The 103,020-nt window shown below is 44.9% G+C and overlaps 1 protein-coding gene across 1 annotated transcript; it reads left to right on the forward strand.

The window, feature by feature from the left end:
• The first annotated feature begins 7,155 nt into the window (after window positions 1–7,155).
• On the forward strand, window positions 7,156–101,733 carry CHSY1 (chondroitin sulfate synthase 1). The gene is made up of 3 exons (XM_035130563.3): window positions 7,156–7,990; window positions 23,977–24,472; window positions 98,653–101,733. Exons 1-3 carry the CDS (start codon window positions 7,674–7,676, stop codon window positions 100,243–100,245), a joined length of 2,406 nt encoding a protein of 801 aa, XP_034986454.3. The 5' UTR covers window positions 7,156–7,673; the 3' UTR covers window positions 100,246–101,733.
• Window positions 101,734–103,020: the final 1,287 nt, after the last annotated feature.

The following is a 103,020-nucleotide window of genomic DNA, read 5'->3' on the forward strand; positions in this document are numbered from 1 at the left end:
CACCCATATTCATCTTTGAAAAGTTGGATGGTAACAGAATCATAGTGGAATACAGCTGGTGGCATGCTGCGTCCCCCACCCCCTCTGCTGGATGCTATTTAAAGGTTTTGGAAGGAAATAAATAATATACACTATGGGCAAAAAAAAACCACCCGAAGTCACAAGAAGCCTTTGGCGCAGTGACGGCTTTATCCATCAGTGTCTTGCACTGCTTCTGATCTCAAAAGCAATGATTCCCCACAATGCACTCCAGCTGGGGGCAGTTAGAATGAAAAGGTCCACGGCTTTGTTATGTATTTGTTTGTCTAGGGAAATGTAGGCCCGTGTACAGCAAGCCCCATTTCTTTTTCTTCACCCCTTTCCTGTCCTCTCCTTCATCCCCTCCGGCTGCCTCCGTTGTCAAGTAAAATAAGGCAGCTCTCTGACAGCTGTGGGGTGGTGTTTTTTTCCCTACGGGAAGGAGCCAGTGGGTCATGCAGCAATGCCCAGCCACTTCCTTCGTTGCATCAAAAACCACACTGGCTCCTGGCTTTTCCTGTCAGAAAATGCTTGTGATTTTAGGATATGTCATCTTTCCCTGGAATCAGGAGAGGTTTTTCCTTCTTCTTCTCTTTAATATTGATTTAGCCCCTGGTTTGAATTATACTGCCTTTTTAAATATACGCAGATGCACTTGCCGCATCTCTCTTGCAGCTTGTGAGGAGAGAGGAAAACTTGCTCGGAGCTCTTTGACTCAGGAGGGTGGAAAATAATAATAATAATAATAATAATAATAATAATAATAATAATAATAATAGTGTTCCTGTTCTTTTCCCATTTGCTACAACCTCATCTGCCCCTCATGGCAATACAAGGGTACAGTGGTACCTCAGTTTAAGTACACAATTGGTTCCGGTGGTCTGTACTTAACCTGAAGCGTACTTAACCTGAAGCGAACTTTCCTATTGAAAGTAATGGAAAGTGGATTAATCCGTTCCAGATGGGTCCGCGGAGTACTTAAACTGAAAGTACTCAAACCGAAGCGTACTTAAACCGAGGTATGACTGTATTCCGGGCAGTCTAGAGCCCTGGGCTGCATCTATTGGCTGTGAATTTGCTACAGCATATTGACTTCTTCAATTCATTGCTAACCTTTAGGTTCATTTGGATTTAGCTTCTACCCATTTTCAGTTCTTTCTCACCAGCTGGAGGATCTCTAAGCTATTTCCATTGAAGTTCCTGGACTTTGGGGTTATAAAGGCAGTGATCTGTGAGCAAGTCAAGATATCAATTAAATGTCCCAGGTCCAACCCCCAGCATCTCCAGGTAGGGCTGGGAAAGTCTGCTGGTTGTCTAAAATCCTGGAGAGCTGCTGGTGGTCAGTGTTGACAAGACCGAGCGAGATTGAGCAATGGGTCTGACTCAGTATAAGGCACCCTATGTTCCTGTCTCCTTAATTGTAGTCCATTGCATCCTTCAGGAACAGCAAACAGGAAGCTGTCCTGGCCTAGCAAAAATTTGGACGTGGTTTCTGCACAGAATAGTTGTACCTGCAAAAGAGGGAGAGGAGAGCACCATCATGGGAGCCTGGCAGTCTCCTCCTCACTGCTAAAATGTTGCTCAAGTTTCAATGTTTTTAAAATACTCGCCAACCTTTTCTGCAAACCTAGCCATCTGACTTGCACCATGCAGTCTGGTGATGGCTTTCATTTTCGTTAATTAAAAAAAGCATTTTTAAAAAAAGAATTGCTTGGCTGTTCTCTTTCCGAGACTCAGGAACAAACGGGACCTTGTAGCTGGCAGGGAAAAGTGTGATGCACGAATGGAAACTTTGGCCTCATATTCACAGAGAGGGCCAGCCTGTGTCCAGGCTGTACCACTTCGGACTGTAGGTGGGGAATGCTCCTTCGTATAATAAACTCTCTGCAAACAGAAATCTAGCCTGTCAGGGAGTAGAAATTCTAATTCTAGCTTGCTTCCTGATGTGGTGTTTTTCTTTGCAGGGGGGAATGTTTTTGTATGGAGCGAGCATTCAATCAGGCAAATTGAGATGACTGAATATTTTATTTCATCCACGTTTTTAAAGCAAGCAAACCTGATCCACACTCCCCAGACTAACACACAGATTGGAATGCAGTAATTCTGATTCAATTCTCAACCTAATAAACGTATCCAAAATGCATTATTTTAGGTAAAATGTGAATTTTTAGTGGGAAAGTGGACAAAACGCATATTTTAGAGGTGTCCCCAAAATGCATTTTGCAGACTACACTGCAAATTTAGATGCAGCTCCCACTCCTCTTTCCTATTTTTAATAACAACAAGGAAATAATAGACTCTTTGACCATGTTGCAAGGGGAAAATAAAAATAAACATAGATTGTAAAGCCCTGTGGGAGACTGAGACAGCTTTGCTTGAACGTCGAAGTTGAGTCACATTATATAACAAAGTTGGATTTCAGTGGATTTTACATCACATCCCCTGTATGTGTCTCCAAGAGGCTGCTCTAGACAGCAACTTGGAAATGAAGCTGGAATGACAATGGTGTGTGTGTGTGTGTGTGTGTGTGTGTGTGAGAGAGAGAGAGAGAGAGAGAGAGAGAGAGAGAGAGAGAGAGAGAGAGAGAGAGAGAGAGAGAGAGTGTGTTGTGGATCTGTTCAAAGGACAGGACAGGCTACTGTTTTGAACAAACAATCTTCTCTTTGCTGGGGTACACTGGTGTGTGATTTTCCTTGAGCTAAACAAACAGAAGATGGCATGGGAGGCAAGGTCCTTGACAGCGGACAGCTCTCTAGCCATCTTTTATTCCAATGACTTTTTAAGCTTTCTTTCAGGGTTTCACAAACTGCTCTACATTCAGAAAATACCCAAGAGATGTACAGAGATAGAATATGAAACACAATGCAGGTCATAAAACAATACCGAAACATAAAAACCAACAAGAATTTAAGAACTCCACATGTTTTCTTCTTTATTGTTTAGGTCATGGGTAGGCAAACTAAGGATCCGGCCCAATCGCCTTCTAAATCCAGCCCGCGGACCGTCTGGGAATCAGCGTGTTTTTACATGAGTAGAATGTGTATTTTTATTTAAAATGCATCTCTGGGTTATTTGTGGGGCCCGCCTGGTGTTTTTTTTTACACGAGTAGAATGTGTGCTTGTATTTAAAATGCATCTCTGGGTTATTTGTGGGGCACAGGAATTCGTTCATTTTTATTTTCCAAAATATAGTCCAGCCCCCCACAAGGTCTGAGGGACAGCCCACTGCTGAAAAAGTTTGCTGACCTCTGGTCTAGGTAGCCTCTTAGCCCAGAAGGCTCTGCTATCCACCTATCTTGAATAAGCTTCAATGCTGACAGTCCATTGGCCACGATTGCTGGGGCTGATGGGAGTTGTCATTCAGCAACATCTGGAACCCTAACCCTGCTGTAATCCAAGACATGTGAGGGGAAGGGAGGCCTATCAGAGGCTCGGCTGCTGTACCCTATGTCCTGCTTTTGATCCACATTGACGATTGCTTGCTGACCAGGAACATAAGAACATTATCATTCCTCTACATTGTAAACTTCAGATAAGGGTACTTCACTGATAAAATACTCAAACAGAACACTGGCTGCATTTCAGTGCCTTGGGTTTGGGCTGGGCTCATGCTCAAGGAGTGGGAGAAATAAAATTGGCTACCTCAGAGCATTCGTGAAAGCTGCTGCCTTATGGTTGTACATTTTGTTCTGGAGTTCCAATCTCCAAGTGGAAAATATATGAGTTGAGTAATAAAGTAATAAAGAGGCCGCATGTATCATTTGCAGTGTTTATACGGACATACAGTATGAAGCTGCTTTTTCCTGAGTCATCCATCTAGAGCTCAGAACTGTCTTACTCCAATTAGCAGCAGATCTACAAGGTCTCAATGGAATTCCCAGTTCTGCTATCTCAGATCCTTTGAATGGGAGATAGCGGTGAATCTGGGATATTTGGCATGCAGTGCCTGGACTCTTAGAATTGTGACCGCCACATAACTTTTCCCATTGAAATGCTTGCAGCCAGTGTACCCAGTCTTCCCTTAATTACATGCAAACCTTAAATTAGAGGTGGGCCACATTCCCTTCAGAGAAATATTCCAGGGGAAATCCAATGGGTAGATCCATGGGTAGATCACTGCCAGTTTATTTATAGTGGGAGGAGATCTCTTGGAAGATCAGGACCAAGCAGTCTCTTGGACAGGCATCCCCAAACTTTGGCCCTCCAGATGTTTTGAACTACAATTCCCATCTTCCCCGACCACTGGTCCTGTTAGCTAGGGATCATGGGAGTTGTAGGCCAAAACATCTGGAGGGCCGCAGTTTGGGGATGCCTGCTCTTGGAAGTTGGACACCCCTGGCCTAGGGAATGTGAAGCAGGGCTGATGAAGGGATTTAGCCTAGGGAGATGGTGTGCATGGCCTGAGGAAGTCCTGAGGCCCAGATAAAAAGGCTTGGAGGCTGCATTTGACCCTCAGCCCCCTGCTTTAAATTGCCACGCATATGTCCTCAGGTACTGGAACCAGGATACAAAAGATAGCCCTGAGAAGACCTGCTCATTTTGAGGCCGCATTGAGGCTCATTAATCTACAAAGTCTGAGGCCAACTGTCCCTCTTTTGGGTGGGCCTGCAGACACAGAACATACCAGCCCCATCATGAGGCACAGTGAGGCAGCTGTCTCAGACGGCAGATGCTGAGAGGTGGCAAGGAGTTGACAGAGCCTTGTGCCTCCAAGGTTTGCCACCCTCAGGTGCAGCGCAGGGTCCTATCTTATTGCCAGCATTGACGTGAGATTCAATAGCCAGTCTCGTTGGCTGTTGTACATGGAATGGGGAGGATTCTTGGGGGAACCCATGACTATTAAAAGTGGTATAATAGCGCTTTAAATGCATAGCACAGGTGGGGCCCTAACCATACATCGGATCACTGATTATGTTGCTTAAGAAATACAGCCCACTGAAATCAATGGCATTTCGAACCAGTTAGCTCCTAGCACAGGGGTCCCCAGACTTACGGAGCGGCGGGCCGGTGCCCGCCGCGCCGACCGTGCGGTGGGCCGGACTGCAGGGGAGTGCGCGCGCAGCGGGCCGGAGGGCGGGGGAGTGCTCGCCCGTGCGCATGCGCACACGCACACGGGCAGAAAAAAAATCGGCGAAAATCACTTGTGCGCATGCGTATGGGCCTCCCCCGACCCGGAAGTGCACCAGAAATGACCTCTTCCGGGTCGGGAGAGGCCCGTACGCATGCGCACAAAGGATTTTCGGCGATTTTTTGCCGATTTTTCAGATCGCCGCTGCGCCGCGCGCCGTGAGAGCGGGCGGCGGCAGCGGGCGGCGGGGGTCGTCGCGGGCCGGATTGGAAGGCCGATTGGGCCGCATCCGGCCCGGGGGCCGTAGTTTGGGGACCCCTGTCCTAGCATCTGAAAAAGGACCAGGTAAGTCTCTGGCTATTAGCAACACTTGAGGGCAGGTGAAAAGAACCTCCATGTCCAGAGGCAGTCTATCCCTGTATATGCACCAGATATGGGGGCCATTAGGAGCCAGAATGCAGGACTGGTTCTGGCTTCCTCACTTTTACTCACAGCAAGGGAATCTGGGTAAATATTTCTGGGTCTCCCTCTCCAGCTCTTTTGGATGACAGTTCCCATCAGTTGAAGCAATAGTCCAAAACAGCTGGAAAGGTGGCCCCAAGCTGGCAAAGGCTGGGCTGGAGATGACCACAAATTTGGATCGCTTTAAAATAGGATTGGGAACTTCCATGAAGAATGGCTACCAATGGCTACCAGGGACGACGACTACTATTCTGCCTCCTCAGTGGAAGGCAGTAATGCTTCTGAATGCTAGCATGCTCTTGTGCCCGGGTCCTGCCTGCACCTGGTCTGGCACCAGGTGGGCCATTGGCCTGATGCAGCCAATGATCTTTATAAATGATGATCTTTATAAATACAGGGTGAGTCTTTTAAAAGAGGCCCCGTGGAACATATGTACTCTGTATCCACGGGGCCTCTTTAAAAGGACTCTTCACCCTGTATTATTTATTATCATTTATTGAATTTATATACCGCCCTATACCCGGAGGTCTCAGGGCAGTTCACAGAACACAATCAAAATATAAAACCACAAAATATATAATCAAAATAACAACAAGCCCCCTTTACGCAGCAAAACTTTTGTTCTTAGGGGCTAGTAACTTGCGCGCGTTCTTATTTGCCAGGCTGGGCTAGGCGGCCTTCCCCGTGGCCGGGCGAGGCGAGTCGTCATTCAAAAAAATCTCGATTTCGAGCCTCCCTCCCGTTTCCCATTTCCTTCCTCCCCGCCGGCCTTCCCTCTCCGGGGCCCCCCGGCTTCCCTGCCAGCAGCCTCCCTCCTCCCTCGGCCTGCCCGTGCCCCAAGTGCGGGAGAGACCCCCTTTTCTCCTCGGAGCCCGCCGTTGGCGAAGAGCGAGCGAGCGGGAGAGGCCGAGGGTTGCGTCCGGGACGCGCTGCGCTGCGCCCGGGCTCCGTGCGCCCCGAACGGCGGCCGAGCCGTCTGGCTGGCAGGCGGAGAGGTGGCGGCCAGGGGCTGGCTCGCCTCCGCCTCCCCGCTCCGCCCTCTTTTCCCCCCGCCCCGGCGCGCCATGGCGAATTGAGCTGTGTGGGGATGCGCGGGCAGTATCCCCGGGCCGGGCAGGAGCGGCGGCGGCGGAGGTGGTGGCGGCAGGAGGAGCAGCAGCCGCAGAAGGAGCAGCAGCAGAAGGGCCAGGCGGAGCCAGCGGGCGCCCGGTGAGCAGGCGGCGGCCCCGGGCTGCGTCCAGGCGGCGAGCCACGGCAGCACTAGCGGCCGCAAAGGAGGCGGAGGGAGAGGAGGAAGAAGCGGCGGAGGCGGAGGCGTCCGAACAAAGCGCGCTTCCCCGGCACAGCAGCACAGCCGCCGCCGCCGCCGCCGGAGGAGGCGGAGCGGGAGGCTCCCCCATGGCCGCGGCGCTCTTGGAGACGCTGAGCTTCCCTTCGCCGCCGGGGCAGCCCAGCCGGGCCGGCTAGGAGCAGGACGAGGAGGAGGAGGAGGAGAAGGAGGAAGGGCCAGGGGCGCGGGGCGCTCCTGAGCCGGAGCGAGGAGGTGGGGGTGTCCCAGCTGGAGTTGCGGGGAGGAGGCGGCCAGGAAAGAGAAGGGGCGGCAGAGAGATAAAGAGAGGGCTGCTCTTTTTTTGAGGGGGGGTGTCTTAAGCAAGAAAGAGAGGGGGGCAAGGCGGCGCTTTTTATTTTTGCAGGCAGCCGATTAAGCAAGGCGCGGTGGGGGGAGGAAACGCGCTGGAGTTGGGAAGAGTGGTTAGGTCTCCTTTGGGGAGGGGGAGTGGTCAGTTAGGTTGTGGGGCGGTGGAATCCTGCTGAGTTTGTGGGAAGAAGGGATACAGAAAAGCTCAGAACTGAGGTAGGTGGCAGAGGACTGGGATATCTGGGGAGGACAGGAAGAGTGAGGCCTTAAAAGGCGGAGAAAGCCCCCCCTTTCGGATTCCAGAGCTCAGACCTACCCCCCCCCCCCGACGCACTACTCTTGGGGTGCTTCCTGTTTTGGGGGAAGCTCTAGTGTGTGGCCAAGGGACAGAAAGAGAAGGCGTCCTGTTCTGGAGATCTGAAATTGAGGGTGTGTGTGTGTGTCTGTTTTGGGGGGCCCTGGGTGTGCTGAGGCAGGGGGTGGGGAATGGCTGGCAGAAGCCGCCGCTCCTGGCTCAGCGTGTTGCTCGGTCTGGTGCTGGGCTTCATCCTGGCTTCCCGGCTCATCCTCCCTCGAGCCTCGGAGCTGAAGAGAGCAGGACAGCACCGGCGGAAGGCCAGCCTGGAAGGGTGCCGGACAAAGGCCAGTGCGGGGCTGCTGCACCGAGACTCCCGGGGGGCCTTGCTGTGGCATCAGGACCCTGCCGAGCACCAAGGCGAGATCCTGCCTGCCAAGAACTTCCTCTTCGTGGGGGTCATGACGGCTCAGAAATACCTGCAGAACCGAGCGGTGGCGGCTTACAGGTGAGGACCTCCATTCTTCACTCCCACCCACCCGCCTTCTGAACCACAGACTTACCGGTAATTTGCCATCTGTTGGTTAGGAAGGCTTCTAACACCCATTTGTGGGACAGGACATGGCTCATTGCTGCTGCGCCGGCTTTGTATTCAGAGTGTCTCAGGTTCAATCCCCTGGCATCTCCAGGTAGGGCTGGGAGAGTCCTCTACCCTGGAGAGTCACTGAGAGAGTACTGAGCTGGATGGGCCAGTGATCTAACTCGGTGTAAAGAAGCTTCCCATTTCAGTCAACTTTTTATTCAGAACAATGAGGACTAGAACCTTACTTTGTTAGGAAAAACTGTGGTTCAATGGTAAGGCATGCAGAAGGTCTGGGGGTTCAGTCGCCAGAACCTCTAGGGAGGACTGGCAGAGGCTCCAGCTTGAAATCATGGAGAGCCACTGCCGGCCCCCATAGACAGCCCCCGTGCTAAATGAACCCAGTGGTCTGACTCATAAGGCAGCTCCCTGTCTTCCTAGCTTTTACCTTGCAATTAACTGCTATCCTGCATCTCTCTTCCGTGCCCAGCAATGCATGTGGCAAGGCCTGTCTCATTGACACCCCATCACCTTCCTCCCACTCTGCACAACCACATGGTACATGTTAAACGAGTCTCTCTTTCCACTGCGCATGGGAGATGGGGAGAGAACCCTCTCACCTGCCGTCCTCTCCCAATAATTCATTCCCAGGGTTTTCCTTTGCCTGTTCCTTGCTCTTCAGAGATGTGAGAGCCACTCCTCTCTGGCGGCCCTCTCTCACAAGAGAACAATCCCTGGCATAGGGAATGCGGCTTGTAAGTTCTGCCAGTTAGCTTCCTTGGCATGATAATTCTGTATGTGAAAACACACGACACACCCTCCCTTGGTTTTGGTGGAGGTGGTTTGGGGATCTCTGGAGCGGAGGGGAGAGAGACTGAGACCAGCTTGCTTCCTTTGTATATGTGCTGCTAGCTTTCCATCTGTTAAGAAGATAAAGGCTTGCATTAGAGAGGAAGGGAATCTTGTTTTATTTCCCCTCCCCCCCTCCCCATAAGCATCTCAAACCTGCTTCATAATTCCAGGAGGGGGGTGTCTTGCTGAATACCTGCTGGCTTCTCTTAAGCACTGACAGATGGGCACTGGGATTGACCAGGGAGGCCTTGCCTGCGTCCTGATGGGCAGCCAATCTTTATAACAGCTTTGTGTGCCTGCTGTTGTGATCAAAATCCCCCAAGAGGGCATCTCATCTCTATCTCATTTCTAAAGCTTCCTGCTCGGTGACTTGAAGAAGGATCCTGCTGGACAGTAACGGGGGTTTATCCTATAAGACATGTGGGGTGAAATATTTGCCCTGCGTCTGTCCAAGGGATGAAACCAAAACAGCTTAATTTGACCAAACGATTGAAACCCGAGTTTCGACTCTGCTCTTCCCCCATGGTTGCAGGCAGTGATGCTTCTGAATGCCGGGGTGGCGGGGAGGGGGCCAGTCCTCTTGCGCTTGGGTCCTGCTAGTGGGTTTCCCATTGGGGCATCTGGTTGGCTACTGTGAGAATAGGATACTGGACTCAACACACAACCACAGGGAAATAATTTCAGATATAGTCCATCCAGAGTCTTTAGGCCAAGCACTTTCTGGTCCATATGAATTCACATTTTGATGTTCTTTGAATGAACACAGACAGCTGCCTTACGCAGAGTCGGCTATACTGGCTAGCTCAGTGTTGCCTGCATTGGCAGGCAGCCGCCCTGCAGGGTTTCTGCAGGACATGGTGGGGATTGAACCAGGGACCTTCTGCATCAAAAGAAGATGCTCTACCACTGGGCCTCCTTGGCTCTTCTCCCCCTGTTTCTTCAGTCTGAGTCTCTTCCTCTGCTTGTGGCAGATACCACAAGAATTACTAAATTTAAGCTGCTTAGGTAGGAAGTGATGTAATAGGTTAGACACAGAACAGCCTGTTGGCGATGGTGGAATTCTCAGCTTAATGTCTCCTCTGCAAGGGGGGGGGGGGAGGAATTCCCAGGAGTGTGATGCATGCTGCAGGTTGAATATCCCCTTCTCTATAATGCAGGTGGGTAGTCTGTGGCCCTACAGATAGTTAAGACTCCAGCTCATCGCCCCAGCCAACATGGACCATGATCAGGGATAAGAACATAAGAAGAGGCCAGTGGCCTGTCTGGTCCAGCATCCTGTTCTCACAGTGACCAGTCAGGTGCTTGTGGGAGCACATCAGCACTCTTTCTTCCTGTGGTTTCCAGCAAGTGGTATTCAGAAGCACTGCAGCCTCCACCTGCTGAGGCAAAGCATAGCCATCATGTCTAGTATACATTGCTAGTCTTGTTGTACTACTAATCCTTTTTAAGCCATCCAAGTTGGAAGGCATCGCTCCCTCTGCGGAAGTGAGTTCCATAGTTTAGCCATGCATTGGATGGTGGGAGATGTAGTCCGATGGCATCTGGATGGTCACAGGTTCCCCTAAAGGAGTATTAGATTTGATCAAGTGTGTGGCAGGAACGTGTGTGTGTGTGTGTGTGTGTGTGTGTGTGTGTGTGTGTGGAGAGTTCAAGTCCTTTCTTCAACCCCTAAAGCAGACAAGCTGGCCTGACTTCAATTCCTGCAACAGTGTTCTGAGAGCCAGGTATAAATGTCTGCCTTTATGAAAGGCATAGCGCGTGAAGGGCATATATGCATCATATCCTCTCGAGGTGCAAGCTATCAGATGTTAGGCCATCCAATGTTAGTGGTGGGCAGGTTTAGCCCTCAAACCAAATCAATGCTTGCAAATGCATTGGACTTGGGAATGCAATGCTTCCGGGGAAGGTCTGCAGCTCAGTTGTAGAACATCTGCTTTGCATGCAGAAGGTCCAAGCTTCAATCATTAGCATCTCCTGGTAGGGCTGGGAAACGCTTCCTGCTTGAAACCCTGGAGAGAGATTGCCAGAAAGTGTAGACAGTACTGAGCTGGATGGACCAATGGTCTGACTCTGTACAAGTCAGCTTCCAATGTTCCTGTGCTCCTCCATACAATAGTAGAGAAAGGGGACAGTCAGGAATCTGGGGGGGGGGCGGGGACAGGGGCAGGAGGGACAATAGGCAAACCTCTTCCCTGCACCTTGGGACCCAAAAGCATTAAGAACCAAGCATGCCCCGGCCTGCATAGCTTCCATTTTGGGTTTTGTTCCTTGGGTTGTGCTGAGAGTATAATGGGACATTAGGAGAAAGTGATAGAATATTGCAGGCTAGAAGGCTCTTTAGGTGGATTTCTTTTCACAACAGGGGGTCTTACCTTCTGCACTCAGCTTCCATTGTACACATTTAAAACTCTTATTCCCCTCACAGTTACAATTCCCAGTAAATTAACAACCAATCCCTCTTTCCAGGGGACTCTGGAAATTGTAGCTCTTGGAGGGGAATAGAGTTCAAACAATGCTCAGCACCTTTAAGAAACTGCAGCTCCTAGAATTATTTGGGGGAAGACATGACTGCTAAAGTGGTACTATAGTACTTTAAATGCATGGTGTATTATTCAGCAAAACTGGCGCCTGCAGTCCACCTGAGAGCCGTGATTTAAGAGGCTTCCTTCATTCATGGCTCATCTTTTTTCCTCCGAATCATTTAGGTGGCATCGATTAAGCACCCTTGTTCTCAGCGAGGCTGTAAGAAGCTAATGTTCATGTACTGAATTATAACTTTTGGCAAGGATTCTGGCACAAACGAGCCCGTAATTGAAACCAGCTCATTTTCTTTCCCCCCGCTTCTAACGGAGTGGAAGCTTTTAAAAATGTAATTGATTGATTGGGAAATTATTTTATCCCACTCACCCCCCCCCCGATCCCTTTACCATATACAGAAAGTTCAACTTCCAGGGAGCCAATAGATTTGCTGCTTGAGGGGTTTCTTTTGGGTCTAGAATTGTGAAGATTGCAAGGTGAAGTGCTTTGTTAACTAACACACAGACCACCAGAGTGTTGGCTGTACAATACACAGAAATCCAAAGCAATTCATTGGCTCAGTCGTTTTTCAATGTTGTAGCCAGAGATCTTTTTTCAACGTTGCTACCTGGGTTATTTTAACTGGACGTTCTTCTTTGGCGATCACTCATAGCTGAGTAAGATTGTCTTCCATAAACACAATTTTAACAATGGGTCCGTAAGTGTGGAGGCCAATTCTGGATTCACACATCCTTCCACAGTGGGGACATTGGTTTCCAGGCAGGAGTTGATCATGGTGTGGATTTGCCAAGCGTGCCTTCCTCCTAACACGTTTCTCCCTTGCATCCTGAGATCAAGTTTCTTCAAAGCCCATGACACCTTTGGTAAAGGCTGTTCTCTAATTGGAGCGCTCGCAGGCCAGTGTTTCCCAGTTGTCAGTGTTTATACTACATTTTTAAAGATTTGCCTTGAGACAGTCTTTAAACCTCTTTTCGCTCTTTACTCTTTGCACTGACCACCAGCATTACGCTTTCCATTTTTAAGTTCAGAATAGAGTAGTTGCTTTGGAAGACGATAATCAGGCATCCGCACAACATGACCAGTCTAACGAAGTTGGTGTTGAAGAATCATTGCTTGAACACTGGTGATCTTTGCTTCTTCCAGTACACTGATATTAGTTCGCTCGTCTTCCCAAGTGATGTGTAATGTGTAAAAATTTTTGGAGACACTGTTGATGGAATCTTTCGAGGAGTTGGAGATGGCATTTATAAGTGGTCCATGTTTCACAAGCATATAGTAATGTTGGTAGTACAATAGCTTTGTAAACAAGCACTTTAGTTTCCCTGCGAATGTCCCGGTCCTTAAACACTCTGCACTTCAATCGGGAGAAAGCCGCACTTGCAGAGCTCAGGCAATGCTGGATTTCGGCATCAATGTTGGCCCTTGTGGAAAGGTAACTGCCTAGGTAGGAGAAGTGATCAACATTTTCCAACGTTACACCACTGAGTTGGATTTGTGGCGCTGCAGAGGTGTTATTTTGTCCTTCTTGGTGCAGCACTTTGGTTTTTTGGATGTTGAGTGATAGTCCAAGGTTTTCGTAAGCTTCTGCAAAGATGGTTTGGAGGTCATCCTCTGAGCGTGCGCACACTACGTTGACATCAGCATACTGAAGCTCTTTGACGGAAGTTACGGTAACCTTACTTTTTGCTTTCAGCCTGTTCAGATTGAAGAGCTTTCCATCTGTTCGATATATGATTTCTACGCCGGTGGGGAGTTTCCCACCGACAAAGTGTAGGATCATGGCAATGAAAATAATGAATAGAGCTGCAGGATAACGACCATGGGACCATCGCCTTTTAAATACGTGTTCTCTTCCCCTGAACCTTAGCCCTTTGTAGGCTACATAAGAAAAACACCTTGGGGGATCAGACCAACGGCCTATTTAGTCCAGCATCGTGTTCACGCAGTGGCCAAACAGATGCCTGTGGGAAACCGTCAAGCAGGATCTGAGCAGATGGGCATTTCCCCCTCCTGTCGCTTCCAGCAACTGGTATTCCGAAACATTGCTGCCTCCAACCATGGAGGCAGAGCAAAGGCATCATGGCTAGTAGCCATTGAGTCATAGCCATGTTGTCCTGGGTAATTCACCAGGCTTTTTAAACTCAAGCCTGTTATCCCTTATTCTAGCCCCCCCCCCCAATGCGCAAAACCCACATAGGTGACACTAAGTGTTGCATGTAACGAAAACTATCCTTTTTGAGAACTCTCTTGATTTCCTGGAATCATAGAATTGTAAGAACTGGAAGGTACCTTGAGGGTCATCTAGTCCAACCCCCTGTAATGCAGGAATTCAGAGGAGGCTTCACTGGTTTGCTTATACTGGTATATAGGTAGCCTTAACTTGGTTGCTTTGTTCAGGTATGCACGGCATGCATTTAACCCGTGAGCTTTGCAGAGTTTCATAGCAAAAGCAAGTTGCAGCCCCTTCCTTGGCCTCACAGAGCTTGCAGTGGTGAAATAGTCAATGGGGCGCACAATAGAAGAGATGGAAGTGGAGAAGGCAGGAGAGAATACCGAGGCGAATGTGTGCCAAGGTTATTATTTGCAATTAAGCATAATGTGTATGTGCAGCAAAGGTGAGTTTTGAGGAACCTTTTAAGGAAGGGAGGTGGTTTTGCATACACTTTCAGAAACAACAAGAGTTCGAGGGGTAAGAGCAGTAAGTGGGAATGGGAAAAGTATTTCAGGATGTAGGGGTATGTTTGGGCAAAGAGTGGGAAAATAAGTACCCATATACAGGCTGGGAAAATGCTACAGAGGCCTCTAAACAAGTGACCAGGATAGCTTAAGGATCACCTGAGTCCTTACATCCCAGCCCTATCACTGTGATCATCCAGAGGAGAGCTGTTTGTTGTCCCCTGAGTTGCAGAGGCCCGACTGGCATTAATTGTAAGCTGGGTATTTAGTGTTTCTGGTCTTCTGCTGTGCGACACTGAGGCAGCAGAGGCAGCCTTGCTTTTTATTTCCAAGTGCCTCTTGAATACTTATATATATATATATATATATATATATATATATATATGTAATGCCAACAGGGCTATTAAATTTTTTCTTGAGTAGCCAGTCATTTTAACGACTCTCTTGTACTATTGCTTTTAATGTTGTTGTTTTTTTATAAAATGCTGCTGTCCACTACCTCTGATCTTTTATGAAAATGTGGTATATAAATGCTATCTATCTAATAGTGAAGCTAAAGACATGGAGATTAAAATTAGACCCAGAAGGCAATGGGAAGCCACTGTAAGGGTTTTAACAGCAGGAGGAGTGCATATATAGTCTGGAGCTACTACACATGAGGTGGTGGAGAATGAGGTGGTGGAGTCCTCTTGAGGTAGTAGAATGGACAGTACCACTTCAGACTGCTGGCATAGGGGTGCAGTGTTTGAATACTCCCTCATGTAAGAAGCAGCCCTTCTTACATGACAGAAAACTAGCCCAGCAGGGAGTAGGCTGGGCTAGAAACTTAGTGTGCTAGGTTTCTGGTAGACAGTTCCTTGCTGCTCCCTACACTGGGAATGTACAAACGCTATCTTCTACTGCAGACTCTTGTGATACAATTCTACCACTACCAGTAATTTTTGCTACTTTGTAGGCCAGGTCTGAGACACTTAAAGCAGCAGCTGGGAGAAGGGACATAGCTCAATGGTGGAATATTTGCCTTCTCCCTGGGTCCAATTCCTGGCATCTCCCGGTAGGGCTGGGGAATGTCCTCTGTCTGAAACAGTGGAAAGCCGCTGCCACTCAGTGTCGACAAAACTGAGTTAGATGGATCAATGGCCTGGCTTCATATTAGCCAGCTTACCTATGTTACTAACTGGCAGAGTTTGCTTTTTTTGTTAAATTATCGATCACCAGATTTCCAGTGTCTGTGCCACCGAGATGCTAGTGTCTTATAGATGTTTAGTATCTCAGCTGTAAATGTCCACCCCTTCATAAATCTTGTTAGTTTGATCAACATTCTGCAACAAAACCAACAACTCCTGCAATTCCTTTCCAACATTATGTATTTTCTTTTTAAAATGTGCCAATGTTAAAAAAAAAAGCACACCGAATGGATTGGGAGATGGTAAATAGGATGATAAGAAGAACCATGCTGGATCAAGCCAATGGTCCATCTAATTCAACATCCTTTTCTCACAGTGGCCAACCAGGTGCCTATGGAAAGTCCACAAGGAGGGTAAAAACACAGTCAGCCTTCTCTCCCGTCCATGTTCTCCAGCATCTGGTATTCAGAGGCATTGCTGGACTAGATGGACCAGTGACCAAGCTAAGCATAAGGCAGTTTCCAGTGCCCTAAATTAGACTTTCCTGTGGTAGTGGCTGTAGTACAGTCCAAAGGCCCATCCGGTCCAGCAACCTGCTTTCACAGTGGCCAACCAGATGCCTTTGGGAAGCCTTGAGGACCAAGATTATTATTGATGAACTGGGAACTTAAGAAGATGCTTCACTCTAAAGCCATAAAAGTGACACTGTAAAGACTAACCCAACTCTTGAAATTGTTGAAATTACAATACAGCTTCTCTGCTGAGGAACCTCTACATGTCTTGACATTGAACTGCACATCGCAGAGGGATTTAGGTCACACAAAGTGCTAGTTTGGGTCTGTTGGTCTGAGGGAAGCTGTGGTCCCATGGATACTAAGCTGCTGAAGGCTGAGATAATATATCTATTTTGTTGTTGTTGTTTAGTCGTTTAGTCGTGTCCGACTCTTTGTGACCCCATGGACCATAGCACGCCAGGCACTCCTGTCTTGCACTGCCTCCCACAGTTTGGTCAAACTCATGTTCGTAGCTTTGAGAACACTGTCCAACCATCTCATCCTCTGTCGTCCCCTTCTCCTAGTGCCCTCAATCTTTCCCAACATCAGGGTCTTTCCCAAGGATTCTTCTCTTCTCATGAGGTGGCCAAAGTATTGGAGCCTCAGCTTCACGATCTGTCCTTCCAGGGAGCACTCAGGGCTGATTTCCTTAAGAATGGATAGTTTTGATCTTCTTGCAGTCCATGGGACTCTCAAGAGTCTCCTCCAGCACCATAATTCAAAAGCATCAATTCTTCGGCGATCAGCCTTCTTTATGGTCCAGCTCTCACTTCCATACATCACTACAGGGAAAACCATAGCTTTAACTATACGGACCTTTGTAGGCAAGGTGATGTCTCTGCTTTTTAAGATGCTGTCTAGGTTTGTCATTGCTTTTCTCCCAAGAAGCAGGCGTCTTTTAATTTCGTGACTGCTGTCACCATCTGCAGTGATCAAGGAGCCCAAGAAAGTAAAATCTCTCACTGCCTCCATTTCTTCCCCTTCTATTTGCCAGGAGGTGATGGGACCAGTGGCCATGATCTTGGTTTTTTTTATGTTGAGCTTCAGACCATATTTTGCGCTCTCCTCTTTCACCCTCATTAAAAGGTTCTTTAATTCCTCCTCGCTTTCTGCCATCAAGGTTGTGTCATCTGCATATCTGAGGTTGTTGATATTTCTTCCAGCAATCTTAATTCTGGCTTGGGATTCATCTAGTCCAGCCTTTCGCATGATGAATTCTGCATATAAGTTAAATAAGCAGGGAGACAATATACAACCTTGTCGTACTCCTTTCCCAATTTTGAACCAATCAGTTGTTCCATATCCAGTTCTAACTGTAGCTTCTTGTCCCACGTAGAGATTTCTCAGGAGACAGATGAGGTTATCAGGCACTCCCATTTCTTTAAGAACTTGCCATAGTTTGCTGTGGTCGACACAGTCAAAGGCTTTTGCATAGTCAATGAAGCAGAAGTAGACGTTTTTCTGGAACTCTCTAGCCTTCTCCATAATCCAGCGCATGTTTGCTATTTGGTCTCTGGTTCCTCTGCCCTTTCGAAATCCAGCTTGCACTTCTGGGAGTTCTCGGTCCACATACTGCCTAAGCCTGCCTTGTAGAATTTTAAGCATAACCTTGCTAGCGTGTGAAATGAGTGCAATTGTGCGGTAGTTGGAGCATTCTTTGGCACTGCCCTTCTTTGGAATTGGGATGTAGACTGATCTTCTCCAATCCTCTGGCCATTGCTGAGTTTTCCAAACTTGCTGGCATATTGGGTGTAGCACCTTAACAGCATCATCTTTTAAAATTTTAAACAGTTCAGCTGGAATATCATCACTTCCACTGGCCTTGTTATTAGCAGTGCTTTCTAAGGCCCATTTGACTTCACTCTCCAAGATGTCTGGCTCAAGGTCAGCAACCACACTACCTGAGGTGTACGAGACCTCCATATCTTTCTGGTATAATTCCTCTGTGTATTCTTGCCACCTCTTCTTGATGTCTTCTGCTTCTGTTAGGTCCTTACCACTTTTGTTCTTGATTATGGTAATCTTTTTACGAAATGTTCCTTTCATATCTCCAATTTTCTTGAACAGATCTCTGGTTTTCCCCATTCTATTGTTTTCCTCTATTTCTTTGCATTGCTCATTTAAGAAGACCCTCTTGTCTCTCCTTGCTGTTTTTTGGAAATCTGCATTCAGTTTCCTGTATCTTTCCCTCTCTCCCTTGCATTTTGCTTGCCTCCTCTCCTCCGCTATTTGTAAGGCCTCGTTGGACAGCCATTTTGCTTTCTTGCATTTCCTTTTCCTTGGGATGGTTTTCGTTGCTGCCTCCTGTATAATGTTACGAGCCTCCATCCATAGTTCTTCAGGCACTCTGTCCACCAAATCTAAATCCTTAAACCTGTTCCTCACTTCCGCTTCCACATACCAAATATATCACACTTCAGGATCACACTTCAGAATGACACTTCAGGACAGGATCACACTTCAGAATGACCTTAACAGATTAGACAACTGGGCCAAAGCAAACAAGATGAATTTTAACAAGGAGAAATGTAAAGTACTACACTTGGGCAAAAAAAATGAAAGGCTGGGATGGGAGACACCTGGCTTGAGAGCAGTACATGTGAAAAGGATCTAGGAGTCTTGGTAGACCACAAACTTGACATGAGTCAGCAGTGTGATGCAGCAGCTAAAAAAGCCAATGCAATTCTGGGCTGCATCAATAGGAGTATAGCATCTAGATCAAGGGAAGTAATAGTACCACTGTATTCTGCTCTGGTCAGACCTCACCTGGAGTACTGTGTCCAGTTCTGGGCACCACAGTTCAAGACGGATACTGACAAGCTGGAACGTGTCCAGAAGAGGGCAACCAAAATGGTCAAAGGCCTGGAAACGATGCCTTATGAGGAACGGCTTAGGGAGCTGGGTATGTTTAGCCTGGAGAAGAGAAGGTTAAGGGGTGATATGATAGCCATGTTCAAATATATAAAAGGATGTCATATAGAGGAGGGAGAAAGGTTGTTTTCTGCTGCTCCAGAGAAGTGGACACGGAGCAACGGATTCAAACTACAAGAAAGAAGATTCCACCTAAACATTAGGAAGAACTTCCTGACAGTAAGAGCTGTTCGGCAGTGGAATTTGCTGCCAAGGAGTGTGGTGGAGACTTCTTCTTTGGAGGTCTTTAAGCAGAGGCTTGACAGCCATCTGTCAGGAATGCTTTGATGGTGTTTCCTGCTTGGCAGGGGGTTGGACTGGATGGCCCTTGTGGTCTCTTCCAACTCTATGATTCTATGATCTATTTGGTATGGTTCAAATTCCCACAAAACTCTTTAAAGAATATTGGGAATGGTCCTCTTTGCCTGATGAGTATCTGTCAGGCATCCTACAGCCTCATTTTATTGTGCACAGTATCCAGGTGAATATTTATTTCACCCACTGTGGAACCCAAGGTGGCGGTTTCCTTCCCCTGTTTTGTTTTGTTTATTTTGTTTTTATTTATTTACAAGGTTACCCTAAACTACCTCTAAAGAGCTCGGTGTGATGCAAATTCTTCCCCCTCCCTTATCACCCCAACAGCCCTGCGAGGTAGATTAGGCTGAGAGTTCTTGTCAGGCCCTCGGGATTTGAACCCAGATCTCCCAATGCAGCACTCTGAACACTGCACCTATCCAGGTTATTGTGACCTGAGGTGCCCACCTGGGAAGAGTAACTCAAAGGAATTCCTCTGCAGATTAGTGTCTGTGGAACTTATTCCTTGAAGGCAGATGCTTAGAAAAACCACTGCCTTAGGTGTAGCTCATCTTTTGTACAAATGAAACTGCCTGCCTGTATTTTCTGCCAGTCATGACTTGGAGCAGTTAATTTTTCATGGTGCAGGGAAGCAAGTAAGGGAATTAATTTGCTTTTGTGAAGTCATTAAACAGGAGTAGCTGGGAGAACCTAATCTTGCTACTTTATCAGATGAATCTGTGTGGGGTGGGGTGGGGTTGGCGGAGTGCTTTTATAAGGTAAAGCTGCCTTCAAAATGAAAGCAAGAACAGGGTTTTGGTGTTTTTTTTACACACACAAAATCCCACACACCAAATGCTTAACTTTGTGGCCTCTGAACGATTGCAGATCCCTACAGTTTCTGCCTTGAGTTTCTGTATTTCAACCTGTGACACCCAGAGAAGGGAAGAAACCCAAAATTAATGTTTGTTTATCTCTTTCTGGCTTTGGTGGTTGTGGGGAAGAAGCTGCCTCGGGTTGACTTTTGTTTAATTTTAGGGGGGAGAAACTTTTGTTTCCTGGATGCAATCTCTAAAGAATGAATCAAATATGTTCTGTGTTTGGTTGTTTTGAAACTAGTTGCGTACACTAAGCCCTAGTTGTGTTGGTCTGGGCTTAAAAAAACAAACCCGAATTGGCAAGGTGAGAGAAAGGGGGGAGGGGCAGAGAAGAGTGGTCTCTCCCCCTCCCCCAAAAAATGCAATTGGGAGGAGCATAAGAAGAGGCCTGCTGGATCAGCCTCGTGGCCCATCTATTCCAGCATCCTGTTCTCACAGGGGCCACTCAGATGCCCCAGCAGGACTTGAACACAAGGCCACTCTCTCATCTTGCGGCTTCCAGCAACCAGTCTTCAGAAGCACACAGGCTCTGACAGTGGAGGCAGAGTAGACATCATGGCAAGCAGCCCGAAGAAGAGACCCTTTTTTTTTTTACAAACGGTCTGTCGCGTCATTTAAAAAAGAGGAAACACATCACCGAGAAAGAAGACAAAAGCGGGTACAGATTTGCATCTGCTAATGTGTATCGATACACATTTAGAAATAATTACTGTAATTGAAACAGAAATACATATCACCCTAGTGTGAAGGGACTGTGATCAGGTGCCAGCTCAGTCTGTGCTGCTAACTGTTGATAAGCAACTTCAAGACCCCCCCCCCTGTTTTCCTTTCTTGGTGGTGCCAAATGTCCAAATCTAACTCCTGTTCTTTTTATTATTATTTTGACTGCCTGCTTTTACTATAATGGTGCTCCGGCTGAAGCAAACACCTCAGTGAGCTTTTGTATTCACAGAAGGGCTGGCTCACCTCTGCTCACAGAAGTAGGATCTCAATACAGTAGATTCCCTATCTTAAATTGTGCCTTCTTATTTTCTAATTGGCTTGCCAGATACTTTACCTGTGCCTGGACAGCAAAAGTGTTTTATAGCCTAAATTACACTTAACATATAGCCTAAATTACACTTTATAGCCTAAATTACACTTAACATATATTAGTGTCAGATTTCATTTTGTTATTATCCAGTCCATATCTGTAGGACAGGCTGGGTTGATAAAATTCTGATAAATTACCGGTAATCCACTGTGCTGACTTTAATATGTATTGGGCGTATCAACAGCCATTTTTCTGCTCCTTCTGATTTTATTATGCTGAAAAAAACCCCAAACTACTTTCATCTGTTTCCAAATAAGTTGGTAGTTTAAGTATATGTAAATTATTTTAAAATGTGTGAGTATTTTAAATTCTAATGCCACATAAAATAGTCTTTCCTTCCTTTTCTTAGTCGTGTGTGAACAGATCAGTTTATTGTCTAAAACTATTGGTGAGTCCCCCAGTATAAAATAGGAAGAACATGTTTAAAGAGTGCTTTATTTTTGCACCTCGTGAGTGTTTTCAGGTCAGATTCTGAACACCGATAATGTCTGGAACAAAGCTGTCTAACATAACTAAAAATGTTCTACTTTGTGCAGGGAAGGAAGAAAAGGTGGCGGCTATAAAACTATCTGGTTACTGAGCAGAGACTTTCTCTCATCTCTTCCTGCCAAAAGCACACTTCTTGTAGGTAGAAATTATAGGTGGAAATTTGAGAAGAGAACATTGGGTAGTCTAGACTTCATGGTCTTTGAAAGCGTGGAGCAGAGACTGAATGTGTATGTTGGCCATAATTGTCCCTTGGGTGGCTCTTGTTTTTTGGGTCTGACTTGAGAGAGACCTGCAACAGAAACCTTGCATTACAGTGGCGATGGCAGTCTATGTTACAGTAGGTCGCATTCTTCACGCCATACATTTAAAGCACCATGGTTTCATTTTAAACAATCATGGCTCCCCCTAAAAAATCCTGGGAGTTGCTAAGGGTGCTGAGAGTTGTTAGGGCACAGCTACTTCCTTGCCAAATGTACAATTCCCAGAGTTCCCTGGGAAGAGGGATTAATTGTTAAACCACTTTGGGAATAGCGTATGGTTTTGAGGGTGGCCTTGCTGTCCAGATTAGCTTGGTTCTGCTGTAATGCACTTTTGAGGGATTCTGAACAGATTTGCAGTGTGCCCAATCATTACTGCTTGTGACTGTTAAAATTATAGAATCTCACACTGAAATACATACCCGGTGGATTCAGACAAAGCAATATCAAACACTACGACAGCCTCTCCCGACTTGGTGCTCGCCAGATATTTTGGCACCACAACTCTTCATCAGCTTCAGCTGCCACAACTCCCAAGCCTCTTAGAGAATGTCAACGCACACATAGATGAGGATGCCCTCTTAGACATTATGTGCTTGAACCTCCATAAAGCATTCAACAAACTCCCTTGCAAAAGGTCCTTGAATAAACCTTACATTCATGGGCTGAGTGTACACTGTCAGGAAGGGGCCTTAGGTCTGATCCCCAGCATCATCAGGAAGGGATGGGAATGTCCAAGGACTATGGCTCTGACTGTATAAGGCAGCTTCCTATGTTCATTCAAAGAATGACAAAATGTGAATTCATATGGACTGGAAAGTACTTGGTCTAAAGACTCTGGATTGTCTATACCTGAAATTAATCAGCTTATGGTTATGGGTATGTGTTTAAACACATGTTTAGTCCCTTGGTCAAAAGAAATGATTTGGGTTAATTTCTTGGATGGCTTCAGGACAAGTACTTCACCCCATCTGTCTTATCAGAGAAAACCCTCTTACTGTTCAGCAGGATCCTTCCTCAGGTCAGCGGGTAGGAAACTTTAGAAATGAGATATAGATGAGATGCCCTCTTTTGGGATTTTGGTCACAATAAGCACAGCTCTACAGCCAGGGCAGAGGGCTCTTATCAATACAGTGAGTTAGACCCATTGGTTTAGCTAGCTCAGCATCGGCTACACTGACTGGCAGCAGCTCTCCAGGGGTTCAGATGGAGTTCTCCCCCAGCCCTACCTTGAGATGTCAGGAATCAAATGTGGGACCTTCTGCCTGCAAAGCAAATGCTCTTCCACTAAGCTGTGGCCATTAAAGATCATGTGCCAATCAAAACACAGGCAATGCCTCTTTGGTCATTACCAGACCTCACCTGTCCAGTGCTTAGAACAGCAGAGCACCTGCTTTCCCCCCAAGATCTTCAGGTAGGACTGGGAATATCTCCTGCTTGAACCCCTGCAGAGCAGCAACCTGTGTAATGCTGAGCTAGAAAGACCAATGGTTTGACTCAGTAGAAGGCAGCTTCCTATGTTCCTACAGTCTCCACGAATATTAAACTTAGGCAAATAGGCTTTACTGTGGATTCCCTCTTGCTATTCGAGGAATCACACATTTTTACACTTATTAAGCAGAGGCTGCTAGATAATGAATTTCAAAAACTCTATCCTTTTCAGCCCTCTGTATGTTCCCCTGCCTATCTGGGGCTGCAACCCCATCATGGAATGATGCCTAACTACTTTTATGATATGACCACGCCATCACACCATAGAGCATTTATGTTGGCCTGCTTAAACGCCTTTCCGTCTTCTGTGGTATCCAGAAGACTTAAGGGCAACCCCTACCAAAATAGACTCCGCCCCTGTGGCCAGAATGTGCCGGACTCTATGGACCACATGATTCTGGAATGCCCTCTTTCTAACATCTTCTGCGTTGGCCCTTCGATGCCCTCTTTGTGGCTCTGGGCCCCTTCCAATAAACAACACGTGGTCCAGTTCCTGTTGTGTTATGGTGCAATACCTGACCAGGATCTTTGAAATCAAATCTAGTACATCTGGCTTACCCAATAGTGACTGCTGAGGATTCCCTATCCCCCACCCTTTCCCCCTATTCATTGTGTGTTTTAGAATCATTCTATATATACATGGTCTATATGATTCTATTGTTTTATATATGCAATAAAGGTGTTGTGATTGTGATTGTGAATATGCACAAACAGAGCGGTTTTGCGTAATTGGTTTTTGGTCTTCTACTCTGCAGAACGTGGTCCAGCACCATCCCTGGCAAGGTTGAGTTCTTCTCCAGCGAGGGCTCAGACACCTCTCTCCCCATCCCCATCGTGCCACTGCCTGGTGTGGATGACTCTTACCCGCCCCAGAAGAAATCGTTCATGATGCTCAAGTACATGCATGACCACTACTTGGACCAGTATGAATGGTTCATGCGGGCAGACGACGATGTTTACGTCAAGGGAGACAAGCTGGAGAACTTCCTTCGGAGCTTGAACAGCAGTGAGCCCCTCTTCCTTGGGCAGACGGGTCTGGGCACCACAGAAGAAATGGGGAAGCTGGCCTTGGAGCCCGGGGAGAACTTCTGCATGGGGGGCCCGGGCGTCATCATGAGCCGGGAAGTCCTGCGGAGGATGGTCCCTCATATCGGGGAGTGCCTTCGAGAGATGTACACGACCCACGAGGATGTGGAGATTGGGAGATGCGTGCGGAGATTCGCAGGAGTGCAGTGCGTCTGGTCTTACGAGGTATGTGACTGGTATGGTCCGGGGTATCGGTGTGTGGGAGGAGAGGAGTGTTGAAGACTTCTTGCTATTTCTGCAGCTGGGCCCATGTCTCCAGTATCCTAGAGTCTCTCAATCAGCATGGAAGGTGGGAGCATTTAGGCCACTGTGTGCTCCAAAGCTAGGCACTTAGGAGCACTGAAAACACAAGTTTCAAGAGAACAGTGTGCAAGTTCCGTGCTTTTGGTTCTTCTGAAACTTGTGTTTTCAGTGCTTACATATAATGGGACTTCATGGAAAACACAACTTAAGTCACTCAGAAAGAAGACATTGGAACACTCCAAATTATTTGTCCATGCATGTGCACAGAAAATTGTACATCTAGATCGGGCACCCCCAAACTGCGGCCCTCCAGATGTTTTGGCCTACAGCTCCCATGATCCCTAGCTAAGAGGACCAGTGGTCAGGGATGATGGGAATTGTAGTCCAAAACATCTGGAAGGCCGAAGTTTGGGGATGCCTGATCTAGATGAAAGGCAACACATGGAGATCAGCATTGATGATTCTAGTGCCTCTTATTTATTTATTTATTTATTTGGTTGTTGTATAATCTTAGAAGGGGTGTTGCTGCAGCCATTATGAAGGGACCCTGAAATTCTGAATATACCACTACACTAGTGCTGATGGGGAGAGCTTTAAATGTTTTTTAATACTTTTTTTTTAGGTCATGTTAATGAAGAACTGTTGTGCTTTGAGAAAAATGCAAATTTAGGTGACATATCTGTCTGGAAATCTCTGTTGCTGTGTGTGTTCTCCCCCCTCCCCTGAGCAACCCACAGCATATGGACTGAAAACTAGTATTCCTCAAATTGTGTGTGATCGTTGGAGGCCTTCCAGGAAATCTGCTTTCAGATCTAATGGTTTTGATTTTAAGGAATTTTGGTTAAATTTTTATCTAGAGAAACATTCATCTATGCATTGTGCGGTGGGGTGGGGGGGTGGATGAGAAAATTTTGGCGTTCAGTACCCTTTGTTACATTTTGATTATGTTTGGTTTACAGGGACTGGGTTCAGGCAAAAGTTCATTGCAGTTCAGTAAGTCCCTAGCTTGCCTTAAGCTCTTTAGCACTGAGGCAAAGCCCAGAGGATAACTGAAGGAGAAAATGTGGTTTTCCTTTCTTCTCTTATGGACATCTTGCTGAAGACAGCAACTTGGTGAACTACCTCCCAAACTCAAGATGTGCGTGCGAGAAATCTTAAATTGAGATAGGAAGTTAAAGGTGTGGAGAATTCCCATTAGGCAATATTTCGATGTTTGGCTTATATACCGATCTTCAGTGTTGCTAGGATAATGATTAACAGAGCCTTCTCCAACCTGGTGCCCTCTAGGTATTTTGGGCTACAACTCCCATCAGGTGTATTGGCTGGGGATGATGGGAGTTGTAGTCCAAGATATCTGGAAGACTCCAGGCTGGGGGAGGCTGGGCTATCCAGGTCTTTCTGTCTTCTTCAGCTCTCTTATTTACAAGGAAAGGCGGCTGAAAAAAATAGCACTGTTAGTAATCACCGCCACCATCTCATGTGTTCTAATTAGTGCCAGAGACAGATCTAAATAACCTCTGGCATTTTAAATTTATTCCGAAAGGGAAGTAACCGTTGGTTCTTTGTCAGCCTGTGGTGAAATCTGCAATCTTTTTGCACCATGCAAAAGCTAACCAGTTTGCAAGAGCTTCCTGAATCACCTTGCAGATGGGACTTTAACATGCCCTGCACCAGTGCACCCATTTCTTTTCCCCACCTCCATTGCATTCCTCTTTCCCCTTTTTAATTTTTTAGCGCTGAGCTTGAGGGAGAGTACCCTGAAACCCGAAAGCTAGCTTTGGTATTCTTAGTTGACTGGTCTGTAAGAGAGGTTATTCTGAAACTGTTCGCATAAACTCTTACCTTTTCTCCCTGATCTCAGTTCCTGAATGATCAGAATCACTCTGTATTTCATCTTCCTGTTTGCATACACAGTCTTAAGTCGCACTCTCTGTCTCTCAAGCTTTGAGAACCCAAGTAGAGGGGAAGGTTAAAACATGTACCTGCAAAATATACTCCTGTAAGAAACCAAACAGCCCCCCGAGGAAGGAATTCAATGGTCAGGCATCTGCCTTGCATGCAGGAGGTCCAAAGTACGACCCCTGTGCCTCCAGGTACAGCTGAGAGAGAGAGATTTTGTCTAAAATCCTGGGAAGCTGCTACCAGTCAGTGTAGACTACTGAACTAGATGATCAATGGTTTGACTCAAGTTCCCTATTTGAGCACCTGACTCACCATTGAGAGCTGAACAAGAAAATGAGTGGGCTGTCACCATTCACCTATTTGCATTGCCCATTTTTAAGGCAGGGGTTTGGAGAGTTGAGGTTAGTTTATCAGTAAACAGGGCACAGAAACATCCTCCCTTGTGCCCCCCAGTCCATTGCTCAAAACGCTTTCCTTCTTTTTGACTCTGGAAGTAAACTTGAGACGATAGAATAGTGTTTGTTATTCTATAAGAGTAGAGGAGATACATTTTGATTTGGTTTTGTTTCATTTGTATGCCGCTTTCCCACAGTGAGCCGTGTCCAAAAATAGCTTGCAAGAAACAAAATGCAGAACTTTGAGGGTGTGTGCATGCGCAGTAGAGAAAAACCAGTTTGCAAAACATACCAATACATACATAGAGGACAAAACTATGGAACTCACTGCCACAGGAGGCAGTGATGGCCACTAACTTGGATGACTTTAAAAGAGGGTTGGACAAATTCCTGGAGGGTAAGTCTATCAGTGGCTACTAGTCATGGTGGTTATGCTCTGCCTCCACCTTGAGAGGCAGCAGTGCTTCTAAATACCAGTTACTGGAAACCACAGGAAGGGAGAGCATTCTTGCGCACGGTAACTGCTTGAGGGTTTCCCTTGGGCATCTGGCTGGCCTCTTTGAGAAACAGGATGCTGGACTGGATGGACCATTGGTCTGATCCAGCGGGTCTCTTCCTATATTCTTACAAATCAGCTATTTAGCAAACATAGAATACATTCAATATTTCAAAATGTAAAATAATCTCGACACAAATATATAAGTACAGAGCAAAGAGAAAGCTAATGTGCAATAAACTTCCAGTTTACTGAAAGAGCCTCAGCAGACTGGTTTAAATCTTCCTTACCAGGTTGGATGATATAACAGCTGGCTCCAGAGGAGGCTGACAGCTGCAAAAGGGAAATACTTGGTAGGGGTGGGGAGGGAATGATGGCAAGTCCTCTTCCTTGGCCTCCCAGATGTTCCATTTGCTTGTGACATTCCATATTTCATTTACTGTTAAGCTACAATGCACACACCCCATTCTATATGTGCACGGCATGTGTATTTATATATATATCAGACATGTTCAACCTGTTGACTGCGATCAACAGGTAGATCGCCGAGGTGCTGCAGGTCAATTGTGCGATTGAAGAAATGGATAACCTGCGTGCTCCTGATCGGTCACTCCGTGTCCCATGCCCCTCCCCTGGCGCTATGTCCCAATTCCTCTGCTGCTGTGAAATCTTGTATCCCCCTCCCTGAGCGTAGTGGTGTTGTGGAGTTTTTATGCACCCCCGGGGGGAAAAGCTCAACAACTCTGGGCACTCCCCCCACAAAAAAAGCTTAACAACTCAGTTCTCCCCAAGAAAAACTCAACAACTCCGGGCACTTCTCCCACCCCCCAAAAAGTTCAACAACTCTTGGCAATGCTCCCCCCAAAAAAGCTCAACAACTCTTGGCAATGACAATGGGTAGATCACTGCCAGTTTTATTATACTGATCACAGTCTCTAGAGATCACAGTCTCTAGAGAGTTGGACATGCCTGATACATATGAATGAAAAGAGGCCACTTTTGTGTCTCATTTGGCCCTATTGTATGCTATTTACCAGTATACAGAGGTCAAACCCTGAAAGCCAAGTGAGAATCTACTAAAGGGCATCTGTAGCCTGCCTTGAACATAATGTGGGCAGATGGCAGCTAAGCGATGGTACAGAAAGGTAATCTCTATGCCACCCCACAATACTACTCTCTGGCGATTCTGCCCAACTTTCCCCTGAGAAAGTAGCTCTCTTTCTTTTTCACCAAAGATTATAAAAGGAATTGTGCAGCTGTACTTCTTAAAAAGACAGGGCGTTCTTTATTAGTCTGGCTACGCTACTTTTAAATCCTGGTATCTTCCGAATGACCTTCATCGGGTGATAGTAGTGAGGAGGGGAGAGGGTAGACACTGCAGCTGCTTTGTATATATGGGGTTGGTTGGTGCCTGGGAAGAAGGGGAGGCCAGCTTTCGTGAGAAGATGCGCTGTTAATCTGCTTCCAGTGAATGACCTCTCCTAAGGGAATAAGCTGTTGGCTGTTGAAACTGATAGGGCATTGGCGTGCAATGCAGGCAATGGCAAGCTGAATGGGTGGTTGTGTGGGGAAAGGACCTTACGGTGATTTGTCTTGGAAATTTCATTTGTTGTTTTCTTAAGAACTTTATGGCTTGCAGCCGGAAGGCCACCGTAACCTAAAAGCAAAATAAATTGGGCATCCATAAGCATACAAACATAATAAAGTGGAAAGGTATATTATGATGATAACATCACAACTGCCCATTCAAGTTAAAAGCAAATACAATAAATCCTCTCTTTATAAAATTCAACAACAAAATGTTTTAAACGCAAAAGTACCTCTGACATACTCAGTGTCAAAAAAGATGATCAAGAACTTGGGGCACTCCATATGCTGGTCTTGAATTTCTTCTTCTTCTAACAATAGGCATTTCATAGTGTGTAAAGTCATGGAATCCTCTGTGTTCTTGTTTGCAAATTCCCTTTAAAAGAAGGGAGATTCTGGGTCTTTATGAGCAAAGTTTATTCCTCTTCCCATTGAGTTTTTAAAACCGAAAGTGGGTTTGTTTGTTCCTGTTTCTGCATCTTGCAAGTCTTAGCAACTTATCCTTGTGAAAACAACACCCCCCCACACCCCTACACACACCAAAGTATTTCTGAAGTTGGAAATGAAAACAAAGGGTTGGTGGGGGGAGCTGCCCAAAATAAACCTCTGTGTAGTTTCTAAAGGTGCGAGTGATGGCCAGGCTTCTCTTTTGCATAGAGCATTTAGCTCCTGCTCTTCCTTTACCAAAGTGGAACCTTATGACTTTGATGGAAACTCTTGCGCATAGTGTGTCTCCTGGCAAAACGGCACTAGGGCAGCCAGAAACAATCCCATTCACTGATCCGCAGCCTTCTTTTTTCACCACTGCAGGCTGCATTAAAATCTGGCTGCTGTCTTGAGGGCTGCAGAAACTATGATTCCCTGGACTGCTGCCCCTGTAGGGCAAACTGCAGGCCAGGGCAAGTTTTTCTAGGACCCATGATTGCTTTCCCCTCCCAGGCCAACTCTTCCCACCCCCAGCCCCATGTTCAAAGGCTTTTGGTCAGACTAGAACTCTCCCCCCATACAATTCTTGCCTAGAGCACTGGTCTTCAGAGGGTGGGTTGCAACAGGAGCACTCCCACAATGCAAATATATGGTAAAATATTAAGAATGGGGTCCCCAGATGCATGTCTGGGTCAAACGTGATTCCTGAGTCTGAATAGATTGAAGATACGTGGCCTAGAGGTTCCTGGTTCTCCCTCCAGAGCTATCTTAGACCCAGCACTGATAGGTTGTTCTCTGTGTGCTCCAGGTAATGCACACAGCTATGGTAAGGTCTGAGCTCAGTGGCAGAGCATCTGCATCGCGTGCGGAAGGTTTCAGGTCCATCCCCAGCATCCCCACATTGGAGTGGAAGAAATTGTGGCTGTAAACTGGAGAGCATCTGTCAGCATTGTCTGTAGACAATACTGAGGTCAATAGACCAATAGCCTGACCCAGGGACATAGCTGTCAAGTTTTCCCTTTTCTCATGAGGAAGCCTATTCAGCATAAGGGAATTTCCCTTTTTAAAAAAAAGTGAGAACTTGACAGCTATGCATAGGACACTTCTTTATACCGTACTCTATGTTTTCCCAATGCGGTTTAGAACAGGCATCCCCAAACTGCGGCCCTCCAGATGTTTTGGCCTACAACTCCCATGATCCCTAGCTAACAGGACCAGTGGTTGGGGAAGATGGGAATTGTAGTCCAAAACATCTGGAGGGCCGAAGTTTGGGGATGCCTGGTTTAGAACATAAGAAGAGTCCTGCTGGATTAGGCCAGTGACCCATCTAGTCCAGCATCCTGTTCTCGCAGTGACCAACTAACGGGAAGCACACAAGTAGGACCTGAATGCAGCAGCTCTCTTCCTTCTAGCAGTTTCCAGTAGCTGCTATTCAGATGCATACCTACCGTAGAGGTAGACCATAGCCATTGGGGTTCATGACACAATTCCTATGTGTCATTCCCTTATCCTTTGTTGTGTCGTTTTCTTGCATTGCTGCAGGCTTCTCCCCCCCTCCTCCTCACAATCATGTTCTTGGTTGTTGCTGTAATGCAGTTGTGCAGAACCTTTTTTGCCCAAAGGACTGCATTTGCCTGCGGGAAACTTCTCAAGGGCAACATGCCAGTGGCTAGCGGATCCAGAGACAAGAGAACATGGGGCAGAGGTAAGAGTGGGTGGATCAGTGGGTGTGCCTCTTACCTTTGTACTGTAGGGTTTTTTTAAAACGACTTTATTAAGTAATCAAAATATTTTACGACGAAGCAAAGGCTACATTCGTTTTTATTTAATGCACACTGTGTATAAGACTAGGTTTTTTCACTCAAAAATAAGCTTTAACAACTGAGGGGGTGTCTTATACGTGGGTAGGGGTGCTGGGTGATTGGTTGCAGCTGCGAGCTGCATATTGTCATTGGCGATTTGTAGTGTGATTGGTGGCTGTGTCAAGGGTTTCTTTGTATTGGCTGTTGGAAATGGGCGTGTGATTGGTTGCTGTGTCAAGGGCTGCTGAGGATTGGCTGCCGCTGCGGCAATTGTGCTATTTACTTCTGCTGTTGGTGATGGGGCAGACGTTTGTAGCATACGCGAGTGACTGATAGCGAGCGGTGCGAGCAGTTGCAACCGTTGGGTTAGTGATTTACTGCATCCCCCCCCCTCAAAAAAGCTCAACAACTCCAATCCTCCCCCCAAAATTTCAACAACTTTGGGCCATTTTCTGAAATTGGAGTCCCCCGAAATAGGGGACATTTTATACAAGGGGGCACGTTATACATGGAAAAGTATGGTATATTACACACACACACACACACCAACAATGGTGCGAGTCATTGCTCAGAGGCTTACACAGTAATGCCTAGCAATAGCAGTAAGTTCTGTTTTGGTATTTGCTTTCCTTCCCCATCCCTAGGTTTGACTGCGCAGATGGGCAGTGTGGTGTAGTGGTTAAGAGCGGTAGATTCGTAATCTGGGGAACCGGGTTCGCGTCTCTGCTCCTCTACATGCAGCTGCTGGGTGACCCTGGGCTAGTCACACTTCTCTGAAGTCTCTCAGCCCCACCCACCTCACAGGGTGTCTGTTGTGGGGGAGGAAGGGAAAGGAGATTGTTAGCCGCTTAGAGACTCCTTCGGGTAGTGATAAAGCGGGATATCAAATCCAAATCCAAACTCTTTCAAGACCAATGACCAAGACTACCCGTAATTCAGGTTTTCTTCCACAGTGGAAGAAAAGGGGGTGGAAAGGTGTTGATAGCCCTCTTTCATTTGTGTAGGTTATGAAGTCATACCATAAAAGTGTACAAAGCAGAAAACAAAGTTCCACTCCCTTTAACAGAATACAGCTTCCAAAAATAAAAATAATAAAAAGAGATAGTTAAAGCAAAATAAGTTTTTTTGCAAACATGAAAATAATATTTTTTAATTCCATAAGATAAAATGCACACTACAGACAAATGTTAAGAATGCGCTCTTGTGTTTGCTTATAGGCCAAATGCCAACTACCGGTAAAAGTGAGTGCTCCTCAGCTTTCCCAGACTGGTTTAACAGTCAGTCCCTCTTCCCAGGGAACACTGGATATTGCAGCTCTGTGAAGGGTCTCCTAACACCTCTTGGCAGCCTTATTACAGTCCACAGGATTGATACCGCTTCAAATGTGTGGTGCAGAGGGGACCTCTGAAAGTGGTGCAGGTTGTGGGAAACAGAGCAGTGAGAAAGGGTTCTTCCTCTTACTGTTGTGATAAGACTATCAGTGGCAGCAGAGCTGCTGCAATAGAGGACAAGAAAGGAATAAGGAGTGTCCGGCACACCTGCCAGACATGGTGGTGCTTTAGACTAGCAAGCAATGCAAGATGGGGTTCCTTGTTTGACTGACTTTTGGCAAACAAATCTCGGGAGCTCTGCAGCTTCTCAGTTGCCATGCTTAGCCTTAATTGAGCCTTAAAGCAATCTCCAGCATTTTGAGCAGTAAAAGCTTTTCCGAACCCCCTGATGGTGTGAACTTTCTTGGCAGCCAGCTGGAGCCTCTCAAAATCTTGCCAGGAATCCTGATTGTCTAAAAGGGTAGGGATTATCTTCTTGCCCTGGCTGGGACAAAGTGACCTTTAAAGTTTTTTGCTTCCCAAGCCCAGGGACGTGGCACAGAGTACCAGTCTGTCGTACTGCTAATATGATTTGTGCTTTTGAGGAAGTTTAAATGGCTCGTTGGTTTTGTTTGGAGTGAAACAATTAATTTCTGTTACAGTTGTTGTTGTTTTTAAGATGATTTTGTGTGGCTATTGCCACTTTAAATCATCTTTATTGTCAAGGATTTGCTGTGTGGTTTTAGCAACAATAAAAAGAGAGAGAGTTTTCAATTGTCCTTAGAGTTGGAGGACTGGATAGCTCTGCCAATCTCATCACAGCTCAATCTTGTCTCATTGAGCAGTGAAGAGTCTTGGAAAAAACTGCCTTTCCCCCTATGTCCTTGGCAGTAGCTATTTTAAAACTTTTTAAATATTTTAGTAGGCCAGGATATATTGTCTTAAATTGCTTTCAAAATAGCTAGGTGCTGCCCTAGGTAGAGTTGAGGGCCTGTTTAAGTGCTTAGCAGAATCAAGCGATGGGAAAGAGAGAGAAACTCCCTTCCCTGGATTATATCACTCTGGGGTGCAAGAGGGGAGGGGGAATCTTTAAATAGTCATCGTATCTATCTTTTGCACATTCAACACTAGCCTAAGAGGGAGTACAATTCCCTTTCAATCAAGCTACACTCACCCTGAATGGGAAAATCTGTGCACGTTCTTATGTGTACTTTCTTGCAAATCAGGAGTGAGGAACATGTGGTTCTACAGATGATGTTGATGGACTCCAGCTCCCTTCAGGCCCAGGCAGCAAGGCTAATAGTCAGGGGTGATGAGATTTGTAGTCCAGCAGGCCACCGGCTTCCCATGCCTATTGTAAATAAATGCTCCTCTTTTTCCTGTTTTCTTCTGTCTATCAGTGGCTTCTCCTTTGTTACCCATTGCCCATCCTGTTCGGGGCCTCTTTCCTAATTGGGGACTAGGGATGAGCAAGTGAGGTTGCCTTATGCTGTGCGTGGATCATTGGTTCCCTCTGGCCCTATGATGCCTGCTCTGACTGGAATCAGAATTCAAAGCTGAGGTCTTTCCCAACCCTCCTCATCCTGAAATGCCAGGGATTGAACCCGGGGTGTTTTACATGCAAAGCATAAGTCACTGAGTTACAGCACCTTTCCAAATGATGTAGGTGCTGTGGGGGACCTTTGGCCCTCCAGGTTTTGTTAGACTACAACTACCATCATCCCTGACCATTGGCCATGCCGGTTGGGGCTGATGGGAGTTGTAGTTCAGCAACTTCAGGAGGGCCAGTGGTTCCTCATGCCTGCTGGCCTAGAGAGCATGCCTCCCCAGTGTTAAGGCTGCTTCCGAAGTCATTTGGTTTCTTCAAAAGATTCCTGCACTAATCTGGTGTGTGTGTGTGTGTGTGCGTGTGTGTGTATGCGCGCATGCGCTGCCTGGCTTGGTTGTTGTTGTTTAGCCGTGTCTGACTCTTTGTGACCCCATTGACCGTAGCACACCAGGCACTCCTGTCTTGCACTGCCTCCCGCAGTTTGGTCAGACTCATGTTCGTAGCTTCAAGAACACTGTCCAACCATTTTGTCCTCTGTCGTCCCCTTCTCCTAGTGCCCTCAATCTTTCCCAACATCAGGGTCTTTTCCAAGGATTCTTCTCTTCTCATGAGGTGGCCAAAGTATTGGAGCCTCAGCTTCACGATTTGTCCTTCCAGTGAGCACTCAGGGCTGATTTCCTTAAGAATGGATAGGTTTGATCTTCTTGCAGTCCATGGGACTCTCAAGAGTCTCCTCCAGCACCATAATTCAAAAGCATCAATTTTTCGGCAATCAGCCTTCTTTATGGTCCAGCTCTCACTTCCATACATCACTACTGGGAAAACCATAGCTTTAACTATTCGGACCTTTGTAGGCAAGGTGATGTCTCTGCTTTTTAAGATGCTGTCTAGGTTTGTCATTGCTTTTCTCCCAAGAATCAGGTGCCTTTTAATTTCGTGACTGCTGTCACCATCTGCAGTGATCATGGAGCCCAAGAAAGTAAAATCTCTCACTGCCTCCATTTCTTCCCCTTCTATTTGCCAGGAGGTGATGGGACCAGTGGCCATGATCTTGGTTTTTTTGATGTTGAGCTTCAGACCATATTTTGCGCTCTCCTCTTTCACCCTCATTAAAAGAATTCCTCCTCACTTTCTGCCATCAGGGTTGTGTCATCTGCATATCTGAGGTTGTTGATATTTCTTCCGGCAATCTTAATTCCGTTTTGGGATTCATCTAGTCCAGCCTTTCGCATGATGAATTCTGCATATATGTTAAATAAGCAGGGAGACAATATACAACCTTGTCGTACTCCTTTCCCAATTTTGAACCAATCAGTTGTTCCATATCCAGTTCTAACTGTAGCTTCTTGTCCCACATAGAGATTTCTCATAGAGATGAGGTGATCAGGCACTCCCATTTCTTTAAGAACTTGCCATAGTTTGCTGTGGTCGACACAGTCAAAGGCTTGGTTGTACAACTGCTCTAACATAGATTCTGGCCCTAGCCATGCATTCAGGGTGAATGCATGTAGATTCAAAGTGGGACAAGGATTCCTTCCAATCCCACCCCGTCTCCAAGAACCTTATGCACGCCAACCTTCTGTCCCATTTTGACTTGTTGAGTGTGAATTTCTGAAAGGGCATTCGAAGTGTGTTTGGGTGAGTGTGCTTAGAAGTCTCCCTCCAAGAATCCTGATTATCCAGAGCTTCTGGATGCAGAGAGGTTTCTAAGAGTGATCAGCTGAAGGCAATTAGAAGATCCCTTTGGACCTTTGCACTCTGTGCAAAGGTTAGAGAGGTGGAATGCACTTGGCATGCACTTGGGAGGTGGGGCTTGCACACCCTCACCCTCCCTTCTTAAAGCCCATGCATGTTTGCTCCAAACACATGAACAGGGCTTCTGTTAATTAGGCTAGCCTTGTTCCAACCCATGCCAAAGTCCTCTTATCTTTGGAAAATGTTGAAGGAGGGGCACAGCAGTCTCACTGGTGCTTAACAACAAATTAGCAGCTCTTAAATAACAGCTTATGCTTGGACAAGAAACTGGGCCTATAAACTAATAGGGTCGTAATGTTATTTAGATAAGGCCAGCTCTGTTGGCATTAGTCATATTTATTTATTTTTATTTTAAAATAACGTTATTCTGCCAAGCCAGCCAACTCTACGGTAATAGTTCTCGTGTGGGCTTTTGTTATTAGCCCCACTGCAGCGGTTTGTGAATGCAAGTAGGTTAACCCTACAGAGAAAATGGGCTGCAAGTAAAGTCTTGAAGGCTTTTTCTTATTTTCATCTTGATTGCAATATAATTCCAGAAAAGCAACTCCTGCTTTATTAGTTTTTAACAGGTGCACAGCTCTGAATGTGAATGCAGGAAGTGCCTTTTGGTTTTTATGTGTGTTTTTAAAAAATTGCTTCTGATAATAATTGCTTCTGATAATAATCTTTGTTCATCCAAGCCCTTCTGTCACAGTGCCTTCCTGAAAGGAACAAGTTTTCTTTGCTGAATAGCAGCGAAAGTTAGAGAGAGAGAGAGAAAGAGAGAGAGAGAGAGGAGAGAGAGAGAGAGAGAGAGAGAGAGAGAGAGAGAGAGAGAGAGAGAGAGAGAAAGTAACTGAGTATGGGCATGACCAGTAGGGATATCACTGTTCTGTGAATAGCACTTCCACACTAATGAAGCATTGCAGCATTGGGCCGTGATTAATTACTTGGCAACAAGCCCTTGCAAACAAAAAAACCCACCTTGAAACAGACCAAAATGCTTTGCCTGTGTGTATCGCTTTATCAAGTTGGTGTGGAATGTTAACGGGAAGACATTGCATGAAGCTGCGACTGCTACATTGACTTCTTGAGAGCATAGTGGTATGCATTTAAATGGCGGCTCCAGTGGCAGCCTGTGATATTATTATTATTGTTATTATTATTATTATTATTATTATTAAGTCATTGGCATACCGCTCTATACCTCTAGATCTCAGGGCGTTCACAATGTAAAATCACAGTATAAAAGAACACAAAATGCATAATAAAAACAAAAACAAAGACAACCCAATAATCCCCCCTTCCACGACACATTTTAAAAAGGCACCAGATGTCAATCAGCTAAAGGCCTGGTTAAAGAGGAACGTTTTTGCCTGGCGCCTAAAAACGTGTAATGAAGGCAGCAGCCGAACCTCCCTGAGGAGCACATTCCACAAATGGGGAGCCATTGCAGAAAAGGCCCATTCACATGTTGCCACCCTCTGGACCTCTCGCGGAGGAGGCTCATGAAGAAGGGCCTCAGAAGATGATCTCAGGGTCCAGGAGGGTTCATATGGCGACAGGCGGTCCTTGAGGTATTGCGGCCCAGGTTTTAAACTAGGGACTGGACAACCTCTCCAAGCCTCTCTTGTCTGGTCTGCGGGATTCTCCCCATGCCACACACCTTCGCCTAGGCCTCTCTTCACACCCTCCTTGAGTGTCTTTGCCTGGCTAGACTTCCAATACTGCTTCTTTCTTGCCTGGCTGGAGGATTAAAGAAGGGTGTGTAGAAACTAACCCACTGTATAACAAGTAAAAACCTGGATTCATTTTGTAGCGCTTTTATTTTTGTTTTGTTTTTATTCCAAACGTTCTTTTGTATGTTGAAGGTCTATATTATTATAGCCTCTGAAGGGACTTGCGGGAATGGCACATAACATAAAGCTCTCCAACATCGAACAGGAGTGCTGAGATAAGGATTTTGCATAAATGATAAAATTTATGTAAGTGTCACAACATTAATAAAACCGAGCGCTGTCCTTCTGAAGTTCTGTGCCATCACAAAACCTCTCCCTGAATCTTGGTCTTTCTTCTGGCTGGAGAGGAAATTGCCTCGTCTCATTCACCTCAGCTCCACAGCAGTCTTCTCAAAAGGGTTGGCGTTCAGGAGACTGAAACCTGCAGCCCTTCATAACGTAATGGATATCCACAGACAATGTGGAACTGGGGGAAATTTCACCACTCATTTTAAAACTTTAAGGGAAACCTCAGTACTAACTTCCTCTTATAGAAAGGAGACCACAGGCACAATCCCAACTGTTCTGAGCTAAAACAAACAAAAACAAAAAACCCAATAAAGGTGGTCACACTCTGCCTCAACTCTCCCCCTTGCACATGACCACTTTTCGCTCTGGGTCTGCCAACTACTGGCATGTGGCCCTCAGAGGATTGCCTGGAAGGGAATGTGGCCCTTGTTTCAAACCACACTTAGGTTGTTTGTTCCAGTAGTGTGTGTTGTCAGCTTAATAGTAACATAGGAATCTGCCTTATGTCAGCTCAGCTTATTTGGCTGCTGCAGTACTGGCTTCTTTAACTGCCTCTCTAGGATTTCGCGCAGAGGTCTTCTGCTGGAGCCTTTAGTGGAGTTGATTGTTTATTTATTTGAAGTATTTATTTATTTATTTATTTATTTTACCTTGCTTTTGTTCAGTGCTTTGCATCCGTAGGGGAGGTAGGTGGGAATTATATGGACTTGCTGGCTTCTTTCCTCCCGTCATTCCCTCTCTTAAGAGACTCAAAATGATGCCACTAAGCTAGTCTTTCTCTCAGTGTTACTCCTTTCTGTAAGTCTCCATAATGGTTTCCAGTCACTTTCTGTGTTAAAGCTCCTGGTCCCCCCATGTCACCCCCAAATTCATCGTGTTGTCCCTTGCTTCTTTCTGTAGATATGCTTCAGATGTTAACATCGGCATCAAAAGTACAGGAAACGCAGCCATCTCCTATTTTTAATTGTTTCTCTGCATGTCTATCTTGTATGAAATTGAAACAAGAAATACAAAAAATTCCTTCCAGTAGCACCTTAGAGACCAACTAAGTTTGTCATTGGTATGAGCTTTCGTGTGCATGGACACTTCTTCAGATACCTTGTAGGATACGTGGATTGTAGAGGGTTCTTAATTCCAAGACCCTTGGGTATAATGTCCAGGTTCTTGCATTTAGTCAGAAAGAAGATGTCAGTCTGTACCTGTGCAAGTTTCTTGGTGAGGTTGATGGACTTCCATTTCACGCAGCTCAATGTGGTGCCTTCCATAGTACTAGTTACAGGTAGGTAGCCGTGTTGGTTTGACGTAGCCGAAACAAAAAATAAAAAGAAATTCCTTTCAGTAGCACCTTAGAGACCAACAAAGTTTGTCATTGGTATGAGCTTTTGTATGCATGAATACTTCTTCAGATACTTCTTCTTCACTCTGTATGAAATTGATCTCTTGCATCTCTCTGTTGGTGAGGAGGTGTGTCACACACTCTGTTTGCAGTTTGGAGCTGTGTCACGAGACTGGAAGCACGAGCCAGCTGCACTTCCTGTTTGCACCATAGCCGCATCCAAAAGCATGCTTATCACACAGTAGGGCTGGAGGTAAAACGTGCCTTCGAGCACCGTCTCTTTCTATTCACATCTAATCCCCCCAACCTTCTTGTATCTTATATGTGTTCTAAAAAAAAAGGAGTAGTTACATGTAGGTAGCCGTGTTGGTCTGCTGTAGTCAAAACTAAATAAAAAAATTCATTCCAGTAGCACCTTAGAGAACAACTAAGTTTGTCATTGGTATGAGCTTTCGTGTGCATGGTATCTGAAGAAGTGTGCATGCACACAAAAGCTCATACCAATGACGAACTTAGTTGGTCTCTAAGGTGCTACTGGAAGGAATTTTTTTTTATTTTGTTTCGACTAAAAAAATGAGAAGTGGTAGATAGGTTGCTTGGCTCAGTGAGCAAGTGTTTGTACCGTAAGTGAGCTTCATTTTCTTTCCAATAGTTCTCTGTTGCAAATGTATTTTTATATCCAAGACCCAAGAAAATGGACCCTGCTCAGAAAGAATAATATATATATATATTTAAGGCTTGCTCAATGCCCTTTTTGTGGCTTATGTAGGCTCAAAGAGAGCTGAGAGAGAGAGAGGAACAAAATTCTAGCTTGTGCTGGAACAGTCTGTGAAGCCTGATGCTAAGATGAGCCTGATAGAATCTCCAAACCTCATCTTCTCACATCTGCCTTCTAATCGTTTATGAGAAGAGGTAGCCTGAGATCGTATCTCCCCTGGCCAAAAATAACTCTGTAGCATCCCCTGGCTGTATATGCTCAGTTTTTTTCAGCTTGAACATCTGTTGAGCGAGAAGAGAAGATGTTCTCCCCACCTCGAAAGAAACAAGTTTTTGTCTTCGGTGTCTGAGACCATAATCCTTTGCTTTGCTACGCAATCGCAGCACAGCAAAGCCACACCCACACCATAAATTTAAAACACATTTATACCACATTAACAGTCATGGGGAATCCTAGAAGCAGTTGTTTGTTAGAGATGCTGGGAGCTGTAGCTCTGTGAGTTTTACTACCTTCAGCTGCACTTCCCAGGATTCTATTGCGGGGTGGAGAGCCATGACTGTAAAAGCGGTATAAATGTCTGGGGTGGATGTGACACAAATATGGCTCTCCTTTCTTTCCCCCCAGTGCAAAGAAAGATCCAATCCTCCATCAGTGTTTGATGTAGTCTTGCGCAAAGAGACATTTTATGGGGTTGGGAAGAGAAGAAGCTCAGGGCCAGCCAATGGCCCTAAGCTCATACGAGGATTGGTAGCCCTAGTGGTATTTAAATTTGGTTGCTACAGTAATCGCTGGTGGATTTTGAAAGTGTCTCAGGAGCAGTTCAGCCGTTTGAAGCAGGCTGAGCTATGGCACCCGGTCCCATGGAAGGCAGTGATGGACACCAGCTTGGATGGCTTTAAAAGAGGATTAGACGAATTCATGGAGGATAAAGCTATCCATGGCTACTAGCTATGATGGCAATGCTCTACCTTCATAGATGCTGCGTTAGATGGGCATCCTCCATGCAGATTTGTAAGAGGTATTATCAGCATTCAAGGGCACATTCCAGTCAGCAGATCTAGTAAGAGAAGTGGCCTGTGGAGAGGGAATGTGGCTTGGCAAAAGCTCCAAGAGCCACATAGAGAGACTTGGAGGGCACATTTGGTCCACAGGGCCTGATGCTCCCCACTCCTTGCCTATAGCAAGGGGTGCCCCAGATACTTTCATTGATATACTATGTGCTGGTCCAAGGGTAAACCGAGAGGTGAGGTCCAGGGCCAGTCCGAAGTCTAGAGAGTCCATGAGAAATAAGATAAGATAAGATATCTTTATTGTCATTGTCCCCTTGCGGGAACAATGAAAATTACTTGGAAAATTACTCGGTTGCTAAATCCGAGAGGTCAGTCCAATGAAGCTGAGGCAGGAAGCAGGGCAGGCAACTAGGCAAGGTCAGGAGCAGGAACACAGGCAGGAATCCAGGGCACATCTGAAGCAGGGAGACAAGCAGGAACCTAGGGCAGGTCAGGAACTGGAGCACAGGCAGGATCTGGCAAACAGCAATGTTGCTCCCGCAACCTGGGCTAGGGTCTGACCACCTTTTATCTCTGCCGAGGTAATGGCCAGTCCCGATCCCCCGATGACTCACCACCCTGCCTTCCTTGCCTGAATGCAAGCACTCCTCCTGCATGTACTCAGGTCTCTCCTCCTCTCAGCCCTGAGCCTCTGTAGCTGCGAGACGCCGGCGGGTTACTGGACCCAGGAGCCGTCTCAGCCTCTCCTGTCAGCAATGAGGTATTCTCAGCACCTGGAGCCAGGACAGGCTCAGGTCCCTGACTCGGCCCAGCTGGTCCTTGTTGCAGGAGAACCTTAGCAGAATGAGGCTCTTCAGGAACAGGCCCCAGACTAGGTTCAGCCGATGTCCCAGGCAATGGGTCCGGTACAGGCTGCAATTCTTCCGGCTCCGAGCCCGAGTCCCAGGCCATCACATACCGTGTTTCCCCTTTTTTAATACGTAGTCAAAAAGTAAGGCATGGCAGGGTTTTTAATCGTTTGAGAAATGTAAGACATACCCCAAAAATAAGCCATACTTCCGCGACATGCAGAGCAAGACCACCGAGTGCCCCAGCCAGCTAGCGGGACCCAGCACGGCGGCCACAACAGGAGGAGGAAGCCTGCCGGGTTGGGTCGGTGCCCGGAAGCGGTGGCTGCTGCTGCAGCGCCGATAAAGCGTGCAGCAGTGCCGCACGGAGCACCAAGGGCACAAGCCAGCAGGACCCAGCTCCTGCAATGCCGGCCATGGCAGGAGGAGGAAGCCTGCCAGGTCGGGTTGGCGCTCGGAAGTGGCGGCGGCTGCAGCGCTGACAAAGCGCGAAGCAGCGCTGCACACTCTGTGTGTGTGTGTGTGCGTCCGTCTCTTTCTCTGTGTGTGCGTGCGCGTCTCTCTCCCCGTGCATCTTTCTCTCTCTCTCCCCCTGTGTGCGCGTCTGTCTCTCTCTGTATGTTTGTGATCGCGTCTCTCTCCCCCCCCCCCGACAGAGAAAAGGTGCCGCGCAGGTTCCTCTTTGGCTCATCATTCAGCTGCCCTGGCCTCCTTGCCAAGAGCTGACGCCGCTCCTCTCCCCCTCCTTCCCTTTCCCCCTCCCCTTCCTTCCGTCGGTCCCCCTCGCGCGCGTCTCGGAGCGGGACGGGTCCCAGCCTCCCTCCTCATTCCCCGGCCAGCGTGAGAGAGCCTGGGGAGCAGCCTCTATTCCTCCGCGCGCGCACACACCCGGCCGCCGCCGCCTTCGAAGCCATGGCGGCGAGCGCCAAGCCGAAGCAGGAGGAGAAGCACCTAAAGCTGCTGAGGGAGATGAGCAGCCTCCCAGTGCTCCCACCCAACCACAAGTGCTTCGACTGCGACCAGCGCAGTCCCACCTACACCAACATGACGGTGGGCAGCTTCGTGTATGCCTCCTGCTCTGGCATCCTACGAGGTTTAAATCCACCTCACTGAGTGAAGTCCCCCCCCCCCCCCGTGTGCACGTCTGTCTCCTAGACAGGTGGCCACCCAGCCTCTGCTTAGAAGCCTCCAAGGAAGGAGAGGCCTTGATTCAGGATGGGGAGGAGGGGAAACGGAGACAATAGAAGAGGCAGAAAATGCGCGCGGAAGAGAGCGCCAAGCGTCCAGAGCCAGTGGGACCCAGTTGTACCGGCACTTTTTAAAAAAAGACACCCCCTGAAAATAAGCCACCGTGTGTATTTTTGAGGGAAAAAAGTTGTAAGACGGTGTCTTAAAAAAGGGGAAAGACGGTACTAGTTCTATATAGGGGCAGACGGTCTTTCAGGTACCCCCATGGCTTTGCTACACCGGTTTTGCCCCAAGGTGGTGGTTACCTTCCACCAAGCAGTTCTTGTCCCACACCTAGTTGTCACGTCCGACCAATGTCCAGAAGACGAAGAGTTACCATAGGTGTTCAATATAGAGCCAAGTAAAGTTGAAGCCCGTGAGCAGAGGAAAAAGGAGGCATTCTATAGGTAGTGTTAAAAATAAATAAGACAGTTCCCTGATCAACTCTCTTTGGGCTATCGAGAGCCATGTCTCTCCTGCAGAAATAGCCATGTTCCTCTGGGACTGACACAAAGACTCTTTTGTAGCTGCTCTTCTGCACATCTGTTTTGGCTTCGAACCATTAAAGCGCTGCATTCCCCCTACCCCCGGAGAATGATTCTGCACCCCCTAGCAGATTATTTTGTAACTTTGTCTTGCTGGGTGTACCACCCTCCCCCTAAACATGCACACCTGACAATAAACCTCAGGCCATAATTCAGTTCCCACACTACAGTTTGCAAATAGTTACACAGTGGTCTCGCCATGGGTCCCTGCCCACCTGTATGCTCTGTGCTGTACAGGGCTGATCTGTACAATGTTTGGCACTGTATTAGCTAGACTGGTTTAAAATGGCTCCCCTGGGCTTCCTGGTCTGTGCCTAATAACATTTACACATTTTCCCCAAAGAAGTGCCAGAGAAGTCCAGCGGTGCTTTGTGGTGTCACTTCTGAAAATGGCCTCAGAAAGTTTGAGGGTGTCTAGGTGAGAGCGCCAGAAAGTTCAGGCATTAGTCTCTCTTCAGCGATTCTTTGTGTTAGGCCTCAAGCCTACCGCAGTGGGACTAGAACCTGAAATATTTGTTGTTATTATTACATATATTTCCCAACTTTCCTCCAAGGAGTTCAAGATGTTATAGGCACTCCCCCCTCCACATTCTATTCGTACAACAACCCTGAAAGGTAGGCTAGGCAGACTGGCCCAAGGTTGAAGGTGTGTCAGGTGTGGGATCAGACTCTTGTCACCAAATCCCCCCCCCCTGCCCTCCAAAAGTGCCAGAGATGCTAATGAAACTCACCAAGGCATCCTCTTTTAAGATCAGTAGGCCAGAGAATGGTTCTCGCCTTAGGAAGATGCATTTGAGTGTTGGGCCAGGGCCTTAGAGAACAGGGTTCAAATCACCACCCAGCCATGAAGCACACTGGGTTACCCTGAGCTGGTCACTGTCTCTCAGTTTAGCCTACCTCACAGGGTTGTTGTGAGGAAAGAAAAATAGCAGGGCAGAGACTTTGCTGCTCATTTATCCCAGCATTGTCTAATTCAGATGTGGGCAGCCTATGGCCCTCTGGATATTGTTGTGTTACAGTTCCCATTATCTGTTTACCCTAGCTTCTTGATCTGTTATGTTCTGAGAAACTGAATTCAACCTTTACGGTTCACACACAAAAATATTAAATGGCAGAGGTAAAGAAGAATCCGAATTCTGTACATGTTGAGGCAAAGGGTGGGCGATAATATGCCCTGTAAAAGACAAAGCAAGGCATCCCAGGTCAGTGAATTTTGTTGTTTAGTTTTATTCCTGCATTTAGTGTCTAGACTTCATGAGTAGGAGGTTTTTGAAGCTTTGGGATACTGTACAGAATGACCTTACTTAGAGTGTGGGTGTTGAACCAGAAGGTTTTAAGGAAAGCAAACTTTGATAGTGATTTGGCAGTTGGCAGTTCACACAACCATTCATGCATGAGGGAAGCAGGAGGGGAGTGGAAGGCATCTGCTCTGAAGTTTTAAGTTTAGATCCTTCCCCAACCTGGTGCCCTCCAGATTCTTTGGACTATAACTCAGCTAGCTGGGAGGATATGGGAGTTGTAGTCCCAAACATCTGGAGGGCATCAGACTGGGGAAGGCTGAGTTAGAACTTCAGCCAAACAGAAGGCCTAACTACAGTCTCATGCAGGGTTCAAACCCCAACCCTTTTAAATTAATTAAAAATGCTGCTTTTAAATTTTAATTTATATCCCATTCTTTCTTTCCAAGAAGCCCAGGAAGGCAAGCAGATACGCAGCAAAGTAAAAACTTTCTAAAGCAGATTAAAACCTTCTAAAACCAGTGACAACTAAAAACTGCTAAAAGCAGCTACAGTTAAAAACTTTCCGAAAGCAATTACAGGCACCCCACATCCCACTTGTGTGCAACCGTGTTTATGCGGGTCGTCACGAAATAAATAGATTGGCCTTAATAAGTGTGTAAGATAGTTTATCTCTCTTCATATTCCTTTATCTTCCTGTTTGATTTCAAGGCCGTGTGATCCAAATGAGAGATAGATCTGGACTCCAATCTCCTACTTCAGCTCGTAGCCGACTGGGAACCTTTGGGGCTGAATTAATTTCTAATTACAATTTCCCATCTGTACTGTTGGATGACAGATTAAGACTGTAAACCTCTGAAAAGGTTTCATTTTTTGTTTTTTGCACAGTGCATACTTCATCCTAGGCATGCAATATTTTTATTACTACCGTTTACTTCACACAATACCGTTGATGTATGCCCCAATATTCACCACAGTTAAAACTAACAAGGCGTCTTGTGAAACCATTGTGTAAAAACAGCTTTAAACCCTGGTGTTAAATTTTGGTCAGGCAGAAGCCCCAGATAGCTGTTATTTTGTTAAATGCCAATTTAGTGCTTAACTGTGGTTGAAGCATGAGTGAGGAATGTGTTTCTATTTATTTGCTTCTTGCAAGGTTTATATTCTGCTTTTCTCCTCCAGCTGGAAATGTCCAGTATGGCTAGGTAAAGGTATCCCTGACCATTAGGTCCAGTCACGAACGACTCTGGGGTTGTGGCGCTCATCTCGCTTTATTGGCCGAGGGAGCCGGCGTACAGCTTCTGGGTCATGTGGCCAGCATGACTAAGCCGCTTCTGGCAAACCAGAGCAGCACATGGAAACGCCGTTTACCTTCCCGCTGGAGCAGTACCTATTTATCTACTTGCACTTTGATGTGCTTTCGAACTGCTAGTTTCCTCCCTTATGCTTTTCATTAATGTCTCCAATACTATTATAAATAATAGGGGTGACAGTGGACATCCCTGTCTGGTTCCCTTGTGAATTTTTATTTCCCCTGTTAATTTCCTATTTATTACAATTTTTGTGTTTTGATTTCGATATATTATTCCAATTGCTTTGCTTATTTTTTCCCCTATTTCCAATTCGTGTAATACCTTTTCCAGAAAATCCCATGATACATTATCAAATGAACTGCCACAGAGAGTGCCTTTTCCTGGGCTACTCCCCCCCTTGAGTTTCTGGGCGTAGTACCCCTGCCAGTCTTAACACCTGAGGTGGTCTGTAGGGAATGAGGTGGTCTTTCAGATATTTGAGGCCTGAGTTGTTCAGGGCTTTAAACACTGGTGTGACCATATTCACTAAATGAATAAGCAAAGCAACAAAAAGCTGAACTGAAATGGTGAATGAAGGAAGTGTGGGTCTCAGCGGAGGGAGAGGAGGCCTGTCATTGATCTCCTGCAGAAAACCTGAGCCCCAGAGGTGCAAGCGGATACAGCTTGCGATGTGATTTCTAGCTAACTGATTTCTAGGAAACAGGACACAAAGAAGCCTTTGTCTGTGACGACTGCAAAGTCCTCTCTCAATGCACAGTCATGCCAGCCAGTCGCGACGACCCGGGTGATGTGTAAGAGTAACAGATCCGTTACTGTGCACAACTCCCCTGAATTCTGAATGAGTTACAGCTCTACTGACAACCAGCCCTCCTTTATAGGGAGAACATGTGACTGGGATTGGGGTGGTGGTGTCCTGCTCTTTATATTGGCTCTTCTCTCTCTCCCATGTTCTGGTTGAATATTTAGTTGACTGCTGTAAGGTTTAAATGCAATGTGATTGATTTCTTAAAAAAATGAAATGTAAATATTGTCTCATCTAAAATAATGTGCTTTTGAAAAGCTTTTACAAAATATAAGAAGTAAAGCAGCACCATTTGTACACACACACACACACACACAGAGGGAGAGAGAGAGAGAGAGAGAGAGAGAGAGAGAGAGAGAGAGAGAGAGAGAGAGAGCTCCTCTAGCCTCTGAGGAGATGTATTTTGGTGAATACAACTCCAGGGTTAGAAAAAAGAAGTATTATTTTCCTAGCAGAATTAAATTACCAGGGTGGGAAAATTTAATTAGCAGATCAGTACATTAAAACTATAGTTAGTTAATTGATCAAGCTGATAGTTAATGACAAAAAAGTGGTTGTTTTTCACATCTATTTAGGGAATGAACAAAGCTGTTTAGCATTTATGAAGTGTCAGCTTTCATTTACCAAAACCTCCACGTACAAAGGCAGTATATCTGAACACCTGATGTTGGGAACACACAACTGTAGAAGTCCTTTGACAGGTGAAAATGATAAACTTCCTACTTGCAAACCCTGTCTGTTGCTGAAAAGCAGAATTTGGGGAACTTCGACCTCACCCAGGAACACAGTGGTTATAAATTGCTGATTGCCTCACCCTTCCTTGTAGGAAGGGACTGTGGCTCAGTGGATGAGCATTGCATAGCAGATAGATGCTCCCAAGTCTCACCCTCTGCTTTTCCAGATAAAAGAATCAGGTAGAAAGTAATGGGAAAGGCTGGAGAAAGCCAGTGTCATACTGGTCTAGATGGACAAGTAGCCTGACCAGATACTGCAGGCATCCCCAAACTTCGGCCCTCCAGATGTTTTGGACTACAATTCCCATCTTCCCCAACCACTGGTCCTGTTAGCTAGGGGTCATGGGAGTTGTAGGCCAAAACATCTGGAGGGCCGCAGTTTGGGGATGCCTGAGATACTGTGTAAGGTAGTTTTCTGCAAAAAGACGCGCCCTGGTGGATCAGGCCAATGGTCCATCTAGTCTAGCATCCTGTTCTCACAGTGGCCAGCCAGGTCCTTACGGAAAGCCTACAAGCGGGACCTGAGCACAACAGCAGCCCTTCCAACTTGCAGTTTGTAGCAACTGGTATTTAGAGGCAATTCTGAGCTGGATGAGCCAATAGTCTGACTTAGCGTAAGGCAGTTTCTTGTGTCCTAAATCAGCTCTCACCATGGAAGTTGTTGCTGCTCACAAGGACATAAAGATGAGCCCTGCCAGATCAGACCAATGGCCTATCTAGTCTGGCATCCTGCTTTCACAACCAGATGCCTGCAGGATGCCTTCAAGGGAAGGTCCTGTGATGCTTCTTTCAATATTACGAAGAGAAGCTTCACTCGATCTTTTGGTAATGTGTGAACTGAGAACAATTCGATTGTCACTGAGAAATTTTAATTGCTTGGCAATCTTGGTATAGGATTACAAGTAGCGGGGGAAGAGAAAACACCAGGCAGCGCTTAGTCCCAACAGCCAGACTGTCTCTGCTTTGAGGGTTAGCTTTTTAACAAGAAAGTGGTATATAAATTTTATGAACTAAATAAATAAACGATGTCTCCATGTTGCATTTATACCCCACCTTTCCTTCAGAGGTCTAAAGTACCGTATTTTTCCGTCTATAAGACATACCCATGTATATGATACCCCCTATTTTGGGGGACTCAGATTTAAGAAAATGGGGGGGAGATGTACCTGTGTATTAGACGCCCCCAAATTTGTGACATTTTAAAGGGGGAAAACCTAGTCTTATACAGTACACGGAAAAATATGGTATATATGGTTTCCCCCCACCCCCATCCTCCTGTTTTATTCTTACAGTAACCCAGTGGGGTAGGCTAGGCTGAGAAGAGAGTGATCAGCCCTTTATTACCCAGTGAGCTTTGTGGCTGAATGAGAATTTGAACCAGGTTTCCCTAGTCCTTGCATGTGATACGGGTGAGCGAGGGCAGAGTTTCAGCATCTTTTCCCTTGGGATCAGAGTCCAGTCAGTTCTAATGTGGCTTAGGGTAAGTGGCTCTGAGTAACCATGACCAGTGGCTTCAGCACCCATGTCTGAAATGGGAGGGAGGGGCTTCCAAGTCAGACTGTGTCGTTTCCAGGTATATGTGAGCTGTTGCACATAGAATCATAGAATCATAGAGTTGGAAGAGACCACAAGGGCCATCCAGTCCAAGGGCCATCTCTGCCAAGCAGGAAACACCATCAAAGCATTCTTGACATATGCCTGTCAAGCCTCTGCTTAAAGACCTCCAAAGAAGGAGACTCCACCACACTCCTTGGTAGCAAATTCCACTGCCGAACAGCTCTTACTGTCAGGAAGTTCTTCCTAATGTTTAGGTGGAATCTTCTTTCTTGTAGTTTGAATCCATTGCTCCATGTCCGCGTCTCTGGAGCAGCAGAAATCAACCTCCCTCCCTCCTCTATATGACATCCTTTTATATATTTGAACATGGCTATCATATCACCCCTTAACCTTCTCTTCTCCAGGCTAAACATGTGCCCAGCTCACTCAGCCGTTCCTCATAAGGCATCATTTCCAGGCCTTTGACCATTTTGGTTGCCCTCCTCTGGACACGTTCCAGCTTGTCAGTATCCTTCTTGAACTGTGGTGCCCAGAACTGGACACAGTTCTCCAGGTGAGGTCTGACCAGAGCGGAATACAGTGGTACTATTACTTCCTTTGATCTAGATGCTATACTCCTATTGATGCTGCCCAGAATTGCATTGGCTTTTTAAGCTGCTGCATCACACTGTTGACTCATGTCAAGTTTGTGGTCTACCAAGACTCTCAGATCCTTTTCACATGTACTGCTCTCAAGCCAGGTTTCTTAATGCTCTGAAATGATTGGCATTGTGCTCCCAGTGAGGAGAGATCCCAGTCCAAAAAGACTGTGCAAACAGCTGTTAAAGTGATATAGGTGTTCTTTAGATGCATGGTGTGGATGCAGTCCAGGATTTAGATCAGGCATCCCCAAACCTCAGCACTCCAGATGTTTTGGACTACAATTCCCATCTTCCCTGACAACTTTTCCTGTTAGTTAGGGATCATGGGAGTTGTAGGCCAAAACATCTGGAGGGCCACAGTTTGGGGATGCCTGATAGATAAAAACTGATTTCCTTGCAATAAAGTCAGCAAGAAGACAAATGGAACAGAAAATACCAGGACTTAGTATGCATAATCAAAGACTCAATGTGCTGAATGCTTGAACATGTCTTAGTTTGGTATGTTACCATCTTGTCCTGGAATTGAGGTTCTAGTGCACTGACAATGGTATAAGTTCAGCAGCTCTATAGACTTCCAACTTAGAAGCCTGAAAAATTTCCAGGTTTTCAAATCCAGGTTTGATTTGAGTTTTGCCCATTTTACCAAGGCGACTTGAAATTTAGAGGCAGGCTGTTGCCTACATTGGTAGTTTCAAAACTCTGTTCTGGAGAACGCTTGAATTTATTTGGAAAGTTACTAGGTTCTTCAAGTAGGAGACGAAGCAATTGCAGGCGACTTTGCCCACCTCTGCTCAACTTCCCGCACAGGACACATATAGAGAGGAAGCTTGGGTGTGTTTTTAAGGGGGCTGCCTGATGATGAGGGCCAGCAGTGCCCGCCCCCCTGCAAGTCAGGGATGGGGAACCCTTTTTCAGACGGAGGGCCACACCTTCAAAGGGGCACACATCAGTGGTGAGTGGGGCCAGAGTCAGAAGTGGATGCAGCAATAAATGTAATGTAATTTTTTTTTACATTGTACAGAAGGTTAGTTTCTAGACATCCACTTCCCTTTATGTCTTCAGTCCAGGCAAGTAAAAGGCATTATTGGCCTGGAGAGAGAAGGTGTAGCTGAGGAGGAGGTGTAGCCCAGGGAGGGGCAGACTGAGATGCCTAGAGTGCTGCATTTGGCCCCTGGGTTTGATATTCCTCACCTCTTGCCCTAGAATGTATCCCAAACATTCTTGGGAATGCTCAGTTGACAAATCAATGTGGACAGTGTTCCCTGTAGGTAGAAACAATTGGTTTACAAAGGCAAGTGACTTCAATTAAGAAATGAAGTGTAATTTTTTAATTTGAGCATGCCCCTTGAGGGTACATTTCAATTTAACAATTCGCTTTCCCTGTGTTCTGAGTGATACTTTGTGGTATCAGGCAAGAGGAATCGTAAGGTTGGTTCAGGCACAACCACGGCATTTAGGCTTTTTGCATGCGGTCAAGCTTGCTTCTGTGCACTTACACTGAAAACCTTTGCACCGAGGCTGTGTGCGAGAACTGACCCCTTGTTACTTGGATAAGATACCTTTCCATGTTGTGTGCTGACAGGCTGGCTTCCAAAAAATAATTATTTTGCAAAGAATGCATATTATGTCAAGTTTAGGCTTTTAAACTGCTGAACGCAAACACTAGTTTCATTTGTGGAATCAATTTTGGATTCAGTAGTGGGATTTAAGACAACCGACACTGTAACACCATGTAGCAGTTGCTTCAGGATATGACTCTTTTTCATTTGTTTTGCTACAGTTAAACAGATAAGGCTGGTGGAAACTGTTTATTGAAATGGCAAAATATGTCTCAGTAGTTTAATTACTAGCAGATTTTAGGCATTTGGAAATAATAATTTTGGGGTATTATTTTACCTGTTTGGTCATTTTTTCATAGAAGATCACCAGCCCTGATCTTTGTATGTGCATGGGTGGGCAATCTTTTGTTTCATTTTAAATTGAAATTTCCTGTGACGATAATAAAACATCTGTGCCCTTATGTGTGCTGGGGGATGGGTATAGCTAAAAACAAACATCTGTATTGGGGGTTGGATACAACTAAATACAGATATATTTCACACACACCCTGGATTATTCTGTGCTTTGTCTTAACCTCTCTTGTGTTTTCTGTTTCTTTTAAAGTTGAAACCACAAAGGAGAGTCTGTCTGATGTGCTCTTTTTTCATTTTGTAAAGGCTAAGTCATTTCCTGCATGTAAAAGGGTTTTGTTAAATCTTTCTTTCTCTTCTTTTTTGGAGGTTTTATGTCAATCTGCACAACTTGTTCACTTTCTGGGTGGGGGTGGGGAACCCTTTCAAAAAACAGAAATCCTTGTTTTAAATTTTTGCCTACCATGAAGTGTGTGAATCTAATCTCTCATCAGATAATTTGGTCTAAGAATCACACCTCTTATGTTTATTGAACACAACAACTTCGTTGTTGGGGAGAAAAGTTTCATTTATCACCTTGTCTTTCCCCACTTATCTTCCATTTCCTCTGGTCTCTTTCCCTCTTCACATCCATGAAATCTAGTTTTTCCAGTTCCCATTCTCCTGATCTCTGTGCTATTGAGAGCCAATGTGATGGAGTGATTAAATGTAGACCAGAGATACCTGGGTTGAATTCCCCAGTTAGTTATGAAGCTCACTGGGTTTCCTGGGGGCAGTCAATAGATCTCAATCTAACCTACTTTGCAGAGTTAAGATTTTTTAGGAGGGTGGGGTGGGGACCTGGAAAAAATGCTTTAGTCTTTATAAGCACCTTTGCTTTATTCATATTCACTAGTAACCATAGCATATCTGCAAAAATTGGTCAGTAACAACAGAATTAAACTGGCAGAGCAACTGTGGCAAGTAACTTCTGTGGCATCAGAGCAGCTTAGCCAATGGCTAGAGACAAACTCACAAACTTGACAACTGTTAGTACTTTCTGGGGCTGAGGGACTTTCGGGTTTGCTGTTGTAATTGCAGCTTGAAACAGCTCTGATGCCATGGAGAATTAGGTTCTGGTCTGTTTCTGCCCACCCATGCTGGCTGCAACGGACAGGAAGGGTGATAAAAGGCTTCCTGTTTGGACTGGAACCTTGCCTGAGCAACAATATCTTCTTTGCTCTGGGTTTTTTCCCTGTGCATCTCTTGGGTCTAACTCCCTGGATTAACTTCTGGCCCACTTCTGACAGCTGCTTTATGGCTCAGCCTTAACAACAATAGCCAACCTGTATTTATTGGCCTAAATTAAATGGACCGTAATATCATTTAGGGCAGGGGGACATAGGAGTGGCTTTAAATCTGCCACATAATTAGAAATTTAGCTGAAGGGTTTAGAACCATTAGATTATCAGGTCAAGGCTGGAGTGGAGGGTTAGCTTGGTTGTTTCATTTTGGAGGAGAAGGCCATTCATTTTGTATTTATTAATTACTTCTGCTATTTTTGCTGAAACATTTTAAACCTATGGTATAAGCCAGCCCTATTTCCTCTCAAACCTCCTCCCCAGCTTTTGAGTAGCGGGCAAGTGTTTCACATTAAATTATAGTTAAACCTGGGCCAGGTTGGTGGGGAGAATTCTACCATGTCATATTGCTAGTTCAGGGTGCCATTTTTCAGAGCAAATGTTTGCTTCAAGTAGAAAGCTAGCAATATAGGAAGAGAGCTTGGCTACAGCTGTTGCCTCTCTGTACTAGTTGCCCTGCAGTGAGGTATGTTGTGGGGGAGCGTTAAAAATGGCACTTCCTCACATTCCATTTGACCACCTCATTCTGTTCCATCTGCATACATACTTGGAAATTGATAAAAATCCTACCTAAAAATTCTGCCAAATTATTACTATTTTAAATCATCCAGTACTTCTGGTTTGTTTTTAAATGAGAAGTGGTATTTATTTCAGCATCTAATGCATTCCTATTTTCATTTAGGAACCCAGTGATTATAGTAGTTTTCTTTTTGATTTAAATCATTTGCATCGGTTTTAGCCAGTGGTATTTGAAGCCTCAGCCACAGAGGATGAGATTTTTAAAACTTTCTAAAATCAATCAATCTCAGTGGCTCTCATGCATTCTCCCCATCTCCCCCTTTCAGTCAACTTGTTTCTCTCTATAGAATACAGAATAAAACTCACAGTGGGAAGTAAGTGGCCCAATAGCTCTTTGTTATGAGGCTTGGAATGTTTAAAAACTCTGCTTGTGATAAATTTCAGTGACAGAATAAATGCCTCTCATGAGCACTTGCATGGACAATGGTCTGTATACTCTGTCACCTGGTCCTTTAAGGCAGTTTGGGGGGTAAAGGAGACAACTGTCTGTCTGTCTCTCCCTCAACAGTTGTGTATTCATCTGTACATAATCCGTCTTCTCCCTTGCTGTTCGTTAAAGGTAAAGGTAAGGGGACCCCTGACCATTAGGTCCAGTCGTGACTCACTCTGGGGTTGCACGCTCATCTCGCATTATTGGCCGAGGGAGCCGGCGTATAGCTTCCAGGTCATGTGGCCAGCATGACAAAGCCACTTCTGTTCGTTAGGTTGGTCTAATTCTAATGGATGCAGCTTGAGAGGAAACCATAAATCTTATTTTTCTTCATCCCCCAAGCCTAGGACAGTGATTCCATCCATTTAAAAGTGGTGACTTTATTGCCTGGTATTTGTGACTTTTATAGGGTTCTCCCGTAGTAATGTGCTTTTCACACTAAGAAGCAGCAAGAGTCTCTGTAAATGACCAGTACATCCATTTAATGCCACTGTCAACATATACGTGGAGAATCTGCCTTAATCTGGAAGCTTTTAGAATCCTAGAATTGTAGAGTTGGAAGGGAACCTGCGGGTCATGTAGTCCAACCCCCTGCAATGCAGGAATCTCAACTAGATCATGCATGACAGATGCCACCCAACATCTGCTTAAAAACCTTCAAGGAAGGAGAGTCCACCACCTCTCATGGGAGTCTCTTCCACAGCTTGCTACCTAGGGGTCTTTGATGGTGATGCTGAGACTTGAAACAATGAGCTTCTGCGGCTGCTCTGCTAATGGGCTAATGGGCCTTGCGGTTCGAGGACCCGCCCCCCACGAGAAATAAAGACACAGTGACACATGGTATTTGAGTTAATGGGTAGAATAAGGCCACAACTTTATTGGTTAGAGCAAGTGAGAGGTATTGGCTTAGGCATTTGACTCTCTAGCAAGCGTGACTCCACCCCGCTCAGCGGGGGGGGGGGGGTCATATCAGGTTAACACCCCAAGGAAGGAGCCTGTTGATGCAAATACAACTGAAAGCTCCCCCTGGTGCCACCGGGGGTCGTGCCATGGCCCTAGCCACCAGCAGGGCATCGGACGGGATCCACGACCGCCAGATCCCTTAAGGGGATACCCCTATAAGAGGAGGGTTGGATGATGGCCACAACCAGTCCTCAAACACAACAGACAACTCCATATTCCAATGCCTACCGCCAAATACCAAAAGAAGTTGTGACGAATTGCTATGAGGTAGGCGAAAAATCCAAGAGGCCGGTGCCAATTAGCTAATTGGATAAAAAACCCCTACCAGGCCCCTTGGGCAACCAAAGGTGACCAACCGAAGTCCATAGCAAGGTCAAAGCAAACACACTAAGGGAAGACCTAAAGGGAGGGTGGGCGGGAGATCCGTTGAGGTGCAGCAGCAGAAGGTGCAGCAGCTAATGGGCCTTCCCAATCTAATCATATGCTGCATTCATCCCAGTTTCATTGTCATGGATTCCTCTAAAGCAGGTACAGGAAAACAGTGCCCATCTGGATTGTTGCTGAACTCCAGCTCCCATAAGGCCCTGACCGCTGGATGTTCCCTGTTGAGAGTTGGAGTCTGGCAACACTTGGAGGGCCAGCAGTTCCCCATCCTGGTCCTAACAAATCCAAGGAATTGCAGTTTGAAGACACCTATTAATATTCCAAATCCCCACCCCTCCTCAAAACAATTCCCAGGAGAGAGGAAATGACTGTTAATCCAGTTTAAGAACCCATCTGCACTGTACATTTAAAGCAGCATTGTGCTATGGTTTGTTAAGGGTCTTGAGAGGTATTAGGCTTTTATTCTCATTGCAGAGCTACCATTCCCATAGTACCCTAGGAAGAGGGATCGGAAGTTAAACCACTCTGGGAATTGTAGCACTGTAAGGGGAATAGGGGTCTCCTAACATCATCATCTTTGGGTGAAACCATGACTGTCTAAAGTGGTATGATACTTGCTTTAAATGCACAGCGATGATGGGGCCAAGTCAATGGTGTAAATCGGCCCAAGTGGTCAGTCTGACTCCTTTTTATCTGCTCTTTTTTAAAAAATAATAAATCCCAGAAATCTGCTGTGATCTCTCCGTTGCCTGCAAGGGGAATATTTTGGGTTTGATGTCTCAATCAAAACCCTTTCCTCTCTTAAATTCAGACTCTTAGGCATAGCTTCAAATCCATCAGTCACTGTATATTCTCTCTCTTTTGAGGTCATTACTACATATTTTCAGTTTACTGTGTAGCTTGGGTAGCAGATTCCGCTTTAAAGCCTGTTCCTCTATTTATTCCACTCTCCATCCCACTATGCCAAACTGTCACAAAACAGATAGGCTTCTGTCCAAGTCGCTGCCTCTCATCAGACAAACAAGCTTCTTATTATAAGAAGATACTCTTATCGTTGACTATTCAGTCATCTTCTTTGAAGAAATGTCCAGCTTATCTTGAAAACAGGAAAAGCTATCTTGAGTAAAAGACACTGAAGGATCCAGAAAAGTTTCTTTCTTAAAATCAAAGAGACCAACAGTAATTCTGGCAACTTGTGGCTCAAAGGCTGCTGCTGTTCATTCAGTGCTAAAACCTCTCCCCAAATCTGGAACAAATGCAGTTTTCAGGTTGGACTTCCCTGAATAGTGGTTTTGAATGATTTTTCCAGCAAAGGTTTGCAGAAGGTAGATCAGGGTGTACTGATAGATCTTGGAGTGATTTGCAGTAGATCAGTTGTTTAACAATCACAATAACAACAGACTTTCCCCACCTAAATTAGGAAGAATTGTGAGCTTGGTTCAGTTCTGGCATTGAAAACAAGACTACTACTACTACTAATAATAATAGTGATGTGCTCAGAGGTACCTTGCTTTTTAATTCTTAACTGTACATCTTGTTCTGGCTTATATATTTTGGAGTTCTAGTAAAGAACAAGCAAGAAGACAGACCATCTCTTTGTTCATAGCACTGATTCCCAAAATCTTTTTCTTCTTCTAATTTTGTTACAAAGTTATAAAGAGAAATTCTTAATCATCTGCTACAGTGAGAGACCCCCGTTTGGATACATTAATGTATCTTTAACTGAAGGAGTTTTTAAACAAAAAACCAGCTGTTTTCCGTGTTTGGCTGCTGTCGTCTTCCCAGACATGCATGTTGCCTTTTTGTCACTAAAAGCTGAACATTTTGGATAAACATTAAGTGTTGCTAAAGCATTTGAAAAATGTGGAAGATAGCAATTTTGAGTTGGTTGGGGGTTGGGGGAAAGGAGTGAGGACTCATTCCTGCTGCTGAGGGAAATGTCAAAGACTTTGTGTGAATTTGCCAGATCTTGCAACTTGGTTGCTTGCCTGCTTGACATTTTGGCAAAAGTTGCAACCAGTAAGTAGCCTGAGGGTAAGTTTTCAAACTTCCATAATCGGAAGCCTTTGGAGTATACACCTGTTTGGCAGTCTTCACTTTTTGGTCCTTTCTTTTACTTTCTTGAGACTCCAAATTACCAGCTTTCACTCTCTGCGTACACCTAGAGGGTGGCAGTTTCTGAAGTTACTATGTGCTGCAGTATAGGTTTTGCATAATACCTGCTGGGAGCAGAAAAGCAAATTACAGCCGCCCCCAACGCACAAAAATCATGGTGCCCAAGACTGACCAAGTATACCAGAGGCAGTATGTCTCCGAATATTAGTTGACGGGAATCACAAGTGGGGAGAATGCAGTTTTGTGCAGGTCCTGCTTTCAGTCTTCCTATAGGGATCTGGTTGGCTGCTGTGAGAACAGAATGCTGGACTAGATGGGCCTTTGGTCTGATCCACCTCTTCCTATGTTATTTGGCACCTGAGTCAGAGAATCCCGTTAAGTTCCTCCTCTTTCCCCTTGCAACTTGGGAACGAAAATACAACAATTATAATGAATGAAATAGCTAACAATTTGCTTCCCTTTCATGACACCCAAAATCAGCTGCCAGAGGTGGTCACCTCCCAATGGCTAACGTTAGGGCTGGCCCCGTGTCATCGGTGTAAATGGTCAGTGACATAGTTTCCTAAGCAAATAAAGAAAAGAGAGAGCGTTCCCAGCCCCAAGGAGCTTACAAACTGAAATGAACACTGGAAAGCAGACAGCAGAGACCTGGGAGGAGGAGAGGAGGGCAGTGAAGGGTGAATATTTGCAAATGCAGCTGCATGCTGTCATCGTTGGGAATGGGGATTAAGGGCTTAGTGAAAGGTGGAAAGGTCAAAACCCATCTTCTCCCTCTGCAGTGAGCTGTCTTTTCCCCCGCCAACCGGCTTAGTTCCATCCTAGTCACTGGGGAAAGGGATCTCCTTCTTCCATGAAACCTGAGTGAACTGGTGGAGGAAGGAGAGAAAGATCTGTCCCTCTTCCACCAGCCTGCTCACTCGCTTGCATGGAACTTGGTGTACTCTCCTGTGGTAAATTCCTGGTCTCCCGCGGTGACCAAGCAGGTTGTACAAGGCTGTATTACTGCCAAATTGGGATTGGAGCAAGGGAAGTGACCTGAATCACTTGTCATCCTTGAAAGCATACATGGCACGGACCCTTGCGGACCTGCACCACGGGCACAACCACATTCCACACATTTCTTCAAATGGCGAAGAAATGCACCTCTGCCCTATGGAAATATTACAACCCTGGGAAAATGTGCCTGCAGAAGCATTTCCTTAAAGGAAGATTCCCTGCAGGGAGATCAATATATAGGCTTAGAGACCAACTAAGTTTGTCATTGGTGTGAGCTTTCGTGTGCATGCACATGAAAGCTCATACCAATGCCAAACTTAGTTGGTCTCTAAGGTGCTACTGGAAGGAATTTTTTTTATTTTGTTTCGACTATGGCAGACCAACACGACTACCTACCTGTAACTAGAATTATATAGGCTTGTAACTCATGGCACTGTCTTCAGTAGCTTGCTTCATGGTTCTCAGTCTTACGTTATTTCAGTTTTATCAGTGCATTGGGAAGGATTAGATTAAATAGGGACTGCAGTGCTCTAGATTTTTAGCAAAGGTTTGAGGCATCATAAATGACGTTTGCTTGTGTGTCGAATGGGAGAGTACACGTTGCTGTGTGCCTAGCTTCAGATCTGGGATGCTTCGGATACCTGCAGCATCAAAATTTAATTATTTCCAGGTTGTTTTGTTGCTGTTGTCAATATCCTGTTTCGGTCAGCTTATCCTCAAAGAGCTGTCATTGCTACAGATCCTCCTTCGTCACGATTGTTCTGCTATTTTATTGGTCTCTTGCTTGCTGTGTAAAGTTTGGATCTCTTTGAGGGTTGTTTTTTTAACCGTCATCCTTCCTCTTCTTGAATTAATTACCCAGATCTACAGTTCTAATGATGGACAGTATGAGGATAAGTTAATACATGCTTTTTTAAACCCAGAACATTTTTAGTGAGCAGGGCTCTCTCTATCTTTCCTCGCCCCTTGGTAAAGTTCAGCAGTAGACGTGTTTCTGCTTGCACATGATTATACCATGGAAAATTAATGATCTGAGCTGATTAGCTCCACTAAGATGGAGTTTGACTTCCTGTGCTTTATGGGTGTTCATCTGCCCTGGGGCTGTTAAGATTTTTAACAAGGCCTCTCCACAAGACCTTTCCATCCTGCAAATGGCGAGCAATTGGGGACAAGTCTGGACAGCGGATGAAGAGGCTGACTTGCCTAGCTTTGCAAATGAGGTCCTAAGAGATAAGATTCCCAAATAGCTCTGAAGTGGAAGGGCTGAATTCACCCTTCTGCATTGTGTTGTTGTTGTTGTTGTTGTTGTTGTTGTTGTTGTTGTTGTTGTAGAACAATCCCTATTGTCCAGCAACGTGTGTTAAATTTACAAAGCAAGAATACTCCCGATCTCATATAATATGTATTATTACATTTATATCTTTCCTTTCATTGAAGATGCTCAGCATCCAAATGCCTCTCCTAACATTTTTTACCCTAACAACAACCCTATGAGGTAGGTGAGGCTGAGAAATGGCGAGTGGCCCAAAGTCAGCTAGGGAGCTTCATTGCTGAGTGGGGATTCGAATGGTGGTCTCCCAGGTCCAAACACTCTTGACCACTGCATTCACTGGCTCATCCATGTTAGGAGATGCTTTTGCTTAAGAATCTGAGAAGTGTCCTTGCTGGACCAAGCCAATAATCTCCCTTTCTTCACAAGAATCCTAGTGTTACGTTCATTCATTTTTGTAAAACTTTTTTACTCACTTTTCAGTTGAAAAGGTTCCCAGAGCAGCTTACATATGATCAAAAAAGGATAAAAATTCTCTGCATGCAGACTGACAATCCAAAAGACATGACAGGGGATGGGGAAGGAAGCAGGGGCTGATGGGAATTGTCGTCCAAAACATCTGGAGGGTGCCAGAGTGGGAAAGGTGGCAGTTTAAAATACTGGGGTAGATGAACCAATAGGAAGTAGGATGATATTATTATTACTATTACTATTACTATTATTATTAAATGTCAAGTTGACATATACAGAGCATTTATACATAAATTCTGTCAGCAGCGTAAACTCTCATTTTATATAATTTGCAGCTAAAACTCAATAAAGAAGAAATAAGAAACAAACAAAACAATAAAGAAAGGGGAAAGAAGCAGGAAAAATTAAAGAATCTTGCATTTATTTAAGCTTCACCTTGTGCTCATGTTATTTTGTTTAATGGAAAGAATGAAGTGACATAAAATTTAAGATTTACAGACAGGCAAAATAAAAGAATGATTAGGTAGGTTTGGTCTTCTTAAATGTATGCCCTTATATAAAGTTGTTTGAAACCCAGTCAGGCTGGAGATTATTATAATATTATAATGCAGATAATACTGATGGGGTTTTGTTGTTGCTGCTGTTATTTTTTGACAATTGGCCTTACAAGTGATATCTCAAATTCTCCAGTCCTTAAATTAGCATCCTATCTTTCTTTTGAACCCACCAGATTCCCTAGGATACGGTTTGAAAGCTTGCAAAAAGGGAAGAAAAGGCACTGATTCCTCTGCTTCCTACCCCAAAAGAATTAGCTGGCAAAGCAAACTAAAAATTGCTCAAGGCATCCACACTTATTCCTTTTGAGCATGCCTGTGGCTCCTGGGCATTTCATAACATGCAGCCTTTGCAACGTAGCTGGCTGATCTCATTCTCTGAAATCCTTGATTGCCGGAGAACAGAGTGACAATCTAGAGAACAAGAAAATTCCAAATTGAAACCTCTTCTATATTGAAGTCAGAAGCTTGACATTAATTTCCAAGCAAAGCCTTTGTGTTTGTCACCCTGCTTCCCCCCTCCTCGCCTGTCAGAATTTTTAAACACCCTTGGCATATTTGCTTGCCTTCCTTGCAAGGTTGGTTTCTCTTCCAACCCTTCTTATTTAATTTCCCGTCTTTCCCACACAATTTAGCAGCAGGGCCAGGATTTTCTTCCAAGTGTTTCTGAGTGCAGTTCTGGGGCGATCTATGCAGCAGTTTGTACACACCCTCTTTGTTTTGGCAGCAGTTTTTCCCAGCTAGACTTGAATGGCCTTCTAGCACATTAATGGTGTCTGGCTCTGGACTAACCTATCTTGAGAAAGGCAGTAGCTGAATGGTAGAGCACTTGCTTTGCAAGCAGAAGGTCCCAGGTTCAATCCCCAGCATCTCCAGGTAGGACTGGAAGAGATCCTGTTCTGAAATCCTGGAAAGACCCTGTAAGTCAGTGTAGTCAATACTGAACTAGATGGATCAATTGTCTGGCTCAGTATGGCAGCATCCTGTGTCTGCTAGAATGTACATTTGAAATTCCATTCACATGCTTCTAAGTTATTTTAATGATAACAGTAGAAGCCCAAGCTACAGATGTTCCTGTGCGTTCACTGTCCAGTCCCTTCGCAGCAGACATGTTTATAGTTTTTCAAAGAGAGAAGGAGTTAGGGAATGCTCTGTTAGTAGACCTTGCAGCTTGGGTGAGTTCGATTCAAAGGCTTTATTCATGCAGGAACTATTTAAAGGATGAGTGGAGATAGGAGAGAAGTGGCAGACATCTTGTCTAGAGAGAACAGCAAACAAAAAGCAGGTTTTAGGGATGGAGAATAGTGGGCTTGTTCTTTCCCTTCCAGAGGCCTGCAGCCTCCTTAGGAAGCCTCTGTTGTGAACCATCTGTTCCACAAGGGCTGGTCTGGAGAGAATTCATTTAACCATAACCCTAGCTAATTTTTGTGTGTGATGGCAAGGGCGTTAGAGCAAGAGTGGGCAACCTTATTTAACTGGAGGGCTGCATTTGCTTCCGGGCAAGCTTTCAAAAACCACATGCCAGTGGTGAGCAGAGCTAGAGGCAAAAGTAGGTGGAGCAACAAATGTAAACCTTACCTTTGCACATTGCACCAGTTTCTACCCTTCTCTATCCTGCATCCAGGCATGCAAGAAGCATCATCGGAGTGCAAGGAATGCATTTCAGCCAGGCAAAAAACCACGGTGTGCAATGCAGGACTGTTGAAGGGGTATGACCTCAGGAGAGTTCTGACGGTCAAATAGAGGTCTGGAGGGCTGCATTTGGCCTCCAGGACTGATATTTCCCACCTCTGGGCTGCAGGCATCATTATCAGTTTATGCAGAACTACAGAAACCTAAGCAGAAGTTGTTTAATGCATTTAAAGACATCTAATATATAGATTTTATAGTACATTTAAAGTTTTAAATACAGTTTAAAATGGAAAATGCTTGCTTTAGTAGATTGCACAAACTGTTCCCATTCTGTAACAGCTGCCACATTCCACAGAAAGTTGTGTGATTGCAAAATCCCTTCGGATGCTGTCTCCTGCATTGCTTAGAAGGCATTTTCCCCCCAAAGCCAGCCTTGTTTAATAGCATTGGTGAACTACATTTTACCCCTGCCTTCTTGTTGATCAATCTTAGGTGGGAGTTGCCAGCCTGTTTAGGCCTGTGGGCGCATTTGATTTTTTTGAATGAGCACCATGGGCAACACCCTCTGGGTCCACTTCCCTTCCTCCAGATCAGCCTCCCACCCGAGACAGAAAGAGTGAAACGATGCATTCATGTGTTTCACTTTTCCAAGCTGTATCCAGTAGAATTAATCCGAACCTCAAGAAGCACAAAGACTTGAAAGATGAAGTAGGAAAGGATGCTAGTCTTCCAACTTCCTCCTTCAGCTCTAAGTACAGTGGAACCTCGAGTTGTGGACGTAATCCATCCAGCATTTGCATCCAGAAGCGCCGTATCTGTGCATGTGCGTGGCGCTATTTAGTGCTTCTGCGCATGCGCAAGCACCGAAACCCGGAAGTAACCGTTCTGGTACTTCTAGGTTGCCACACGCAACTTAAAAAGACATAACCTGAAGCGGATGCAACATGAGGTATGACTGTACTTGTTATGGGAGGGGGAAAAGTAAACGCCCTCAACAGCCTTGTGGCCAAGAGGATAGTGAAGGATGGTTGGGGAAGTTCAGAGGCTTTTTGTGTGGCAGGGGAAGACCTCAAGGGTGTCATTGCACTCAAGGGTGCTGTGTTGGTGACCCCTGATCTGCAGCTTCTTCCCTAAAACACAAATGGACAATCCATGAGCAACATGTGGCCCCTAGCCTCTCTGCATGGCCCACTAAGTCCTGGGAGAGCTCTGCCCATCTTTCCTGGCTGCATAGCTGATTAGCTATCCACTGAACAGTGGTGAAAAGAAAAGAAAAGAAAAGAAAGGAAGACCCCCAAATACACCACAAAACACAATTTTAGGTCTATCAAGAGATGATAGCCATGACATAAAAACTCAATGGTTAGCTGAAGCTCAGACCACCTTTACTGCCGAAGAAAAGCATGGGGAAGTGGTTGGAGAGAGCCTTTGCTGTCTTCTTTAAAAGCTGCCCAAAGCATCTGGCTGACTGCTGTTGGAAACAGAATGCTGGGTTAGATGAATTTTTGGTTTGATCCAGTAAGGCACTTATTGTGGTCTCCACAACTCCCTCCAAAATTGTGTGATACGGTGCAGAACAGTTTCAGTGGTCTTTCAGTTTTGATTACTGAAAACGTATTTCATCTGGAAGCACAAATAGGATTGGCAGTCTGTGAAAAAGTCCTAAACCAGATCTATGTTTGATTCCACCCCTCCTTTCAGTACAGGCTCCTTTCCTTTCCTTCATTTGTTTGTTCATTCCTCCCCTTCCATTCTCTTTTATTTCCTTCCTCCTTTCTTTTTCATTTTGTGAGCTTGAGGCCTTCTCATAACCGAATGCAGCTTAAAATTTTCCCATATACAACCCCTTTACGTGAATCCATGGATTTGCTGTAAGTAGCCACCCCCCTCAGATGGCAGGCAACTTATTTACAGTTTGTGAGTTTAGATTTGTGAGTTCAGAAAACGGCTCTACTGTGCAAGGCCATTCCTGATGGATTGTTAGGAAAGTGCTTCGTCAATCCTAATAAATCTGCCAGCAGCCTTAGTCATCTTCCAGAGAACAAAGTTCAGTGAAAGCTTAGATATCATCTTCAAGATATACTGGGACACTTAAAGAGTTGTCTTGATCCAACGAGAAACGCCACATAGATTAACGGTGAAAGCTGCAGCAGACGCAACTCCACTGATTGCTTAACCATGGTTAAGCAATCAGAACGGACTATGAGACCGTTCCCCACTCTCTTCCAGAGCACAAATTTCTCCTTTGGGACCTAACAAAGAGTTCAGCACTACAGGTGAAACTCGGAAAATTAGAATATAATTGAAAAGTGCATTTATTTCAGTAACGCAACTTAAAAGGTGAAACCAATATATGAGATAGATGCATGACATGCAAAGCAAGATATGTCAAGTCTTTATTTGTTGTAATTGTAATTATTTGTCGTTAGGCGGGTTAATTATAAATGGAATGTAATTAATGAAATGTAATAGCGATGTTTATTTTTGTATTATTGTAACTATTTGTTTTATTACTGTGGAATTTCCAAAAGAAAGCATTTGTAAAAATTAAAATTAAAATAAAAAATAAGTTGCATTACTGAAATAAATGCACTTTTCGACGATACTCTAATTTTCCAAGTTTCACAAGTTTCATATATATAGTAATTGGTTTATAATCATAAGAAGCTTAGAAGCCACTTGGCAATTAAGCAAGAGACCGAGCAATAAATAAATAAATGTAATTTTAGTGTCTATACCAGGCATCCCCAAACTGCGGCCCTCCGGATGTTTTGGCCTACAACTCCCATGATCCCTAGCTAACAGACCTGTGGGTGGGGAAGATGGGAATTGTAGTCCAAAACATCTGGAGGGCCGAAGTTTGGGGATGCCTGGCCTATACTATCATTCCTTCTCTTTCCTCTGACTAATTAATGCATACATACCCAGAATGGCAGCACCTGCCTACCAGTGCAGGAGGGATCAGCAAGACTAGGGAAGAACCCAGATGTTTGCAGATGCGCAATAAAATAAAATAAATATTATTTGGGTGGGGGACCTAAGTGGGTAGGAGAGAGGAGCCAAAGCAGCCTGATAAGGACTGAGAATACTTCACAGCCTTAGAGTGCTAACAGACTGTTTGGAGGAGAAACTAAACATGGTGGAATTGAGTGGCTGGTACCCTGCATGCAACATTTTGTTGGAAGCTCCCATTTCTTCTGTACTGCTCTCTACTGTACCACTAAATATCAGCGTTCAGCTTTTCCTTTGCAAAAAAATTAAGCTGTCCGGAATTGTTGAAATGCTCTTGCTACAGAGACTGGAAGCCTCTCCTCAAGTGCAGATTTAGCAACCTTTAGAGGTATAACTGCCTTTGTTTCACGGTTTAGAAACCCCATGAAGCAAGTAATGGTTTCACAGGGAGCTTGTCTGGTATTTCTAATCTTTACAGCCCTGCTGGCTCAAATATGACATAATTCCATAACTGCTTTAAGAACACAAGGCTGATAGCTGAAGATTCACTTATCTCCTCAAGTTCCAGATCCTCTTCCCTTTTTGCATGGAATGCTTTTGGGGTTGCTGTGCCCCAGGTAATGATTGATCTCCTTTAGGCATCAATACAGGGTTGCTCATGCAGATCTTCCAGGAAGAGGTTGAGTGTGGACTTTGCTTTCCCCCTGCACCACTCCTCTCCCAGCAGGGGGAAGCGAATGACCAAACAGGATATTTCACGGTTCTTTGAATATTGGATCTCCTCTGATCCTCCACAGGGGGTGGGGAGTCTGGCATGGTGGTGGTGGGGATAACATTTGAACAGGCTTTAACCAGAACTGTAAAAAGAATGGCCTAGCTATTTCATAAAATTCTGCTTTGCCCTTTGCCCCAAAGAATTTATTTGTAACCTCCCAGTTCTGTTGACAAAAGGCTCCTCTTTAAAGGAGGCTCACAAAAAGATAACCTTATAGGCAAAGGGGAAGAGAAAGAACAAAGTGAAACAACAAAATAGATATCTGATCAAAAAATTTCTGCATTGCTGAGCTCTATACAGTCATACCTCGGTTTAAGTACGCTTCGGTTTGAGTACTTTCAGTTTAAGTACTCTGCGGATCTGTCTGGAACGGATTAATCAGCTTTCCATTACTTTCAATGGGAAAGTTTGCTTCAGGTCAAGTACGTTTCAGGTTAAGTATGGACTTCCAGAACCAATTACACTCATATTTCGGGTTAAGTACGCTTCAGTTTAAGTACTCCGCAGATGGTCTGGAACGGATTAATCCACTTTCCATTACTTTCAATGGGAAAGTTTACTTCAGGTTAAGTACGCTTCAGGTTAAGTACAGACTTCCAGAACCAATTGTGTACTTAAACCGAGGTACCACTGTAAATGGCTCTGAGATAGCAGCACACCCGTAAAAAAATATATCTGCATATCTCCAAAAGCTTTGATAGTCTGGCATCAGCTGAAGTTGGCCTAATAATAGATAGCACCTTAACTGTTTGTTTAGCTGTGTTCCGCCGCCCCCCCCCCCATGCAAAGCTGTGTTTCAAAAGTCTTTTCTCGTGCTTTTGGTAGTATGGTAAAATGAATAATTCTAATAGAAGCATTAGAAGCAGGAAGACTTGGGATGAAATATTGAAGTGGAGTCAGACCCTTCAGCCCACCTCGTCTTGTTCTGTGTACCCCAGCCGTACCCAACCTGGTGCCCTCCAGATGTTTTTGGACTACAATTCCCATCAGTCCTGCCAGGTGTGGCCATTGATCAGGGATTATTGGGGTTCATTATCCAGACCATTGGTCCATCTAGCTCAGTACTGTCTGTACTGAGTGGATGTAGCAACCGAGTAATTTCGTTGTTCCCGCAAGGGGACAATGACAATAAAGATATCTTATCTCAGTGTTTCTCAACCTTTTTTGGGCCACGGCACACTTGTTCCGTGAAAAAAATCACGAGGCACACCACCATTAAAAAAGTTAGAAAATTTAACTCTGTGCCGCCCTATATTGACTATAATTATGACTGTAAGAAACACTTGCCAATTGCTGTGTTGGTTGCAATCTCCTGTAATAAGGCTTCACAAGCCGTCCGGCGGGTTAGTGGCGTGTATTGGCGGCCGCCAGGCTCGTTTGCAGTGAGCTTTGGGAAAGAGGAGGAGAAATATTGCTTTCCGGCGGGTCAGTTCTGTCTATTGGCGGCCGCCAGGCACGTGACAATGCAAATCGCCCTTCTCGTCGCCGCACGTCGCGGCACACCAGCCAGCGTCTCGCGGCACACCAGCCAGCATCTCGCGGCACACTAGTGTGCCACGGAACAGCGGTTGAGAAATGCTGTCTTATCTTACTAACTGGCAGCAGCTCTGCTGGGATTCAGGAAGGAATCTCTCCCAGTCGTATTTGGAGATGCTGGGGATTGAACCTATGGCCTTCTGCATGCAAAGCAGATGCTCTGCCAACTGAGCTATGGCCCTTCCCATGCCATTTTTAAACTGGATTGAACCGGCAGTCTTCTGTGTGCCAAGCATGTGTTCTGCCACTGAACTCCAGCCCCCCTCCTTACAGAGTGTTTTCTGCCTCTGTCTATTAAACCTAACACTCCTTCAGTTCCTTTATGTATGACCTTCAGGCGATTTTGTTCCAGTTACAGCCAAGAAAAACACTTTTTTTGTGACTTGCACATGTGGGGTATGGAAAAGACTGGAGCATTAACTGGAAGAGCCTTATTAAAACCAGCTCTGTTTATATCAATCTGGAATGGAGCTGCAAACGAAGGAAGAAATATATTTATATGGGGTTTTATCCAGTGCTAGTTCTACTCCAGGGTAGGACTCAACTACTTCAGGTTCATTAATTTGTTAACTGACACAAAACTAAAATTGCATTTGATGGTGGCAATACTATTTAACAAAGGCAATTTATAATCCTTTTTTATTATTGAGAACACAAAATACATAATAAAAACAAAAAACAAACCAATAACCCCACCCCCATTTCTCTGGAATACTTGCCCAGCCAAATGCTGCTGCTCATTACTTGTGTTCACCTATTAATAAAAAGTACCGACTTAAAAATGTTTGCATCCTTAACTGGTAACACAGAATCAAGTTTGCCTGTGTGCACCTGTATAAATGGTAACATCTGAGCCTCTGTTTGGTGTAAATGAGTAAGACTGCCCATCGGTTTTAGTATTCTCATTGACTAGCTTAATTGATTGTTTTTAATCAGTGGCATGTACTTGCATTTATTGTATTTATGTAGTAATAGGAAACCGTCCTGGGATGAGTTGACGAGATGAAAGGCAGTCAACAATTTTTTTAAAAAATCCCTCTGGGCTTTGAGATTTAAGCAGGCACTACCCTTTCAGACATGCCTTTGCAGCCATGAGGACTATAAACCTGGACAGACGAAAGAAAGTACTTTACGAGGTGCATAGTTAAAACAATGGAATTTGTTTCCCCAAAATGTAGTGAAGGTTACCAACTTGGATGGATTAGACAAACGTGTGGAGAATAAGGCTATCCGATAGTCATGATGGTTATATTTCACCTCCGCGGTCAGAGGCTCTGAATACCAGTTACTGGGAGTCACATGTGGGGAGAGTGCTGTTGTACTCAGATGCTGCTTGCAGGCAAGCCACTATGAGAACAGGATACTTGAATAGGTGGATTGCAGCTCCTTCCTTACCTCTGAATATGTGGTGCAGGAAGAACTAGATGCTGTGCTCATGCCTTCCTTGTGGGCTTCTCACAGGCATTTGGTTGGCCATGGTGAGAACAGGATGATGGGCTTTCTCTGCCTGATCCAACAGGATTCTTCTTATGCCCTTGTGCATCTTCTTAACCTGCGCTTATATGGAAGACAAGTTTCCCAGGCCTCTGAATTCTGCACCCCACCCCTGTTGCATTCTCTGGGATTTCGGCGCGCCTGTGAAATCACAGCCATCTAGGCAGCCCTGGAAATCCATTGGTTTTGGAACAGGAACAGTACAGATGGCTGTCTGAATGAAAAGTCATGCTTGGCCTTGTGCCGAAGTGCTTGAAAGTCAGAGATAGAGACCACAGAATGAGCAATAAGTTGGATTCTTAATAGGTAACGTCAGCGCCTAGAAAATCTCCTGCAAGAAGCAAGTCAGTCTCAAATTTTGGTTTTTTTTAATTTTCTCGTTATTTTTGGATCTTTGTACTAAAGCTTTCCTGGCAGCTTTGCCCAGTGCTTCAGTTGTCGCTCTTCTTTGGTGATTATACCCTTCCGATGCTGTCATCCTTACCCTATACCTCACTTACCAAAACTGTACCCTTCCATCTTTTCTCTCCTTTCCCCACTCTCTCTTTCACGTGATTTAGGTTTGCTGTCCTGCTGTTAAGCCTGTAATAGCTATACATCAGACCTTATGCTTTGGCCTAAAGCCACTCTGCTGAGCAACTTGTATGCTCACTTCTCACTCACAGATGTATCAGTTGCAGGTTTTAATAGCAGCAGCCTGGACCACCCTAGCTACCAAAGAAAATACATTTTGTGGAGTGACACCCCTGCTATAGAATAGCCTCCCCAGATAAGCTCACCTGGCACCTTCTACGTGGTCCTTTTAGTACCAAATGAAGACCTTTCTATTCCCCCAGGTTTTTTATAAATCCTGTTTTAAACCCAGGTTGTAAGCTGTTCATGCTGTCTTTGCTACAAACAAAGGGTGAGGGTGTTTTTGTTTTTTCCTTGTTATATATTGGCTTTTAAAGCTTGTCTTGCTTGCAAGTCATCCAGGGAATATTTTTGGATGCAGGGATAGATAAGACACCGAAAATAAGACACCGTCTTATATTTATTTTTCCTCAAAAACAAAAAACACTATGGCTTATTTTCAGGGGATGTCTTATTTTTTCCTCCTTCTGCTGCCACAGCCGGCATTGCTGCTGGGCCTATCACTATGGCTTATTTGGGGGGTATGGCTTATATTCCTTGAATGCTTAAAAATCCTGCTATGGCTTATTTTATGACTACGTCTTAAAATAGAGGAAACAGGGTACATACATAGATATAATAAATATAGTTCCATCCATAGGAGCCAACTCATAGGGGCCGGGGGGTCTTCAGCCCACCCAATAAAATATTGCATGCCACTGAGTTGTACAGCTTAGGGCATGCAAGACAGCACCAGATGTTCACATGCTGCAGCATGCAGGTGGAATGGTGTCAGAACTTCTGGGTGGTGGGTCAGATGCAGACCTCCAAGCCTCTCTGTCTGGCCCTTGGGACTCTTTCCATGCCCCCTCTCCCCAGACCACACTTCTCTGCAGTCTGTGCCTTTGGACCAGGGGGGCCAACTTGGGCCCCAGCTTATGGGTGCCCAATGGCACCCACGACGTGAACTGACGTCACAATGTCATGTTACATCAACGTGCTGCACCAGTGCTTTCGAGGCCTAGCAGGGCCTTGGACTTGATCTCCAAGGTATTGTGGGGCCTTGGATCATGCCCGAGGCCTCGCGAGACCTCTGACATGACTTCCGGTATAAACCGGAAGCCCCCCCCCCCAAGGCCTGGCAGGGCCTAGGACATCACCTCTGGGGTTGTGTCAGGCCTCTAACATGACTTTGGGTAGAAACTGGAAGTCTCATCGGAGCCTGCGCTGTGGGTGCCAAGCACTCACAAATTTGTTTTGTGGGTGCCTGGGTCCCCAGGGGCCCCTGTAGTTGGCGCCTGTGCTTTGGACCATGATAATAATCTCTTGCTTTCCTGGGCGTGAGATATGTGCATGTGCAGAAACCTCTGGCTTTTGCACAGCTGGATTGTTGCCTGCTGTACAGAGGTCAAAAGTCACAGTGGAAAGGGTACAATCTTGCCAAGCATTCTTGCTATGTAACAACATTTTGTGTGGTTTGTAAAGGAGCAGTGCTCTGTGGGTTATGTTCAAATTAATAGCCTTGTTTAGCTTGAAAGATGAGCTCGTCTTCTTCTTGTAAGTGATCACTGTGAAAGGTTTACAAAGCAGTTCTTGATTTACAATGTGCTTTCCAGTCTTCCTCTTCTTTTGATGTTGAAAACGCACACTAAGAAATCAGATTGCCTCTCTATGTCAGGTACAGCAAACCCAAAGCTCTTTCTTCAGGTCCCACGACCTGAATCCAAATTGCCCTGATCTGAGAGCCAGACCCACTCTACACAAATCTATTGTAAAACAGAAAATTCCAAAAGGAGTGCATTGATTTTTGGCAACCCTTCAGAAGACAACAATGACCATAAAGCATGGACAGAGCTGACGTTCATACTGGTTAAGCTTTTTAGCTGTAGTCTTCTAGTTGTAAATTAATGGTTACCAATTGCCCTCTATGCAGCAAAACATCCTGTGCAATTGCATATGGCTGTTAGAACCATATAAGACCATCCCTAAAAGTTAACCAGATGGAACAAAGCAACTCGACACAAAATAAAAATAGTTTACTACGAACTACGTCAATGGTTTGATAAACAATCTGCAATGTGCTGATAAATGCAAGATCCAGTCAAGATAGTTGTTGGTAGTGAAACCAATGGTAATAATTTACCATCCATTGATTAGCATAATCTGTTGGTTATGCAGACTTGTGTTCAGTCTACAAATATTTCAGAGCCAGCTGCCATTACGGTAGTTTGGACAAATTTCTGCCCTGGTGTTATCTGCTGCAACGCCCTGCAATGCAGTTGCTGCTTTCACAACATTCAAAAGAAAAGTCAGATAGTTATTTTTTTAAAAAGAAAAGAAAGTCCGCCAAGATCATCTTCAGTTTAGACTGTCAAACCCAATGCCCTGCAGCCAGTGGTAGATTGGTATTATATAAGAAAAGGGTGTGTTATAGTTTTCCTCAGGATGAAAGTAAGTCTTCACCTCTTTTTAAGGTGAACAAGTCAACTTGGATGAGAGCTGTGTTCTTGAATTTGCAGTGATCTGCTCTGTGTTTCTTGGAGATGTTGGTATTAATTAAAGCAGTTAACTGAAACACCAACTTTTTGTCAACCTTGGCTTCCCAAAGGAAGTAAATTGTCACCAATTTTACCTGCATTTAGGATTTCCAAGAGAAAGCCTGTTATTAATGGGCATTAACAACACTGGTGGTCTACTAATTACACTGTTCATTAAATAGTCTTTAAGTTATTGGGTTTTATTTTTTTGTTTTTTAAAGTTGCTGCAAGCAGAAACCTGGGCTCAAAAAGCTTGTTTCTACTTAATAACAGAAAGGGTGGGGAAAGAAAGAGATCAATTTCAGCAGTGGAGATGGGGAGTCAGAATAGCTAGGTCAGTGGTGAGGAAATTCTTCACCCAATGGTGAGGAAATCAGCCTAGGTCTGAAACCTGTGGTCCATGGGCCAAATTAAGTGCGGGGGAAATCTTAATTAAAATAATAATAATTTCAATTAAATGTTCATTGTTACGTATTGGGGGGGAGGGGATGACAAGATGAACATCCCTCTTTACCCAGACTGAAGGCATAGTTCACATCTAAATAATAGCAGTAAAGTTCATGTGAGCACTGAAGTGGAGAGTCCAAAATTTGGTGATGTCAATGTTAAAGCAACCATATATTATGGGATGTGGAAAGTACAGCTTGTCCGTTAGAGTCTTTGTTCCAGTCTACCATAAAAGAAGGTCGTCCCCCCCTCTAGCCACACAAAGTTTTTTGCATTAGTTTTTCAGAAATCACTGGACCCCCAAATTACATTATAACATTTTTTTGTACATTTAAACCATTTGCTTCTTTCCAATTTCTAGCTATCAGTATTCCTGCTGCCATTAATAAGTAACCAATTAAATGTTTATAAAATAACCTTTGGTTGCCTGCACTGAGACAGGGTTTGTAAGGCCATATTCCTACCGGTAAACACCTGCCCTCTTGCTCCACATATACAGTACACTGGTACCTCTGGTTACGAACTTAATTCGTTCTGGAGGTCCGTTCTTAACTTGAAACCGTTCTTAACCTAAGGTATCACTTTAGCTAATGGGGCTTCCCGTTGCTGCTGCGCCGCCGCCATGTGATTTCTGTTCTCATCTTGAGGTAAAGTTCTTAACCCGAGGTACTACTTCCGGGTTAGCGGAGTCTGCAACCCGAAGTGTTTGTAACCCGAAGTGCTTGTAATCCGAGGTACCACTGTACATGATATAAGCTGAGAATCAGCACCAGTTTTAGTGCTGGTGGAAATGGACTATGCTAACCGATAGTCCAAAGATAGATAGGGTTACAGGAGGGAGATTGGGGGGGGGAGGGGGGAGACCTTCTCTGTCTTCAGAGACTGATTTTGACTGAGTTCTTGTGTTGTCAAGAAGACCTTGTTTGCTTTTGCCTCACCCCCAGTATCTTTTTATTGTATTTATTTGTTTAGTTATCCTTTCCAATATTTAAAGGACACTTTTTGCTACAGTCTACACAACATTCAGTCAAGCAACTCATCAAGCAAACAAATGCTGTGTTTTAAACAAAACAAAACCCACAGGGGCCCCCAAAATCCCCTAAGTTTCATAAATAGGCAAAATAAAGACTTCCAATGCCAGATGAAATAGAAAGGTCTTTTTCAAAGACCTGAGGTTTGACAGGGAGGTGGGCCTTTCTGAGTGTGTTTTCACAGTGGGGTTTCCACAGGGTCGGGCTCACAAGACTGAATGTCTGTCTCCTGAGGGATTTGAGGCATGCATCTCAGCCATAGGGACTGCAAACAGAGACACACCCCCCAGAGATCTTTGTGATCAGGTAGGGTTTATAAGGTATCAGATGGTCCTTAAGGGTATCATGGACCCAAGTTGTTAAAGGCCTTACAAATGCCACTGTCGTGGCAGTGTATGGGAAGCCATTGCAAACTTTTAAGCACCAGGATTGAGTCTTAGCTGTGTGTTTGTGTTCTGCTGGGAAATCTTGCCGTTTTTGTGTCTGACTCATGATGAAGTAGCTTTGTATGTTCTCTCACCTTTCTCACTTGGTCCTGAGGGTGAGGATTTTCCTCAGCAGGATGTGAGTCATACTCTTCACCTTCTTCTTCCGGAGTTAAAAAGTGGCTTAAGAATCGTAGCCAGCAGGGTTGCGGTGGTAGATAATCACACTTTTCTTCTTTGCAATTTTCTCCTCACGTAGAGCATGCTTCTTGCCCTTGCTGCAACTTTTCTGTGTGCGGTCTCAATAGAGAAGGGACTGGGGCATGCAAAAAGCTCATACGAGGAAGAAACTGTTTAGTGCAGGTCTTGAAAGCAAAACAGCAACAAAAAAAGCAATTGCTATAAATGACAGCAAATTGGCCGTAGATCATGCAAAACTTAGCTGACTCACTTGATCTGAAAAACATGGTTTTATGTGTTCTGTTAGCAGAACATTGAAGGGAACCCCTTTCAATGCTTGACTTGTCTGCCAAGGACCCCACGCCCCTACCAACACCACACACATGTGCTACGGATGAGCCATGCACTGTGGAGGCTTCCCAGTGAAGCCACATAACCCCAGGGTTCTTGTGGGAGCACTGGGTCAGGTGTATTGGGCCTCCTCATTATCTCTCATGACTTGAATAGTCCATCCTAGACTCAGGGATGGAGAAGCTGTGGCCCTCCAGGTGTTGTTGGACTTCAACTCCCATCATCTCTGGCCACTGGCCATGCTGGCTGGGGGCTGTTGGGAGTTGGAGTCCAGCAGCAACTGGAGGGCCATAGGTGGAAAGGGGAAATCAGTATTTGCTGGTGGGCTAGTTGTCTTTCTGTGAAGGAGTCTGTCCTGATTGGAAAGTTTGGTGAAGCGGTATCTAGATAGATGAAATAATAAATGCTCAGTCTCCTCTTTGAGGCATCTTGGTAAACTTTTGATGAATCCCTGGGTTCCATAGAGCACAATTTGAAAACAATGGGATTGGCTTATACAGTGGTACCTCTACTTACAAATAACTCTACTTACGAATTTTTCTACTTACAAATGGAGCTCCGTCCGCCATCTTGGATGCGGTTTAGATAGGATTTTTTCTACTTACAAATTTCTCCCAATGCATTCCTATGGGATTCGACTTACAATTTTTTTCGAGTTACAAATGTGTGTTTGGAACGCATTAAATTCGTAAGTTGAGGTACCACTGTACTAGGAGACTGAGTATTACAGAAATAGTAATGCTTGAAGGTTGATTCACTTTAGGCCCTGTGTACAATCTCCTGATTACCTACAGTAACAGGCAATAGGAAAGTTGTAGATAGCAATATGGTCTCTGGGATCAATGGGAAAGGATAGAGAGATCATTCTCTTCTGTTACAATGGAAATGCCACCTTTAATCCCTTAGTTGTTGAAAGAGAGTCTTAATTGGCTGTCATGCAGCTTGACTACCATTGCCAGCCTTCTTCTTGCAGAACCCTGATGAGCTTTTGCAGTGTATTTGTGTTCCTCGGAACACAGTTTGCAAACTACTGGCATAAGGGCTTACAAAAGAGTAGTGCTGTTCTTCTCTGGCCTAATGTCTGAGGTGGATTGAAAAAGAGCCCATTTTGCAAGAAATCAAGGAGTGGTTGTCTATAAACAGCTGTTCCTTTTGAACCAGGCACTGTGCTGTTTGGAGATGTTGGAGGTTAAAATAATTGTGGCGAAAATTGTATAAATGTGTGAAATGGCCACAACAAATCCCCCACTCAGTTTCCAACCAAGTAGCTTGGGTAATACTTAGATGTTCTACAGTACTTGCCCATTGTGTGTTAAATGCAATCACGACACAGCTTGCAAATAGCCACTTGCCTATGGCAAGTAAGGAGAGCAAACAGCATTTTTCTTTGTAAACTGGTTGAGAATGGGTTCCTCTCCCTGTCCCCATTTCACAGATTGCTGATGTGCCACAGATAGCTTGCATACAGTATAGGAAGCTGTCTTGTACTGAGTCACACCGTTGGTCCATCTACCTGAGTATTACCTGAGAACATAAGGAGAGCCCTGCTACACCAAATTCAAAGCCTATCTGCTCCAGCACCTTCTTTTCCACATTTCACTATTGAGGCAAATATTCTGCCAAGAGACTTTAACCTAATGCACTGTTAGATATAACCCTTAATCTGTAAGGTGTGAGTTAAGGTCACTTTGCTTAGAAATGCAGATCACGAAAAATTCTCATCCATCCATAATGCTGCCTCTGATACCCTGTGAATTTGCATTATCTTATACCCCATAATTTTCTCTAATCCCATCTTTTCTAAATTGATAACCAACATCTTATCCTTCTCGGTAGTGGCGCCCGCCCTGTGGAACGCCCTCCCATCAGATGTCATGGAGAAAAACAGCTATCAGATTTTTAGGAGACATCTGAAGGCAGCCCTGTTTAGAGAGGCTTTTAATCTTTAATCGATCATTTTATTCTTCTGTTGGAAGCCGCCCAGAGTGGCTGGGGAAACCCAGCCAGATGGGTGGGGTATAAATAATAAATTATTATTATTATTATTATTATTATTATTATTATTATTATTGGTAGTGAGTTGTATCATTTTAACTATGCTTCCTTTTCTGTCTGTCCTGAATTTTCTACAATTCAGCATCATTTGATAACTGGATTCTAGTGTTGTGAGAGAGTGAGAAGAACCTTTTTGTATCCACTTTCTCCACACAGTTTGTAATTTTATACGCCTTACTCGCCTTTTATATAAACGAAAAAGCCCCTTTCTTAAAGGGGAGTTGGTGCTGACCCCTGATCATTTGAGCTTGGATTGCCCTGGTCCAACATCCTAAGCACTCTAGCATTCTGGTTTGCACTTGTATGCATTGCTGGTGAGACTATTAAAAATGCATGCAGATCTTTTTGACTTATGCAGATCTTTTTGGCCTATTTGCAAGACTGCAGTAACAACTTAATCTGGAATCCTGAAGGGAAAGTTGCTGGATTTCTTTTTTTATAGTTAGGATCTCTTTGCACATGGCACATTTAATTTCCTTGCTCCAGACAGTGTCTGCTGCCAAAGGGATTAAGCGAAATGCTCATAACCCTGCTTGCTCATGGTACAAATGCATGGGGTGCGCTTGTGTCTGGAATGGATGGAGAAAATTGCTCTGCGGTTAAGCAGTTTAAAAAAGAAATGCAGACCTGTATGAAGTCTCCCCACCCCCCTTTTGTAAGCAGTCCAGTTTTGTTCCTTCCATCCTTGGGCTTTGGTGATTTTCTATGATTGTGTGAACCTTCCCCACAGGTGGTCTTTGACCACCTGTGTTTGCTTTCATTCAGGCTTGGTTGGATCCCAGCATCTCTCCTCCTAAAACTTTTTATCTCCAGGGGCCTCATTCAAATGCTCAATTGTATATATACCACCATCTGTCATCAATCCCCTTCCCAATCTACATAGGACAAACAGGTTACTCTTTGCACAGAAGAACAAATAGAACATAAACCTTCCATAAAAATGGCAATGTTCAGAAATGAGTGGGAGAACATCTCTCTCCTGTGACTATGCTGTTGATCTCAAAGATACTGTACTTCAGCAAAGGAACTTGTGAAGGAGATTCTTGCATTAAGTTGATAACTAGTTAGATTCTGCTGGCTTAGGACCCAATTGCTGCCAATTTCTCACTCAAATAGCATAGCAAAGTTAGGAAGATTGTGGTATCACCAATCCTTTCTGTTGTGCTTTAACTTAGTGGGTTAGTGAACCCGGGCCGTCAGCCTAATTTTGTGTGGCCCTCTGCAAGTGATAAATTTAGACCTGTGCTGTGTGGCAGTGGAGGGACACCGAAAAGAACAGAGATAGGAAGGAAAGCACTTGGTGGGTGTTGCTGAATGCGGTGGTGCAGAAAAAGATTGATGCCTTACCATAGGGTTCTGAATTCCACCCATTTGGGGGCCACACTGTGTTCCACCATCACTGATTTTGCCTACCATCAGATGTGGCCCCCAACTAACTTTTCAAATCATTCAGTGGTCCTTCATAGGAAAAAGGTTCTCTATCCCTGCTAAGTTCCCCAGCATTGGACAGAATTGCCATATCCTTTTGGCCCCACAATTTACATCCCCCCCTTCTGCCCCCTTTTAGTGTGTGTATGCCAACTTCCTTCATTTGAGGTTGACTTTTGTACACAAGAGCCAACTTTTATTCTTACTGCTAGGTGGGAAATAAGCATCTTTTCCACGATGTTGGATGGTTTTTCCAGAGAAGAAAGGAAGGCTGCAATCCAATGCATCTTTTTTTTGGCAGGGGTGGGAGAGAAAGTCCCACTGAATAAAGTAAGGCTTCTTTCCAGGTGAAGATGCAGAGGATTGGGCTGTTAATCATCCTGTTCTGTCAGTCTTCCAGTTCTATCCCTTTCTCTGAACATTTCGGGATGGAAGTCTAGACGAAGAAGGTGAAGGATTTCCCTCTGAACACAAGAAGCTGGAAACATTTCAATGGGAGAGGTGGATGCTTCAATACTGTAGCAAGTTGGCAGCATTTCCAAAGCAGTTGCTAATTTTAATTCTTCCGAAGCGAAAGCTTTACATGGGTGTAACTCTTAAAACTTACTGGAAGCCAAACTTCTCGTTTCCAGATGATAAAACAAAGGAGATACGTCTCCATATTCCACTTCTTCTTTCATGGGAGAAGGGGATGCTGTCAAAATAGCCAACTTCATGTGTAAACAAAACAGAGTCTTATTAGAAGTGAAATGGGTCAAAATTCTTCAAATGTTCAAGCCTGGTAAGTCACCTTGGTGAAAATTGGGCAGTGACTTGCTTTGCCAGCTGTGAAGTGGCAATTCTTGGTAACCATCGTGACTGTAAGAAAACAACAACAACAAAAAACCTATCCAAGTCCAAGTCCAAGTCTGACTTTTTGCTTAACACTATCCTTTTTTTCTTGGTCTAAGTACAGGCCCAAGCCACAGAGGTTGATTATGTATGTCTCTTCAGAGAAAACAACCCTGTGAATTAATACATATGGAAAAGTTACATTGCAGTGAGCTGTCCTGGGTAACCTTTCCCGAAGCAATGCCAGCAGTGGGGATCGTTTAACCTTCCAGTTGGGCAGAAAAGTGGAGAGTCTTCAGCATAGGGACTGTTACCTTGCGTTGGAGTTGCAAGAGATCCACATGTTTGCTTCACCTTGGTAGCCAGCCATTATTTGTGGCTGCCCCTTCTCAGGTCCTGTTGAGCATGCAGATGACTTGGGAAATGGCTGGAGTCAGTCTTTCACACTGAGCTTTGGAGATACCTGGCAGGAGCAAAATAGATTCTCTCTGCTTCTGAATGTCTCTGTGAAGTGAGAGGTGGATGTTTCGTTCCCTTCCATGTTCTCTGTGCCTTCAGAGAAGCTGGGAAGGGCAAGACCCGTTGCTGCCTCTCCCATCTCCAGGTTCCAGATGATACACTTGAGAAAAGATCTTCCTCTGTACTGGGCAGCCAAGGAAAGGCAGTTGCCAGGAAGAGATTTGGTAACCAAGGTACCACTGTATACTTTTTAAAGGTCATGTTAATGAAGAACTATTGTGCTTCGCGGAAATGCAAATTTAGCTGACATATCTGTCCAGAAATCTGTGTTGCTGTGTGATGTTCGCCCCGCCCCGCCCCCCAATAACCCACAGCAATGCACAGCATATGTATGGGCCAAACCAGAACTAGTCGGCTCCTTCTGTCGTTGGCTCTGGTCCTGCCACTCATTTGCTTTGGCTCCATCTACAGTTGGCCCCTCTGCCTGCTTGCCCTACCAGTCCAAATGGGCCCCAGCCTCTGCTGAATGGGACTCACTCCTTCTATAAAGGGACCTTCAAATGTACCACTTAACCTCTCCCTACTGTGCCAAAAGCTGCATTCCAGCTCCTGCTGTACAGAAAACCTGTGTCAGGGAAATATATATATATTTCCTCTTGGCTTATATAGAGCGATTTTAATGTCTTGAAGAAAGGAAAAATTAAGCTGCCAGCTGTTTCCTTGTGCAAATGGGTTATTCTAGTCCCCGAGTGCACGTCCCGCTTCCCTGGTCTTATTCTGGTCTGTGAATCACCAGCAGGCAGAGTGGTAATTTTGGAAGACCAGCAGACACAGCAAACTGCCACTTTGGCTTTGGGGACTTGCCCGCAGCCCAGCTGTATGTGAAAAGGATGAATTAAAGACAGGAATAGAAGCAAAGTGCTTCTTCCCCTTCCCCCAACCCAGAAAAAAACATATAATCTTCCATATTGCCGACTTCGGCTGCTTTGAAGAAGTTTTTTTTTGGGGGGGAGGGAGCAGGGGAGATAGCTTGGATATGTAAAAGGTAAACATTAAGAAACCCTCAAGGTTTTAATGGTTTGTCCAGTAATAGAAATAAATGATGAGTCTAAAAGCCACAAGTGGCTTAGTACAGAATATATGCATAAATCTTTGACTGTCTTGGAAAGAAGTGGATGGGCAAAATCTTGCAGAATGTCACGAGTTATTCCTAGTGCCTGCATCATTGCCTCTACCCATCATCATAGGATGTGGTGGAGCTGGAGGTCCTGCTTTAGATGCTCTCAAATGGAAAGGAGTGTTGTTGTTATTATTGTGCAAGCAGTACCTTGTTGGAGTTGGAGTGTGAGCTATAAGCCAAGACTCTGGCTATAAGCCTTAGCTACTAGCCACAAGGGCTATGCACTGCCTCTACGGTTTGAGGCAGTAATGCTTCTGGATACCATTTGCTGGAAACCACAGGAGGGAAAAGTGCTCTTGTGCTCAGGTCCTGCTTGTGGGTTTCCCACCACTGGCTGGGTGGCTACTATGAGAACAGGACCTGATGGGCCACTGGTCTGGTCCAGTAGCCTCTTTCTACATTTTTAGAATGACCTAGTCTTTTCCTTCTTCTTTAAAACTCAGTGCTGCAAAAGCAGACAGTAGTTGCTCAAAAAGACACTGGGCCACCACCTCGAGAGCTAATTCCTTAACAATTCTCAGCACCTTTAACAGCACCCCAGACTTCTTTGGGGGAACCCATGGTGGTTTTAAGTAGTATAATAGCACTTAAATGTGTGGTGTTAATGTGTCTCCCAAACTTGGGTCTCCAGCTGTTTTTGGACTACAACTCCCATCATCCCTTGATAGCAGGACCAATGGTCAGGGATGATGGGAATTGTAGTTCAAAAACAGCTGGTGACCCAAGTTTGGGAAACACTGAAGTAGCCAATGTTGGGGTGTCATAGGCCTGGTGTAGATTCTTCATTATGAGGGAGGCATTTGGGGGAAATTCCAGTCAAAAGTTCTAAGGTTTGTGGGAGCCACTGAACTTTTCCATTCTCCAAATCATGGGAAGTGTCCAATTTTCGATCTTTGTGGGGATGCTGGTCCTTTCTTCCTTCTGTCCCCATCCAGGAAGCATGTTTCCTGAATGAGTTATCCCCAAGTAAGATACGGGAGTATCTTTTGCCCTCAAGGAACATAATTTTGAAACATGTCTGGCAGCTCTCAAATAAGTTGCTATTTCTGAGCACCACTCTGAGGAGGTTTTCTCTCTCTCCCTTTTTCTTGTTTTTCCTCTCTTTTTCTTGCCAAGTCAGGCCAAATGACATTCTGGTCAAGCACTAACTCTGCCACAATGTCCAGTCAGAGCGACCTGGACATTGGCAAGCAGGTCACAGAGGTCATAGTCTTTAGCTGTTCCTTGCCAGAGCAATGTCCTTGTGAAATTAACTCCATTTTTGCCCCACTGTACTGTACAATGGAAGATGGTTGCTGAGCACAGTTCAAAGTGTTGGTGCTGACCTTTAAAGCCCTAAATGGCCTCGGTCCAGTATAACTGAAGGAGCGTCTCCACCTCCATCGTTCTGCCCGGACACTGAGGTCCAGCACTGAGGGACTTCTGGCGGTTCCCTCATTGCGAGAAGCCAAGTTGCAGGGAACTAGACAGAGGGTCTTCTTGGTAGTGGCGCCCGCCCTGTGGAACGCCCTCCCATCAGGTGTCAAAGAGAAAAACAACTACCAGACTTTTAGAAGACACCTGAAGGCAGCCCTGTTTAGGGAGGCTTTTAATGTTTAATAGATCACTGTGTTTTATTTTTCTGTTGGAAGCCGCCCAGAGTGGCTGGGGAAACCCAGCCAGATGGGCGGGGTATAAATAATATATTATTATTATTATTATTATTATTATTATTATTATTATTATTATTAGACACAGATAGTTATTCAGGCAAGTAACTGTGCAAGCGTAGCAGCAGGAGTCGAGGAACCAAGCAAGAAGCCCTCCTGCCAAGCTTTCTTGCAAGACTATCTATCTTTCCTCACAGGAATGTCAGGTTCATAGACACATTGTCTGTCTGTCTGTCTGTCTGTCTGTCTGTCTGTCTGTCTGTCTGTCTGTCTGGGTGAGTCTGTGTTTATGTATGGAAGCAGTGGCCTCCTCTTCTGACACCTGAATAGCTTCTTCTTCCTTGTGCTCAGTCATGTCTGGTGGCTGGTCTATACCCTCCTCTGCTCCTGAAGAGGGGGAAGACCTCCATCCTCTGTTCCCACAGTTCCCCCCACCCTGTCCTTCTGAACTTATTGAGCCATGCCCGATCCTGACGGGACTGGAGGGCTCAAGACTACTTTTGGATAGAAATCCTCATCTTCTCTTGGGAACCTTTCTTTTCTAAGCAGAAAACCTGTGCTAAACATATTTAAATGTGGGTACCTGGCTATGGAACATAGATCCCCAACAGAAAAACAGTGCTGCTTTCAACTGTGAATTAATCTTCTTTCAACTTGGAGCCCATATCCGATTTCTTGGGTTATCTGTACTAGTTTTTCCATCATGCAATACCCATCAAAATAAATATTTAAAATCCTCTGAAATCTGGAATAGTATGCTTTTTTCTGCTGTCTGGGCAAGAGACTGAACACAGTGACTAAGAAAGCAGCAATCATTTCTTTGAACCTGTTCCAGAGTTGTGTCTCCCTCTGGGTATTAATCTCTGCTTTGTTACTTACTACTTACCAACTACCGTACTTACTTCAGGCCTGATTATATCTGATTTGGACTTAAAACACTCTATGGGTGGCTAACTTGCTTTTCCAACCATTTTTTTTTTGTTAGCATGACAACAGCATTAATATTTCAAGCAAAAGGATAAGATGGGGGGGGGTTAAAAGAAAAAGGGGGGAGGCACTTAAGGTATAGCCTCTAACCCCAAGCAGCATGAGGATGACTGGAACTTTCAATTTTAGTTTCTCTCTCTTTCTCATTTTTTCCAATCCCAAATTAAGTTCTTTAACATTTCTACATCAGTTTGCAATTTTTTTTAAAAAAAGTCCTCATGAAAATTCAGCTGCTTTTTAATGCAAATCTATCCTAATGCACATATCTTTGTATTCGTTTTCCCCTGATATACACATTTTCTCCTTACACAACACATGTTTGTATGTTATTTTCACCGCACGTGCATTTTTATGCATATGTTAACGTATGTACAAATTACTTGGTGGGAGAGCTGCACTGCAAAATTCAGAGGTGCCAAACTCTGAAGAATGGGTGTGTTTTGGTTTGGAAAGTGCGAAATAAGTGGATTTGCTTAAAAACTGTGAGAATGTGGAGAGGACCTTTTCAAAAACATTTTTGTTGAAATTTATGTGTATGTTTTTAAAGTTGTCTGATCCCCAGGTTCTTTAAAAATGATGCCATTTTTTACCAAGCCAGTAAGAAAGTCATTTTTTTTAAAAAAAATGTTTTGTGAGATAGTTTGAGGCCAAAAACTTGCATCTAAATGTTTTATTGGTCTGAAGCTCAACATCAAAAAAACCAAGATCATGGCCACTGGTCCCATCACCTCCTGGCAAATAGAAGGGGAAGAAATGGAGGCAGTGAGAGATTTTACTTTCTTGGGCTCCTTGATCACTGCAGTTGGTGACAGCAGTCACGAAATTAAAAGACGCCTGCTTCTTGGGAGAAAAGCAATGACAAACCTAGACAGCATCTTAAAAAGCAGAGACATCACCTTGCCGACAAAGGTCCGTATAGTTAAAGCTATGGTTTTCCCAGTAGTGATGTATGGAAGTGAGAGCTGGACCACAAAGAAGGCTGATCGCCGAAGAATTGATGCTTTTGAATTATGGTGCTGGAGGAGACTCTTGAGAGTCCCATGGACTGCAAGAAGATCAAACCTATCCATTCTTAAGGAAATCAGCCCTGAGTGCTCCCTGGAAGGACAGATTGTGAAGCTGAGGCTCCAATACTTTGGCCACCTCATGAGAAGAGAAGAATCCTTGGAAAAGACCCTAATGTTGGGAAAGATTGAGGGCACTAGGAGAAGGGGACGACAGAGGACAAGATGGTTGGACAGTGTTCTCGAAGCTACGAACATGAGTTTGACCAAACTGCAGGAGGCAGTGCAAGACAGGAGTGTCTGGCGTGCTATGGTCCATGGGGTCACGAAGAGTCGGACACGACTAAACGACTAAACAACAACAACAAATGTTTTATTAAAATAAACAATCCTCTCTAGCAAAGACCCGCCTACAAGTTGTATCACTCTAAAAATTATCCCTTCTCTTCCCTTAAGTTTGGGGCAACTTCAGACATTCAAGTTACCTTCCACTGATCTTACTGCACTGAATTATCAATATTAATGAAGCCCAGGCCAGATGAGGAACTCTCCAACCCATACCTCTCTCTTTCAATCTACAACTGTTGCCATATTGCTTGCAGAGAGGGAAAGCTGGCTTCCCCAAGGGTCAGTTTCATTCTTATCTGCCCTGAATTACAGGGCTTAATTTGTAGCCAGTGTTGAGATCAAATGGTGAAACTTGAGAAGAGAAACAGATCAATGCAAAGTATTCTGTGGTTTGATTTTATTTTGCTCTTCCTGCATTCTGGGACTTAGTTTGTAGGGTCTGAGATCCAATGTTGATGACTGCAAAGTGAGTTATTCAAAATTTGGCCCATCAGGGTGGAATATCTTCAGGTCATATGAGCTTAAATTGAGCCAGGATGTATCTGGGCTTAGCTCCAGAAACAGTAATTTGTGCAAAGTCTCAGTCCTGAATGTGTGTAGAGATATTAATTCCCCATCTCTTGGATAAGTGTGTACAGGATTGCAGCAGGAGTGCATGATTTCTATGTGGACTTCCTTACTCTCTTTGTAAGTTAAAATGTAATCCCCATAGATGTCCTTGTTATAAATTAAGCCTTGTCAGAAACTATGTATTATGTAAAATATAGACAGGGCTGTTTGTTACTTAACGCTGGACAACGCAGGAGATTGTTACTCACTGATAAGAGTTCATGCTTCACATGCAAAAAGATTGCAGGTTCATGCACTGCTGTCTGCAGGTAGAGCTGGAGGGAAATTGACTGAAACCCTAGAAAGTCGCTGCCTGTCAGTTCAGACAGTATTTAGCTACATGGAGGTGGTCATTTGAGGCATTATAAAGCAGCTTCCTATGTTCCATTCACATTACAGGTTTCACATATGTTGTAAATCGGTTTTCTTTTCTTCTTTTTTGTAGTTGCAACTTATACTTTAGTCATGAAGTGCATCTATTAAAAATGAATTTACAATGTACCGGTATGTGAAACTAGTAATACAAAAGGAATGTTAAGGGCTGCCTTAGACTGCACAGGGTCATGGGTCCATTTTCAACAGCCTGCATGAAAATGCATGCCCTAGAATTTGCTGCACAAATAACCACTGTCTGTAAGTGAATTCATGCCATCATCATATGATAGTCATATGTCTGCCTCTGCTCCCATTTATAAGCAAAGCAATCAGCATCCTTTAAAGGAGTTAACGGATTTACTGGAATTTGTACAAGATTCTTTTTTGGTATGCTTCAAATTAGGTTCTGATGCTCATTTCTTAGGCTTCGTTAAGCTTGTGATCTGACAATGCTGTGGTGCTCACTGCTAGCATTTAAGGGAGGCTTACTTTTAATATCCTGATCTATATTTCTTAATATCCTGCAAAGCATTTTTTGAGTAATGCTAATGCCAACAGCCTACGATGTATCCAAAGGCCTCAAGCTACATTTTTTTCCTCCCAATTGACACGGCAGATTTCATCTTCGCCAGTCACAGTTTGCAGTCGGTATATGTGTCCCTTTGTGGTTGGTGGTGTACAACCCATGTTTGCATTACATGTTCAGGGTTAAGAACTGACAGAAGGATTATTATTTATTTAGAGCAGTGGTTCCCCATTAGCTAAGTGCTCCCTGTTTTTCAAAAGCCAAGCCATGAACCCCCTACTTCTGAAAATGTTGATATCTCTGTGGTAGTTTTCGTTAGGTGAATGGTGCCACCATACCTTCCAACATGTCCCAGTGATAAACCAGGACACACGTCTTCCAGGCCATGCTCTTGCTCAAGAGCACAGCCCCCCCCCAAACAGGATGTCCTGGATGGTTGATAGATACCGTATTTTTTTGCTCCATAGGATGCACCTGACCATAGGACGCACATAGTTTTTAGAGGAGGAAAACAAGAAAATAAATATTTTGCTTTCTTGAATTGTCCTAGGTGCGGCTCTGGCTCTGGCTCTGGCAAAGCTGATGCAATGAGCCCTGCTTCCCATCTGTCCCACTGAGGCAGTCTGGTGGAATGACTGCCCCCAGATGACAGCTGAGGTAGAGGAGGCCTGGTGGAGCTGGTTTTTCACAGAGCTGGTGGAGCTGGTTTTTCATGCAGCAAGTTCTGCTTCCTATCTCATGCCAACGGGCTAGTTCATGTTCCTGAGGCCAGATCCTACAGAGATGGTGGCAAAGCTGTGGGTGAAGTAAGGCAGGGCGAGGTTGGAGGAAAGGCAGGTCAGACGTTGGCAGGACTCAAGAGTGAGCCATGTGCTCTGACAAGGGTTGGGAACAGACTGGGGCCTTCTCCAGGCTCCACCCCTTATTGGAGAACACCAGGGGCTTAGAGTACCAACCCTCTGGCCTGAAGATGAGCACTACTCCTCTGCTTCATTGCTTCTCTCCTGATGCCCTCCTTGCACTGCTGGACTGGTGACGTGTAGTGGGAGCCATCTTGTTCCTCAAGTTCAGGGGAAGGCCCTTGTGAGGGTCTGGGGTTTTGCCCTGGTAGTCCAGGAGGTTCCTCTGGGGTTTTATCTCTGCCAGCCTCAGTTGCTGTGGCCCCCTGATCTCCATCAGCCAGCTCAGAGTACCTGAACTTCATATCTAGCCCCTTAGGAGGTGGCTCTGCAACCTCCAACTCCATGTCTGGATTGCTGCTAGATTCAGGGGTCATAACGCAATGTTGCTTTGGTAATTTTTTTATGGGAAGGTGGTATAAGCTTTAAAGGTAACAAAATGGATTCTGGCATCGCTACACTTGGGGAGAGGTAGCTGAGCGGTAGAGCAACTGTTCAGCATGCACAAAATCCCAGATTCAGTTTCTTGCACCTCCAGTTGAAGCAGGGCTGAGGAGCTTTTTCTGCCTATGGGCCAGCTCCTTAGCACCCTACCTTGCCTGGCCAAAGTTGACACATGGCTGGGGCAACATGGCATGGCTCGTGATAAAGCATTTTATTTTTTTACATTGAATAGGTATAGTACCCATTTTGTGGCCAGAGTGGTCGATCCAGGGTGGTGGAGTGGTTAGAGTGTAAGACTAGGACCTAGGAGGCCAGAGTTCAAATAAAAAAGATGGAATACGTATGTGAAAAAGAAAATTCCGCCTGTGAAGGAGAAGTGACAGACAGGGGCTTCTTGTTCATCCTAAGACCCACTGAGAAATGATGTAGTGGTTAAGAGACTGAGCTATGAAGTGCCTGTTTTGACTCTCACATCTCCAATGAACTCACTAGGTGGCCTTAGGCAAGCTACACTGTCATGTTCTCAGTCATCCTATCTGCAAAATGGGTGTGGGGTGGGTGTGCGTCATAAAATGACAAACACTTGGACCACTTAAAAACTCTGTAATAGGGAACGTCAATGTGGTGTCCTCCAGTTTTTTTGGATTACAGTTCCCCTCATTTCTAGCTCTTGGTTATGATGGCAACTGGAAACTAAAGGCAAAATCTGCAGTTGTTGCTCCGTCCACTTTCCCACCTGTTCCTTGCACTATACTACGGTAACATAAAGCATTATTATACTTTCATTTTCATTGAAGCAAAGAGAAATGTGTGGCTTTCTGCCTTTCCCTTTCCAAAATGTTTGCTTTGCTTTGTTTGTTTTTTATTTAGAACATTGCTCAGGCCTACTTTTTAGAAACAATAACCCCAGACTTCAGGTGACTCATCGGAGGAGAAAAGCAGGTTGTGAACATCTGTGTTTGGTCTGGCAGGATTTTATTTTATATTGGCCCACTTTTATGGTTCCTGTAAAGCCAGCTTGGGGAAGCGGCTGTAACTAGATTTACAGCCCTTAGTTGTGGTGTATCATGTTCAGTTACGAAGTGAAAATAAATTAATATCCATTGCACACAGCGCTTGGCAAGTTGCCATTTGTGACCCTCTGCAGGTTCTGGGCACCGTTATGTATTTATACTTTTATCAGGGGACCTTTTACTAAAAAGAAAATAAAGGAAAGGAAGGATCGAGTCAGTGTCCCAACAGTTTTAACAAGCAATCGCAACAAAAACTTTATTGAAAAGGCCATAGTGCAGTGGTAGCACATCTGCTTTGCAAGTATGAGCTTGATGGGCCAGTGTCTGAAGGAATCATGTGGGAAAGGGCCAAACTCAGTGGTAGAGATCTACGGATGAAGGGCAGTATACTACCACCACTACTACTAATAATAATAATACCTGCTTGCATAAAGTTCCAGGTACAATCCACAACAACTCCAGGTAGAGATGGGAGAGACTTCTGCCAGAAACCCTGGAGAGCAGCTGCCAGTGTTCTGGTCATGAATAATGTGCATTTCTCCATTTTCACCCTCAACCAGGGGTTATGTTCCTGTCTTTATCCCCACCCCCACCCCAATTTTACTTCCACACTTTTAAAAACAAGCAATTTTTCTGTGGACATTTCGAATTCCAAGCTATCTTGACACCATATAAAAATTGCAATTTTCACCCCTCTTCCAGCTGAAGCCGCAAACCTGCTATGCCTTTGCATTGTTGCTATAAGGCCAGTTGTGCTCTGAATGAAAGATCTCACTGGGCAGGTGGCAGCAAAGTGTGTGACGTCTTACAATGCAAAGGATGTTTCCCGGATAATGAGGGAGCTTGTGTGGTTTCTGTATTGCCACCCTCTGCTGTTATCAGACAATGGTTTTTGGCAGAACTCATGTGTAGCCCTTTAAATGCACACTCCGGAATGCAGCCCAGATGCATGTGATTGAATTGGTAGCGCATGCCAACGCTGGTGATGGAGCACCACACAAACAATCTCCAGAATATGAAGGCCTTGAACCACATCCCCACCCCTATCCTCAGATATAGACGTGGATATATCTGGTTCCAAATGTCTGGAGATGGAAAGTTAGCTAGATTGGTGTAAACCAGGCATCCCCAAACTTCGGCCCTCCAGATGTTTTGGACTACAATTCCCATCATCCCTGACCACTGGTTCTGTTAGCTAGGGATCATGGGAGTTGTAGGCCAAAACATCTGGAGGGCCATAGTTTGGGGATGGCTGGTGTAAACTGTGCAAGCCTTCAGGCTACTCAGAATTCTGTATTAGATCAAATGGAAAAGAATATCATTTTTAGGTTGTGTAGGCACTTTAATAGACTGAGTATTTTGTGGTTGTACACATCATAGAAGGTAAATAGAAGATGATAAAGTATTTTTTGGACCCATTTAGTTACCATAGGCAATATTCAATTTTTTAAGTTCCACAAAGCTATTTTATCAAGCACAGTGTGGTTGTTTGGGAGCTGTGTTTAAAAGTAGGGTTACAATTATTAGTCATTTGTGTTTTTTTCTGACTTCAAGTGTTTGGGTGTGTACTTGTAAGTAAGAAACGGGAACTTAAAAAAAATGTATACTATTTCTTTCTCCTTTTAAATCCTGGTTCCAAAAGATAGCTTCTAGCTTGGCGCTTGGAGTAGAAGGCAGGAGCTCGCTTCTGAAAGATGGTGTAGGGTTTATTCCCCCCCCCAAAAAATGTAAGGGGGTGGGGGAGGGGGGAAATTCTGTTTTAGTCTAATTACTTTCCAAGTAAATATAAATGTCACGGCTTTTCTGCTGATTGGACAAGGAAAAAAACATCGCTTCATGAGGTCATTGCATAATAATGTAAATGAAAGATTAAACTGGAGCCCATTCAACTTTCCCAATTCACAGCTGGATTTGAAACGCCTTGGGAATTGAGTGACCTTGGGCTTCCCTTACTGTAAAGTTTCCCTTCAGAGAGCTGGCTTCCTTCTTAGAGCTCTCTGTAGCTTCATCAAGCTCAAGTCACCGCACGGAAGGGAATTCTGGGACCCTTTTACAGGCACCAAGAAAAAAACAAACATCAGCAGCACCATTTTATAGCCCACATTTAAAAGCCGTTTATTCTGCTAGATACAACTTAGTCCTTCCAAACACCACCAAATTTGTGTTTGTGTAATTGGTTGCTGCACAAATTGGTATGTGTGTATATCATAGCCTAAAACCCTGTTCCTATGATATGTATGACAAATCTCCTACTGAGCAAGGAGAAAGACAGTCAACGATGCTTGGGCACAGCAGCTTAAGTTGGGTGGAGGGGAGAAAAAAAAATCTTCATTTTCATTGTGTTTGCATAAGAGACAGTATACTGTCATCTTTAGGTCCAGATGTGGGAAAAGGCATCCAATAAGCACATGTGTTTTAACTTACCGCATGTGGATTCGTGCTCCTCTCTCTGATTTATTTATTTACTATCCAAAAGGTCCACCAATTTTGATGGAGAGTCAGGCCTTTCCTGAGACCCAATTCCCCAGCCTCCCATCTGTAGCTGAGGCCACTGAGCTTGAGGCTTCTTGACCCCCATGCTGCATCCGCTTTCCTTTCAAACCAGGAAGTGTCCCCCTTCCCACCGCTAGCCTTTCGGAGAGGTATTCCTCCCCATGGAGTGACCAGGACACTCAAGGAATGAGCAGCTCTTGGCGCAAAGGCACACACACAAAGGCACAACTGCGCAGGTGTGTGTTTTATCTGTAAAAACTGCTTAGGTTAGGGCCTGCTTTGAACAGTTTTTGCCAAGCAGTATAACACTCTTTCCTTGACAAAGAGTATTCTCAAAATGTCCTGGGAGCCATATCCATGTGTGCAGCTGTGCCTGGGAGCTGTTTTTGGAAACACCTGCTGTCCTTAGCTGCCTCCCAACTGCAGCCCATTCATTTCCCCCTATAGAACTCAATGGGCGCCACTGAGGACAAACCCAGCTCCCACCTGCCCTAGGATTTGGGTTTTTTTTTTTTGAGCAGGCGCGAGTGTGGCAGGAGGTAAGAGCAAAGTGGAAGACTGCATGAGGCCACAATGTAGCTTTTATCCCAGTCCGTTTTTGAATTGGATCTTATTTTTATTTTGTCATGGACTGGCTGGTTGCAGAGGAGTGGTGGGAGGCACCGGCTGGGGAACCCCAGGGCACCCCCAGGGGGAAAGAAGGCTCAGGGCCAGGGGAGTGGTGGTGGGACAACAATGAGTGCTCAGAGCAAGAAGAGGGAGCGGACTGGGAGGAGGAGGTGCTGGAAGCTGAAGAGGTAATAGGGTTTCGTGAGCAGGAAGAGTCTTTGGCAGAGAGCAGCATCAGAAGCGGCAGCAGAGAGGGGTCAGGAGGCAGAGTGGAGGCAGGCTACCGAAGAAGCCAGGGAATCTCTCCCTTGTGCTGGAACCAGCTCCCTTGCTCCCTGGTCTCCCAGAACACACAGAGAAAGAGAGGGCAGAGCAAAGAGAGACAAGATGAAGGAGCCTTAGGGAAGGAACCAGGGGATGAACCTTAGAGAGCAGTGGGAAGGCAGGGACCTTCAGTTATCACAACTTCCTCATTGGGAGCAAGCCTGCTGGGAAGAGTTGGTGTGATCCCCAGGACTGCACTGTTTTGGTTTCTTTGAATTAAATGTTAATTTCACTAACACCAGGTGTTTTATGGCTGACCTGCCCCTGACTCTGGCTCCTGACATTTTTAATATATGCAACTGTTTAATACAATGGTACCTCGGGTTACAAACGCTTCAGGTTACAAACGCTTCAGGTTACAAACTCCGCTAACCCAGAAATAGTACCTCGGGTTAAGAACTTTGCTTCAGGATGAGAACAGAAATTGTGCTCCGGCGGCACAGCGGCAGCAGGAGGCCCCATTAGCTAAAGTGGTGCTTCAGGTTAAGAACAGTTTCAGGTTAAGAATGGACCTCCAGAATGAATTAAGTTCATAACCAGAGGTACCACTGTATATGCTTTTATTGTACTGTGAAATCCCTTTCAGATGTTCCATAGTAAGGCTTCATGAATGAAATGAACAAATAAATATTATTTTGATATTGATAACAATTTGCTGAATACATTGGTATGCCTGTCACCATGGACTCAAGTAGTGCCTATTGTCTATTTTTGATTATTTTAATGCAGATTTTGTGTGTAAACTTCTGGCAATTTACTTGTAGGTTCTCCCCTCCACCCAACTTAAGTTGCTGTGCCCAAGCATCGTTGAGTGTCTTTCTCCTTGCTCAGTAGCTTTCCCTTTAACCTACTAGCAGGCTAACCTGAAAACAAGATATGGTTACCAAGACTTTTGGATTGGTCTGTGGAGACCCAGTGGCAAATCAATGCCAATTGTTTTATTGTGATTTATCACACACACACACACTATAACCAACAAAATCCAGGTGTTTGCCTGCCAGCAAATCACACACCCTTTATCTGGACATGATACAAAACTGTTGTTCTGCTTTGGCACCAGTCATTTCCCAGGTTGCCTGTGGCCTGTGAGTACTGACTCCACCTGACCAAGCAAGGGAGAGAGTCGATATCCTCACCCCTTCACTTTTCGTTTAGGCTACCAGTGTGTCACAACTGACTCTACACACCATAGATACAAGCAGGGCAGTTTATGCTCAAAACACCAGCTCACCGAAAGCTGCTTTTTAGACGCTGCGTTCTTTTTAGGAGAAAGGAGTTAAAATATGGAGCTAGAGTATGGGGCTCCTGTTCCAGGGATATTCTTTGGCTGTCTGCTCATCTCAGTATAAACTGACTTTATTTCCCCCCCCCCAGCAGCTGTTTTCCCCCCAATGCACTGAAATGGCAAAAAAAAAACTAAGAAAAAACTGAAAGCTTGCAAAAGGGGGGAGGGTTGCATTGGAAGTGAATGTAACACAAACTTTTCAGTGAAACGTATTTTGAGCCTGAGCCAAAGGTTCCTACAATGACAATATTCAGTTTCCAGTGAAGGGGAGATACATCCCACAGAGAGAGAGAGAGAGGGCCGGGGGGGGGGGTGCGCTCTGGTGGGTTAAAAGTAAACATTAGGCCAGTGGGTCTCAAACTGTCTCTGGCAATCCTCAAAAGCTTAGGGGTTTCTAAATGAGAAAGGCATATTGCCTACTACAAATGCTGAGCTGAAGTACCTCCTAGGAAGAGGTGTTGATCTTGTTGGGTAGGATATGCCTCCCTCCTGGAAGAACTTCATGCCATACATTTAAAGTGTAATTCTGTGCTCTGAAATAAGCCGCGCAGAGTTAAGGGACGCCTGTATAAAATAGCAGTTTAATTCATTTCTTCTGTGGCTGTAAACTCTGAAGCCATAATGGTCAGCTTCCCTGTTGCTGTTGCTGTTGATTGGCACCATTTTGTTCTAATCGCCCTGTAGTATCGCAGCAATACAAGGCAGTGTTCTCTCTCTCTGCATAAGGGGTGTGTGTAATATATATAAATAAGGGTCTGGTGGATTCTGTTTCAGTGTATCTGACGAAGTGTGCATGCACACGAAAGCTCATACCAAAATAAAAACTTAGTTGGTCTCTAAGGTGCTACTGAAGGAATTTTTTTATTTTGCTTCGACGGCTACCTACCTGTTTTTAAAATATGTTCTTTTCAAATACAAATGTTAAGCTCTTGGGCCATTGGGTCTGACTAGGGTGTGTGTGTGTGTGTGTGTGTGTGTGTGTGTGTGTGTGTGTTCACATATGTGTGCTGAGGAGTGAAGAAAGCGATATAAGTCTCAGAATTCAGCTCCGTGACAAACTCAGTTAAATAAAAAAGCAAGTTTCTAGCACATATGGTTTTAAATCTATGAGTTTTACCTACTGAAAAATCAAAGAGAAGTGGCTGAACAGGATTTCCAGGACTTGAGGGGGGATGGAGTTCCGCATGATTAGCAAAACCAGATTACTGCATTCACAACTGTAACCCTTTCAGAATGAATTATTTAATTTCTGCAGTTGGCAGAGCTCTGGTTTTCTTGATGCAGAATCTCAGACTCCAATTCCATGGGCTCTTTCTTGGGAACACATATCATTTGGACTTGGCAGGCTCTGTTTCCAGCTAAACATGTGTAATGTTAATGTGCTGTGTTTTTAATTGATGGTTGAAGCCCGATTCCGATTGTACCAGCAGCTGTTTTCAAGAATGTACAGCACTGCAATGGTAGCTGTTCCTCACAACCTCGTAGCTGTTCTCTGGGTTCTGGAAGGACATTGCATAGCGAGAGGGACTAGTCCTCTGGGTGGCTGATTTTGTCCCTCTCTCTGTCACTTTCTTACTGTTGATATCCAGCCACTAGAGAAGAAGGATGAGACCCCACCCTTCCAATTCCATTCCTGAAGGCCACACTTGCCATTTCTTCCCATGTGGTCCTGCTCAGTGGTTGACATTAGTCATTCATAAAAAAGGGGGCTAGCTGCAAATAACCCATATCTAACCTTGCAATGCTGTGTTTCATAACATCTAGACTAGACCATTGGTAGCTTGTTAAAATGCAGTTGTGTAATCAAAAAAAGTGTGTTGGCTTCTATTAATTTCCTGTTGGGGCTGTTTCCATATTCTGTTGACTGCTTATTGAATGCAATGCCTCAGGGCTATGGAGGGTTTGATTTTCTGTTCACGTCCCGTCCCCACCACCACTTACTTGCTTTATTTTCTTATGCAAACCATGAATTGCATTTCAAAATAAATCTTAGGCTAAAGTAAAAGTTGCACACAAAAGGTTACTTTTAAAATAAAGAAAGTTTTGCTTCGAGGGATTGTATGGTCCATACAGACCCTTTCTTGTTTCTTCTCCCAAAACTATCTGGTTTTGTGGGCTGCTGTGATTATTATTATTATTATTATTATTATTATTATTATTATTATTAAATTTTATTAAGGGTTATAGAGAAAAATACAAAACTTAATATCTTCCCCCTTTTTTTAATCAAACCAAGATCATGGATTGATTTTCATATGTTTTTATTTAGTGCCATCAGTGTTACAATGTATTATATTACTATTATTAATATTGCATGCCCCTCGCCAGCAGATCGCAATTTAAAATTTAAAACAGTTAAAACATAAAGAGGGGGCAGCCTAAAATACATTAGTGTAGGTACCCAGCAAGCCTCCCCAATAGAGTGTTCCATAGGTTAGGTGCCGTCCCCAAAAGACCCCATCCCCTTGTCGCCATTCTCCTTACATCTGTGAACCACCTGGCTCCACCCCTGCCCAGTCCAAACTTGGCCTGGCTCCACCCATTGATGCCACATATTTATCAGTTCACACCGTGGCAACCTTGTCTTCCTGACACTTGATGCATTTTGCATCTCGGCTGTCCTGCCTGGCTGAGCTAGGTGGCTGTGACTTTGCAGGTGTTTGAATTCATTTAGCCATAAATATTTATGCCTACCGAGCTTAACTTGAGCCCCCATGTTTATCTCCTGCCATCAATATTGTATGGCTTTGAGATGCCTGCACTTCCCATGGCTGTTTCCCGATACCAGTGGAAAGTACTTGATACACCTGAATATAGGACAGAGACTGTGGCTGTTTCTGTTGCTTTGGTATCTGAGACCACCTCAAGCAAAGACTCGCCTTTGTTTTCCTCCCATCCTCTTCCTGGCCCAAGTCATATCATTATCCCCAAAGCCATCCTTTTAAAGTAAGCCATCGGCTTACGTAAGCCAGCGTTTTCCACAATTCTGATAATGAGGCCATGCTTTAAAAACAAACTAAATCTCAACTAAAACTAATCTCAACTAAAATTGGAGGCAAATTTTGCCCCTGAAATGTGTGCTTTTAGAATGATTAAGTAGGAAGCTGCCTTAGACCAGGTCAAGGCTACTTAACCAAGTATTGTCTACTTTGAGATGAGAACAGTAACTCACGCAGAGATTCAACACCCAGTCTTCTATGGGGACAGGCATTTCTAGTGCGTCCCTGTATTTAGAATGATTGCAGTGATCCAATCACACTTGAAGTTACACGGCAAGACACACACACCCCTTATGCAGCAAAACAGAGAGAGAGAGAACAGCAGAGACCAGTTAGGAAGAGGCAGAGCACAAAATATTGCAGAGGCGTAGCAGGGAGCCTCCTGGTGGATAGGAGGTGGATAGTTGTATCTCAGCCCACCCACAATTTAGATGAGATTTAGTATAAGGCAAGACCAGGGGTCCCCAAACTAAGGTCCGAGGGCCAGATACGGCCCGCCCAAGTCAATTGTGCGGCCCCCACTGACCCCCACCGCCACCCGCTCTTACCGGCGTGCCGCAGTGTGGTTGCCCATCTCCTGGTCGGTGCAGCGTGGGCCGGAGGGCGGGGGAACACGTTCCCATACACATGCGCACAAACTATTTCTGGTGCCGCACCAACCCGGAAGTGCACAGGAATTGACGTCTACGCATGCGCAGAAGTCATTTCCGGCGCCGTGCCACACCAGAAAAAGTGAGTGTGCACTCATATGGGAGCGTGTTCCCCCGCCTTCCGGCCTGCCATGCAATCGGTGCTGGAGGAACTGGCCTAAAGCTGGGTAAGTTTGGGGACCCCTGGGCAAGACTAATAAGAGGGGAATTGGTCATATTGAAAGCCCTGCTGGATCCCTGCTTGGAGGAGATCTAAAAGACAACACAAAATGAAAAAGGGGTGAGGAGGAAAGAGGAAAACAAGCAAACTCTCAGGCACTGGTGGTTGGTTGGTTGGTTGGTTAGTTAGTTGGCTGGTTTGTTTAAGTTACATGGTAGTTATTATAATGCCTAGCTTGAATGGAAACAGTGCAGGCATGGCCAAACTTGGCCCACCAGCTGTTTTGGGACTACAGTTCCCACCATCCCTGACCACTGGTCCTGTTGGCTAGGATGATGGGAGTTGTAGTCCCGAAACAGCTGGAGGGCCAAGTTTGGCCATGCCTGGTTTAGGGAGAGGAGGAATCCAACAAAGCTATTCTTTTCAGCAGAGCTAGTGGAATGGACCCAACTGTCTCATTGGTGGATTGGCAGCTGAAAGATGGGTGGCTAATTTCACTGTTTGCAGGAATAAGGATGCATTTTACTGTTGCTCAAGGGCAATATTTTAAAAAATAAATATACTGGATTTTAAAAAAACATTTTGCCATGTCATATGCTTCAGAAAGATGCCTGGCTTTTTAGTGTAGAAGATAGGACAAAGATGGGTATGAGTACAGTCGTACCTCGGGTTACGACCACCTCGGTTTGCGAACAGTTCGTTTTACGAACTGCGCAAACCCGGAAGTGTTTTCGCCGCGCGCGCGCATAAGCCGCACGCGCACGATCGCGCGATTTGCGCATGCGCAAAGCGCGAAAATCGCGCTTTGCGCATGCGCAAAATGGCGGCGCCCATCGCGCTCGGTTTGCGAACTATTCGGGTTACGAACTGCGATCCGGAACGGATCGCGTTCGTAACCCGAGGTATTACTGTAGTAAGAACTGAAGAAGTACATTGCTGGATCAGACTAACATACCATCCATCTAGCCCATCATCCTGTTCTCACAGTGGCCAGGAAGATGTCTGTGGGAGCCCAAAAGTAAGACCAGAGCACAAGAGCTCCTCTCCCTTTTTGTGTTCCCTGGCAGCTGCTTTTCAGAGACCCACTGCCTCCAACAGTGAAGGGAAAACATAGCCATGGTTTCTAGGAGCCATTGATCACCTTATTCCCCCATGAATTTGCCTAACTTCCCTTCAGAGTCATTCATGTTGGTGGCCATCACTTCCTCTTGTGATAGTCCGTTGTAGTGACATGATTTACTGCTTTAAGTTCTTTTCCTTTTATTGTTATGAAAATATATTTACGTGTACTAGCAGGAAAGGCTTCTTGCATGGTCCCTTGGGAAGACAGTCTTAATGCAATTGGTGGAACAGGTTATGCTAATCTCTGGACTGTAGTAGATGTTTGTTTCTCACTGGTCTACAATCCATAATCCTCTTAATTCCTTTTGAGTAGCCGCTGATATTGCTAAAACCTATGCTTAAAGAGCAGGGAAGAGCTTATCTTAAAAGCCCTTCTATTCATATAAGCAAATGTGTAGAATGATTGGCTATTTTATCCATTCTTACATAGTAACATTCTCTCTCCCCCACCCCCACCTCCCTGTTTTCTTAGATGCAGCAGCTATTTTACGAAAACTACGAGCAGAACAAAAAAGGTTACATCAAAGACCTCCATAATAGCAAGATCCACAGGGCGATCACCTTGCACCCAAACAAGAGCCCCCCCTACCAATACAGGCTCCATAGCTACATGCTTAGTCGCAAAATAGCAGAGCTACGCTACCGGACCATCCAGTTGCACCGAGAAATTGTCCTCATGAGCAAATACAGCAGTACGGAAGTCCACAGGGACGACCTTCAGCTGGGCATCGCGCCTTCCTTCATGCGGTTTCAGCCAAGGCAACGAGAGGATGTTCTGGAGTGGGAGTTCCTCACAGGGAAGTACCTTTACTCCGCTGCAGATGGGCAGCCACCTCGTCGCGGGATGGACACCTCTCAGCGCGAGGCGTTGGATGACATTGTGATGCAGGTCATGGAGATGATCAATGCCAACGCCAAGACCAGAGGGCGGATCATAGACTTCAAGGAGATCCAGTATGGCTATCGCAGGGTGAATCCTATGTACGGGGCGGAATACGTTCTCGATTTACTGCTCTTGTACAAGAAGCACAAGGGGAAGAAAATGACGGTTCCTGTCCGCAGGCATGCATACTTGCAACAGACCTTTAGCAAAGTCCAGTTTATGGAGCACGACGAGATAGATGCCAAAGAACTGGCCAATAAGATCAACCAGGATTCAGGGTCTTTGTCGTTCCTCTCCAATTCTCTCAAGATGTTTGTCCCGTTCCAGCTGAGTAAGTCGAAAGCGGAGAAGAAGGAACCCAAAGACAAGAAGATCAACATCTTGATTCCTTTATCTGGGCGCTTTGACATGTTTGCTCGCTTCATGGCGAACTTTGAAAAGACCTGCCTCATTCCTAATCAGAACGTCAAATTGGTTGTCCTGCTTTTCAATTCGGACTCCAACCCTGACAAAGCGAGGCAGGTTGAACTGATGAGGGATTATCGCCTGAAGTACCCCAAGGCAGACATGCAGATCTTGCCGGTGTCTGGTGAATTTTCCCGGGCTCTGGCGCTAGAAGTTGGGTCCTCTCAGTTCAGCAACGAGTCCTTGCTGTTTTTCTGCGATGTCGATTTGGTGTTTACAGCAGACTTTCTCCAGCGGTGCAGAGCGAACACTGTTTTAGGGCAACAGATTTATTTCCCAGTCATCTTTAGCCAGTACGATCCAAAGATTGTCTATAGTGGAAAAGTTCCTAGTGATAATCACTTTGCCTTCACCCAGAAAACCGGCTTCTGGAGGAACTACGGCTTTGGGATTGCCTGTATTTACAAGGGTGATCTTATTCGAGCTGGTGGTTTTGATGTCTCTATCCAAGGTTGGGGTCTTGAGGATGTCGACTTGTTCAACAAAGTTGTCCAGGCTGGCCTAAAGACTTTCCGGAGCCAAGAGGTTGGAGTTGTCCATGTACACCATCCTGTCTTTTGTGACCCCAACCTTGATCCAAAACAGTATAAAATGTGCTTGGGCTCCAAAGCATCAACTTATGGGTCTACGCAACAGTTGGCTGAGCTGTGGCTTCAAAAAAATGAGCCCAGCTTTGGGAAAAACAGCATTGTTAATGGTTCCCTGAGGACAGCCTAACATCCAGCTATGCTGGGAGAGGAAACAAAACAAATGAACAAAAACTACCTATTGCATTTTTTTTATTGCCCTAATTTATTTTTTTGGAAAACTTTTTGATAGTTGATTTTTTAAGAAAAAGACCGCACAAGGGTATATTTTAGAAACCATCATTTTCTTACAAGGACCTTCTGAGCGTTTTTCTGAACAAAACTGTGATCAACCTTTGCCTTTTTGAACAAACGTTTGTGGCTGAGTATTACAACTTGCCTGATTTCTGACGACTTGAAATAAATTACCTTTTCCTGATAAAACAAACTTTTTTAAAAAGAGAAAACTTCCTCCCCCCCCCTTATTTTCATTGGGTTTCCCCAGGAGCTACCCATTGCTAAGTGGCACAAATGATTCCCTTAATATTTCTTCCCTCTTGGGATTGGTAACAACGTAAATGGATTCTTCCTCGTATTTTTTTAAAAATTGAACAAAGTAAACAAGAGTGGCAGTATTGGTTAATTCACTTACAAGAATCTTTCAATTTGGTTGATATTTCAACCTTAAAATGTACCATTCTTTGCTCATTGTATTTCGAGCAACCGGGGGGAAAGGGGAGATTTGAGCACAACCTTGATAAATGTGTACCTTCGCTTAAAACAAAACAAAACAAAAAGTATTTTCTTTCTTGGTCCACATGTGGATCTGATGTTTAAAAATTTCCACAGCAGGTGTTGCATTCTAAATTGGATCTCTTGTGTAGATGCCTTGATGGCAAAGAACAGTGTTTTAGTTAATGGGGGGGGGTGACATTTCTTTGCCATAAAAAGCAACAAACTTAAAACCGAGACACTCCAAATTGAATGTGTTGGGGAAATATCCATTCCCCCCCCCCAGTTACAGTATTTCGATGGGAACAATTTACTATGTTTCCTTTGCTTAATTAGTTTGTTTTTTGCTGTCTGTATTGGGTAGGCCTTTAATTTATTTAATATACTTTGTTCTAGATCTTCTGTCCTTTTATTTTTTAATATCTGCTAGTCATTAATATTTATGTATCTTAGGAATGTATTGCATTTTCATGCTGTTAAAGGTAGCGTACGTCTTCTTACTTTGCAGTAAACTGATCTCCAAAGATTCTTTCTAAAGCGTTCTCTTTCATTTTCCAAAATCGCTTTAAAAAAGGAAAAGAAAAAAGGTAACTGGAACCTTTGGATCTAATCCCTGATGCCCCCAAATGAAGAAGAGAAGAGAAGCTGGATTTGTTTGGGTGTTTTGGACAACCACAGATGAGCGAAAACTTGTAAAATATGTGCACATGCTGGACACACACACACAAACACACACACACTGCAAAATAAAATGCACCTGATTGAATACAAACAAGCAGTTTGGCATTGAACCTTACAAGGGCACACCAGAACTTGTGTTCAAAGCACAATCGTATATCGGCACCTTGTCATTTGTAACAATTTTTCTCTCTCTCCTGCTGGAAAAAATAAAATGAATTGAGTAATACGCATTACTCTGTTGCACTCTTCAGCATTATGCCTTCTCCTTATTCCTGGTTGTACTTCCCTCTCTCATAATGCTAGAATTCAGGGCCATCCAATGAAACTGAATATTGGAGAACTCAGGACAGGCAAAAAGAAGGACTTCTTCACACAGCGCATAGCTAAGATTATAGGATTTGCTCGCACAAGAAGTAGTGATGGCCACCAACTTGGATGGCTTTAAAAGAGGGCGAGACAAATTGATGGAGGAGAAGGCTATCAGTAGCAACTCTCCATGATAGCTAGGCTCTCCCTCCACTCTTGGAAGCAGCATGCATCTAAATAACAGTTGCTGGGAACTGCAAGTGGGGAGAATCCTCTTGTGCTCAGGTCCTGCTTGCAGGCTTTGCATGGGCATCTGGTTGGCCACAGCGAGAGCAGAATGCTGGACTAGATGGGACATTGGCTTGATCCAGCAGCTCACTTCCAGTGTTCTTGTGTTACTTGTGGGAGCAGAGGGGTTGAAACAGCTACTGGCATCCTGAATGTGACCTTTAATGTCTGGTTAAGAAGATTCCAGGGGCAGGGCTAGGGGGCACACTCCTGTCCCAAACAGAACCAGTATGAATAATCCTGAGCTATGTGAACCAATGGTCGACTCAGTAGAAATCAGAGGTTTTATGCTCAGATATTCCTTTGCAAATCAGTGACGGGCTCAGTGGTGGCTGGTCCATTGGGGCAAATGGGGCACAACTTCAGACAGCTCTCAGGAATCTTTTGCCAGCCTGCTTTCCACTGTCCACTTTTGCCTCCTTAGTCTTCAGTGTTGCTCTTCTAGAACTCAGCAGGGAAGAGGAGGAGGAGGATGGGGCAAAACTACCATTAGTTAGCTCTGTCTCCCCCTTCTGTTGGTTTCCCTACCTGTGGCCACCACTAGCTGATGTGACTGAGCTTTCTTTCTTTCTTTCTTTCTTTCTTTCTTTCTTTCTTTCTTTCTTTCTTTCTTTCTTTCTTTCTTTCTTTCTTTCTACAATTAAAAAGTCTGCTACAGTTTCAGTCTCTTAACAACAGTAGTGTCCCAGAATGTCACAGTGTAGCTTTGCTCCCAGGGGCATTTTGGGGGGTAGGGTGGGGAGATGCCTGCACCATTGGTGGAAGTTTTTATTTATTTGATTTACTTATAGCCCACCCTAAGCTACATGGCCCCAGAGCAGTGATACAATATACAACAAAAAATTATTCAAATTCCTCCCTTCAAAAATTGCCCATCCCACCAAAGTGTGTTACCCTTTCCTAAAATCTTGGGCTCAGC

The sequence above is a fragment of the Zootoca vivipara genome, chromosome 13 (genome assembly GCF_965207765.1).
Source record: "Zootoca vivipara chromosome 13, rZooViv2.hap1.1, whole genome shotgun sequence".
Classification (NCBI taxonomy): Eukaryota; Metazoa; Chordata; class Lepidosauria; order Squamata; family Lacertidae; genus Zootoca; species Zootoca vivipara.

Excerpts from the sequence above, each read along its gene's own strand:
- CHSY1 (XM_035130563.3), top strand. The coding sequence starts at position 7,674 with ATGGCTGGCAGAAGCCGCCGCTCCTGGCTCAGCGTGTTGCTCGGTCTG. Across the intron at positions 7,991-23,976 it reads CGAGCGGTGGCGGCTTACAG|AACGTGGTCCAGCACCATCC; the intron begins GTGAGGACCTCC and ends TCTACTCTGCAG. Across the intron at positions 24,473-98,652 it reads AGTGCGTCTGGTCTTACGAG|ATGCAGCAGCTATTTTACGA; the intron begins GTATGTGACTGG and ends CTGTTTTCTTAG.